This window comes from Choloepus didactylus, chromosome 8, assembly GCF_015220235.1.
Source record: "Choloepus didactylus isolate mChoDid1 chromosome 8, mChoDid1.pri, whole genome shotgun sequence".
NCBI classification, from domain to species: Eukaryota; Metazoa; Chordata; class Mammalia; order Pilosa; family Megalonychidae; genus Choloepus; species Choloepus didactylus.
Genome location: NC_051314.1, coordinates 125,503,844 through 125,621,352, shown reverse-complemented (window position 1 = coordinate 125,621,352; position 117,509 = coordinate 125,503,844). Strand labels below are relative to the sequence as shown.

General features: G+C 45.7%; 7 protein-coding genes and 2 non-coding genes across 14 annotated transcripts; 5 read left to right on the top strand and 4 right to left on the bottom strand.

Moving 5' to 3' along the window:
* Positions 1-3,348: 3,348 nt before the first annotated feature.
* Positions 3,349-15,712, top strand: ATN1 (atrophin 1). 3 transcript variants are annotated; one of them, XM_037846809.1, is made up of 10 exons: positions 3,349-3,503; positions 7,664-7,860; positions 8,011-8,148; positions 8,303-8,416; positions 9,144-11,140; positions 11,401-11,623; positions 11,988-12,684; positions 13,565-13,708; positions 14,059-14,239; positions 14,377-15,712. In XM_037846809.1, exons 2-10 carry the CDS (start codon positions 7,834-7,836, stop codon positions 14,408-14,410), a joined length of 3,555 nt encoding a protein of 1,184 aa, XP_037702737.1. In that variant the 5' UTR covers positions 3,349-3,503; positions 7,664-7,833; the 3' UTR covers positions 14,411-15,712. The 3 variants fall into 3 exon arrangements, with proteins under 3 accessions (XP_037702737.1, XP_037702735.1, XP_037702736.1); XM_037846807.1 differs by having other exon boundaries at positions 9,141-11,140; XM_037846808.1 differs by having other exon boundaries at positions 3,352-3,503; positions 7,667-7,860; positions 9,141-11,140.
* A 246-nt stretch (positions 15,713-15,958) lies between these two features.
* On the top strand, positions 15,959-16,021 carry LOC119543533. The gene has a single exon (XR_005218604.1). It is a non-coding gene; the product is annotated as a U7 small nuclear RNA (small nuclear RNA).
* Positions 16,022-16,094: 73 nt separating this feature from the next.
* On the top strand, positions 16,095-17,760 carry C8H12orf57 (chromosome 8 C12orf57 homolog). The gene is made up of 3 exons (XM_037846810.1): positions 16,095-16,302; positions 16,609-16,785; positions 17,519-17,760. Exons 1-3 carry the CDS (start codon positions 16,251-16,253, stop codon positions 17,668-17,670), a joined length of 381 nt encoding a protein of 126 aa, XP_037702738.1. The 5' UTR covers positions 16,095-16,250; the 3' UTR covers positions 17,671-17,760.
* Positions 17,761-18,291: 531 nt separating this feature from the next.
* On the top strand, positions 18,292-33,383 carry PTPN6 (protein tyrosine phosphatase non-receptor type 6). 2 transcript variants are annotated; one of them, XM_037846893.1, is made up of 17 exons: positions 18,299-18,434; positions 23,388-23,622; positions 23,715-23,837; positions 24,066-24,260; positions 26,864-27,053; positions 27,164-27,280; positions 27,383-27,496; positions 27,632-27,728; positions 28,148-28,227; positions 28,423-28,572; positions 29,692-29,823; positions 29,972-30,126; positions 31,992-32,059; positions 32,170-32,321; positions 32,419-32,510; positions 32,870-33,011; positions 33,205-33,383. In XM_037846893.1, the coding sequence occupies exons 2-16, from the start codon at positions 23,615-23,617 to the stop codon at positions 32,982-32,984; spliced, it is 1,788 nt and encodes a 595-aa protein (XP_037702821.1). In that variant the 5' UTR covers positions 18,299-18,434; positions 23,388-23,614; the 3' UTR covers positions 32,985-33,011; positions 33,205-33,383. The 2 variants fall into 2 exon arrangements, with proteins under 2 accessions (XP_037702822.1, XP_037702821.1); XM_037846894.1 differs by lacking the exons at positions 32,419-32,510; positions 32,870-33,011; positions 33,205-33,383 and having other exon boundaries at positions 18,292-18,434; positions 31,997-32,059; positions 32,170-32,315.
* An 899-nt stretch (positions 33,384-34,282) lies between these two features.
* On the bottom strand, positions 34,283-36,157 carry LOC119542927 (proline-rich protein 2-like). The gene is made up of 6 exons (XM_037847507.1): positions 36,081-36,157; positions 35,823-35,956; positions 35,623-35,709; positions 35,228-35,395; positions 34,505-35,076; positions 34,283-34,354 (listed from the first exon to the last, which is right to left on the bottom strand). The coding sequence occupies exons 1-6, from the start codon at positions 36,155-36,157 to the stop codon at positions 34,283-34,285; spliced, it is 1,110 nt and encodes a 369-aa protein (XP_037703435.1).
* Positions 36,158-37,314: 1,157 nt separating this feature from the next.
* Positions 37,315-42,305, bottom strand: PHB2 (prohibitin 2). Its single transcript, XM_037846202.1, has 10 exons — positions 42,011-42,305; positions 41,722-41,806; positions 41,330-41,409; positions 40,166-40,350; positions 39,533-39,662; positions 39,310-39,413; positions 38,812-38,889; positions 38,365-38,441; positions 37,869-37,874; positions 37,315-37,645 (listed from the first exon to the last, which is right to left on the bottom strand). Exons 1-10 carry the CDS (start codon positions 42,135-42,137, stop codon positions 37,618-37,620), a joined length of 900 nt encoding a protein of 299 aa, XP_037702130.1. The 5' UTR covers positions 42,138-42,305; the 3' UTR covers positions 37,315-37,617.
* On the bottom strand, positions 38,974-39,240 carry LOC119543559. Its single transcript, XR_005218626.1, has one exon. It is a non-coding gene; the product is annotated as a small nucleolar RNA U89 (small nucleolar RNA).
* A 74-nt stretch (positions 42,306-42,379) lies between the features above and the next one.
* EMG1 (EMG1 N1-specific pseudouridine methyltransferase) lies at positions 42,380-47,920 on the top strand. 2 transcript variants are annotated; one of them, XM_037846203.1, is made up of 6 exons: positions 42,434-42,705; positions 46,242-46,343; positions 46,434-46,575; positions 46,954-47,012; positions 47,090-47,239; positions 47,627-47,920. In XM_037846203.1, the coding sequence occupies exons 1-6, from the start codon at positions 42,538-42,540 to the stop codon at positions 47,738-47,740; spliced, it is 735 nt and encodes a 244-aa protein (XP_037702131.1). In that variant the 5' UTR covers positions 42,434-42,537; the 3' UTR covers positions 47,741-47,920. The 2 variants fall into 2 exon arrangements, with proteins under 2 accessions (XP_037702132.1, XP_037702131.1); XM_037846204.1 differs by lacking the exon at positions 47,090-47,239 and having other exon boundaries at positions 42,380-42,705.
* A 245-nt stretch (positions 47,921-48,165) lies between these two features.
* LPCAT3 (lysophosphatidylcholine acyltransferase 3) lies at positions 48,166-83,992 on the bottom strand. 2 transcript variants are annotated; one of them, XM_037846201.1, is made up of 13 exons: positions 83,819-83,992; positions 54,289-54,396; positions 53,657-53,763; positions 52,977-53,070; positions 52,774-52,811; positions 52,150-52,328; positions 51,251-51,359; positions 50,351-50,437; positions 50,094-50,260; positions 49,270-49,417; positions 49,033-49,191; positions 48,803-48,931; positions 48,166-48,523 (listed from the first exon to the last, which is right to left on the bottom strand). In XM_037846201.1, the coding sequence occupies exons 1-12, from the start codon at positions 83,967-83,969 to the stop codon at positions 48,815-48,817; spliced, it is 1,464 nt and encodes a 487-aa protein (XP_037702129.1). In that variant the 5' UTR covers positions 83,970-83,992; the 3' UTR covers positions 48,166-48,523; positions 48,803-48,814. The 2 variants fall into 2 exon arrangements, with proteins under 2 accessions (XP_037702129.1, XP_037702128.1); XM_037846200.1 differs by having other exon boundaries at positions 48,166-48,573; positions 83,819-83,990.
* Between the last annotated feature and the right edge of the window lie 33,517 nt (positions 83,993-117,509).

Genomic DNA, 117,509 nt, shown 5'->3' with positions numbered 1-117,509 from the left:
GGGAGGGGAGGAATTTCAAGGTTGTACCCCGTGTGGGCCTCCCACTCTTGGTCAACTATGGAAGCTCTGGTCCTACCTCTGTCATCCCACCCAGCTCCAAGGCTACAATTTGATTCCAGTTCTGTGTGGGCAGGGCCCATTTCTCTTTGCCGTCCTCCCTTCTTGGACCCTGATGCTGCAGCCTTCAGTTCAAAGATCCTCTTGTCCCCTCTCTTTCTCTGTGCCTCTTAATTTCAGAGTCGTCATCTCATCTTTCCCTTCGCTCCTGTGGGGCATCTCTGCCTGGCGGCCGTTTCAGCCTCCCTTGGTGCTCAGCATACTTTTCTCTGAGCCTCTCAGTTTTCTCTGGGGTCCCTAACCATCTTCCCACAGTAACTCCCAGACTGACCAGGGCTACTCTGGTTTGAGCCACATTTCCCAACCTCTGTCACTTCCCTTCCTCCCTCCTCTGACAGCCAGGCCTCCTCCCTCCACCTGCCTCCCCGCCTCCAGGTATCGGGTTGGATTGGGTTACAGCTAGCTCAGCCTGGGCCTCCTAGGCTCCTCTCCCCACTTTCCCTTTGTGCCGTTGCCTGGAGACCAGTGGGTTCTGGGGGGCTGGGGCTGGGGCGAGGGATGCTGCGGTGTGTGTAATGCTCCCTGAAGTTGACTTGTGAACCTGGTCCTCAGGTGGGGGAGGGGTTGGAGGGGGTGGGCCCCAGCTTCTCTTCTGACTCTCTCCATCCCCTTTTGCTTAAATGTTTCTTTTGGGCTTAAAAATGTCACCATCCTTGCCCACCCCTTAGTGGGTCAAGAACAAGGGGGAAGAACTTACTTAGCCTGGAAGGGAGATGGGAAGGGCCTGGGCTGGGGCCCAGCAGGAGACTGAAGTGCAAAAAGAGAGGAAATGCAATAGGGAGGGGGTGTGAGAGGGAAGGAGGAGACTTGGAACAAAATTTGGGGGTGGGGAGAGCGAGGAGGGGCTATCCTGGAGCTTTGAGAAAGGGTGCCAGGGGAGTGCAGGGAGAGAGGGAGGTGGCCTGGTCTCAGGAAAGCCATGGAGGGGCAAAGAAGTGGGCATGGGTGGTAATGGGGCCAACCAATTCCAGGGACTTCACGGTGGTGATTCATTCCTAGGCCCGGGAATTCTTCTTGCTCCTGTCCCCCAGTGCTTTAGAATCTGCTTAGAGCTTTTGAGTCCTCCCAGACCTTGGCTGAGCCTGGCCGAAGGAACCGTGAGGTGAAATCTACTGAGTTGCTACAGAGCCAACCTCCTTCCTTGCCACAAAGCGGCTGTGATCCTGCCAGTTCAGGGCTCACCCTTGGCCTCTGGCTGGCCCGGTCCTCCAAATACCCTACCTCCAACCCAAATCTGGAGAGCTTCTGCAGGCTCCCAATCCAGACTCCAGCTCCAGCTCTTCCTGTTTTCCAGTCTGCCTCCCTCCCTTTCTCTGGCCTTCCCAATCTCAGCTGCCAAAAATCACCCAGTCTCTTGGTGTCCTTTGTCCTGAGAGAAGCTGCTGCTTGGTTTGGGGCCAGGGAGAGAGCCCAGAAGAAGGTGGCTGGTGGTGTACTGGTCGGCGTGCTGGCTTCATAGCTGAAGGCTTGGAAATGGCTGGCAGACTGACAGTCAGAGGCTGCCTGGAGAGCAGAGGAGGGAGAAGGAAGGGTGGTGTGAGGGAGAAGAAAGGGTGGCTGTGAGGAAGAACTTGCCAGTCTGTGGTGGGGATTGTCTCCACATTGGAACAACTGGTGAAGCACCTAGGGATTTGCTACACAGTGAGCCAAATCCCATCCTACCCCTTCCCTGTGGCCTGCACATCAGTGGTGCGTTCACACAGCTGTGGGAAGGGAAATGGTGATGCCACCAGACACAAGGGCCTGAAGATGATCTCCTACTTCTCCTCTAAGTTATATCCCTTACCCATTTCTACTGTTTCCTTCCAGTGCTCTCCCTTCCAGTCTCCACTCGTCTTTCCCAAATGACCTTCCCTCCTCCATATTGCCACCAAAGGCCTTGTTTATATTACATTTCCTTCCAGACTTCTGTAACCCATCCTCAGCTCTAACATGTCCTGCCAGTCCAAATCCTAAACTCTCCCGCACACCCCTTGCCCCCAGAACCCAGCCATGCCTGTCTTCCTCTCTCCTTTCCCAGCAGACCCTGCCTCTTTCAGCCCCTCTTGAGGCTCCTCATGCTTTCCCTTCCCTCTCCACACTGACATCTCTTCTAGACTTTTCTGTTTCTCCAGCTTTCTTTCATCTCCCTCAAATTGTTATAATCCCTATTGTTTTCCCAACACCAATTATCCCCCAAACTCTTTACTCTCTTCCAGAAACCTCTTCTTCCTATGCACGGCTCCATCTTTTCAATTTCTTCCCTCCTTGATCCCAAACTTTCACCCCATTCTCTTTGGTAATCCCCATTAGCCACACCTACCAACTCCTCCATTGCATCTCTGCCACAGATCCTGCAACCCCTATCTCAACTACAGTACCCCAAACTCCTCCTACCTCTACCATCCTTCATTGCTCCCGAAGCCCTCATGTAGTTCCATCTTTCCAGTCTTCTCTTGTCTAACCCCATCACCCCAATCTCTACCCCAGGACCCCAAACTCTTCCCACCTCAGCTCTGCCACAGACCCCCCATACCCCCAAAGTTCTCCAGCCTCCCCCATATCTGCCCTTAAAACACACAGCCCCGGCGGCCCAGCCCCCTCCCGCGCCAGGCCAGCGGGCTCCCCACATTCCGCCGCGGCGAACCCCTCCCCGCGCCCCGGCCCCCTCGGCCTCGGTCTCGGCCAACTCGCTCAGCGCCTCCCTCTCTCCGGATCCCCCTCTCTCCCCCCTCGCAGCTTGCCTCGCGCTCCCTCCCTCGCGTCTCCCTCCTGGCCCCTCTCTCCTCCGTTCCTCCGCGCTCCCTCCTTCTCCCTCTTCCTCCCTTCTCCCATCCCCCTCTCCCAAGCTCCCTCCCTTCGCCGTCCGCTTTCCTGTGCGAGTCGCCGGACGCGCCGCCCAGCTCGCCCGCAGCCCCGCGCCGGGCCGGGGCCTCGGGCCGGGACCCATTCCGGGGGGGACCGCTGGCCCGGGGAAGGGGCTAGGAGGGGGCGAGCGCGGCGACCTCCCGGGGAGGGGCGGGGGCGCGGGCGGAGGCCGACGAGGGGGCCGGGATCGCGCGAGTGCGGGCGGCGGCGGGTCGGAGCGGCGCGGAGGGCCCGCGGGCGGGGGCGGCGGCGCGGCCGGGGCATTCCGGGCGGCCGGGGGGAGGCGGCGGGACTGGGGAGGGCGCGAGCGGGAGCGGGGATAGGATTCGCTCCAGGGACCGGCGGGCGTTCGGAGCCAGGTGGGGAGGGAAGGGGGGATGGGGGCTGCCCTCCAGGGGGGTCGGGGCCGCCGCCGTCGCGGCGGCGACTGAAGCCGCGTAAAGAAGAGGGGGGCGGGGGAGCGGCCGCCGCCGCCCCCCGGAGGCGCCGGAGCCCCGAATCCCGCCCGGAGCCAGCCAGCCGTCCCGAGCTACAACCAGGTAAGATCTGCTGCCGCCCGGGCCTCCGGCCCGCCCGGGTTCTGGCCCGCGGCTCCCCACCCCCACCCCTCCCTGCTCCCCCTCCCGCCGCCGCCGCCTCCATTTGTTATTTTCCCGATCGGATACCCCCACTGCGGGCACTGCCTGGCCGGAGACCAGGGGCTCAGGGGGTGGGGCTGGCGCCGGGGAGGGATGGGGCCAGGGCACCCGGGGGATCGGGAAGGTGGGGGGAAACGGGAGAGCCTCAGGAGGGCTGATGGGGCAAAGGGGATAGCCAGGACCACGGGACCAAAAGAGGGGGAACACTGAGGTGGGGGCTTGGTGGAGAAAAAACGGGGTTGCCGGTGAGCGGTTTTCGGGGCGAAGGCAGAAATGATTGGAGAGATGGCAGCCGAGGTGGGGCACGAAAGCTCCAGGAAAAGCCCCAGAGGCCGGGAATCCGGCGGAGTTCCAGGGCCCGGGGTTGGGGGTGTTAGGAATAGAAGGGAAGTGGGAAATGGGGAAGGGGTGTGGTAGGTGGAAAGAGAGGGATTGTAGTTGGTGAAGGAGGGAATGGCACCTGGAGAAACAGTGGGAAAGGGGCAAGAAGGGATCTGTCTTAGGAAGAATCCGAGGTTTTGGGGGTGGGAGTGGGAAGGTGATACCTTTGTGACTCAATTTTCTTTCCCCCACTCCCGGTCACCTTTGACCCTGTTTTCCTAATCCCAGATGTAGTTACTTCTGGGAGAGGGGAAACGGGGCCCAGTATTGTGGGTCTTCTTAAAGCTGATGACTGGAAGGCAGGCATTGACTGGAGTTAGGGAGAATGGGTTGAGGTGGAGAGAGGAGAGAACTAGGCAGTCTTGTAAGAGAAGTTGTGACCTCCACCCTCAAATCCCCGGGCACCCGCTGGCCCTCTAGCTGTGGTCTCTGTAGGGAGAGTGGGAGGTCTTCATTACTACTTTGAGCTCTAAGATCTTTGTGCATGGGCTTGTTTCTACTAGGGTAGGTACCCTTAAGCTCCCTTTCCCAAAGGTGGTAGGAGGGTAGGAGTTGCTTTGGCAACTGAGGGGGAGATTGGCTGCCAGATGGACGGCTGGGAGGGTCTCTTGGGGGTGGGGTGGGGTTCTGCCATTTTGTTGCCATGGCAGTGGTCCAGTGGGATGTCCAATAGGTGGGGGTTCAGAATCTTGATTGGACCTCAGTCTGTGGCTATATCCTCAGGGCGTACATAGCAGGACCCCCAAGCATTAGGTCTTGGCTGGATTCTGGAGGATGTTTCTGGTGCCCTTGGTTGGTTGATAGGAGGTTCCCAAGAGGAGGTGCACCCCCTTCCATGCAGCCATCTTTTGGAATAGGTAGACATGCTACTTACAGGTCGTAGGTATGTCTTCAAGTCCTCTACCCTCAGCCATGGTAGGAGGATGAAAATGCTCTTAAATTATATCATCTTTTGGCAGTTCTTTCTTGCCTCTACCTCTCTTATTACTAGGGATTTTTTTGTTCACAACAGTCTTTTTGCTTCTCTGCAATGATACTCATCCATTTTCTTAAACTGGAATCCCTCCTTGAGTCTCCCTTCCTGAGTACCCCTTTTCTTCTTTCCCAGACTATTCCCAAGGTGACCCTTTCCCTCCGTTAACCTTTGACCTTTCACTTTCCTGACCTCTTAGGAATGGCTGGGTGCTCCCCACCCCTCCCAGGTGAGAGGGCTTTGGGACAACCTGGTATGGTGAAAGTACTCTGAAATGGGAGCCAGGAGGCTGGGTCTATCCTGGCTGTGCCTCCAACAAACTGTGACCTTGGGCAAGTCACTTCTTTTTTGAGCCTTGCCTTCACTGTAAAATGAGGGGATTACAATCTAGTTAATCTGTGAGCCCCACCTGACAACCCTGGAGTCTAAGGCTGCTCAGGCCAGTGCATGTTATCTGCTGGTCTAGGCTGTCTTGTTATCTAGGAGTCACTTTGGACTGGTTTGTAAGCCTGGCAGGTTCGGAATGGTGGGGGCTGGGCCAGCAATCCTGAAATTCACCCTGCAGGTCCCTCCTCAAAAGCCTTGTGACTTGAGTTTGTTCCTTCTGACGTCCTTCCCATATTTCTCCCTTAATTTCTTTTCCTTTTCTTGCTGAAGGGCTCTTCCTTTCTCACAACCCTTTCCCAACTCCCCCATTTGGTCTTTAGTATTTTCACTTTGCACTAAAGTAATGAAGGTGAATGTGCTTAGTGTGTTGTCCACACTTAGGTGCTGGGTGAATAGTAGTTACGGTGACCAGCTACTAGGGCAAGATGGAGTATAGTTTAGCTGGTTGGTGTTAAAACTTGTCCCAGGTTCAGGCACATGCATATAGTCCAATCCCAACCATTTCCCTTCCATCCCCTCCATTCTTTAACCCCTGGGTTACTTACCCTTTTATGACTGTTTTTCTCCTTCAGAGAAAATTGCTAATTTTATCAGATTTCAGCTGATTTAAAAGATGAGGGGGGGGAGGGCACACTATGCTTGCTCTCTTCCTTAGGTACCTTCCTGTATTCCTGACCTTTTGGAGCCCCTAGCTCTTATACCTTGGGGAAGAGGTTCTGTGATGGGGAGCAGAGATGGCACTGTGCTCTGGAGGGGCTGGCAAAGATAAACCAGTCCCAGGTTGCCATCTTTGTTATGCTTTTGTTTAATTGTTTTTCCCTTTCATTACGTTGGTTTTGTTCTTTGGATTTTGGGGGTTGGCAATGTTTAAAAAACCAATTTACACAACAAGTGAAATTCATGGTAGTGGTGGTAGTTGAAGAGAAATGACTGGTTTACTGGGTAGAGCATCAGTTGAAAGTCCAGAAGACCTGCGGCTCTGTCCCATCTATTTTGTGACTCTAAGTAAACTGTAATTAAGATTCCTGGAAAGGTTATGCTCACCCTTCACTGCCTGCCTCAGAAAGATTCCTTAGAAGTGAACGGGAAGTAATTACTCTGTATTCTTTGGAAAAAGATGCTACAGAATGTGGAGACGCCATTTACCTGGCAAGGCCATCCAACTCAGAATAGGTGGGTAAACTCTTTTCCCACGGAGGCCAGCAGCACTTGATTCAAGAAGACTGAAGTTAGTGGCTTTAAAGGTCAACAACAGAACACCTTGATAGAAAGGGAGGAAAAACAGTAAGAAGATAACATTGTCTGATGGACAGTAATATGGAAAGACATGACACTTAGCAAGACATGTGAACAAGTGCCAACTAAAATAGCTGTCAGATAGGTAGACAGGTAAAGATATGGACAAATTGGCTGTGGGGAGGTCTGTGTCCCTGGCTAGGCCAAGTGAGAGGACAGGTTCAAAAATTTGTAAATTTGCATTGGGGGTTACTCATTCTGAGTCCTTGATTGTTAAAAAGCTTAAGCCCCAGATTTTTCCTCTAGCCCAAGGGAATCCAAGTTGAGAGATGGGTCTTCATGAGGCTCTCTTAAATGGTCCCCACTTTGGGGGATCCCTAGCTTTGGTCTTGGTGGGGCTGTGCTTCTTTGTATTGTAGGATGGGGCGTTTTCCCACCTATTCTGATGTGAAAAGAGAATCTTTTCATATCTCCAGGACTGATCTAGGCCTTTTGAAAATTCTGCCCACCAGCTTCTGGTCAGAGTTGAAGAGAACTCTGGAAGAGCAAAATATGGAAGAAAGCAGGGCTTTGCAGTCAGAGATGTGGGCTTGATCCTGGCCCTTTGTGAAGTTGGGCAAGTCAAAATCACAAACTTTGAGCTTCAGTTTCCTCACTCACATAATGGGAATAATAGGAATACCTACCTTTCAGAGTTGGTTGTAATGAAATGAAATGGTGTATGTAAAGAGCTTGATGTAAAGAAGGTACTCAATAAATTGGTTAATACTTGAGCTTCATTTCTTTATGCTCCTTTGTAAGGCTCTGGGGAATTCACATGCACACACATATTCCTTAGGGATCCTGAAGAATAAAATAGTGGGGCTCAGAGATACATCTGAGTTTGCTGCCTTCCCCAGAGATGAAAGAGATTATATTGTGAGCAGAGTTTGTAGATGAGCTGAGGGCGCCCATGAGACAAGCTGGAATGTCATGTGGTTCCTATAACTTTGGGCCCAAAGGCTTACCTAGTCCTCTGACAAGCACAGAAGAACCCCTTCAGGCTCTCTTCATTAATTTGGAGACTCTAATGGTCTCCTTCCAGCAGGCTTCACTGAAAAGAGATCCTGCAAGTTCCGGGTGCCTACACTGGAAACTTGGAGATCCTGCTTCCTGCTTCCCAGGCCACAGCTGTGGGGAACCTGGGGCAGAGCAGAGAAGATTCTGTATTCAGCTGCCCAGGCAGAGGAGAATGGGGCCTCCACAGCCTGAAGAATGAAGACTCGACAGAACAAAGACTCAGTGAGTAATACCTAAAATGAGACACATGAAAGATCAGGGGCAGGGAAATTAGTGGGGAGGGCCTGGAGATGAAGAATAGAAAGGAGTATGTCATTCAGCTGGGGTTGATGTGAGAAAACAATGTTACTGGCCTCCCTCCTCTTCCCGCAGATGTCAATGAGGAGTGGACGGAAGAAAGAGGCCCCAGGGCCCCGGGAAGAACTGAGATCGAGGGGCCGGGCCTCCCCTGGAGGGGTCAGCACGTCCAGCAGTGATGGCAAAGCCGAGAAGTCTAGGCAGACAGCCAAGGTATTCTGTCCTCGGGCCCTCCCACAGGATGCCGGGGCACCGCAGAGGGTGCACATGTGTGTGCTGCAGGGGGCACTTCCTGTCTGGCAGGGGGTAACAGTGGAGGCGTGGGAGTGTCAAGGTATAAGATAGGAATTTTCTCTTTCTCTAACAGAAAGCTCGAGTAGAGGAAGCCTCTACCCCAAAGGTCAGCAAGCAGGGCCGGAGTGAGGAGATCTCAGAGAGTGAAAGTGAGGAGACCAGTGCACCCAAAAAGACCAAAACTGAGGTGGGAGACCCTTGTAACCCTGTTGACCCACATTTTGACTGTTCTTTCTCTTTCGCAGACTTCCTTTTACTCACTACTCCTACCTTGATCTCACCTGGGGTAGAAGGTGACCATATCCTAGTACTTATTACTAAGTACCTTATCTATAATATGTCAAACAGATCTTCAGGGCTTTGATCAGAACTCTAGATGGCCAGCCCAGGGCCAAAGAGCATTGGAAGAGTTTGGGAGATTCTAGCCCCTCATTTTCTAGGTCCTGACTCTCATTAAGAAGCTGGGTATGGTGGACATTCAGGGTGAGAAGTCTTAGTGGAAGGAACAAGTAAATCATAAGGAAAATGCAGAAGTGTATTGTTTTTAAGAACCAGGGTTTCTGGGATGGTTAAAGGGGTACATGAGAAGAGAGGAGGGTAGACATGAGGTGGAGAAAGACAGGGTTTTGGGTTCAGCTGTGGATGGGGAGAAGGTGCTTGAGATGAACAGTTGGGGAAGGAATAGAATTTCACCAGGAGGGGAACAAGGCTGGCTGTTTGGGAGCAGTGAGAGTGTGGGGAGAGTGGGGGGATCCCCAGATGGCAAGGAGGTGGGATTGAGCAGGAGTACTCATCTTATCACAGAGCAGAGGGGTATGCTGTGACGGGAGAATGATGTCCTGCAAGGGAGACCTCAGATCTAGGGGAAGCAGGAAAAGAAAAGAGGAAAAATGGCCCTCCCTCTTCTACAGCAGGAGCTCCCTCGGCCACAGTCCCCCTCGGATCTGGATAGCTTGGATGGGCGGAGCCTCAATGACGATGGCAGCAGTGACCCTAGGGATATCGACCAGGACAACCGCAGCACGTCCCCCAGCATCTACAGCCCCGGAAGTGTGGAGAATGACTCCGACTCATCTTCTGGCCTGTCCCAGGGCCCAGCCCACCCCTACCACCCACCTCCGCTCTTCCCTCCCTCCCCTCCACCGTCAGACAGTACTCCCCGGCAGCCAGAATCTGGCTTTGAGCCTCATCCTTCTGTGACCCCTGCTGGATATCATGCTCCCATGGAGCCCCCTTCCTCGCGAATGTTTCAGGCTCCTCCTGGGGCCCCTCCTCCTCACCCACAGCTCTACCCTGGGGGGGCTGGTGGCGGAGTTTTGTCTGGACCCCCAGTGGGTCCCAAGGGAGGAGGGGCTGCCTCTTCAGTGGGTGCCTCCAGTGGGGGTAAGCAGCACCCCCCACCAACCACCCCCATTTCAATATCAAGCTCTGGGGCTGGTGGTGCTCCCCCAACAAAGCCACCTGCCACTCCAGTGGGTGGTGGGAACCTACCCTCTGCTCCACCACCAGCCACCTTCCCCCATGTGACACCAAACCTGCCTCCCCCACCTGCCCTGAGACCCCTCAACAATGCATCAGCCTCTCCTCCTGGCCTGGGGGCCCAGCCGTTACCTGGGCATCTACCCTCTCCCCACGCCATAGGGCAGGGTATGGGTGGACTTCCCCCTGGCCCTGAGAAGGGCCCAACTCTGGCCCCCTCGCCCCACCCTCTGCCACCTGCTTCCTCCTCTTCTGCCCCAGCTCCCCCAATGAGGTATCCTTATTCATCTTCCAATAGTTCTGCAGCAGCTTCCTCTTCTAGTTCTTCTTCCTCTGCTTCGCAGTACCCAGCTTCCCAGGCATTGCCCAGTTATCCCCACTCCTTTCCTCCCCCAACAAGCCTCTCTGTCTCCAATCAGCCACCGAAGTATACTCAGCCTTCTCTCCCGTCCCAGGCTGTGTGGAGCCAGGGGCCCCCTCCCCCTCCTCCCTATGGCCGCCTCTTAGCCAACAGCAATGCCCATCCTGGCCCATTCCCTCCTCCCACTGGAGGCCAATCTGCTGCCCACCCACCGGTTCCTGCGCACCACCATCACCACCAGCAACAGCAGCAGCAGCAACAACAGCAACAACAGCAGCAACAACATCATGGAGGCTCTGGGCCTCCTCCAGGGGCATATCCCCACCCCCTGGAGGGCAGTAACTCCCACCACTCACACCCTTATGCCATGTCGCCCTCCCTGGGTTCTCTGAGGCCCTACCCATCAGGGCCCGCACACCTGCCCCCACCACACAGCCAGGTGTCTTACAGCCAAGCCGGCCCCAATGGCCCCTCAGCTTCTTCCTCCTCTTCCAACTCCTCTTCCTCCTCTCAAGGGCCCTATCCATGTTCACACCCCTCCCCTTCCCAGGGCCCCCAAGGCGGGGCCTACCCCTTTCCACCGGTGCCTCCGGTCACCACCTCCTCGGCTACCCTTTCTACGGTCATTGCCACGGTGGCCTCCTCGCCCGCAGGCTACAAAACGGCCTCCCCACCCGGGCCCCCACCGTATGGAAAGAGAGCCCCATCCCCGGGTGCCTACAAGACAGCCACCCCACCCGCATACAAGCCGGGGTCACCGCCCTCCTTCAGAACAGGGACCCCACCGGGTTACCGAGGCGCCTCGCCGCCTGCCGGCCCAGGGGCCTTCAAGCCGGGCTCGCCCACCGTGGGGCCCGGGCCGCTGCCGCCCGCGGGGACTTCAGGCCTGCAGTCCCTGCCGCCACCACCGCCTGCGGCCCCTACCTCAGGACCTCCCCTGAGCGCTACGCAGATCAAACAGGAGCCGGCCGAGGAGTACGAGGCCCCTGAGAGCCCGGTGCCCCCGGCCCGCAGCCCCTCGCCCCCTCCCAAGGTGGTGGACGTGCCCAGCCATGCCAGTCAGTCTGCTAGGTGAGCGGTGGGAGCCGGGTGTTGGCGGGCTTCGAAAAGGGCGAGGCGGTGGGAATAGGCACTGGAGGGGCCTTGAGTTCATATGGTGCCTTTTAAAGGGCTCCAGACACTTCCCTCCGCCCTCCGGCTCAGGCACTGACAGCAGCTCCCAGGGCCGGCGCGGGGCTAGTTTGGGGTCTGCGGGCTGCACTGCGCGCGCGGGGCGGGGCTGCCCGGGCAGCTCGCAGGGGTTGAGCGTGCGTCGCCTCCGCCCCCCGCAGGTTCAACAAACACCTGGACCGCGGCTTCAACTCGTGCGCCCGCAGCGACCTGTACTTTGTGCCGCTAGAGGGCTCCAAGTTGGCCAAGAAACGGGCAGACCTGGTGGAGAAGGTGCGGCGCGAGGCTGAGCAGCGCGCGCGCGAAGAAAAGGAGCGCGAGCGCGAGCGGGAACGCGAGAAAGAGCGCGAGCGCGAGAAGGAGCGCGAGCTCGAACGGAGCGTGGTGAGTGCGTCACCAGATGTGCCACCCGCCTTTCCCTCCTTTGCGCTGCACCTGTAGGCTCTAGGGGTGGGGGGGATCATGTCGCCACCTGCTGGAGAGGCGGAACTACTGCAGCTCTGGAAATGGAGACCAAAAAGGTTCCAACCGGAGGAATCCTGGGTTGGGGGGAGGCAAGGTCAGTTCAGACTGTCGGCGGGTCGCAGGAAGTGTAAATATCCAGGGGGGTGGGGAAGATCTTGCTAGCGACAGTTGCAGTTGGGTGAGGCATTTTGGTATTCAGGTGCTGAGGCAACTGGGCAGCTTGGGACCAGCCACCTCTTTCCAGAACTGCCCTTTTGACTCCACTTCTCTGTGTACCCCACAGAAGTTGGCTCAGGAGGGCCGTGCTCCGGTGGAGTGCCCATCTCTGGGCCCAGTACCCCATCGTCCTCCATTTGAGCCAGGCAGTGCTGTGGCTACAGTGCCCCCCTACCTGGGTCCCGACACTCCAGCCCTGCGCACCCTCAGTGAATACGCCCGGCCCCATGTCATGTCTCCTGGCAATCGCAACCACCCATTTTACGTGCCCCTGGGGGCAGTGGACCCGGGGCTCTTGGGTTACAACGTCCCGGCCCTGTACAGCAGTGACCCAGCTGCCCGGGAAAGGGAGCGGGAAGCCCGTGAGCGAGACCTGCGTGACCGCCTCAAACCTGGATTTGAGGTGAAGCCCAGCGAGCTGGAGCCCTTGCACGGGGTCCCTGGGCCCGGCCTGGATCCTTTCCCCCGACATGGGGGCCTGGCTCTGCAGCCTGGCCCACCTGGCCTGCACCCTTTCCCCTTTCATCCGAGCCTGGGGCCCCTGGAGCGAGAACGTCTAGCGCTGGCAGCTGGGCCAGCCCTGCGGCCGGACATGTCCTATGCTGAGCGACTGGCAGCTGAGAGGCAGCACGCAGAAAGGGTGGCAGCCCTGGGCAATGACCCACTGGCCCGGCTGCAGATGCTCAACGTGACTCCCCATCACCACCAGCACTCCCACATCCATTCTCACCTGCACCTGCACCAACAGGATGCCATCCATGCAGGTGAGACCTCTACTTCCCTGCCCTGGCCTTTTAGAGCCACTTTGCCTTCTGGCAAATGACTGGACTCATTCATTCCTCAAGCCAAGGTTTCCCTCCCCTAACCTGGCATGAGCATATTTCTTGGGGTGCTGCTCTTTTGCCTCCCTGTCATTCTCCCAGCTTGTCTCTTCCTGCCTTTGACTAGCCATGGAACCTCTATTTCCCACCACCCTCCCCACTTCATGGTCTAGCATCTCACCCGTGATAGGGGCACAAGCTAGAGATTGTTGAAGGAACACCATCTTTCCACCCTCATGGCCCTTTCTATTTTCTTGTTTCTCTGAATCCAACTCTTCTGTGTTTGCCAGTATTGCCATCCTCTCCTCCCCTCCCAAATGGAGGTCCCTTATGATCCTTCCCACCTTTAGATCTATAACCTTCCAGAAAGAGCCCCGCAGCTTTGGTTTTGGGTGGGTGTCATAGGTGATAATGAACTTTACTTAACAGTCCTTTCACCAGATTTCTTATTGTCCAGAACATTGCCCAGCTTAGCCTTACAACCACATTCATTCCAGACTCCCTTGTGCTTTCTCCTTCTTAACCTCCTTTCTTCCTGTCTCATTTCCTAATCTTACATCTGTCCTCTTCCATCTGCAAGCAGTCTACTTCTCTCAGATCCCTGTGGCAACTGTAATCTCTTCTTTGTCATCTTGAGGCCCCTATTCCAGTGGGGTCTAGTCCTGACCCTCTCCCAGGCCCCTGATTCTTCCATTCTGCCTCCCTGTTCCACCCCAGAGCTCCTTGTGTCCATCTCTCTTCCCCGTCTTGGACCCTTCATCCAAATGCATGGTTTTCCCCAAATGTGCCTTCTGGTGACACCTTCCTCTTCTCTGCCCGCCAGCCTCTGCCTCGGTGCACCCTCTCATTGACCCCCTGGCCTCAGGGTCTCACCTTACCCGGATCCCCTATCCAGCTGGGACCCTCCCCAACCCCCTTCTTCCTCACCCTCTGCACGAGAATGAAGTTCTTCGTCACCAGCTCTTTGGTAAGGATGGTGGTTGGGGCTGGGGATGCTCTAATGAGAGAAGGGCACAAAAGAGGAATTTGGATGGTGGGGTCAGCCTGGTTGAGCTTGGGGAGGGATGAAGAGGTGCCTCAAGTTGCACAGAATGGGAGTAGGCAAGTTGAGGCATTGCCTAAAAGAGGCAGAGGTTTCAGTCGCAGGCTACAGAGGTTGAGTCCCAGCTCCATCCCTGACAACCTGCAGGACAGGGGATGTCACCTAACTTCTTTGGTCTTGGTTTTCTCCATATGTAAAGTGGCTGGCTGTCCCCTGGCCCAGAGTAGGTACTCAGTACCCATCAGTCATGCACTCCCTACCCTTCCTGCCCATAGCTGCCCCCTACCGGGACCTGCCAGCCTCCCTCTCTGCCCCGATGTCAGCAGCACACCAGCTTCAGGCCATGCACGCGCAGTCTGCAGAGCTGCAGCGCCTGGCGCTGGAGCAGCAGCAGTGGCTGCATGCCCATCACCCACTGCACAGTGTGCCACTACCCGCCCAGGAGGACTACTACAGGTATGGAGTGCCTGGGCCAGAAGTGAGGGCAAGTGGGCTCAGCCAGCCCAGGGTGGGGTGTGGGCATGCCAGGGCAGGGAACTCGGGGAGGAAAGTGCAGGTCAGGATCAAATGCTGTCTCCTTTCTCTGCTTCCAGTCACCTGAAGAAGGAAAGCGACAAGCCACTGTAGAACCTGCAACCAAGAGAGCACCATGGCCCCTGCATCTGGACCTTGGAGGCTCTCCTCCCGGCCTGCCCCCCAGAGCCCAGGAGAGGGTGCTGCTCATTGCAGGATCTCTGTAGCTGGGCAGAGGGAGGGAATGGTGTGGGGAGGTGGCTGGGGTGGGGGCAGAAAGCGCACAGTGTTTTGGACCAGGTCCCTCTTCCTTGTCCCCTGCTTTCCTCCTCCCCCATGCCCAACCCCCCCCCCCCGGGCCGCAGCCCCTCCCCCGCCTCTTTGGTGTGATTATTTCACCTGTTAGATGTGGCTGTTTTGAGTAGCATTGTGTGCCGCCCCGCCCCAGTCCCCGTGTGCGCGTGCCCCCTGCAATGTATGCCCCTTGCCCCTCCCCACATTAATAATTTATATATATAAATATCTATATGACGCTCTTTAAAACACATCCCAACCAAAACCAAGCAAACAAAAACATCCTCACGACTCCCCAGGAAGATGGCTGCGACTGGTTCTTTGTGGGCTGTGGGGGCTGGCGGTGGGGTGTACTCTGGCGGTGCCTGGAGAGGCTAGCAAGTGGGAAGGGACAAACCTTCTGAAGGAACTGGTGTAGGACCCTTGTGAGAATTATTAAGTTTAGCTTTCACACAGGGTGGGGGCAGCTCAGGAGAATGGCAGAGCGTCAAGAAGCCAAACTATAATCAGTGGCCAGTCCTCCTGTTTATCCACCCACTGTCTTTGCAAAGTGGAGGTGTGGGGGGCGGGTAGAGGTTCCTAAAATAGCTTCATAATTTGTTACCAAACTAGCTCAGACTGGCTTTCACACCCTGAATTGGAGGAGGGTTCTTGAAAAGAGATGGTTTCACTGCGGGGTGCCATTCCCCACCCCAGTGCTGTTCACCCCTTGCCCCAAGCTTGGGGAAGTCAGTTGCTAGAGGGCTGGGACCGGCCAGCTTCTGAAGTGGCCTAGCTAGAAAACTATCCTGGTCCCACAGCTAGGAGCCACCGGAATCCTCTGGAACAAGGATTTCAGAATCCTGAATCTTTCCGTGGAATAGTTAGAAAAACCGTTATGGGGGTGAAGTGAGTAATCTCAAATAGGTAAACTACCCTCGAGTTTGACGAGGGAGCGGGTGACAACTTGAAAAGCCTGGAAAGTAGTAAAAGCGTTACCCCGCAGCACCCACCGCTGGACAAAGCCATTTTAGGTGAACACAAGAGCTGCGCTTGCTCCCAGCTTTTATTGAGGCCAATCGCTGAGTTCGTTCTTAGGAAAAAAAAAAAAAAAAAAAAAAAAATTCAGGGATGGCACCGTGACTGGCTCCTCTCTCAACCAATCAGTAATGAGTACATTTGCATAGGCTCGGGTCAACTGTTCACAAACTCTAGAAATGAACTATTTAAATAAGTTCCTTAGGATACTAGTTTTCTGGAAGTTACGTGTCTCTCGGCTTGTATGTTAATAGGAACGAGGAAAAAAAAATAAAACAACTCTACTCCGAATTCACTCTCACCAAGAGTGGAGTCGGAAGGTATTCCTGTTCACTCCAGACATTTTGTTTTCAGTGTTACAGCTCTTTTAGAATTTGTCTAGCAGGTTTTCTGGCTTTTAGCTGGAGAACCCTTACTATATGTTCTTTTAAATAACAGACCCATGTTTTTTTGTTTCTTTGCTTTTTTTTTTTGATGTTGTGTCGGGTGTTTGAGTTTTTAAGTCTCTGTTGGAATACACCAAACTCCCCGCGGTGGTTTCCGGTTACGGCTGATGCCGTTTCCCTTACGCTGACCAACGGAGGCGGTTCGCCGTTCCCACGCTTCTACTCGGCGCCGCTGCGCCTGCGGCTTCCATAGCCCCATGGCGACCGCCTCGGCCCAACCAGCGCCCCTGAGCGCCGAACAGGCTAAGGGTGAGAAGCATCCCGGGTCACCGGGGTGGGTCATCCGCAGTGGGAGGATGCAGGCGCAGGGTCGAGAGACAAAAGTGGCTGCCATCGTCGGGGAAGTGGAGAGGGGGCGGCGCGGGGTACCATTCCTCTCCCACTGCTGAATGGGATCCTGCCTTAGAGCGAGGGATTCGGGGCTGAGCTTATGGGATGGGCTACCAATGGCCTCAGTCCATTAATTCCCGCCCCCTTCCCCGCGCTCTGGTCCGCGACTGCCCGCGGTGCTCCAACGCCTTCCCTTGCCCCTCCCTGGATGGCTCTGGCGTGCAGTGGTTCTGGCCGAGGTGATCCAGGCGTTCTCGGCCCCAGAGAACGCTGTGCGAATGGACGAGGCTCGAGACAACGCGTGCAACGACATGGGAAAGATGCTGCAGTTCGTGCTGCCCGTAGCCACGCAGATCCAGCAAGAGGTCATCAAAGCCTACGGTTTCAGCTGTGACGGGGAAGGTGGGTAGACGGGGTCTGAGGGTCGGGGAGAGGGTGCTGGAGCTGTCGGGCCCCTGAGCCGTCGTGCCCCGTGTCGCCACAGGGCGGCAGTCACAATCCAGCAGTGTTGGCTCCCAGGGTCTACCCTCAACTTGTGCCCACCGAAGTCTTAAGTCCATTTTGTAGTTGCCGTTAGTCACATTATACTATCCCATTTTAAAATGAGAGAACAGACTCTATCTGTGAAGTAAATGCCCAGGGTCACAGCAGAACTGGACTTCCAGCAGTTTAGTGAGACAACTGCATGAGTGTGCTCTGCCACCCCTCCACGGTGTTTCAGCTAATACCTTTTTGGAGGGTAGTGGTTAAATTTCTTTGGTAAGGGTTTTGATTGATTCAGTCCTAGCTGCCCCCTGGCCGCCTGTGCCCGGGAGGACCTGGGATTGCGTGGGTATTCATATTTGGGCTGTTGTGACTAAACTGTTAAAATGGTTCACCTGAGAGTGGGAAGTACTCTACTTTGGGATCGTTTCATTCACTGTATTCCCATCCAGTTGTGCCCAGTGTAGACCAGGAAGTGGTTGACCCAAACCACACAGGACAGAGGCCTGCTGGTGTCCCGTTTTGGAGACAACTCCCTGGTAGTGGGGGAGCAGCCCGTGAGGCATGTTCAAACCGCCCGGGCCCCCTCCTGCTGTCTTGGGCCAGCCCTCCTGTCCCCAGGCTTGGGCTGACTCTCCACTCCCCCTTGCAGGTGTCCTTAAGTTTGCGCGCTTGGTCAAGTCCTATGAAGCCCAGGATCCTGAGATTGCCAGCCTGTCGGGCAAACTGAAGGCTCTGTTCCTGCCGCCCATGACACTGCCACCCCACGGGCCTGCTTCTGGTGGCAGCATTGCCGCCTCCTGAGGAGCTTGGCCCTTTCCTGTGCCCAGTGCTGCTGCCTGGGAAGGGAGGGCCTTGGTGTTCCCAGAGCATAATAAACGTGTCTGCGACTTAGCCTCTGCGTCAGTCTTTCGTGACCCTGACAACCTCCACCTCCTGCCCCCTGATGCCCTCTACCATTCCAGGCTGCCCCACATCTCCCTATCCATATCCTTCCTATGTACTCTGCTGGAACCCCGCCTTGAGCAGGTGAGGCCCTCAGGCAGGATGAGGCTGTGGGCTGGCTCCCTCCACACCCTGGACTGGTGAGCCTGCACAGGTGATAGCACTTCCTCCTCTGGGACATGTACCTAGGCCCCTTGCTTTCTGTGGACTGTGAGGTTCCACCATTGGTCTGTGTTCCTTCTGCAGGACTACTTCCTGGTGGTTTCCCCATACCCGCCCTCCCGCCACCCTGTCAGGTGGAGCGCCAGGTGACTCCTCCCTCCTGAGGGAAGGAGGCCCTGGACCAGCAGGCGGGCCTGTGGGACAGGGGAGTGGAGCTGGGAGGAAAGCGGCTGCTTTGGGCGGTCTGAGGCCAGCTCCGCCCCGCCTGTCCCTTCTCCAGGCAACTTTAGTCAGGGGCTTATCCCTGCAGTACTACTGGCCTGGCGGGGCAGGATCAAGAAGGAAGTGGCTGAGTTCTGAGCGTACTTCCTCTGCAGGCTGGTGCCACTGTGCTGGGTTTGCCCCTGGCTTGGCCCCGCCCCCTGCAGCCCCCATCCCTCCAGGGAGATGCTGTCCTGTGGGTAAGTCCCCTGGCTCACCAGGGTCCCCAGGCTCCTGTGAGTTTGGGAGGGAGGGGCAAGTATGTGACCACGAGTGTGACCTGCTGTGGGTTTGCTTCCCAGGATGTGAGGACTCCAGGCTTGTTCATACCCCCTGCCCCCTTTTCTCCTCCCTCACAGATGTCTGTCTATTCTCACCATTGCCCCTGAGACCCATCCCCCTGGGTAACCACACAATCTCAAACAGAAGCCTGAAAGGCAAACCTGAGAAAGTGTCCCTGTTCCCACTCAACTCCCCCTTCACTTCCCAACCTCCGGTCTTGGTTCCATTTCCTTTCCGTTTCCCTGAACTTCCCCATTTCTCACATTCATTCAACAGAACACTGAGCACCTGTTATGTGCCAGGGCCTGCTTAGATACTGGTAATACAACAGTGTCAAAGACAGACATGTCCCCTGCTCTCAAGGAGCTTACATTCTAGTGGGAGGCGCCATGTAACAAACAACCCAACAAAGAGAATAATTTGAGATCCTCAAGGATTATGTGAAAAATGAAACTGCTTCATGTGCTTGCAAGTGACTGGGGTTGCTAGGGGCATTACTCTCTGGAGGGATCAGGGAGGGGTTTCCTGAGGAGTTGACCTCTGAGCTGAGACCTGGACGATGGAGAAGAGCCAGCCATGCTGCAATCAGGAATGTAGCCCCACCCCCACCCAACCCTGCAGAGGGAAGGGCAAGTACCAAGGCCCTGATAGTGGAAACGGAACAAAAGCACAGAGTGCCTGCAGCCCAATAAACCAGAGGAGGGGTAGGCAGGGCGAGGGCAGGCTGCGTCTATTCTAAGTGAAGTCCTGCCTAAAGAGTGTTGGTGAGTTTGGACGTTGCTGGGCTCCCCCAGTCCTGCTGATCTCTGCTTCTCACACTCGCAGATGCCCCTTCTTTACTGATTGCACTCTCTTCCCTGCTATGCACCCTCCTCGCTGACAGCCCCGCTGCCAGGGTTCTTATGGGGTCTCTGGTCCCCAATTTCTTCCACACTCAGGCAGCTTGGTGTGGCCTCCTCCCTGCAGAACCCTTCCTTGGCAACTCAGCCAGGCCTGGGAAGGCCCTCTGCAGCTGGGTCCCAGCCTCCCCAGCCAGCTTTGCTCCAGCCACACTGCTCAGCTCACCTCCAGCACTGCCCCTCAAGCGGCCCCTGTACCTGCCACCTCTGTGCCTTTGCAGATGCTGTCCCTGGTGGAACGCCCACCCCCTCCTTTTCCCACCATGGACTGTTCCAGTGCCCACCCCACTGCCCCCGGAAGCCTTCTCCAGCAGGATGGTTGGTGTGGTGGAAAGGGCAATGGGCTCCAGTGTCACTCTTGGTTTGTCCACCTTCCCTCTCACTAGCTTGTAACTTAGGCATGCTACTTAACCTCTCTGCAACTTAGTTTTTATTTCCAAAGTTGGGCTAACAATACCCACTCAATAGGTAGACCTGAGGATTAATAATATAATGTTAAATCTGTTAACCCTGAAACCCCACTACCTATCAGTGTTTTACATTAGTATTTGGGAAATATCGTTATCTATTTATTAGGTGGGGATACTGAGGCTCAGAGAAGTTAAGTTACTTTCTAGAGGTTGTTTCACCTTGTTTGCCCTTTCAGACTGCCTGTTGTCATGTATCACCATTGACCTGATCTCCACTTTTAGCTCTCTGCTTCCCAAAGGGGCAATTTTCTGTTTTGAATTATCAGGCACTTTAATGTGTAACTCTCAGCTGCCCTGAGCCTATTTCCTCCCTTTAAAAAATGTAGAAAATATTTCTACATCACAGGAATGTCTGAAGCCAATATGGGATTATGCACATGCAAATGCTCTGCCAACTCGAGAGCATGGAACAATTACCAAACGTTATCTTTCTTTCTTAAATATTTTATTGTGGTAACCCATATTCAACATAAAATTTCCCATTTTAACCACTTTCAAGTATACAATTCAGTGGTAATTACATTTGCAATATCATGCCACCATCGCCACCATCCATGACCAAAACATTTCCGTCACCCTAAACAGAAATCCTCCACCCAGTAAGCAGCAACTCGCCATTCCACAACCCTGCCCCAGGAACTTGTGCTCTACTTTCCGTCTCTATGAATTTGCATGTTCTAGTTATCTCATATAAGTAAAATCATACAATAGCTGTCTTTTTGTGTCTGGCTTATTTCACTCAAGATGATGTTTTCAGGGTTCATCTATGTTGTCGCATGTATCAGAACTTCATTCCTTTTTATGGCTGAATAATGTTCCATTGTTTGGATATACCACATTTTGTTGATCTAGTCGTCTGTCAATGGACACTTGAGTTGCCTCTACCTTTTGGCTATTGTGAATAATGCTGCTATGAACATTGGTGTAAGATTATCTGTTCCAGTCCTCACTTTCAGTTTTTGGGGGGTTATTGCTGACAGGGCGATGCAGGAATGAGACACGGACACAAAGCTAAGAATTAAGGGAGCAGGGGGCCCACTTGCATGTCGTGCTAAGTGGACGACAATGCAGCCTTGCTCCAGCTATTTATTTCAGAAGATCAGGTGTATATGCTAAAGGTGCTCAGGTGGGGAAGAGCCCACCAGATACCTATGTTTACATCAGGTGTATACAATCTAGGTTTACATCAGGTGAATACAATCTAGGTTTAAGACAATGGTAGTCACAAGACAGACATCTTTACAGGGCGGGCCTGCATGGCATTCCGTGCAGGCCTGCGGCTCAGCGTTCTAAGCCACCACCCCAGATATGCCTCAGGCAACATGGAAGACTGAGTTTCCCACAGGGGGTTATTATTTTTAATTTTCCTGCCAAGGGTCAGCAGACACTATCCAGCTCTTCTGAGTGTCTCTGTCTGCCTTCTGACTTGGCACCTTTCAGAGAAATTCCTGCCTCTTAGATGGGTGGGGAGTTTCTGGGTGCTTGGTTGGATCCTTCCCAACAAATAGGTTTAAGCCCAGGAAGGAGAGTGGGTGGGGCCAGGGTGCAGGAGCTGTTTGGTGCTGAGCACAGACCTGCGGCTTTGCGGGTGTCCATGTGTGGGCGTTTGCACCGGACCAGGTATGTGTGTAGCTGAACGTGGACGATAAGGTGTGTGCAGTGGGGCTATATGTGCACTTGTCTGTTTAAGACAAGCAGACTGAGTACGTGTGGGACCAGGAGGCTGGCTGTACTTGTGACCATGTGCAAACGTGTATGATGAGTTGTTTCTTGGAAGCGTCTCTGTGCCGGGCATTGTGCTGCGCTCTGGGCATTCTGAGGTGAGTAAGAACGAGTCTGGCCCCTGTGCTGGGGCTGGCTGTGCACGTGCTCTTCCGGCTCCCGCCCCCACCCACTGCCCAGTGTGGGGGCAGTTCTTGGGAGCTCAGGGTCTGTCGGGGTAACTGCCCAGGCCTGAAAGGGTAGTCAACACTGGGTGATGCAACAGACAGACCAAACAAGTTCCCAGGGCACCAGAGAGAAGGGAAAATAAGGAAGGAGGAAAAATGTTTTTTGGGAAAGGGGGAATTGATGTTTCACAAGAGGAATCAAAGTAGTTGTCATGAGAAAATGAGAGTCGTGTTGGACTTTAAGATTTTACTATTTGTTTTTGCTTATTTTTTATTGAGGTATAACACATATAATGTGCATAAATACTGTCTAGTTTGATGATCTTCGCATTTATGCACATCTGTATCAACACCTCCCAGACCGTGATATGGTACATTCTCAGCACCTCAGAAGTTTCCCAGAAATTGCTGTCTCCCAGTCAATTTATTTATTTTTAGGGAGGTAATTCATGCCCATGATACAACATTCACAAAGGCCCTGTCCTCCAGCACCCCGTTTCCCTCTCTAGAGGAAGCCATCCATATGAGTTTCTCTGGCGTCCTCTGTTGAGCTTTCCTCTTGCTTTAGTTGGGTGGTGTCTGTGTCTGTATTTGGTGTTACATACAGGAAACATCATAAGCTTTTAGTGTTAAGGACCTCTAAAGGTCAGCTGGCCCTGAGAATATCAACTGTGGCAGGGCCCCTGGCCCTCAGTCCCCAGCCCCTGGAGACAGGCCACGCAGTCACAGTCCTGGGGTCCTGAGCCCCGGCTGATTGAGACCTGACGGAGGGCAGGGGGGCAGCTGGGCGCTGGGCGGCTCCGGCTCCACCTGCTTTCCTGGATCTGTGGCTTGGCTCATCCTACCCCTCTGGGCAGGGCAAAGGCCAGAGACAAGAGGCAGGAAAAGCTCAAGTTCAGACGGCCGCACAGGGGTCATTTTGTCCATTCCTCTGCCACAGCAGCCCCTTTCAGACGTGTATGTTAGGGGGAAGGGAGGATACCCCTGTGCTTTTAAGCATCTGCAAACCCTTGGCTATTTTGGGAGTCTCGCCCTCCCACTGCAGCCCCAGTTGACAAGGATTCTCCCCACCTCTGTTCTTTGTAGCCGTTCTTTGTAGCCGTGAAGGCTGGTGTACGGTAGTTAGAATGATCGACTTTGGAACCAGACTATGTGGGTTTGAATCCCAGCACTGACAACCACTTACTGACTGGGAGGCCTTGGGCAAGGTTCTTAAATTCCCTCAGCCTCTGGTTCCTGGTCTGCAAAATGGGGCTAAAGATAGTACCTGAATCAATCAGATAAGGCATGTAAATGACATTGAGCCTAGTGCCTGGCATATGGCGAGACCCCATTCAAGGATATTTGTCACCATCATCATTATTGCCGTTAGCTGGGACCAGAGAAGTCTGTGTGGAAGCAGCTGGTAGAGGAGGAAGAGATGGCATGTGACTGTGTGGGCTCACATGTATGAAGCACGATGTCTGCTGTGCAAGGCACACGCGTGTTCTTATTTTGTGTGTTGTCACATAGGTGTGTGTGCCATGCTCCTGGAGGCTTTGATCACAGACATGTGGGAAGTGGGGCCCCATCCCCACCCCCACTGCCACCCTGCTCTACTTCTCTTCACTCAGCTCTAAAACGAGAAGTAGAGTGAGTTCCCCCAAGGGGTCGGCCGCGCCCCTTCCTGTCCCCGCCCTGCTGGCTGCCCCAGGCCAGTGGAGTGGCAGCCCCAGAACCAGGACCAGCCCGGGGTGGAGAGGCGGCCTGGGCACCGCGAGCCGCGTCTGAGGCTCGGACCCAGAGTGCTCCTCCTGCCACCTCCTCTCCTGCACCCCCTTCCTCTCGGGGAGCCCTCAGGATGGTGAGGTAAGGGCCTGGGACCTGTGGTGGGCAGAAGACAAGGGTGTCCCGGGGCCCTGGAGACCTCCCCCATCACTGCTCTGTCCCCGGCCTCCCAGGTGGTTCCACCGAGACCTCAGTGGGCTGGATGCAGAGACCCTGCTCAAGGGCCGAGGCGTCCATGGGAGCTTCCTGGCTCGTCCCAGTCGGAAGAACCAGGGTGACTTCTCCCTCTCGGTCAGGTAGGTGCCGCTCAGCGCCAGCCAGCGGGGACCAGTGTTTTGGGAGCTCTGGTGGGCCTGTGCGGGCCTTGACCACTGGCTCTGGGCTTCCCCGGGTCAGTGCCGACCCCCAGCCCCCGGCATGTTCCCTGCCCCTGCTCACCCCGTCCCTGTGGGCATCCCCCAACTCCCCACCCCATTCCCCCTTGTGCTGTGCACCCGTGGGCCTCACCGCCTGGTGCCCTGCAGGGTGGGGGATCAGGTGACCCACATTCGGATCCAGAACTCGGGGGATTTCTATGACCTGTATGGAGGGGAGAAGTTTGCCACCCTGACGGAGCTGGTCGAGTACTACACGCAGCAGCAGGGCGTCCTGCAGGACCGCGATGGCACCATCATCCACCTCAAGTACCCACTGAACTGCTCTGATCCCACCAGTGAGAGGTGAGGGGCCGCTCGCCCACACCCAGCCCCCTGGGACCGCCAGCTCCGACTCTCACCACCAGGGGCGCCGAGGCCCCTGGGGCCAGTGCCCCATCCCCTCAGTCCCTTTCCCGGCTCTGCTCCCTCCCAGGGGCCTGTGCGCACTTGTTCTCTGTGCTCTCCTGTGCCCTGGTGTCTCAGACCACTCACCTGCCTCCCTTTCCATCCAGGTCACCTGCTCCCTCTTCCAGGGTCCCTGTCCGCTGGCAACCCAGGCTCTACTAGTGACAGGGAGCCCGCTCCTCGTGGCTGGCCAGTCCACAGCAGGCCAGCTCTGTTGTTAGAAAGCTCTTCCTTTTGTAGAACCGAATCTGCCTTCTTATGACTCCCCCGAAACCCCTCACCTCCCATGTTGTCCCTGTTACAGGTTAATTCAGTGAGATGTTCATGTTGAAGATGGTGATCATAGGGACTAACATTTATCGGGGTGCTTAATGCCTTGTCTCAGCCTCCCCTATGGGGCCTGCCCCTTGGGCTTGGAGAACTTGACCATCGCCTTGGCCCAAACACAGAAATTTGAAAACGGTGGGTGATGTCGCTCTATGGGAGGAGGACCTAGTGCTGTTCCTGGGCACATGTAACACTCAAGGCATTTTCCCTCCTGTTGCCACCAAAGACGTCCCCTAACTGTGCTGGCTGCTCCCCATGTGATCTCCCCAAAGCATGGTGGTGGTTGGGGTGGACGTGAATGCTCTGCGTTACTAAATACGTCTGTCCGCAGAGGCTCATTTTAGCAGCTACAGCTCCATGACCCTAGTTTTTTTTCTACCATGGACACCTGGGGCCAAGCCAACTGCCCTTGTCCCATATTTGTGTATTGATTGTTGACATGATTCTGAACCTTGATTCTGTCGGTTTTCAGTCTTTCTGAGACTCATGACTTCAAACTTGCATCAGTACCTTTGTTCAAGTCACTGATTAAAACTTAAAACTGGATGGGGCTCAAGAAAAAGCCCCGTGGCCCACCACTGGAGACGTCTTCCCAGTTAACCTGTGGCCATTGAGCCGCTTCCTTGGAAGCCTTCCTCTTCCAGTGGTGAGGTCCGAGAAGCGATGGCTTTCCTCCTGGTTGCCCTCTTGTGTCTGCTTCTGTTCTCCCCCCCATCTCACAACCCTCATGGGGGTCTGCCACCCAGACCCTCTTGAACTGCTCATGTCCCCTCTTTCTCCTTGCCCCAAACCAGGGTCTGCCCTGCTGGAGGAGAATGGATTGTGGATGGAGCTGGAAGAGGGAAGGAGTGCTGAGCAGACCCCTGGGGGGAGGCTGAGGCCTGGGTTCAAAGAGCTTGGGAGAAGCGAGAGAGGGAAGCCAGGGCTGGGGGGTGTGGGGTGACCTGAAGACGGGGAATGAAGACTGGGGAACCTGAGTGGAAGAGACCCCTTTGAGTTATCCAAGCGCAGGAGCCCAGATCTCACCTGGTCCTCAAGGCCTCCTGGCCCTGGGAGGCTGTGTGGGATGCTCTTTCTCCAAACTTCGGCCTGTGTTCCCTGCCTTTGGCTGCCACCACTCTTCCTCAGGAATTTGCATTTGTCCCCTCAATGGCTAGCTCTCAGCCTGTGGTCAGCCTGACATTTGCATGGAAACTTCCTCATCCTGGGGCCTGGGGGAGGGGCTGAGTCCCTTTCCTCTCCCCGCCCTGGGGGTCCTAGCCTGTCCCTGACTGGTGTGGGGAGGTGGGGTGTCCCATGGGGGCTCAGGGGTGGGGCAGGAGACTCTGGAGGTCTCTGAGCTGGAGTCCCCCCTGGGGAGGGGTGAGCTGGAGAGGACAGACTGGCCCCCTCCTTCCTTCCCCCCATCCCTGCGGTTGGAAAATGCACCCCCCCTTCCCCTGGTCCCTGGGCTGAGGAAACCTCACAACCTCACTTCTCACTCTCTCCCCAGAAGGAGTTTTGTGTTTTTTCCATCACGTGGTTTCCTGTGGGGCCAGGCATTGTGGGGTTACAGTTTCCTCCTGGGAAGGGGGGCAGTGTGCTTCGGGGAAAGGTCCTAGTTCTGCTTTCTGTCCCGACAGCCCCTTGGAGCCCTGGCCTCCCCTTCAGGGACTTCATTCTGGGCCCCCTGAGCCCCTAGACCTAGAGGCGGGCTGTTGGTCTCTCCCCCGCCCTGGGGGAGCTCCCCCCAGGGCGCCTGTGGCTCCTCCTCTCCCCGTCTCCATCACCCGCTGTGGCCTGGCCCCTGCATCCCTCTTTCCCTAGCCTCACCCTGTCTTTCATGGAGACACTTTCTCCAAACATTCTGGATATCGCCTGCCATTCTGGCTCTGCCTTAAACTTGCAGAGACAAGCTGTCTGATGAGGTGGGCTCTGGGTTCAAATGAAGCCTGGTTGTGACTCCTGAGGCTTGCCGAGGAGTCATGTGTAAAACGGGGATAATGCCTCCCTCCCGGTGTTGTGAGAGTAACGGACCTAAAGGGGACAGTGGATGCGAAAGCACGGAGCACAGTGTGTGGCTCGTAGTAGGTGCTCTGTTTCCCGGATCCCCCTTGGCGAGCGTGTCTGTGTCTTCAGCTCAGGGCCTGGTCCTGGGTCCTGGGCCTCACCTTCCCCTGTGCCACCTTCTCCAGGTGGTACCATGGCCACATGTCTGGGGGACAGGCCGAGACGCTGCTGCAGGCCAAGGGTGAGCCCTGGACGTTTCTGGTGCGGGAGAGCCTCAGCCAGCCCGGGGATTTTGTGCTGTCCGTGCTCAGTGACCAGCTCAAGGCTGGCCCAGGCTCCCCACTCAGGGTCACCCACATCAAAGTCATGTGTGAGGTAAGCTGGCCCGGCAGAGCCCCAGACGCCTGGTGGGGGAGGCGCGGGTGTGGGGAGGGTCCTGGGAGGGAGACTGAGGCCCTACGGGGGACTTATTTGGGACCCCTCAGGGTGGACGCTACACGGTGGGTGGGTCGGAGACTTTCGACAGCCTCACGGACTTGGTGGAGCATTTCAAGAAGACGGGGATCGAGGAGGCCTCGGGCACCTTCGTCTACCTGCGGCAGGTGAGGGTGGGCCTGGCCACCTCCTTCCTTCTTGAGTGACCCCTCAGAGGTGAACCTCTGAGATCCCTAAGCAGCTGACATCTTGCCCGCCCCTGCTCCCAGCCTTACTATGCCACACGGGTGAACGCAGCTGACATTGAGAACCGGGTCTTGGAACTGAACAAGAAGCAGGAGTCAGAAGAAACGGCCAAGGCCGGCTTCTGGGAGGAGTTTGAGGTACACTGTGGGGCGGTGGAGGCAGCGTCCTCGGGCAGACCCTTCCCCACCCTGCTCACCTCCTGTCTCCACCTGCCCCTCACTATCCCCACCCACAGATACCCCTAACACCCCATTTCCCCTCTCACCCCTCAGAGTCTGCAGAAGCAGGAGGTGAAGAACTTGCACCAACGGCTGGAAGGACAGAGGCCAGAAAACAAGGGCAAGAACCGCTACAAGAACATTCTCCCCTGTGAGCACCCCCATCCTGGGAGACCCCTCCCCCAGCCAACCTCCCCCTTCTCTCACGGAGTTGCCACTCTCAGCTCAAGGGGCACCCTTCCCCTGGCAGCCTTTACCTTCCCATCCCACAGAGCCTCTACCTGCCCCTCAGCAGAGCCTCCCCTCCTGCAAAATACTCTACTCCTCCCCATGGAGCTCCCCACATTGCCAGGCGGGTTCCCCTCCACCCACCCTCCTTCCCTTGAAACCTCTATCTCCCCACCCCATACAGACCCCCACCCCCACCCCCGCCAGACCGTGGTCCCCTGTAAGCCTCATGGCTTCTGAGACAGGATGGCCCCTGAGTTTAGGAAGGGTCTGCCCCGGGGATAGGGGGTGGCTCCTTGGCTGACCCAGGCCCTTCTCCGCCCCCTCCCTCCCCACCGCCAGTTGACCACAGCCGAGTGATCCTACAGGGACGTGACAGTAACATCCCTGGGTCCGACTACATCAACGCCAACTACGTCAAGGTCTGCAGTGCCGGCCACTGCTGGGGGAGGCAGGGCCTGGGGTCCTCCCTCCTGCTGGGGGGTACCTGGGTCCGGAGACATCCAGGCAAAGCCAGAGCTGATGTCGTGCATGGGTGGGTGCGGGCCGTGGGGGTGGCAGCTCCCCAGCCGAGGGGCTCACGGCCCTGGGCTGCATCTCTTTGTGCTTGTGTCCAGAACCAGCTGCTAAGCCCCGACGAGAACACTAAGACCTACATTGCCAGCCAGGGCTGCCTGGAGGCCACTGTCAACGACTTCTGGCAGATGGTGTGGCAGGAGAACTCCCGCGTCATCGTCATGACCACCCGAGAGGTGGAGAAAGGCCGGGTAGGCTGAGCCCTGTGCCTGCCCCTTATGCCTGAAGCCACATCCTACCCCCCTCCTCCAAGAACCTGTCACTCACCACCATTAACCCAAAGAGACTTTGGATGCCAGGGCAGGTAGGCACCTCACTGAGAGCGGGACAAGGCCTCGGCTGTATCTTGAGGCTCAGATCCCTGACTCCAGCCTCAGGCTGTCCTTGAGTTTCCTTAATGTGTCCCAAAGAATTCCCCCAACGCACACCATCGCATCTCTCAATCCATAACACCTCCCTCTCCCTGGTTTTCCAAACCAGAAACTCAGGCACCACCCCACCCCCACCAGCCCTCGCTCTGTCCTCTTGACCTTGTGAATCTCACTAGAGGCTGCCTCCCCCTCCATCCCACCTCACTGCCCTGCTGGTCTCCCAGCCCCCTGAACTGCAGTTAAAGTGATCCCGTCTAAAGCACAAACTGGATCAGGTTGCTCCCTCTCTAACAATCCTTCCATGGCTCCCAGTGGCCTCCCTTCAACGCCCTGGCTTCCCCGCAACACCCACTGCCTCGAAGGAGCCGGGCTCTATAGGTTTTCTTGCCTTTGCTTTAGCTCGTTTTCTGCTAGGAATTGATTTTCTCTCTCTGTACTATCTTTGCCTGGCAGACGCCTTGTTTTTGGAGACTCACCTCAGACGCTGCTCCTCTGTGAAGCTGCCTCTGATTTCCTCCATGGCCCAGGGAGAACTAGCCTCTCCCTCAAATGTGCTTCCTCAGCACATTCTGTGTTTTTCCTGTTCGCTTCTTTCTGCCCTGCTGGCTCGTGAGCTCCCAGGGCTCAGGGGCACCGACTGTCTCGGTCGGGTTTGTCACTCCAGCCTGGTTTGCATTGCTCTGGGTGCCAAGCGGGCCTCTGCTGAAGTTTGTTAAGTGTATCAGTGAGGTTCAGTGGCTGGTCAGGTCTCACCAGCTGTCACCCGCTGAGCGGAGACCAGATCCCAATTCTCCTGCCCCCAGGCCAGTTCATCCATTTATCCGACTGACGTTCGATTGAGCCGGGCACCAGGGACTCAGGGCCCGGAACAGGGCCTGGAAGGACCCACTGCCCTGTTTCTGGGTCTCATTCCCCAAACACCCGGGCCTCCCTTTGCAGAACAAATGCGTCCCATACTGGCCGGATGTGGGCTCTCAGTGTATTTACGGACCCTACGCTGTAACAAACTGTGGGGAGCACGACACAGCTGAGTACAAACTCCGCACCTTGCAGGTCTCCCCGCTGGAAAATGTGAGTGTCCCTCTCACAGCCCCCTACCCCAGGCCCCCTCCTTGGTCCTACTCCCATGTGTGGTGGGGCAGGACAAGGCACCTGTGCCCAAAGCAGGACAGGGTGTTGCGTGGGAGCCAGGGCCCCTGACTCCACGTACCCTGCCCAGGGGGACCTGATTCGGGAGATCTGGCACTACCAGTACCTGAGCTGGCCTGACCATGGGGTCCCCAGTGAGCCTGGGGGCGTCCTGAGCTTCCTGGACCAGATCAACCAGCGGCAGGAGAGTTTGCCGCACGCGGGGCCCATCATCGTGCACTGCAGGTGAGAGCCATCATGATATTGGTAATCAATATAGATGAGAGAGCCGACAGGTAGATACTGCTCGCTAAGTGCCATGGACTGTTGGCCAATTTATACCTTAATGGGTTTAAAGCCTCTGCCCCCAGCCTCTTCTGGCTGACCCCCAACTCAGTGGGGACCAGCGCCACTGTTTGTCCCTCTGCCTGAGTGTGGCTTCTTCAGAGACTTCCCTGGGTGTACCATCTAGTCCAACCTGCCAAATACACATGTGGAAACTGAGTCACCAGCGAGTCAGGGAGAGGCCAGAGCAGCCCTCACTTGGGCCCAGGCCCCCTGTCTCCCCTGTTTTCTCACAGGGCCCTGCCCAGCCTGTGCTTTCTCGGCCCTCGGAACCTCCCGTCTGGGTCAGCGTGGCTCCCATCCCACCTCCTCTTATTTCTGCAGCCCTGGGGGGACTGAGGCTTCTCCATGGCTCCTGCCTCTCTCCCCTCCCTCAGCAGACACCCCCAAAATGGTTGTGTCAGGGTGGGTGCGGGTTCTCGGAGGGGCAGGGGCACCACAGGACATGCTCACGTCAGGTTCAGGAGACGCTGCTCCTGCTGCGGTGCGGAGTGGGGGGTCAGCAAGGAGGAGCAGGGGTCCCTTAGCTGGGGTCCACGGAGGCTCTCCCAGTGGGTGCAGCTTCTCCACTTGCCAGCTGGGTGATCTTGGACAAATTGCTTAACTTCTCTGAACTGCGGTTTCCTTACCTGTGCAATCAGGTTGGTGATGGGTACCTCATAGGGTTGTTGTGGGGATTGAATGAGGCCCTCCCACTGCGTCCTAAATACACCAACCCCTCCAAAAATGGGAGCTGTTAGTCTACAGCTACAATCAGGCAGGGGATGAGGAGAAATGAGAGCTTGCTTTTCCCTTTCCTCTTTCCCTCCTGCTCCCTCTGGGCAGCCCCCAACCCTGCTGGGGCCTGTGAGGGCTTCACACTTCCTCCTCCTTCCCACCAGCACCTGTCGGTCCTCAGGGCAGAGCCTGGCGGCCTGGTCTGGAGCTGCCTCCCACCTGCTTCCAGGGGCAAACGCATCCCCGAGAACTGCCCTCCTGCCGGCCCCCCCTCCCCACACACATCCACACTCACACGCTTTTAGAAATCCCCATGGCCTTTATTTAGACATGACAGGAAGGAAGTGGGTGCGGGGGGGTTATTTTTGACAATCTGGGTTTGAAATTAGCCATCGCGACTCAGGGCTGCCGGCCTGACAGGCCAGCCAGAGGGGGCGGGACTGGGGTGCAGGGTCCTGAGGTCGCCGGATGGGGTCTGTCTACCCAAGGGGAGGTAGAGGGGGTGGGGGAGAGGGGAGACTCCCCACAGCACTTCCTCTAACTCTCCTGACCCCAGTCCCCACCCTTCCCCACTGTCTCATGGGCTGCCCTTTCCCTGCCATTGGGGTTTGAAGAAAAAGGGAAATGCAGCTCTGCAGAAAGATGCTGCCAATATAACTTTTGCAGGGAGGCAGGAGGGAAGGCCTCACTTGGGACTGGGCTGTGGAGAGGGGGGCAGAGGAGGGCCGAGTGTGCCTGGGGCAGCAGGCAGGACCCTTTGGGACTGGAGAGCCTGGAGCTTTGCTGGGGGTGAGGTGTGGACGGGAAGCAGGAAGTGGAGGCCTTTCATGCTGGGAGAAGGAACTTGATGGGCCATTTAGAACCAGGCCCTGCCCCACAGCCCCCTTGGCTGAGGTCAAGAGCTCAGGTGCAGCAAGGGTGGACTCCTGCCCCACACATGGGTGGCCTCATCTAGTTGCTTTATACCCCGCCCTGTGGCAGGAGCCAAGCCCTGGGCCCGTCCGGCCAGGGGCTGACGGCCTCTGTGGCCCGGTCCCTTCTCTCCCCAGCGCAGGCATCGGGCGCACGGGCACCATCATTGTCATCGACATGCTCATGGAGAGCATCTCCACCAAGGGTGAGGCTTGCCCCGACTCCCCTCAGGGGGCACAGGGGCCCGGGCTGCCGGTGGGCGGTGGGTGTCTGCCTCTGCCCGAGGCCTGACGTCGGGCTGTCACCACTGCTCAGGCCTGGACTGTGACATCGACATCCAGAAGACCATCCAGATGGTGCGAGCCCAGCGCTCGGGCATGGTGCAGACGGAGGCACAGTACAAGTTCATCTACGTGGCCATCGCCCAGTTCATTGAAACCACCAAGAAGAAGCTGGAGGTCATACAGGTGCGTGCAGAGCAGGGCTGGGTGGGGCTGGAGAGGAGACTGGGTCCTGCCCTGGCCGGCTGGGACCACCACCCTCCGCCCACGCCTCTGTCCACAGTCCCAGAAGGGCCGGGAGTCGGAGTATGGGAACATCACCTACCCCCCTGCCATGAAGAACGCCCACGCCAAGGCCTCCCGCACCTCCTCCAAGTGAGTGGCTCCTGCCTGGCTGCTGCCCCCCAACCCCGGTGCCTCTCTCCTCCCAGCCTGAGCCTCCCAAGCGCTGACTCAGGGAGACATGGGTCCAAGCTCAAGCCTGGTTCTTGCTACCTCTGTTCACAAGCATTTCCTGAGTGCCCGCTGCATGTGGGCTGTGCTGGGTAACGGCTGTATGCTGACGGACAGGGTGCAGCCTCTGCTTCAGAAAGCATCTGGTCTAACCTCGGGACAGCCTCTGGGTCATCTCGCTTTCCTGGCCTCAGTTTGCTCCCCTGCGAGATGGGGTGGCCCAGAGGGTGTGCTGTCTTCTGACCTGAGACACCTGCCCGCCCTGCCCACCCCACCTGCAGACAAAAGGAGGATGTGTATGAGAACCTGCAGAGTAAGAACAAGAAGGAGGAGAAGGTGAAGAAGCAGAGGTCGGCAGACAAGGAGAAGAGCAAGGGATCCCTCAAGAGGAAGTGAGCTAGGCACCCTCCTGAGGAGGCCACGGTAACGGAGCTCTCTGCTCAGAACTGTGTCTCCCCACCTGCCCCCAGTGTGCCCTGGCCCCAGTGCTCTCCCCTGCATGGGGGTGGGTGGCTGCAGCCTCCCCCACCCTCCCCAGCTGCTCCCAGACCTGCTCTTGCTCCCCTCCCCAGGTTCCGGCCACCTACCTTAATCCTGTGTGCCCTTCTCTCTGCAGCCTCAGCCCTGACCCCGGCAGAGGCCTCCGGCGGATGGACCCCCAGCCTGAACCTAGGACCCCTGTCCCCGTCCTACTGTAATTTAAATGGCCGTGTCCCCACTCACTCTCCCTGACACTGTATATAGCCCAGCAAGGCCCCTTCTATTCTTGTAAATAAAGCCCCTAGAGCCACTGTGTGTGCCTCTAACTTGTGTGTGCCTGGGCAGGAGGGCTGGGCATGGGGAGGGCAGGGCAGGGAAGAGGTGTGTGCGGGTGCCTACGGGCTGGGCCTTCACATCAGCTGTGGTTCTGGACTCCGACGGTCCCTCAGGCTAACCTAGGCGTGATTGCCAAGGCCTTTCTCCCTTCACCTGGTGGCCGTGGAGACCATGGAGCTAATGAATGATACCAAATTTATTGCTAGCCTGCCACGTGCCAGGCACTGTTTAAAAGACTTCATATATTCATTCAATCCAGCTATCTTTTATCATTCCTGTTCTACAGTGGGGAAACTGAGGCACAGAGCACTCCAATAACTTGCTCAAGGTCACAGGACTATGGAGCAGTGAAGCTGAGGTTTTAACCCAGGCAGTCTGGCTCAGGGCCCCCATCCCACACGGAGCTGTAGCTCGGGTCACCCCAGGGGGACACAACCACACGCCCTTGATGCTGATGCCCAGATGCCAGGGCCGAGATGAATGAGGGCCTGGAGCACGGCCCCAAGGCCAGCCTCCCTGTCCCCTCACCTGGTCCCAGACAGCCCCAGGCTCCTGCGGTCTGCTCCTCCCTCACTGTCCTACTCCTGCCCCAGGTTGCCTAGCTGGCTGCCCAAAGACTTGTTTAGTGTGTGCGGGGGAGGAGGGCAGTTTACTGTGTCCTCTTCCCTCCCGTATGTCCAGAGTGGATGGACTGGACCACCAGTGGTTACTCTTTTTATCTTCATCTAAAATGCTAATCTCCTGGGGAGTTAGATCTGTGTGAGTCAGTCACAGCTCAGTAAGGACTGGCTCCCTTCTGGGTAGGCTCAGAAGTGGGCAGGAAGGGACAGGAAGGGACGGAGGCTTGATTTCATTTATTCAGCAAATGACCCACTGGGTCAGGGGCACTGGACCGGGCTGGAGACACCACGGAGGGCAAGGCAGCTCCAGCCCTCCCGCAGCTTAGGAGACTGCAGGGAGGCAGATCCAGAAAGAGCCCACAAACGCATGAAATAATTACAGACCAGGCGGGTATCAGGACACAAACAAAGGGTAGAGAGGCAACACAATAGCTCAGGGGAGCGCTGGCCCTCCAGGGGCTGGGTGGGTGGGGCGCTCACCTGTGGGCCTCGGGGCCCCTCGCCCGAGGCAACGCCCTTGGATCCCAGCCCCAGCTGCACAAAGGGAAGGCGAGGTCCCACCCCCTCTACCCGCCCTGGGGCCCTGGGCTGGGACTTGGACTCCCCGGAGGGCGGGTGGGAGGCCAGGTGGGTTGGGGAAGCTGTGTCCCTCCAGAAAGCGGAGCCCGGAGGCTGCCAGGGCTGGAGGAGAGGAGGTCGAGGCCTGAATCGTGAATCGTAAATCGGAAGGGCCAGTGCTGATGCTCCCAGCCAGGTCGGGCCTTGTTGTGGTTCGGGGAAGTAGAGACCGCAGACCCTGATATGGGCCGAGGAGAGATATGCGTTCTTCTGCGGACCTGCCTGCCCTCCACAGGCCTGGGGGTGCTTCCGTTGCCCCCTTTCCATCAGGCGATGCCCAGGCACGGGGCGGGGGACACCTCTGCTGCGCTGGCCTCTGTTCTGAGATCTCAGAGGAGGGGGCTGCGCCTGGGGGCAGGAGCAGTTGTGGGGAGAGGCTGGGGAGGAAGGGAAAGACTGCCCCTCGCTTCCTTGTCCAGGCCCTGGGAGGGGGCCTAGGAGGCCGGCAGGAGAGGCGAGCCCGCGGGGAAGGGCGGAAGGCCTAGTGGGGTGAGCCAGGCCTCAGAAAGGTGCCCGTGGCTGGCACGGGAGGGAAGGGGTTAAGGCGGCGGCGGTGGGGGGGCAGCCTATGGCAGGAGGACACACCTGTGCGCAGGGCGGCGGGCGGGGCGCAGGTGAGGAACCCGGGGCTGCCTGGCAGGCGGAGAAGGAAGGAGGAAGAGCAGAGGCCCCGGGCGGGCTCTGGGCCCTTGAATCCTGGGCCTTGACTCCCTTCCCTCTCCTCGGCACCCACCTTCTGGGGGGCAGGCGGGCCTGGTGACAGGTAAAGGCCACCGGGAGGAGGCTTCTGGGGCTGAGCCAGTGACTGCCGAGGCCGGAGGGGGCCGGCGAACTGGTGTGTGTTGGGGGCAGGGATAGGTTGCAGGGGGGCGGTAGGGGAAGGGGCTCCGAGGCAGAGAACTGATGGGTGGGGGCTGCTGAAGTCTTTTCTGGACCTCAGCCGGTCAGCTACTCAGGGTGGGGCGGGCGGCAGGGCTCACCCGGAAGTGTCCCCAGGGACGCGGGGGGTGGGGGAGGGGAGCTAGGCTTCTGCAGGGACCCCGGGCCTGGGGCTGCCTGGCCTGGAGCTGGGCAGGTTGGGTGGGGGCCCCCGTCTTACCCAGCAGTGTTTGGGTGCTGGTTGGGAGTCTCTAATACTGCCGGGTAATGATGGAGGCCCTTGTCCCTCTGTCAGCGGCACCCGTCGCCTCAGGCCCCCAGCAGGCCACCCTGCCCCGCCTGCCCTGCCCTCCCCTCCTCAGACACCCTGGAGGGTCCTTCATCTTGAGTGGAAGGTGCTGCCGAAGAGGTAGTTCTTGATTGGCCGGCTGCCCACTGGAGGGACACAATGGCCCAAGGCCTTCCCCCTGTCCGGTGTGATTTGTCATTTGGTGGATCCAGAACCCACAGCAGACCTGGAGCTTGCGATCGGCTTGTGCACTGTCTATAGAGACCTCACCTGGCCCGCGGCCAGGGTCCCTGTAGCGGCTGGTCAGTCCTAGCCCGGAGTTCCACGTTGGCCGACTCTGGGTCCATCTTCCAGTACAGTGTTGGATGTTCTAATAGTGAAGCTCCTAACACTGTCTGGTAAAGATGGCTCCCGGGTTGGCTCCCTCGGCAATGACCTTCAGGGCGCCCTGAAGACCTGTGGAGGCCTCCTGACCAGCAACCTCTGACCTTTACCCCTCCGGATGAGGGTGAATCACTAGGAAAGGGGGAACAACGGGAGGAGACAAAATGGCTGCCTCTAGAGCTGCAGCATTATTTGAAAATAATACTGTTCCCCAGGCACCTCCATCTCTTTCCGCCTTGGGAAAGTGAAAGAAATAAAGTGTGACTAGGGACAGGTGAAAGGCTGATCCAACTTACTTGACCTGTCTTTTGTCTGTTGATTTCATCTGAGGGCTCCCAGCTTCTGGTAGCGGGAGCTGCCAGAGCAGGGGAAAGTTAACCTACTTTCTTCATACTCCAAGAAGCTGAAGATTAATCTAGCCCCTCCAACCCTGTAAGACTTGCCCCCTCCCCTACCGCACATTTTATAATTCTTGGACCTATTTTTGTCTTTATGGTTCTAAACATTGTCTCTCCATAAGAACAATGGGAAATGGGGGCTGTAGACACAAGTGGTAGCTTATTTTTCTGGTGCTTGAGGCTCAGTGCGAGGTGTCTTGAGGGTATGAGGAAACTGGCCTAAGGATGGAAGACAGGCACCTGTTCTGTGGGAGTGAAGAGCCCACCTCTGCAAGCAGAGCTGTTACACGGACCTGCTGACAGGTGACGTAAGAAACTGGAAGCACAGGTAGCCCAGTGGGCAATATGATCCACTGGGCTTTGAACACTTAAGTCCCCCACACAGCTACAGGGAACTGTTACCAAGGAAGCAGCTCTCGATGGGATCATCAGTTTTTTTGGTCTGGCTCAGCAAAGCCACAGCTGCTCCAACCTCAAGAAAGGAGATGTTGATATATAAACGGGGCGATGCGGTACAAATAGGGGGTGGGTGGAGAGTGCAGCTGGCCTTAGGGTGGGAGGCTGGACTGGGCTGGAGTGCAGAACAGCAGGGCCCAGGCGGGGCTCTTCCGTAACTGCCTTGGTGAGATTCGTTGTGCCCTCTGCTGGCAGGTACAAGGAAAGACAGGACTGTGTACACACGGGTGGCTCCCCTACCCAGCTCAGACACGTGAGGCCTTGACTTAGGCTTTAGTAATAAAAATTTATTAGAATTCCTGGGATGACGGTTATCTCCTCCCAACTTTGAAGGAGGGAACCAACTCTGTAGGAAATCACTGAAAAATCACACACTGGCCTAACACCCAGGCCAACACCCTCAAGAAGGGTCAGTCTTCGTTAATCCAATAGGGGTGGGAGGACCAGTGCATAGGGGGCCATCACACTGATACTGGAGATGGGGTGCTGGACCCCTAGCTGGCTCCTTGAAAACCAGGGGAGAAGAAGATCCATGTCCTCTCTGGGGGTGGAGTTCCTGGACACCAGGCTCACTTCTTACTCTTGATGAGGCTGTCACTGTGGAAACAAAGGGCCAGATGGATGGTGTTATTAGCGGTCCTAAATGTGAGGCAGAGCAACCCAGGCCACTCCTTAACTACCCCCCCCCCCCATTTAGGGTGTGTATGCGGGGTCAGGGGTGTGGGGAGGGTGAGAAAGGGCTAGTGAGACGGGGTGGGAGGCAGGCACCTGGAGAAGATGGGGTGTGGGACCCCACAGAAACCCGGATGCACCGACTTACCTTCCCCTGTGGATTCCAGACCAGCAGATGAAGAGGAAACACAGAAAAGAGAAATGAATATGTGATTTGACAGCTTCAGACCCCTCCTCTACCCCCAACCCAGCTCTAAACCTTCCTAACCTCCCAAGAAAAAAGACAAAAGGTTGGAATCCAGAAATCTTAGGCCACAAAAGGAAGAGATGGTTCCCCTGGCCATCTCTCCTTTCCTAACATCCTTCCATACTAGAGCAGCAAGCTTAGGGCTCCCAAGTGAGAGCTACTTTTCAGTTGGGCAAAACTTTACAATTAAGGTGCTTTCTGTATGAATCAATTCTATGAGATACACAGTAGGAATTGTCAATTTTTTTCCCTATTTCTGATAAAATTTTGATTTAGAGAAGTAGTGTCTTTTAAGGGTCACACAAGCAGCTGGTAGCAGTGCAGGCTCCAGAATCCAAGTGACCAGACTCAAATTCCAGGTTCTCTGTGGCACCCCACTGTGGGTCATGCCTCTCACCGGGTGAAGCTTTCATCCTGCAGGTTCAGCACAAGGTTGTCGGCAGTGAGAAAGATACGGTTCTGTGATGTGGCGATCTACAGGGGAGGAAAATAGTCAGATGCTTGTCATTAAGCAAAGAGGACCCTGACTTCTACTCTGACAATTCAATAACCATTTCTGGAACACATGTGGGTTAGGACTAGGCATGGTTTCCACCCTCATTCAAGGGCCCAGGGTAGTAGCTCTTCAATTGTGACATGCTAGAACCCTAATCAAGGCATAAGCAAAAAGTGGCAAGGGAGCCCAGAGGGGTAATTTTTGATCGGGGAAGAAGTGTCAAAGAAGCCACTTTGAATAGAAACTTGAACAAGCAAAATTCCAATTTGCTCACGTCAATGTGCTTTAACTGAAAACAGTTTCACTGCCAAGGCAGCCCTGTGAGACGTGCTGGGCACTCAGACTCACCGTCTTGGAGATGTTCTGGGCTGCCCGGATCTTGCGCAGTTTGATGTAGCCTGGGTTTTTGCTCAGTGCTTCTCCAAGGTGAGCGGGGCTGAGTTAAGGGTTCACACAAAGCCAAGTCTCAATCTCTGGCCCAATCCTCACTCCCTCTACGCCCCTCTGGGCTGTCAGATCCAAGGTTGTGCTCAGATAGCTCATGCCTAGCCCTACTTTGGTCCTCACCTGTGGGCCCCCTGCAGGCAGCTGCTGGGAACTGGGGACAGCAGCAGAAATGGAGGTAAGGCCAGCAGTACTATTGATCTGGCCTTACAGTGGGGAGCCAGGTCTCAGGTACCCCCACTAAGATTTCAGACCCCATCCCTAACCCCCACCCCCCAAGGAACCAAGAGTCAGAGAGCATGAAGTCGCATTCGCCTTAGTGTCATCAGCCAGCCTATGAGGCGAGATGGGGAAAGCCAGGATCTCCAGGGACTGGGCTGACATCTCTGAGCAGAAAGATATCATCCTGGCAGCCTCAGCCTCACCCTCGGCCTGCACGATCTTCTGTCGCTGTTCCTGTTTTGCCTTTTCCACCAAGAACTGGGCCCGCTGGGCCTCCTGCTGGGCTGTGGTGAGAGTCAGAAGTCACAGATGTGAGGTGTCAGGAATCCCATCCACAGAGCCACGGAGCCCTCCCTCCTCCTGCATTCCCAGAAGCCCTTGCCCTACTCCTGTTGTAACTCACCCACTTGTTTGGCTTCTACAGCAGCTGTATACTCTCGGCTAAAGCTCAGCTCTGTGATGGCTACATCATCTAGGATGAGGCTGAAGTCCTTGGCCCTCTCTGTGAGCTCCCGTCGGATCAATAGGGACACCTGGGGGCATGGGTGAGGAGAGTAATGGAGGATTTGAGGATTGGAGAACTGAAAGGAAGATGTGTTGCTGTGACCACATGAATAACAGATATCCTAAAAATGTCAGGAAATTCACTGACCCTTTTTTATTTCCTCACTAGAACATATAAGTTGGAAAGGACTTGGTCCAATCATTTGATAGATGAGACGGGTTCAGAGGGGTGATATGACTGTGTTCTCTACAAAACACCAAGCGTCTCCTCAGCTTCCTGTTGGATGAACCTGTAAGCTCCTTTGCCAAAAGGAGTGCAGGAAAAATCTGGACTTTGTGTTTCCTCCTCGTCTTCCAACCCTGACTGCTACAGAGTTCCAAGCTTACCTCTCCTTGTTTTCCACAGTGGCCATTAGTACAGCTTTTGGGTGGAAATGGAACAAGGATCACAACCCTTTTCTAATAAGCTACCTTTCCTGATACCTGGTCCCAATCCTCTGGGCCTAGGAGGGAATTGCAACATAGCACAGACCTGGGCCCGCTGGGTGATCAGCTGTGAGGCATTGAACTTGGCCACCACACTCTTTAGCACTTCATTGACAATGGAAGGCAATACTCGTTCCTCGTAGTCTAGCCCCAGACGCTGGTACATGCTGGGAAGCTCCAGTGCGTTGGGTCGAGATAGCACTCGCAGCGAGATATTCACCATCTGCAAGTCTGACAGAGAGGCCAGCGGTAGTTGGTCAAGGTCATGGGGCCTCATCTGGCCCCTGAGCTAAACACTCTGCCCCAAGCATTTTCTCCCTCTGTGCCTAGTGCTGAATCATACACACTGGAACTTCCCTGGGGGAGTTAAGAACAATGTAACAAGGCACAGGCCAAATGCATCCTCATCAACTGTGAAGTTTTCTTTACCTATACCCCCTTCACTGGTAAAGCTGACCCTGAGTTCTGCCCCTGCAATTTGTGCAACTTCCGATCATAGGCTCTATCATACTGTCACACAACATTCTGTTTCCTTTATTGGACTATATCCCTTGTCCTCATGGGACAAGGATTGTTTGCGAATCTTTAAACCCCATGGTTTAATGAATGAATAATGACATGCACTAAAAACAGTACAAATAAATACAACACAGGTTAGTGGTGAGCGTGCTTCAATGTGTACAACTGTGTGTGTGTTGTGTGTGTATCTGAGTGTGACAGGCGGGGAAGGAAGAGGGTCTGGGGAATCTCAAAGGCACAGTTTCTAGGTACAGTCTGGAATCGGGAACAGGTACAGCAGTGAAGACAGGTGACAAAAAAATACTTTCACCAGAAAAGGGCATACTAGTGGGTATAATCTATAATCTATAAGATTAAAAAGACTTTAAAACAAAATTAGAAAGATTAAAAAGACTTTAAAACAAGGTTTTGCTCAGGCATTGAAAAAAACAAACAAAATCCCAGCCCTCACTGAATTTACATCGGGAGAGAGGGGGAAGGACACAGTTAATAAAAACATGCAAAAACACTATGGCAGGTGGTACTCGGCTTCAATCCCAGGAGGTAGTTACTTTTATTATAGTCCTGCAGACGTGGAAACCAAGACCTGAGAGACAGGATGCTACCATCTTCCTCTAAGGGTCTCTTTCCCGGCTCCCTCCTTTATTTTGGGTATCTCATCTGCCACATGATCCCAAGTGCCCAAACCTACCTTTGGAGCCTGTGGGGGAGGAGATTTTTCGGGGTCTGGCCCGAATATCATAGATGATGGGATACTGGAACCAGGGGATCCTGGAGTGGAGAGAACAGGGATAGGTATCAGAAGACTGCCTTCCACTAGCTTTGCCTGGCTTCCCTTACCACGTTGTCTCTTGGCCCGCTCCCTCCCCTTAACGGCCACAGACGAGGAGATTCTCTTCTGTTTTGGGAAACATTTTATGTGCTGCTAGAGATTTGGGCAGCACTGTTGTCTTGGCGGGGGGTGGGGCGGGCGGTTAGGTGAGCAAAGTGCAGCGTTGAATTCTGTTGCAAATCCTACTATAGCCACTGAAGTTCGGCGTCAGGGTGAAGGTTTACGGTCAGTAGGCCTTTGCCTGCCATTACCTGAAGTGAAGGCCCTCGGCCAGGATGGTGTCCTGCTGCACGCCGCCGATTCGATTAAAGAAGATGGCTCTGTGCCCGCCTTCCACTGTGGGGAGAGGGTGGCCAACAACAAGTTCAGAATACGTGCTAGGTTCTGGTGGGGCGGGGTGTCGGACTAGGCGAGCGCGCGGACTAGGCGAGAGCGGAGACACGGCGGGACAGAGCAGGAGATCTGGGATGGTGCGTGAGGAGTTTCGGGAGGTCGGGACGGGAACCGGCGGGGCCCAGCGAGCGGTCGGAGGGAGCTCACCGGTGAACACGGACTCGCGGACGCCGTAGGCCACGGCGCCGGCTCCCAGCAGCAGCTTCAGCGCTGTGCCCATGCCTCGGGGCCCCGCGGGCAGCCGGCCCGCCAAGTCCTTCAAGTTCTGGGCCATGTCCGCTCCTGAGGCCGGCAGCACCAGAGGTTAGAAGGAGGTGCCGGCCCGCTTCTATCCCTCCCCTGTCTAAGGAGCGTACCCTTCACACGAGGGTCCAGGAACCGCAGGGCCCACGGGAGAAAGGGCAGCGGAAGTGCCTTTTCCCTTGCCCAGTGACGGACCCGAACTTCGCGCACAGGAATCTGCGCATCCGGAAGTTCCCGCCCCCTCCTGGAGTCCTGCCCTCCCCGGGCGGCTTCAGTAGCGCTAGAGAGCAAACAATCGCCATTTCGAAGCGCCCACGTCCAAAATGGAAGCCGGAAGGAAGTGTGTGATTAGCGCGAGGTCCGCTACCGCGCGAGATTCTAATCTGAGAAATCGATCTAAGGATGTAACACAATTTCCGGTCGGTTGCAAGATGGCTGCGCCCAGTGGTGGATACCAACCTCGCGAGCGTCGCGGTGGGGAGCAGGAACAGGGCTGGGATGCTGCGGCGCCCAAGAAGCCCCGACTCGGGGCGGGAAGCAAGATCGGAGGCCGTAGGCTCATTGTGGTGCTGGAAGGGGCCAGCCTGGAGACAGTCAAGGTAGTTTGGTACAAGTCGATAGGATGGGACTCCGTGGGATGAGGGTGAGGGCTCAAAGTGCGTGGAGAGAGCAGAGAGAAGTGGAACATTCTTTTGGAGAAAGGGTGGCCTATTGGTTGTCCCTTGGACTAACATTACGGATTGGCAGTACTCTTTTTTTTTTTTTTGCCCTCGAATTCCGTTAAAGCTCATACCTCCTTGCTTCCAATTGTTTTACCAGGGTTCTGTGTTACAAAGTCAGTCTAAGGGAGGAGAATTCCGTTGTCCCACATCCCAAGACAAGTTCCCTGGAAAACGAGAAGGGTAGTTATTGTAGCCTTGTGAGTCTCCTGCCCACTTTTATCCATCAGGACTTCATGTTTTAATTCGTTAAAAAGTGTCTACACGCAACCCTCTCCGTGTTAGTAGCCACCTCGAGACACTGCCTGGACCAGATTATCTTTTAATACTTTTACATCTTTATTTTACGTATCGTTTGGTTCTATCTTTCCGAATGTAGTAAGTCCAGCAATTCCTTACCTTAAAAACTTCTTGTATTTTTCCCATTCCCTTGGAGCTAAACTTTTTCAGTGAGTAGGCCCAGAAGAAATAGCACTGGTTTAGAAGTCAGACCTGGATTTTGATCTTGGTTCTTACAATTTTAGAAATGTTTAATCCTCCTTAGTTTGTAAAATGCGGGGTAATGCCTTATTTGTGAGCCACAGTCACATAGGAAGATTGTGATGAAAGTGCTTTAAAAGTAGTGCATTTCTACAGTTATCTAAGGTGTGGTTGTTTTTCATCCTTCCTCGGCCGTTATGGCACTTGATTAAGCTTTCCATCTGGAAAACCTGTTGTTTAAATGATCAGGTAGTCAAGTCTCCTCTTTCTCTTTTGTAATTGGTATTTCCAGCCTAATTATAGGCTCTTACATTCATCACTCACTTCATTGCTTGCTGTCTTTCCAGTCTATTAACTCTGAATGTTAATTTTGACACTTATCAGTTATTCTTCGTAATTGTTTAATTTACAAATGTGGATAGCATGCCTTCTTTGGCGGCACAGCACAATGCTCGATAATGTAGCATTTCTACCAGACTAGACTGCTGGGTTCAAATCCTTTCTCTACTAGTTGTGTGACCTTAGGTAAATCATTCAAGCACTTAGGGTTGCTGCAAGGAACAAAGGAGTTAAGATGTGTAGAGAGTTTAAAATAGTATCTGGCACTTGCTAAGTCACACTGAGAACTAGTTATTTTTATTCCAGGTTCATTAAGTTGAAAGGTCATGGCTAAATTAAAATTCCTAGAGCATGCTCTGAAAGAATTTTGGCAGGTTGTCCTCAGTGATACTCCAAGAATTCATAGCTATGTATGAACATGTACTGTTACCTTTTGCCTTCCTTGTGCTGTCCACTCTAGCTTCTTCCAACCTCATCTGGGCCTGCTCATGGATGCTCCCCTGACCCAGCTCTTTCTGACTAATTTCTCCTTATCTGTTAATTCATTTATCACTTACTGAATCTCTATTATGTTACTTATTTTTCAATTATTAGGTTAACTGCTACCTCGTCAGAGAAATTACTCCTCTCTTCCCTAGTATAAATCAGGTCCCCCTGTTATTATCCTTTTATTAATGAACTGTTTCCTTTTCCTTCATAGTGTTTATCTCAATTTGAATTAAATATTCATGTAATTGTTTACTGTTTGCCTCTTCCGCTTAAACCTCTATGAAGGCAGAGAATGAAATTAAAAAAAATTCTTTCTTGTATCCCCAGTACTTTGCAGTTATGAACACATAGTAGGTGCTCTATAAATACTTGTTGAGTCAGTGATTGTACATAAATATATGACCTCTTTATAGCCAAATGTGGCTTTAAAAAATTAATTTCCCATCCTTCTGCTCCTCTACCCTATTCATTTCCTCTTCTTTAAAACTGATTATTTTGTTACTTTGCCTTTTTCATTCATTCTCTGATTATTTTAGTTAGTGGTTTTCAAACTTTTTAACCATAACCCACAATCAAGTTTACATTGTAAGCCAGTACACACACTCAACTATTTGAAATCAATAAAAACCCTGGTTATACCCTATTAATTGGCTGGAACTGAGTTATTCAAGAGGTTCTCTTCTATAACTTAAGAGTGTTCCATGAAACAAACAAACAAACAGACAAAGGCACCCAGTGTTCTTTTTTACTTTAATTGCTCTTTTTCACTTTAATTATTATTTTTGTTATTTTTGTGTGTGTGGTAATGAAAGTGTCAGGGATTGATTTTGGTGATGAATGTACAACTATGTAATGGTACTATGAACAATCGAATGTACTATTTGTTTTGTATGACTGTGGTATGTGAATATATCTCAATAAAATGAATATTAAAAAAAAAAAAGTGTTCCATGGACTTGGCTCCTTGTCCTTTGTTCTTCCTCTGTGCTAACTCTCTGTGCCATTCTTGTCATTTTGTTTATTAAGTTAATTTCAAAATCTACATCAATCCCTCCACACCCCAGTTTTGGAGTCATATATGTCAAGATGTTGTAGGACATACATATATTCTATTGAGATGTAAAAAGTCTTTCAAAAACTGTCTCTTGTACTTAACAGTATGTCTGAAGACTTTTTATTGACCACCCCAGTACTCCTTAAGACTACACATTGCAATTTGCACTTATTTCTTTTGGTTTCTAATCCTTTTGATTTCTTTTGGCTGCTACAGATGCAGTCCAGATCTTTATGATCAGACTTCTAGTGTCTTTTCCAGTATACACAGAGTTGCCAGGATAATATTCCTCAGTCTTCTCATCCTTCCTCTTTTATGCCAGAATAATTTCTAGCTTTGTGCAAGCTTTGTGCTTGTTATATGAATATTCTGCGGTTTGCAAAGCAGTTTCATGTCATCACATTTGATTACTGCCCTTTAACACCTCAGTTCCTTCTTTTTCAGTGTCTTGTCTTTTATTCACATTTCTTCTTGACCCTGTCCGTACCTTTGCTCACATCAGTCTTAAAAACTGAGTCTTTTATTTCTGAGAGAAGTATTCTTTAATTAAACTATCTCCTGCATTAGAATTCTCTCACATCTTCTGGTTCCCATTTGCAGCTCTTAGAGCATGTTTGTTTTGTATAAGCAAACTGAGGGTACTGACTCTGAATGTGCCCAGTATACTCATTATTGCTCCCTGTGGTAAACCTACCCATTCAACTTTGTTCACTAACCTAACTCCTGCCTGGTTCCAGAATCCCTCATTAGTCACAGGTTTTTAAAATGAAATACAATTTAGATCATGTGAAATCACAAATTACATCCATCCTCCCTTTTCCTCTAAAATCATTTACTTAGGGATAAATGTGACCAGAGAGTAATCCTGGAATGGCCTGCTGGGCCTTGCTTCCAGGGTTTCTGATTTAATTTGGTCTGATATGACCTTGAGAATTTGCCTTTCTAACAAGTTCTCAAATGATGACAATGAAGCTGGTTCTGGAACCACACTTAGAACCACCAGATGAGGTAACAGAAGTTTGTGTTCCTCTCTCCCCTGTTCCCTGCTCTTCAGGTAGGGAAGACATACGAGTTACTCAACTGTGACAAACACAAGTCTATGCTACTGAAGAATGGACGAGATCCTGGGGAAGTGAGACCAGATATAGCCCACCAGGTAACTCGAGGAACAGAGCTCACAACACCCTTGAGCTTTGTATGAGGTAAAGCAGCTGCATTAACTGGGCCATGGTTTTGCCTCCCTCAGAGTTTGCTGATGCTGATGGACAGCCCCCTGAACCGAGCTGGCTTACTACAGGTTTACATCCACACTCAGAAGAATGTACTGATTGAAGTGAACCCCCAGACTCGAATTCCCAGAACCTTTGACCGCTTTTGTGGCCTCATGGGTAAGAAGCCTTAGGACTTAAAACTTGGCAGTAGTGAAGAAGGGAGGAAGAGGAAAAGGGAGAAATTAAATATGGAAGTGTTAAGCTGGGGGAAAACAACATACTCGATACCAGTGCAAGGGCTCTTTTTATCTTCCCATATGCATATAAGTACCCTTCTCCTGCATGGGTTCCTGGCAAAGTGCAAAAGGAAGAGTTTGAACTCGCTGGCTCTGTTACTTGCCATATGCTTGACAACTGCTTGTTCTTAACATTTTGGAGTACAGTCTGGATGGAAAGGACACACTGAACCCCCCTTATCTGTGTGTTTTTTGGTGAGATTACTGGACAGAAGTGGGGTCTCTACTTAGCTCTGAACTTTTTTTTTCTTCTCCCCAGTTCAGCTTTTACACAAACTCAGTGTTCGAGCAGCTGATGGCCCCCAGAAGCTCTTAAAGGTGAGGCATGGAAACCTATTGGTTACAGGTAAGATTCTGAGAAGGTTTCAGGGATTCACTTTTCCTTTTTTCTTTAGGTAATTAAGAATCCAGTGTCAGATCACTTCCCAGTTGGATGTATGAAAATTGGCACTTCTTTTTCCATCCCAGTCGTCAGTGATGTGCGCGAGTTGGTGCCCAGCAGTGACTCAGTTGTTTTTGTGGTGGGGGCATTTGCCCATGGCCAGGTAAGGTCTGGGCTCAGCCCTTAGACAACCCCCCGCCCCCGCCCTTCGTGGCAATGCGTCTGTCTTCGTAGAGCTGAAGCTTAGTAAAGCATTCAGAGGGCATTTAGCATTTTGACAATCCTTGTCTTTACATGTTGGGGAATAGAGGGTAGGAACAGAGCTAGAAGACAAATGGGGGTTCCAGATTCTGCCTCAGGGCTTATTCTTTGAGGAAGGCTGGAATAACGGAAGTTAGGGCCTTCTTCATCCTTTATACAACTTGGGTTTTAAATAGCACTGCTGAAGTATCAGCCCAGCCATGTTTTTCCTGCCCTTAAGGAGAAGGGCTAAGCCTGTTACCTATTTCTGTCAAGTGCTAGTCGGCTGACAAAACTGTTCTTTCTTTAGGTCAATGTGGAGTATACAGAGAAGATGGTGTCCATCAGCAACTATCCCCTTTCTGCTGCTCTCACCTGTGCAAAACTTACCACAGCCTTTGAAGAAGTATGGGGGGTCATTTGACAGTAGTGGGACCTTGTTCTGAACACAAAGACTATTGCCATTGTGTCCCTTGACTCTTGTCAGAACCTGTTCTGAACCAACTGCTGGAAGACAACCTTCCTGAATCGAGTCTGTGGAGTTTGGGGAATCCAAGGCTGTAAATTTGCTATTTGTTTATCCTATAAATTCTATTCTTGCAAACCTGGTTGTTCTTTGGGGGTTCTTAGGCTTAGCAGTGTCTATTGGTATAAAACTTTTAGTTCACCTCAGACTTCAGGGAGAGACGTGAGGCTAGTGTTCCTAGTTTGGGTCCGGGCTTTGAAGGCGGGCTTTTGCTCCAAATTTCCTAGATTATTGTGCTCTAAAGGAGAGCACCCTCCTGTTTATATCAGCGATGCAAGTATGAAGAACTGTGTTGGAAAGAAAGCAGCCAGGAATACTAGCAGTGAAAAACTCAACAACAGAAGTGATTTTATCTGTTACAGTTCCAAGGTAGAAAAAGTGGAGCAGGCAGGGCTTTGTACCCCTTCCGTCCCCCCCATGGGGGGGGTGGTGGTAGCGGCACATATACAATCATAGTAAATTGGCAGAAGGAAAACACAACAGATTCCTGGCTAGAGGGGAAGAGATAAGGCAACGTGCATGGGGGAGCCCCGAGGGGAGATGTGGGCCCCTCTGCTCCTCCCACAAGAGTTTCCCCTTTGGCCTCAAACACACGTGGCTGGCAGCAGAGGCACAGCTAGTAGTACTATGTCTTCCAAATCCCTGGCTTCTGTGTTCTCTGTGCTCTGGGGCAAAGGACTCCTGTGAAAAGGGAGACAAGTAGTTTCTGCACCAGTCCTGCTCTAGGCCACCTGCAAGAGAAGGCATTTGATTAGAGGGCTGGTCATAGTTACACCTCCTAGTCCCTGGGCTGCAGCCCTTCCAGCTTCCGCATGCCTCAGTGAGAATAGTCAATGCCCCATAACTGTGTTCCCTAGTAGCAGGCTACCTTGAAATTCACCCCATTCCCAATACTTTTTTTTTCTAAACTGCTACACTATAACTGGAGGTTTCAGCTTAGCTGTAGGGAAATTTACTTACCAGGGAAATGGATTATTCCATTTTCTTTAACTTCTCTTTCCTTGGCACCATTGCTTTGTGAATATAAGGCATTATGAATAGTAGGCTCAAGAAGAAGACATGACCAATAAAATAGATGGACTTATACACCTGGGAAGAGATACAGGCCACTGAGTAGAGGGCATTGAACATCCCTTAATGCTGAGGTCTTGGTGATTCCTTCCCATTCTTCCGAGCTGGCCCTCATTTACCTTAAGCCATTTGTCCCACGTGAAGAGGCAGAAGGCCGTCATTGAGTAACCCATGAAGAGCCAGTGGATGGTCTGTTGCACCAAGTAGAAGAAAGGTTGTAGGATAGTAATGGAGGCTAGGTTACTCAGGGTCGGGCTCTCTCGAATTAGGCTGGCAACCTGGGGAGGAAGGAGAGAGGCTATCTGTGTCTTGTCCCCTCTAATACTGCCCTTTTACCCGTCACCCTTGAGGCCTACCTGTCTTTCCACGATAACGATAAGGAACTCCATCTGGAAGCAGATCAAGTATCCTGAGTGTAGGCCATGCCAGAGGGCCAAGAACAGCAGTGAGAGACCCTGGGATAGTACTTTATTTCCAAGGAACTTGAGTCGTTTGAACACGTAGCTAGAGAAAAGGGTGGGTAAGGGAGACTGAGCCTCACACTAGTCCTTGCATTCTCATCTTCCTGCCTTGAGGTTCTCAGTGTCCTGGGGAGTGGGGTGGTAGTCAGCTCCCACCTATGGCCACTAAGGGGTAAGGCGGGTAGTGCTTTCTGATCAGTTTTCCAGATGAGAGGCAGTTAAGTTGATGACTCAGTTCAGACAGAAAACAGACCCAAGGTTTACTGGGTGAGCTTGAGTAAGCCGCTTTCGTAGGCAGCGCCTACTAGGTGCCTGATGCCCAGAATGCAGTGGTGAACAGGAGAGACCAGTTCTCTACTGCTGCTGCCTACCTCTAGTAGTGGGACCAGCAAGCAAATACACGTTTTTAAACTGCAGTAGAGAACATGAACCAGTGGCAGAAGTGGGATTAAAGGACTCAAGGCACTTGTGTATCTTGCTTTTGCTTTTCAAATGTGACAGGAATGATTTTTTTGGAGGGCGGCAGGAAAGAGGAGACAAAAGTGAGAGAGAGAGAGAGAGAGAGTGTGTGTGTGTGTGCGTGCGTGTGTGGGTTGACTGGAGGTTCTACCCAAAGTGGCAAAAGATAGTTAACAGATGACCTAAGACCTCTGCCCTCAAGTCTAGGGAAGTGGGAAAAGGAACAAGCTAGGGTGCAGAGCCCCCTGCCAGTTGCTTACCGGGCCACCCAGGCGTTGGTATTGATGTTGAAAGAGGCGATGGTGCCGGTGAATCGGGGGGTTGTCTCAAAGAGCCATACCTTCATGTTAGCGCAAGCATCCCACCTTGCCGTTCCGTCTTGATTATAGTCATTGAAGCCCAGCCCCGTCAAAATGCATACTCCTTCCTGAGAGTAGGAAAACTCAGTTAGGGTTCTTGTTCTCCTTCCCACTATCCCCACAGCTTATTTAAATAAGACTTTTTCTTTTCTACTTACTGTGACCAGCCAACAGGTGACGTATTTGTAGAGCACAAACTTGCCCCAGATCAACATGTACATGCAGCGGAACCAAAAAGGGCGGTTCTTGAGAAAAGAAAGAACACATGTGCATTGGGGATATTATAAAGGCAAGGCAAGTTTCCCTTAATGTTCTTCCTTTTCAGATTTGTGGCTGACTACTTCAGACTTGTCAAAATAACAGTGCCAGATGACCACCTGAAAGTTTGGCTTAACTGCCTTTGTCCTGGGCTAAAAGGAATAAGCAGGGGCACCCAGTGAACATCCACTCGCCTCCTTTTCCTTGGAGAGTTCCAGAGACAGCACTGTATTTAATCTACTTAACTTTCCCCTAATGTACGTCTTCCTTCCCAAAGAACTGAGCATTTGGAGCAATAAGTACTGAGGGATTTTTACATATTGACTGTTCAATATTAATTTAAGGAGACAAACTTACCCAGAATGGGTATGAACTGTTGCAAGCCTTTCAGCTTGGCAGGGACAAAAGGCAGCACCTCCCCCTCCCTTGATTTCCTGTTTTCTGTAGAAGCCCCCCAGGTACATCAGTTGAGACAAGAAAACAGGCTAGCAAGGTCTAGAAACTGCTGTGCTCCAGGGAGTCACTTGATGCAATAGAGAAAGCTGAGAGCTGTTCCTGGGGCAGGAAGAGGGTGCCCAAAGTGCACCTGGCACAGCCCTATGCCAGCAAAGGTCATTCAATGCTGGCTGGTGAACATGGCCCAGCCCAGCTGGCACTGACACCCATTGGCACAGAACCAGAGCAAAACCAACATGCATTTGTAGGTAGTATTATCCAACTCTGCTTTCTCCAGTGATCCCTGCCTCTCCATTTCTTTCTCTGATGCAGCCACCCTGCTGCTGCTTTAAGTAACCACTCACCTCATAGTCATCAGTAAGGAGATAGTCTTCTAGAATGTGGGGGCTGAGCAGAGTGTAGCCCACTAGGTAGATAAGGCCCAGACTCAGGCGCTTGAGAGCAGGCATGATGCTGGAAAAGAACAACGGGGTCATGAAGGTCAGAGGCTATTCCCTTCCCCCTCCAAGCTTAAATTATGGGGAGGAGTGTTCAGGGTATGGTTATCCATCTGGAATGGGATGAGTAGCTCTGCTGTCCAAAGTCTACACTCAGACTCAGGGAAAGTCATCTTCTCTATATGGTGGGATATGAGGAATGGTGAGTGCAAAACCTGAGAGTCACAGGGAGGCTCCAGGCAGCAGGGGAGCAGTGTGGATGAGTCTTGTGGTGTTCACCCTGCAGGGCTACTACCGATCTCAAGGTCTCACCAGGGTTCTCAATCTACACTGGGACTGGAAATCCAATGTTGATAAGGCAGTAAATAATAATAACCAATATTGAACCTGCTCCTTTCCTATCCTGGTTGAATTGATGCAGGATGGATAGGTTATCAGTGAAGTAACTTTTAAATTTTCTACTCAGGTATATATTTAAATATATTTTTTTAATGACAAAAAGGGCTTTGGAGGCAGGGACATGCTGGTTAAGGCAAAATACTGCAGCATAAAAGTGAATTTTTACATTTGTACTAAAAAATCAGAATGGGCAGCTGAAAGTGATCTAAACTGAGCAGGGCCCACTAGCAGCAGAGGGCAGGGACTAGGGCCACTGTGACAGGTCAGGGCCTGCGTGGCACAGGCCTGTGTGCCAGGCTCATGCTGGAGAATGCAGCTGGGGCTGGCTTTCAGGAAAGTCACTTTCCAAGTGGCTTTGTATTGGGTAAGACCCCTGCACAGAAGTCTTGACCAAGAGGGGCAATTACCTGTTTGGTATCTTCCCTGGTATGTCAGTCAGCTGTCCCTGCACCAGCTTCATGTAGTGGTTCATTGAGAACTGGGGCCCTACCAAGAAGGCCCCATAGAAGTAGGAGAAACCAGCAACTTCCAGCAGGGAAGGGACACCCCGTATGGCATATTTCTGTTGCTCAGAGGACAAGGAATTCTATGCCGAGAAGAGAATGAATGGTTCAGGATAGCCTTGAATCTCTCCCCAAGAGCCAGTCTGAGTGTTTCCCACCCTTGTGCCCCACTGAACGGGGTTCCTCAAATAGCCACCTCTTTGGGGGATGATATAGAAAAAAAATAGTTGGTTTGCGTGGAAATGAGTATGTGTGTGGAGTAGCTTAGCAACCGGTAGCTGTTGTTGCTATTCCAAAAGCCCTGCTGGCATTGATAGCTGGACTTCATGCAAGAGCCAGAAGTCCAATTCGTGCAATTAGATTTGTTGATCCTTGCTCAGAGCTATCTGAAACAGGGAGATCACAAAGGCTGGGGAATGAGGGAGAGGTTCTGCTCCTGGTATTTGGGTCCAGGCTTTTGGTAATAACAGCCTTTCTCCTTCCCTCTGGTTAAATCCTTAACCTCTCTGCTGAGGTGTGGGTACTTACCTGATCTTTCCCTCCATCATAGTAGTCAATAGCCAAACCTGAGCAAAAAGAGAAGGGGCGGGTAAAGCAGAGGGAGAGGGCACCTTGAGGAGGCAGCCTGTGGACTGAGTGTAGCCGGGGTGTCACAGGAACCCCGAGTCAGTTTTGGTCTAAGCAAGGAGTAGCCTGGGTTTCAAAGGGGAGGGCAGCGGGCTACCACTCACCAATCAGCTTCAAAGTCAGAACACAATGCGGCATTGTCCACTTGATATCGTAGTTGCCAGTAGCTGTGCAATAATAACCAGCAAGAAGGTAGGTCTAGGAGAAGGGATAGCATTGATTTTACCTTCATTACTATTTATTTTCTCCCTGTTCTGTTATCCAATATATTTTCTTTTCTCCCTTTTTCTTGATCCCACCTTTAAAAGGCTTAAGAAATTCCTTCAAATGGAGAAACTGGACCTATAAAGAGCAAGAGCCTCGTTCAAGGTTTCTCAGCAAAATGAGAGCTACATTGAAAACAGAATTTAGATGTTTTGCTTCTGTGGCTCATTCTGAATTGGTTTATTGTCTTGCCTTTAAGTGACCCCCTTACAGAGACCTGGGCTAATTCTGGTCAGAACCAAAGAACCTTGATGGCACAGTCCTATGCAAAGGACTAGCTGCCTACCTACCCCCTTTCTTGAGGCAGGTAAAGCATTACCATTACAATCTGCAGATGAAACACCCTGGGCCTGTGATAAGTGACCTACCCAAAGTGATACCACTGATAAGTATTGGGAGAGGGGATTAGAAATTGTGTCTCCTAGGTCGAGTTCACTGCTTTTCTACACCACAGCTCCCCCTCCTCTGTCCCGAAACTGCTGTCAGCTGTGACCTGAGCTCCCAAGGGAGAGATGTTTACCATCTGGAAGCAAAAGGTGGTGAGGATGGCAGTGATGGTGCGGCCCATTAGTCGAAGGATGAGGAACTGGAGCACAATACATAGCAGGGAGTGGTAGAGCTGGTTTCCTGGATGTAAGAAGAAAGCAAATTTTGGCCTTATTTCTTTGCATCCCCACCCTTCCTGAGACTTCTAACTACAAAGAATATATAAAGAAATAACATTGGTATTGGGATCTTTCTTTCCAAAGAATGTCATGTTTTGGAGGAAGGGCTGGAAATTAATTGTATAAATATAAGGGATTAACAGGGTGATATCCTATTTCTCAGTGTTTGAGCTGAGGGCTGATTGAGTGGGAAGTGCTTGGATCTGTCATTCAGTTATAGCCACGGCAGAGAGAAACTGATGTCTCTCTGTTGATGGGGTCTGGTAAGGGTAACCACTCTCAAAAAGTTTTTATTTGGGAGAGAAATACACATACAGGGAAAAAAAGGAAAAGTCAAACTGTGTTCTTGTTCATGGAAACCCCCTCTTTGTGAATGGAGCATTATAACTTCCTTATCCATCAAATTCTATCAAGGAAATTTTGTTCCAGTCTGTTCTTTCCTGGGTTCCCTTTAATCCCAGTGTCATTCCTGTCTCAGTTCACTCACCAAAGTTAAAATAGGCGATGGAGAGGCCTGTGAAGGTGTGGAAGAGGTGGATGAGGTAGCTGTCCTTGTAGAAAAGGTAATGTCGATAAAACAAAGCAAAGGGGTAACCTGGAGGGGGAGGAAGATGAGAAGAAGTTTACTTGTGCCTGGTGCCATTCCAATTTTATTTTGGAAGTTTATCTGGCATGACATTCAGCCCAGGGAGGAAAAATGTACATTATATGGATATCAACAGAGAAGATGCTAATAGTACCCCCCAAAATAAAAAGTTTTATTTTATAAGTAGAATTTTAGAATTAAAGATACTAATTTTATATGGAGGCAATACAAAAGCAGGCCCTCAGATTAGATTTCATGTATAACCTATTAAATATTGCTAGGATTTTTTTCTTAATTGAATTTTTCTTAAATGATACAAGGTATTGAGGGTGCAGAACTATGCCCTAGAAACACAATTTTCACCTTTGTGATCTGTTATATCAATACCTGTCCTGCTAGCAGAGTATCTGTCAGTCAAATTATTAAGAGGATCAATATAAATGTAACACCAGGCTATATTTTGGGATTGCTGACTGTATATATAACAGTTACAGGACATGTATAGATATTCTTTACACTGAGGTCTGGGCATCAACAAGTTACAAATCTATTTAAGTATATTGTGAAAATGTCTTCTAAAGCTGTAATTCAGAGAATGAATCAAGGGCCATGAATGAGCTATAGGGGATTTCCTAATGGGCCATGAAGTAATTACGTACAGCCAGGGGTTGTCTCCTCAATTGAAAAGGGTCCATAACATCTGGTATTCCTAAACTAAAATTAGACTCCCACTCAGCGTTCTATTGAGCAGTCTGGCTGGCGTGCTTGGTAACATTCCTGCTGCTAGTGCATGTGAGAAGAACTGGAATCCCTGCTGGTTTTTGGAAGGACACTTTACCTATCTTATCACTGCATAATTTGAGCACTCAAGTTGGTCATGGTTTTCAGTTGCTCCAATTCTTCCTTTTAAATTATAAACTGCAGTTAATTATCTTTATCAAGGGCACTATAGCCTGTTGTGAGTTGTTTGGTTAACTCTGCAATGTTAGAACTGTATATACAAAGGAAGTGCTCAAATATTTGTTAATTGAATACGTAAATGGATAAACGTTAAATATTTATAGCAACAACAGTTTTGGCTGTTTCCTTCTAGGCTTTTTCTTCCCTATATATCTTTTTATCTTTTTTTTTTTTAAACTTACGATCACAGCCTTTGTACTTAGTGTCCTAGTGACCCCCCCCCCCCAATAAAAGTATATCAACCATTTGATCTTCTTGGTGCCAGGATTTGCCAGTACTCTTTGATTGCTGTTCCTGTAATAGGTTAGGGTCTATTTTATAATTTCATTCATTCCTTTGACAAATGTCTATTAATGTCTATTATATGCTAGGTATTCTGTATATGGAGCATATGATGGGGGGGTGGTGGTGACAGGTGGTGGCTGAGATGAGGTGATATAGAATTACTTGGGAGAGAAAAACATCTATGACCTTTCAGAGTAAGATGGATGAGCAAAGAAATAGGATCAAGTCTCACACATATCACATGGGCAGAAATTTGGCAGGTATAGAACATCAGGTTAAAAGCATGTATTGCTAAGAACCAGAGCCAGTATATAGAGTAAGACACAGCTGTCCTAAATCTTTTCCTTTCTATTTTTACTCTTTTAGGAATAAGGGTATAAATGAATAGAAACAATATTATAGGGTAGATCCTAATTACTAGAGCAGTTATAATATAAATTCTGGTTAGCTAAGAGCACTTTAAGCACTAAAATCCTTAACCAATTGGAGTCACTAAAACACTTGAACCATTTGGAATGCTCAACATTTAAAACTACAACACACATTATTCTGCCTCCTTAAACTAAATATAATTGAACATTTTCTTGTTGATCTGAGTCACAACTATTTTAAAGTCGTTATGATGACTTGAGGACCTGCTGAAGTGTGTAAAAATGTTGACTCTAAACCTAAGAGGGCTTGGGCTGTTCCGAATTCTGAGTTCTTTTATCTATTTCTTAGGGCTTTTCTGCCCCTTTCCTTGCTATTCAGGGATCAATAGTTACTTCCTGAGCTTTTAGTATGCCTACCAAGAATAGTTCCTTTTACTACTTCTAATTTACTGCAGACCTTAGAAACCATAACTTTGTTTTAAAGGTGTAGAAAAAGATATAAACCCAGACTTAGTATAGGGCAAGGAATATCTGTTGTGGCCACCAAAGCCCGTTTTTGCTATCTTCTGTTTTCAGGTATATTTTGGGAAATGGAAGTTGTTGAGTTCTGTACTGGTGAGCTATTACTGCACCGTAGCATGATAAGAAGATGGAGCAACTGGGAGAAAAAGAAGAATGAAGCAGACCAGTTTATCAAGAACATTACAACCATAATGGAGGACAGCAGGACCTGGAATGAAGCCACAAAGGGGAAGAAGGAACTGTGCTGGGGTGAGTTGCTGTGACAACCCAGAACTGCTTTGGAGTGTGTCATCACAAACCTTGCTCTTGGCTGCTACTCAGCTCTGGAGCTGGCCTGCCTAGTCACCCTTTCAGGCACGTGCTGTTTTTTGGGAGGGCTTTGTCCTGCAAGCTGTTTCTGAGTCTTAATGCTTTTTGTGGGAACCAGTGGTTAATATGGCAGTGGCTACTGTCAGAATCACCAAAGAATCTATTAAAAACAACCAAAGCACTTCCTTCCTGACTCATCCAACCCACCGCTCACTTTCTGATTCAGCAGGTCTGAAGGGGAAGAGATCTGTACTTTAGAAAAGTGCTGCAAGCGATTCTGATGTGCAGCCCAGGTTAAGAAGCAATGCTGTACTAAAACCCCAGTGCGAGGCAGTAGTATTTACCAGGCCTTGAGAATAAAATTCTCAGCTCATAACTACGGTTTGCTCTTTCCTTTAATAGCACCAAACAGGTAGGGGTTTGTTCTTTTATAAATCTGATTCAGAGGCTTTTAAGAACTTGTTTGGCAGTACTGTTACTGTTTCTTCTTCATTTTGATTGTTTGTTTAAAGAAGGGCCTTCAGAAACTTATTAGCAGATGAAGGATGGTGACTTAGAGCAGAGTTCATACTTGACCTGTGGGTCCCCTACTAAAATGGGAACTCTGCAAGAGCAAAAACTAGGACATTCAAAATGCTGGGATCCTTAAAACAGAATGCTGGAAGACATTTCATTTGGTTCTCTTCAGAGGTATTGGTCAAGCATGTGGAGTTGATAACAACTGCATTCTCTTGTCAGTCACAGGATATTTACTCAGTTCTAAGTGCTGTTTGTATTGGGGACCGGGATCAGTGACCACCTAGATTGCTAGATCCTGTGCAAAAGCTCTGAAATTACCTATTAATCCTAAAGGTTCTGAGGTTTCATTTGAAGAAATAGAAATGGGCTGTTTTCATTAAAGTCTGGTAACTATTTTCCAAAATGAACACACACAATCATTTAATGAGAAGAGCGGCATTGTTTTACATTTTTACAAATTTCTGGTCTTTGGCTTAACAGAAGATATCTGTATCTTATCTGCTTCTGCATTCAATTTCTTATAATATGTTGTTTTGGTTGAAGTATATGAAGAAAGTCTGGCTTCACACAGATATATAGTTGGAAAGGTATTTTAATAGCCTTTTCAGATTATTCTGGATCTTCTTTGATACTATACCAAAACTTAAATGGTGGTTTCCTAAAGGTTAGTTGCAGTGCTATCTGAAACCATATCAACAAACTTTTCATACTTTGCAAAGTCCTTTGATCTCTCTTGTGCTTTGGAACATCATGCATTGGTTATTCAGAAAATACTGGCTCACTGAATTAAGCAGGTCTTCCATATATTGACATTATTTCACTATAACACCATATCAAAAAGTCATATTCCTGATTGTACACTGTGGATGATTGTAGGGTATGTGAATATACCTCAGTAAAACTGAATTGGAAAAAAAAAGTCACATTCCTTAACAATACCCTGGTTGTCAGCAGAACAATTGAAATATTAGGAGGCTGTCAAGCTCATGGTAGCGGACACAAGTTTTCCAAAATTCTAATTTTCATTTGAAAGCTTGAATTTTATGATTGGTTACAAATAGTGTCAGTTGTTTTCCTTGAAAGTGACAGGCTCACTTCATATATTTTCAAGAAACTGTCTGCCAAATGTCCAAGTCTAAAAAATCATAGCTTATCTGTCAGTCATTTTTTCAAGTAAAAATGGTGTTCTGTGAGGAAAAAAAAAGCTGTTAATTCAAACATGCAACCTCCAGCAATTGCAGAACTGCTTTTCCTTGAGAAACCTTGTTACTTCAGCATGTAGCACAAGTGCTTTACGCACATTCTCAGTTCTTCACACAAATATTAAAAGATTCCTACCCAAGGGATTAGATTAAATTAAAAAGTATTTACTGCTTCATCAAGGACCTTCTTAAGAAAACTGGCCTTTAAAAAAAAACCTTAGTGCATGGTAGTAAGGCTAGAATATATAGTTTGGTATCCTGCCTAGATTTGCTAAAGTAAGGTGACAGCAGTTTTACCCACCATTGCTTTTGCAGCATTAGTACAAATGTCAACACAGTGAAAAAGGCAAATGACATTTTAGTATTACTATGAAAATAATTTTGACCTCACGGACCTCCTATTTTTTTTTTAACCTCATGGTCCCAGGGGCCCCCAGGAGTTGGTGGACCACACTTTGAGAACTGCTAAATTTACAGAATGATGTTTTGGCTTAATTTTTCTTCTTGGAATGCCCAAATCTTGCACTCCTAACCTAGTTGCCTTGACTGTCTTGTTATATTTTTCCCCTTTTTGAAAGCTTCTCCTTCATTGGTTTCATTGGTTTTAAATAATTGAGATATAATTTACATACCATAAAATTCACCATTTCAAAGTATAAAATTCGGTAGTTTTTAGTATATTCACAAGGTTGTGCAACCATCACCACTATCTAATTTCTGAACATCTTCACCCTCCACCCCAAGAAACCCTGTACCTGTTAGTGTTATTCCCCATTCTCTCCTCCCTCAGACCCTGGCAACCAGTAGTCCATTTTCTGTGTCTATGGATTTGCCTACTCTGGATGTTTCATATAAATGGAATCATACAATATGTGGCCTTTTGTGTCTGGCATCTTTACTTAGCATAATTGTTTTCAAGCCTCATCCATGCTGTAGCATGTATCAATACTTCATTCCTTTTTATGGTTGAATAATATTCCTTTGTTTGGAGATACCACATTTTGCTTAAGCATTCATCAGTTGATGGACATTTTGGTTTGTTCCACTTTTTGGCTATTGAAAATAATGTTGCTATGAACATTCATGTACAAGTTTTTGTGTGAACATATGCTTTCAATTCTCATGGGTATATATATACCTAGGAATGGATCTCCTGGCTCTTTTATATTTTAACCTTGTACTTCTCAACCAATGGCGAAGACCAATTTTTTAATTCCCATATGTTATACACAAATACTTCTGTAAAACATAAAATCATGGGATGTTGTGACACTGTTAACTTGCTACAAAAGTTCTTAAAATGTTCACTTTCATTAATTTTGGGCTTACTTTGGTATGTTCCACAGGCTATAATTTGAGTAGTCTGTGCCAACCCATCCACTGTATCTTTCACTGAAGGCTTTTTTTCTGGCTTCTAAATTTGGCTAACCTCCAGGATTCAGTCTTGGCCCTGTACTATTCTCACTATACTGCCTCTTTGGAAACTCCTTCTACTTTCAAGTAACTTAATATGATCTTCATGCCAAAGACAAATCCACATCTTTAGTCCTAAGTTCAAGTTTCAGTTCCACATTTCCTACTTCCTGGCTGGACATCTCTCATACCATCTCAAGCTCTATATAACTAAAACATAACTTTCCCCATATATCAGCCTTCTCTTGGCTTTTTATGTTTATTAATGGCCTTGCCATCCTTCAGGTCACACACCAGATTCAAAATCTTTGTTCTCCATATCTAGTCATCAAATCTTGTTGATCTCTCTTTTCCAATGTCTCTCACCATCACCACCACCATTACCTTTTCTTCTGTCCCATATTTGCAGTTAAGGCCCTTAGCACCTTACCCTTAAGGTCCTGCAGTGGTCTTCTACCTGATCTCTGCCTGCAGCCTCCTAACTCCCAGCCATCCTACACCAGAATAATCTTCCTTCAACTCCTGCTCAGGAATCATCAATGGCTACCTGCTGACTACCCAACAGAGTTCCAATTCCTAAGCCTAACATTCAAGGTCTATCTTCTAAACTACATTTCTAGTTATAGCTTCCATTTCTCTGCTTCTGCTAAAATTGGTCTGCTTGCTTTTGCCCAAACATGACTTGTGTTTTTTTTGTCTCTACACCTTAGCTCAGGCCAATCCCTTTGCCTAGAATACCTTCTCCAACTACCCCTCTACAAACTGAAATCTTACCCATTCTTCAAAACCCAGTTAGTGTCTCCTTCTCTTAAGGCCACTTCAGACCACGATGAATTCATGACCTGGTGTATTATGGACTACATAATATTAAATGGACTATATTTAAGTGCCTTAAATGCATGGCACTTAGGATAAAAACACTCATTTGGCAGATCATTGTATACCACTATATGCTAGTCCTTGCATTTTTGTTTTGTCTTAGATTTTTCATATGTTCATAATCTCTTTCTTAAAGGTAGGGACTGTGTCTCCTGTGTCTTTGGATCTCCTATAGCATATTATCCTGTACATTTAATTTTTTGATTTATTGATCAACTGTAATTGACTCTTACTAGCTGTGTGATCTTAAGCATCAGTTTCCTCATCTGTGAAATGAGGATGTTACTATTATTTGCCTCAATGAGTTGATACAAGGGCTAGATGAAATAATGCACATAAAACAGCAAAGTGCCTAAAATATTTTAAATGCTCACTAAATTATACATACAGACACTCAAATAAATTCAAAGGGTAGCAGGCCTTATCTGAAAAATTCTGGGGCAAGTGGATATCAGAGCTTCTGAATCTAATCTCTATTTGGCATGGCAATCATATGACTAAAGGATTTCCCCTCCATCTGTGTTTCAAAAGAAGATTCATAGCATATTTATTTTAAAAGGGTACTGGTTATGTTTTCCAGCTATGATGAGATCCATAGTTAGAGCACTTTCTCTAAAATGCGACAAACTGTTAAATTAAGATACTGGATAGTTAGAAGAACATGGGCTTTGGAGGTAAGACAGATCTCAGTTTGAATCTTGGTTCTACTTTCTAGCTATCACCTTAGAATGGTTGATTATTCAACCTTTTTGTTCCTCAGTTTCATCAGTAAAATGAAAATCTTAATATCCACCTTAGGGTTCATATATTAAGCCTGATCATCCCATCACATGGCTTTAAATACCACCCATATGCTTACATGAGGTAGCTCTGGCCTTAGAGCCTATGCATTAACTGGTCCTTGCCTGGAATGTTCTTCCTCCAGATAAACTCAAGCACTCCTGCCCTTCAGGGCTTTACTCAAATGTCATCAGTGAGGCATTCCCTGACTACCCTATCTGAAACTGCACACAGCATCCTTTCTTTTCTATACACACACTTCCTATTCTTCTTTCCTGCATTATTTTTCTCCTCAGCACTCATTACTCTTTAACCTACTGTATATTTTCTTAGTTATCAGACTTTGTCCTTTGAAAGCAGGGTATTTTGTTTATTTTTTTTCCTTGCTGTAGCTCAAGTGCCTAGTACAGTTCTTGTTACACAACAGCTCTCACAAATAATTGTTAAATGGATGAAAGAATTAATGAATGCTCTGTATTCTAGATAGTTAATGAAATATTATTTATTAAGCACCCATTATGTGCTCAGCATTGCATTAAATCATTAAGGGAGGCTATGATAAAATAGTAAGAGATGCCTCTTCTCTTAAAGAACTTGCTTTTTAGATGGAGAGAAAAATGGTCAAACAATATCATTCTATAGCAGATGCTAGTTGTATGGAATAGTCAGTGCTGTAGAGGTTAGAGAAGAGAGGAATCAATAATGACCACAGCAGTCAGGTTTCAAAGAGGTAGTACTTGGGCAAGGACATAAAGGATGAGTAGGACTGGAATAGAGAAGAGATAAGGAAAGGGTATTCCAAGGAGGAATAATAATATAATAAAACTAGAGGTAGGAAAAGAGTATGGAATATTAACTTCAGAGACTGTGCTAACTAACTATAAGAGAAACAGTGGTAATAAGAATGGACAGGAAGGTTTGGAAAACTAGGCAGGGTCTGAAATTGATATAACAGGAAAAAATCAATAGGACTAACTGGATATGGGGGATGAAAGAAAAGGACAAATTGAAGACGGTTAAGATGCTAATGCAGTGGTTGTCAAACATTTTAGCAAGTATATCCCCTAAAAGAATTTTGTAAAACTATTTATCCCCTCTCACATTTTTAAGTTGACATCTAAAATCCATATGTTTAAACAACAGCAAATTTATGTACTTTAAAAAAAAACAAATGTGTTTTATACTGAAGACTTGTTAGGTATACATGAAAATGTCTGCCATGCAATTGAAATAGCAAACTGATCAGCTTGATCAGACTTACTTTCTCTCCAAAGAGGTCTAATTTCATTGTTTAAATAAAGATGTTAATATTTATCCCACATGATAACTGTCTCATTCCCTAATTCTACTTTCATATGGATAGATAAGGCAGAGGGCTGCCATGAGTTTGTTGCCTGGGTGAAAAAAGGGGCTGCCTCTCTGTGTTACTTTCATGGTGCCCTGTGAAATTTTTACACCCTGGGCAGCCCACCATGGGAAGATTCAGGGTGGGGGCAATATGTGCCCTTTCTCCTTTTTTAAGGCTGGTGAAGGGTGATTGTGAGAGAATTGGGGAAGGAGAATCCTCAGACCACAGACATAATAATTTCAGAAAAGAGTTCATTCGGAAGTTGCAAATCTGGAAATTGAGTCCCTTAAAGCTATCCCTGCCCATGTACCCCCTGGAAAATCTCTGTGTACTCCTAGGGTACATGTAGCCCCATATGAAGCCCAGTGATCTCATGATTTCACGTCTCGATGATAAGAAAGGTATCGCCACTGACAAAGATAGAAAGAATGGAAGAGAGCTGACTCTGGCAGTGGTGTTGCTGGATGAGAAGGGATAGCTGAAGCCAGGAAAAGAGATGCACTCTCACTGGGACAGACCAGAAAAGAAGAGTAGGCCAAGGGTCTCGGAAAATGCTTCAATTTAAGGGAGTGGAAGCAAAAGTATTCAAGATAAAATGGGAAAACACGGAGCCAAGTCAGTATTACATATATGTGAGAAAGAAAGGGAAATATTTCAGGTAGGAAAGGAGTTTAATAATATCAAATGTTACAGGGTCTAAGGAGAGTGAAGAAAAGGAAAAAGCACTGAATTTCACAATAAAGTCATTCGTGACTGTGAAACAGCAGTAGCCTGATGGATGTGGAGTCCAGGAGACGGAGGCCAGCTAAGAAGGGAGTGCATGGACAAAGAGGACGTGTAGGCTGGATGTGAAGACTATTTGTTCAAGAAGTTTAGGAGTAAATGACTCTTGGAGAGAGGGAGGCCACTGAGTGAACTGAAAAATTTCTGAGATGGATGATATTTTATGGAACAAGAAAAGCAAGAGAGCCATAGGTAGAAAGGGGGGAAAAGCCCTAGTTTTCCCTTTGAGACTGGTGGGAAAGGCAAGAACACTGCTACATAGAAACATGAGTATGCTGAATTAAGAAGGAAGGCAGATGAGGAAGTTCATGAAAAGGAATTTAACCTTCTCAGTGAAACAGGTGGTGTAGGTCATCAGGTGGGAAGAATGGCAGTGTAGGAGAAGCATAATGAGACTGGGGCTTGAGGGAAAAGAGCCCAGGCCCAGGGAATCAACCAACCTGGGATCATTCTCTCCCTTGCAAACAGCCATGTTCTTTCTTTGGAAGTTGAACAGAGAGCTCTGACTTCTGATTTTAAACATCACAGCCAATTATGCCTGTCATTGTCTAAATATGGCTGCTCAAACTGGGGCATCTGACAGCAGCCACAGGACAAAAGTAGCACATCCATTTTATTAGAAGTTTTACTGAACAGAATGTCAAATAACTTAATTGATAAGTAACTTAATTATATTAAAACAAATAGATTATACAAAATGGAATGCAAAGTTCCCCTTTATTTTAAAAGAGACAGCTATTAAGAGTTCAACATTTGCTTTGGCTGCCTTATGAGAGTATGCCTTCAGTCCTTGGACTCGTCCTTTAGGGAACTGCAAGAAAAGCTGAAGAAGAGCTGTTTGAAATCCATACTTTCCTGACCTCCAGGTTCAGAGGAAGATGTCCTTCTCTTCTCTTTAAATATCTCCTCCTTCCTTTTTCTCCCATTTTTTTGTATACTACTTTTATCAGTCTTATTTGGGAACTCCCTTTGTGATCTTTCTTGCTAGCTTCCTTATTCTTTTCTTTTCAATAGTAACAACAATTATTATTATCACTACCAGCGACTATTGTTTATGTGTCACAAATTGATTAAGTAGTTTATACACATTATTCTACTTAATCCTTGGAACGACTGAGAGATGTGAATAATATTATCGTCTTCATTTTACAAGTAAACAAATCAAAGCAGTTACCTAAGCTGTCTGTGCTGATTAGTTAGTTAAGTGATGAAGTTGGATTCCAACCCATAGGTTTCGCTCTCAGAGTTATTCCTCTACCCATCCCCCACTAGCTCGTGTTCCATGGATCAACTTTGCTGCTACTTCTAGCTACCATTCGATTTTACTTATTTCCTTTACAGTCAACTTCTTAGAATTGTGGTCTACCTCACTGTCTCTACTTCTTTTCTTCCCATTTCTTCTTTCACCTTTAGCCGTCTTGTAGCCACACCCACAACCCAGCCCACTTCCCCAAACCTCATCTCTGCTCTTGTCGAGATCATCTGGCTTAGATGGTCACTTGGGTTCCTTAAAGTAAAGTGACTGAAACTCTTCTCAAACTCAAAATTCAAGGGATGGAGGAGAGAGAACGACAACAAAAATAATAAAAGCTAGGTCTGTTACTGCTCTTAGGGATTGTTTATTCTCAAAAGTGTGTAAGCACAGGATTATAGCTACTCCTTGGAATTTCTAGTTAAAACAGATAGGCAGAAGAATCTCATTTTCATTCTTACCACGTCTGCATTACTTTTTTTTTTGTCTGTGGAATCCTACCATCGATAATGAGCATTTTGGACAATACTAGAAGGCCACATTCAGGGTTTACTAAATGGTGGCCTGCTCTTTTAATCAAATTTCAGATAGATTTTTCCAGTGAATTACAGACTACAATAGAAAATAGAACTGCTTTTGAACATGACATATTTGTAGTTTATTTTTATCAAATATTTTCAAATGATAATTTTATTATTTCTACTTTGAATATGTCACTCATTTTTTTTCTATTCTTTTAAGAAAATTTTATGAATCTCACTTTTAAAAAAATTCAACAATAAATCTTAGAGATTAAAAAAATGCATGAAAATATCAATATATCTTCCCTATTGGTGCACACAAATCCCGTTTTTTTCTTTTCTTTTTTTCTCTTCTTTCACCAAGATGGAAATTTCTTGTGCTAGAGAATTACATAGAGAAAAGAAATAGGAAGGAGAGCTAAGCCCTGCTCAACAGACTGTTTATTGAAGTGATAGGTAACTGATTAGGCACTGAATGCTTAGAGCCCAGTTACAGATCACTCTGGCAGCTGGAAGAGCACGCGTAGATTATGGACATTTAGGCAGGGATGAAGCTCACCTTTGGAATTTGTTCAGAACTGGTCCTTTGTTCTGTTCACCAGATTAAGCCTTGTTGATAGTAAGGGCAGGGTGCCGGACACACCTTCCACACTCCAACAATCCTATATACCTCAGGCTGAGTCATATGCTGAGTATAACCAGTTATTCTCAAGAACACATAGATTCTTAGAACTGAAGAAATCTTAGAAATCATTTACTCCAAAGTATTCATTAGAGAGATAAGAAACTTAGGCCCAAAGGGAATAACTGGCATGCCCAAGGTTTAAAAGCAGAGTTCAAATTGGAAGCCATATCACCTGATTTCCATTCTAATATTCCTGCCACATGCCTTGGCACTAGGCAGTGACCCGGGTGTGAATCACTTATAACTAGCTGCGCACTCTTTTACAGCTACAACCTTGTTATACTCTGATTTTTAGATAATAATCTACATTCAAGCACCTGTTTGAAGACACATGCATACCCATTTTTATGTTTGCTTATCTTCTGATCTAAAACATTTCAGACTTTGTTTTAATGTTAAATTCAGGCAATCTCCTTTACTTTGTTGGGGACTTCCCCTTTTCCCCTATGGTGCAGTAAGAACATAGCAGTTCATTTCTGAAAGTTATCTTCTCCAGCTCAATATCTCAAGAGTTTTGACCGCTGTGATATAAGATTCAGGGAAACTGGGAAAATTGATAAAAAAATGTCTGGGGGATGAAGGAAGAATATAAGTGACATTTTAAAGGTAAAATAGTGGATGGTTATTTGTGAGAAATAAAGAAAAAGGGTTGTTATAAAGGTTAAGAAATACTAGTTTTTCAGTCTCTCTCTCCAACCAAAAAACCTAAACCTGCACCAAAGCCTTACCAAAAGTGATGCTTTAATTTCTCCATTTAGGCCAAATGCTCTTAGTGAGCAAGGCCTTCTTAAGCTGACTGCTAGTGACTGAGGCTATACACACATGGGTTGGACTGGGGAAACCTGCTGCAAAGGCTGAGAAGTTATGATACAGCATAACGTATGACTTTGAAATCACCAATCCCTTTTTGTCTCTTCTTGAGAAAATGGTACTCAGGACTGAAATGGAGGCATGCACAGAAATTAGACATTCACTGAAATTCACTAGCTTCTTAGGCGAGGAAGTAGTTAACCTTAAGTGGCAAGCCTGAAGGAGTATATCAAGTCTGATCAAATGGTAAAAGGCAAGTCAAGAACATTATCCTTATGCTTGAACATCTAGATTATAGGATTTTTCTATACTACTACAGTTTGTTCAAATGGTCACTTTGTTACTTTAGACCATTTTTTCCCCAAAAAAATATTTTACAAAAATTTATAGATTTACAGAATGTTAAAGCTAAGAGACTGTTGACTGACATTTCTTTATTTAAGTAGAACAGAAACAACAGATGTTCAGACGGACTTTGAGGAGGTTTAAGATACCAAAATGCTTTTACTAGCAAAGATAAAGTGACATTAAGTATTTTATGTATTAAATGCATTCTATTACATTTTAATTCTTTGTAAATTAGTAAGCCACATGGTAACTTCTAGCCAGATTTTCTGATCAACTAGTATTATGTTTGGGCTCTGGAGTCAGAGTGATCTAGTTTAGAAACTCAGCTCTGCAGTTTGGGTAAATTACTTACATTTTTTGTACCTCAGTTTCTTCATCTGTGAAACAGGGGAAAATACCAGCTATGTTGCATGGATGTTGTGCAGATTAAAAAAGAAAATATTTGCAAAAGCATCGTACATGTACTTCCTTTATGCCTTTTAAAAAATATTTACTCTGTGTATGGGTGAACATTTTATATAAGCATATCTATATCTAATGTCTTAAAACTTAAGTATCAACTTAACTGGTTTTAAAATACCTCAGATTCAAGACTAATCCAGGGGTGGGAAATTTTGGGCTTTACTCACCTCAATTTGACTTAACTAAATCAAACCTATAGCAAGTTTCAAAAATAAAGGTCTATGAGTTGGCCCCCTTGTTCGCAGGAAGGAGCTGAGAAGATTTGTCATGAAGTTAAAGCTTCAATTTCAGGGCTCTTCACTTGCCCAGGCCCCTTTCAAGGCCCTGTTGTAAGGGGAGGCAGGGGTGGGTAGAGCTAGCAATGTGTTTATATTTCTTTATGAAATATGTTAAAGTAAGAAATCCCCAAGATTGCATAAGCTTCAGGTCTCACAAAGCTTGGATCTGTCTTTGCTCCCAGGTTTAAAAACTCATCAGTTACTACCACTATCATGAAACTGGGCATATGCCTGAAAATTCTGCTGCTGCTCTCAGAATTCTGTGGGTACAGGGCTTCATCCATTTTCCAAATAACAGACATATTCCCCAAGTAAGGTCAGGGTGAGGGTGGGGGTGTTTGGCAGCATTGTTGGTGTTTGTGGGATCCACGTTGTCAGTGTCTGCAGCAGACCTGGGGAGAGGAGGGACTGAGGCTCTGACAGGACTGTGACTTAGGCAGGGAGAGCCAGCTGGGATGTGGAATGTGGAGGGGCAGGGTACCTCAGAAGGAAATTTTGAAGAGGAGCAGGGCCAGCAAGACTGTCAGTCCAGATTTCAGGGTACACTGTCATCCCTAGTTCAGTGTGTGCGTAAGGGAAAACCACACAGCATAGATCCCTCTTCCTTTCTCATTGACATTTTTACATACATGGTTGAAACTGGTGTACATCAAAAGAGGCTGCATGAGGCAAGAAGAAAATGCAGCCAGAATTAGGGCAGGCAGAGAGAGTGGGGAAGGAGGGGTGGGAGGGAGCTGATAGAACCTGTGTTACATGCTAAAGCTATGTATTTTAGACAGCAGGGGCAACTGTTTGTGGAAAGAGTTGTAGCAATTGCCTAGCATAGATGTTTATCACATGAGAACAGAGGCCCACAGAGGTCCAGTTAGTGGTGTAAGTTAGACAGACAACAGAGGATCAGACGGCTGGCCAGGCTGAGAACATGGCTTCAGAGCCACTCTTCTTTGGCTTTCTTACTGCTGTGCTCTCCCTCTTGCTTTTGCTTCTTACCTTTTTTTTTACACCCTTTCTTTTATCAGTTTCCCGCTTTTCTTTCCCTTATATTTCCCCTAATTTTTATGCTTATCGGATTGTACATTTTTTGGTTTTCTCGACAAAGACCAATTAGTTTGTCAGTTCCTGATTTTTGTTTTCCCCCTTTTCTTGCACTGGTTTTCAATAGACAGAAGGTTCTTAGCTCCTGTCCTAACTTGATCTGGATGTGGGTTGTCCAAGGATTGACGTGGGTTGTCCAAGGATTGCCTGTTACACAGCCAAGTGGCTAATTAGCTGCCCTTTCTCCAACCCTCCCAAATACATGTCCTGGTCATTTCTCTCCTGATTTTAGAGTTGCCAAATCTAATCTTTGGAAATACAAACAAGGTAGGTGAGAATTCTTTTTCTCAGCAGGTGTTTCAGCAAGTGAAACAATGAACTCTTTCTTATCCAACTAAAATTCTAACAGAAGAAGACAACAGCTCTAACACCCCTAATTGTCCTTATGAATTTGAAAGGTTGTAATTGCTTTCTTTCTCTTTTAGTCTTTTTCCTTCTTTTCCTCTCTCTGCCTGTAGTCCTTCGAAAGAAAACAGACAAATAGTGGAAAAAATGGGCAAAGCACACTGGATTTTGTTAGGCCTTAGATATACCTTAAGAACTAGAAACTGGATGAATAAAAACATTTTATGTGGTATTAAAATGAGACTTAAAAATTTAAAACAAAATTTTAGAGGCAATGCAGTACACAAAAAACTCTTCCTTTCCTACCCCCAGAATTTATTATTAACTGGATTGCTCAGGGAACAAGGTGTTTTAGTTGACTAATTTTTTTAAAATTCAATTAAGCAAAAATATATCTCACTGAAATGAATAGATTCTGATATTGTTTTTCAATTTTTTACACCTGATAGAGTATGCTAAATAAAAATGACATTTTCATGAGTTGTTTTTCCTGTTTATATACATTGCCCTGGGATGCTTATTAAAAATGTAGATAAAAAACGCAGATTCCCAGTTCCTGAAGGGAGGGAATGCCTTGTGCTGAGAAACAGTGCTCCACAGAAGGTAGGTGGCACTGGGTCATTTCACAGAATCGAACCACTATCAAATTTCAACATTATACTTGTTAATGTATCTAAAACATACTTTCTGGCTAAGAATCATCAATGTTTCAGCTAATTCTTTTTCACTTCTACTTTATTATTAGTAGCTCAGTTTTCTTTCTAGGGCCATTTTTCACAAAGGAAAAACAATTTTTTTTTTTTTTTTTGTTAAAGACTGATTGTTACTTCATATGCTTTAAGGAGCAGAGAACCATAAAGCAGAGAAGTGCTGGCTGCTCACTGCTTTGTGACTCATGGCTGCACTCGAGTCTCAAGACTGGTCACTAATATTTACAGGGCTCTTTCTGAAAGTCCAACATTGGAAGCACTTTACATGTATTAACTTGTTTAATTCTCACAACAACCCTATGGGGTGCATGTGTGTCCTCATTTTACAGAGGAGAGAGTTGATGCACAGAGAGGTTTAGTAACTTGTTTAGGGTCACAGAGCTGGTGGGTGGCAGAGCCGGAAGTTGAACGCAGACAGGCTGGGCCAGACTCTGTGCTTTTAAGTACTCATGAAGACTTGAAACCTTGGGTGTTAAATCTATGACTTTATAGAGCCTTCTGTTTCTCCTTCTGGCTGCCAATATTTCTCCCTCCCATTTTGCAGTCAAATTAAACTTCTTACTGCACTGTTCTGAACATATCACCCCCTGCTCATATACTCCAGTGGCATTCAAGTCCCTTTACAAGCTGTCTGTTCAATCTTACCTTTCATTCTATTTCTATGTAACGAAGGCTTTGTGTGTGTGTGTGTGATGATACATAGTCCCTCTTTATTCTCTCTCTTTAAGTGTGCAATTCAGTAGTTTTTAGTATATTCACAATGTTGTGCAACTATCGCCACTATCCAATGCCAGAACATTTCTATCATCCCAACAAGAAAGCCCATACTTCTCAGTGGTCACTTCCAATTCAACCCTTTCCCCAGACCTTGGCAACCACTAATTTACTTTCTCTATGCATTTGCCTACTCTGGATGTTTCATATAAACAGAATCAAACCATATGTGGTCTTTTGTGTCTGGCTTCTTTAACTTAGCAATAATAATGTTTTCAAGGAACTTCATTCCTTTTTCTGGCTGAATAATATTCCATTGTGTGGATATCCTATTTTGTTTACCCATTCCTCAACTGATGGACATTTGGGTTGTTTCCATCTTTCGGCTATTATAATAATGCTGTGAACATTTGTATATAAGTATTTGCGTGAACATACCTTTCAATTCTCTTGGTTATACACCTAGGAGTAGAACTGCTAGGTCATATGGTAACTAACATTTTGAGAAATTGCCCAACTGTTTTCCACAGAGGTTGCACCATTCCCACCAGCAACACATGAGGGTTCCAATTTCTCTACATGTTTGCTAACACTTGTTATTTTCCATTTTTATTATTTTTTATAATAGCCAATCTAGTGGTATGAAGTGGTATCTCACTGTGGTTGTGATTTGCATTTTCCTGATGGCTAATGATATTGAGCATCTTTCCATGTACTTATTGGCCATTTATATATCTTCTTCAGAGAACTGTCTATTTAAGTCCTTTGCTTGCTTTTTAATTGGGTTGTCTTTTTATTTTTATTCTTAAAATTTTCAAATGTATTCTTTTTTTACAGTTTTATTGAGATATATTCACATACCCTATAATCATCCACAGTGTACAATCAGTTATTCACAGTACCATCATATAGCTGTGTATTCATCACCAGAATCAATTTTTGAACATTTTCTTTACTTCAAAAAAAAAAAAAAAGTATAAAAGAACACTTAAAACATTCCATCCTCCTCATCCCACCCTATTTTTCATTTATTTTTATCCCTGTTTTTCTACTCATCTGTCTATACACTGGATAAATGGAGTGTGAGCCACAAGGTTTTCACAATCACACAGTCACATCATGTAAGCTACATAGTTATGCAATCGTCTTCAAGAATCAAGGCTACTGGGTTGCAGTTTGACAGTTTCAGGTATTTCCTTCTAGCTATTCCAATACACTGAAAACTAAAAAGGGATATCTATATAGCATATAAGAATGCCCTCCAGAGAGTGATCTCTTGACTCCATTTGAGATCTCTCAGCCACTAAAACTTTATTTTGTTTCGTTTTGCTTCCCCCTTTTGGTCAAGAAGATTTTCTCAATCCCATGATGCGAGGTCCAGGCTTATCCGTGGGAGTCATGTCCCATTTTGCCAGGGAGAGTAACATCCCTGGGAGTCATGTCCCATTTTGCCAGGGAGAGTAACATCCCTGGGAGTCATGTCCCACGTTGGAGAGTTCACCTGCTGTGTGGGCTTAGAGAGAGAAAAGCTACATCTGAGAAACAGAGAGGTTCTCTGGGGAAGGCTCTTAGGCACAATTATAAGTAGGCTTAGCCTCTCCTTTGTAGTAACAAGCTTCATAAGGGCAAGATTGAGGGCTCATCCTACTAAATTGTTAGTCCTCAGTGTCTGTGAGAATATTCCCCAGGTGGGGAAGTCCAACATTTCCACACTTTCCTCCAGTTCCTCAGGGGAGCCCTGCAAATAGATTTTTATTCCCTTCCCAAATTACTTTGGGATGTATCAGGGCATCACACTAACCTGTACAAACTTACCAGATCTCATTTCCTATTTTAAGTTCCATGTAATTATAGTGTTTGAATAAATTGACTGTACAAGTTAAATTATTTTGTATGCTACAGAAAATAGAGATCCTACACCAAATAAACATCTCTTCCCCTGGTCTCACGCAGAAGTTGTAGTTTTAAAACAGTCAATATCATCCTTTACCCTTTGGCTTGATTTGCCTTAGTCCTAACTGGATCCATTTCATTCATATCTCTAATTGAAGCCTGAACTCTTTTTCAGCTTTTTAAACAGTTGCTGTATGAGGTCATACTGACATTCATAGCTGCCGAGCTCTAGCTCTGAGTTTCACGTGTCACACAAATACCCAAAGTTCCAGAGACCGACCAGGTTATACACAAAGAGCGCAGCATTTCAGAATTTAGAGATGGTTATTTGTCTTTTTATTGTTGAATTGTAAGAGTTCTTTATATATTCTGGATACTAGATCCTTATCAGATACATGATTTACAAATATTTTCTCCCATTCTGTCGGCTGTCTTTTCACTTTCCTAGTGTCTTTTGCTGCACAAAAGATTTTAATTCTGATGAAGTCCAACTTATCTATTATTTTTTTCCAGTTGCTTGTGCTTTTGGTGTCAGATATAAGAAACCATTGCCCAAAGCTTTTCAAAACCTAGTATATTTAATGTTTCCTAAATATGCCTCGTCTTATAATTTATTGTTGCTTTGCTTATGCCACTTCCTTCCACTCCAACTATCAAAATCTTATTTATTCTTCAGAGTTATACTTAAAGTGAAGGATGCCTTCCCTGATCATCCCAGCTGGAAATTACATACTTCTTTCAATATCAGCATTTTATTATTACTTGAAGATTTGGAGAGAATTTTTTAAAATATAAAGAAAGTATATATTTTAGAATATAATAAAATATACGTAAAATTTTAATATAAAACAAGGGGGGGGAAGATGAAGAAATTTGGAGCTTCTGGTGAGATGATGACATGGGTCCCCATGATTACTCTGTTAGGCTCTTAGTGTACCTGATGCACAAGATTGAGAAGGCCTGGCCTACAGCACTTAGGTGGTAAGACTAAACCTAAACTGACCCTGGGCATACTTGGGAAGTTGGTTGTATGTGTTTCAAATCTCCTTCACTTGTCGGCTTACAAACAAGTTTTATATTTATGGACAGTAACCTAGAATGGTGTCCAAGTCCATCTGAATTTAGAATTGCTATCATAGCAGAAACTGCACCTTAAAAGTTATAAGCCATTTACTGTACCTACATGGATACCACTTAATGTAGCATAAGAGATATATGGATATCAGCACTTTAAGCTTCTGGAATCTAATATCCTGCTAAGATTTCCATATAATATACACACATGAATCCTCTATTTTTTTTTTATTGTGGTAATATAAATAACATTTGCCATTTAAACCATTTTTAAATGTACAATTCAGTGGCATTAATTACTTTAACACGAACCATCAATTCTTAATTGAATGCAAAATTACTACCTCACCATATGTAATTTTATATAGCAGATATGACTATTTGTGGTTTTCTTATGAAAATGCCATAACATGAATACTTGGTACTGAAAAGCATCTTTAATTGACATATTTTTAAAATTTTATATTTTAATGAAGCCTATGATTAGAGTAGGGCATTTAAATAGTCTGCTTAATGACTTCATTTGAGTCAAGAACAGAACCTGGGACTGATCATTTTTGGCCTAATCCATTTACATATTCTCTGACATACTGTCTCTGTAGTTACAATGCAATGACGTTTCTTTCAGAAGCCTCTATTACTAACAATTGTTGTATAGACGATTCTTACATAGAGTCTTTTATCCAAGTCTTTTATCCATAACTTCATGAATCTCACTGATCTTCAAAGCCATTGCTTGAGAAGAACTTACATTACAAAACCAGTTCATTTTTAAGCCAAAAGAAATTCTTATCCAGAAATTTCCTACTTTTTTTTTACATGTCTTACCCTTCCCAGACCCATCCACTACCATTTTGAAAACAGGGAGAAATAAAGATGCACAGAACAGCTTTTGGGCTATACAAATTATAGACAGGCTTTTGAAGGTGTCTAAGAAGCTGTTATTGCTTTACTAAGAGAACTCCAAGTGGGCTTTAAATCTCCTGGTACTTGAGTTTAGCAACCATGTCAAGATACACATACACACCCCTACCCTGAAGACTCTATGTTAGAGAAGGATAGTTTGCCTTGATAGTACAGCAGCTTTCTGCAGCAGCTGAAACTAGGGTACCTAATTTTTGTTAAAGCTACAAATCACAATTTATTAATGTATTAAGACATATGAGGAGATCAATTGGAAGAATGTCATATTGTTCAAGGTGGTTGATGCAACACGGAAAAGGAAGGATGGAGTTATTTGTCCAAAACCTCATGAAAAAAATTCCTCTATATTTAAACTTCTCATTAAAAGTGTGAAGCAGAGATGGTTCAGATAATGACAATTATGGTTGTAATGAGGATAATTATATATTATTATGATAATATGATTTAATAACAACAACAATAATATTTAAAAAATAACAAGATGTCTGCATTGGGGAAAACTAAGCCACAAAGAATCTGAGAGAGTTCTTTATTCCAAAGACAGTAGCTACCATGATATTTTAAAAAGCTTAAGGTACTATCAGAACATAAAGAATTACAAAACAGATACATGAAGAAATGCACTAAACCTGTGATCCTCAAACTTCAGGGTACACCAGTATAACTTGGAGGACTTGTTAAAATACACATTACTGGGTTCTAACCCCAAGAGTTTCTTATTCAGTAGGTCTGGGGTAGACCTGAGAATGTGCAATTCTAACAAGTTCCCAAGAAATGCTGATGTTGCTCCTCCCAAGACCACAATGTGAGAACCACATATTAAATCAAACTAAGTTTCAGATCCTTGAAACTTAATATTTTTTGAGAGGAAAGAGAGAGAACAATTATTAAGACTACCTTGGGTTATACTTGGCTAAGTGTTTACAAAGCTTATCTCGTTTAGTCCTCCAGGCATCCCAATGAACAGTGCTTCTCAAACTTGTCCAGAACAGAGGAGAAAGAACACATCTGCATAAAGGGTATGCCTCTGCAGTCCTCTAGAAATAGGAAATTTCTCTGATGACTGTATTATCTTAAAAATCCATAAAAAATTTTCATTATTTCAAAATTTTGCTGCTTGCTTTGAAATAAATACAGTTTTAAAAACCATTTATCAGATAAATTGCTTAACTCTTAACCTCAACTCTTTAATAACATTGGCTTTTGGGAACATGAGAAAATGGATGGCAGCTTAGTAATTAGCCTATGGTGAAACAGCATGTATTTCATCCAGAATTTAAACCCAGGCTTGTAGGTCTCTAAAGACAATTCTTATCTTACTATACTTTTCTCTACTGCCCCTTCCCCACCCTCCACCTACTTTAAAGGTCTATCAGGTTCATCTCTACTCTTCCTTTATGGATCCATCATCTATGTTCTAGCCAAACTGCACTCCTTGATGTTCTTCATATTTTTCTCATTTTTCCTGATCTCCATATTATTCTTTCTAGATGGAAAGCTCTCCCTCTCCATTCTACTTGGCTAGAATCTTACCATCTCCTCCAAAACCCAGCTGAAATGCCATTTTCTTCCTGAAGACCAAACACCATTTTTAAAAGCTTGCCAGATTGAACACCTCCAGTGAGTTCCCTTGGCTGCCCAGATGTGCTTTAATGTCAGTAGGTATGTAATTTTTGTAAATTAAGTTTCTGCATCTAATCTCATAGGCCCTAATTTCCATATGACTCTGCAAAGAAATAATTCTGTTTGACATTAAAGTTATACTGGCATTCAAAATATGAAGTTTTGTGCAATGTAAAATATTGGGATGTAGATAAACAGTAGTTGGAAAAATATATTTAAAAGAAATCCCCAAACAGGAAACTTTAGCTTATGATAAAATATGTGGCTATGAATTAGAGTAAGGTCTAAAAATGTACAATATACTTAGACTTCTAGAACTGGAGGGTGCCTTGAAAATCATTTAGGACAACCCCCATATTTTACAGTAGCAGAATTTTTGGACCCCATTTTTTATTAAGCTCAGAAGTCCCATTTGCTTAATGTTGTTTAATTTCCAGCTAGTTTAGCTTTGCTCTCTTTATATTGTAATTTCAATGCTACCTGAAGAAAGCTTGTGCACTAAGTATTGGGCTTACAAAACTATAAAACTCCTATAAGAAAATACAGGGAAGCATCTTCAGGACCTTGTGTTAGCAAATGATTTTTTAGACTTTACAACCAAAAGCACAAGTAACTAAAAGAACAATAGATAAATGGGATTTCATGGAAATTAAAAACTTTTGTGCATCAAAGGAGTTCATCATGAAAGAAAAAAGATAAGCTACAGAATGGGAGAAAATATTTGGAAACCACATGTCTGATAAGGGTTTAATATTCTCAATACATAAAGAAATCCTATAACTGAACAACAAAAAGATGAACAACCCAATTTAAAAATAGGCCAAAGACTTAAACTAAACAGACATTTCTCCAAAGAAGGTACACAAATGGTCAATAAGCACATGAAAAGATGCTCAACATCACTAGCCACAAAGGAAATACAAATCAAAACCACAACGAGATTCTATTTCACACCCACTAGAATGACTACTATTAAAAAACATACGAATAAAATAGCAAGAGTTGAGGATGTGGAGAAATAGGGAACATTTGTTCATTGTTGGTGGGAATGTAAAATGGTGCAGTCTCTATGGAAGGAAGACAGTTTGGTGGTTCCTCAGGAAGCTAAGCATGGAATTACCATATGACTTGGAAATCCCACTTCTAGATATATACCCCAAAGAACTGAAAGTAGGAACTTGAGCAGGCATTGGAATACAAATGTTCATAACGGCTTTATTCACAATTGCCCCAAAATGGAAGCAACCCAAGTGTCTATCAACAGATGAATGGATAAATAAAATGTATATACAAACAATGGAATATTATTCAGCCATGAAGGACATGAAGTTCTGATACATGCAACAATATGGATGAATCTTGAAGACATCATTTGAGTGAAATAAGCCAGACGCAAAAAGGACAAATGTTGTGTGATCTAACTGATATGAACTAATTAGAACAAGCAAATTCTTAAAGTCAGAAACTAGAATACATGTTACCAGGGTAGGGAATAGGAGTTAATACTTAATTGGTACAGAGTTTTTATTTGGGGTGGTGGAAAAGTTTTGGTAACAAATGGTGGTGACGGTAGTACAACATGGTGAATGTAATTAACGCAATTGAATTGCATATTTGAAAGTGGTTAAAATGGAAATTTTAGGTTGTATATATGTTATCAGGATAAAAAAATTTAAAAAGCCATAGAATGTACAACATAAAGAGTGAACCCTAATGTAAAGTATGAACGTAAGTTAGTATAATTATAATAATGTTTCATCAACTGTAACAAAGATACCACACCAATGCAAAATGGCAATAAGAGGGAAAAATGTGTGTGTGTAAGGGGGGGTGATATATGGTAACTCTGTACTTTCCACATGATTTTTCTGTAAACCTACAACTGCTGTAATAAAACCTATCTATCTATCTATCTATCTATCTATCTATCTATCTATCTATCTATCTTGGGTTTAGCTCTGAAGGGCCAGACCTGACTTTGGTCAAAAGGGAATTATAGGACCTCCTTTGATTTTCAAGGTCACCAACCTTAGTGATACTAATTTTGAACTTCTCAGGAATGACTCCTTACCTCCAACTGCAATTTTTGATCAGTCTAACAGCCAAGCCACAGTTACAGCCAGAAGTTTGCTAGAGAACATTCATACTAAGCGGGGTGGCCATCTGCTCTATTTGGGCAGTTCTAGCTTTGGAAACTGAGATCTCATATGCTGACAACATCTTGCTTTAACCACCGGAGTCTAAAGATGAAAGGATTCTGAAGACATTCCTCCCATTCCCAAGGTGGTGAAGAAGAGGGACTCTAAAGTCAGGTAGAACCAGATTTGACCTTGGGTAAGTTACTTAAGTTTCCTGTCTAAACAAGGGAGATCATAACAGTCCTGTAATAACCCTACAGGTAACTGGCAGGTTTAGGTGGAGTACTACCTATTTGAGCTCTTCGGACAATGCCTGGTACATAGCAAATCCTTAATAAATGTCAGCTATTTATACGGTCAACGAGGGGTAGCAACATTAACACACTCAACATGAATTAGATTTTCTCTGTATAAGCTTTTCCAAGGCATTTCATTCCCTCCTTTGCTTCAATTATGACCCCAATATAGACTCCTAAAATGGCATCTTTAGCCCAGCTCCTTTCTCAAGTTGGAGACCAGGCTTTACAACTCCCCTGACACCTGGAAGTGCCCTGGAACCTAAAGCAAATCCAAATCCTAGATCACTACCTGGCACTGAACAATATCTCACCCTCCACTTGACCTCTCTGCATTTGTGAAAGATATCATCATCTTCCCAGCTATCCAGGCAGAAGGACTGAGTCATCTTTTCACTGCTTCTTAACCCTCCATTTAATCAGTTGCCAAGTCATTCATTCATACATTCACTTATTCAATAAATATTTATTGAACCTCTTCTGTAAGCCAGATACTGTGTTAAACTATGGGTATACTGTGGTAAACAAAACTTATATGGCTTTTGCTCCCATACACAATTATACATAAGTTGTAATAAGTACTTGGAAGGAAATTTCAGTCAGTATGAGAAAGTATAACAGGGGACATAATTTAAATTGAGGTTCAGGGAACTCTTAGAAGAAGTGACAATTTGAACCAAGACCTGAAAGATGAAGAGGAGTCTGTCAGGTGAATAATGGGGTAAAGAGCATTCATGACAGAGAGATCAGTATGTACAAAGGTTCTGAGACAGGAAAGGGCTGATGCAGTTGAGGAACTGAAAGAAGGCCATGTGGCTAAACAGTTGTGAACTTGCTTGAAATGAGGCTGGAGCAGCAGGCAGAGGCTTACCACCCATCTATGGAAGCCCCTGAAGGGTTCTGAGCAGAAGTGGCACAGGATCGGATCACTCTGGCTGCTTGTGGAGAATGGACTGGAGGGGGTAAGAACAGAATTAGAGACCAGTCAGAAGGCTACTTGGGTGGTTCCAATGACAAATGGTTGGTGGCTATGGTGACAGAGAAAAGTAGATGGATTTGAGACACAATTTGGAGATAGCATTGATTGGACTTGGTTACTGGGATGTGGGAAGTGAGTGACAGGGAGGTGACAAGGGTGATTCTTAGGTTTCTGGCACAAGCAGCTGTGTAGATGAAAGTGCTTACAGAATCTCTCTGTCAAAAGATTCTGTATTCCTAAGATATCACATAGATCTCTACTTTCTTCTCTTAGTGGTACTACCCTGCCTCCAAGTCATGATAACTTCCTACCTAGGACAATGGTCCTTCTCTTTGGTTTCTCTATCTCTTGTCTATGCCTACTCCAAACCATGCTACATACCATATATTCTCTTCTATTAAATACAGCTCCAGTCAGTTTATTACCTCATTCAAATATCTCCCTATCACCTATTTAAATATAAACTTCTTACCTTCGCTTTTAAATCTCCACAACCTACCTTCCCAGCTTAATTTTCCACCACTTCTTTACTTAAATTCTGTTTCAGTCCAGTAGCTGAACTGGACTGCTAGCTGCTTCTTGGACGTTTCACCTGTATACACTCCTACCCTAGTGTCTTTGTGTTCTTGCTTTTCTTTCTGTCTTACCACCCCAGTCTGCTGAAACCTTATTCATCTCTCTAAGTTTGTAATCTACAAAATGTCCCATCTTTAAATCTCATAAAGCTTTGCACTTCTCTTATGGCACTTAGATTTCTGCCTTTTGTTGTAGATATTAGCGTACTTTTGCCCGTCCCCAGCCCCTAACAGACTAACACTATTGAGTTCATGGCTCTATTACTCACTGCAGCCCTTGCCCTTGCAGGGTTGAGCAGAGTACTTTGCCCACAGTAGGCACACAAAGCTTTTAATGAATCATTTATGGAATGATTCATGTTATTAATTAACTTAATGAATGATGAGACCAAGTTTTTGAAGGGGAGATGTTTTCTAGTAGCATTTACCAACATCAGGGCTCATAGCAATCTTCGTCTTTGGTACCCATCCATCACACTCCTTGTAATCATGCACAACACAAATATATACCCACCCCATTAATAGAGTCTTCTGGCTGTTCAAAATGCTTTGCAGTCCACGTAAGCTTACCCTTTCCTTGAAGTATTGCATATTAAAAAAATTACAGCCTCCTAACTCAATTTTTCTAACTGCTTGTTGTGACCAGTTACTGGGTCATGGAATCAATTTAGTGGATCACAAACAATACCAAAAAATGGAATAGAAAATAGCTGAATACACTGCCTATAAGGATAAGTACTGTTTCCTAAAACTTTTGTTTCAAATACATATATACTAACATGTACATATGCATGGACTGGGTCATGATGTAAAATGTATTTCTTACCATGGGTCCCAATCAAAAAGGTTTTGAAAGCTAATGCTTTAATGCTCTGTGCTCCAATCCAAGATCAGCACACAGAAATTGAGTGGAGAAAGTAAAACAAGAAAATAGTAATGAGACTATCTGATCAAAAGTTACTCACACTTTAAAATGTGAATGTCTAATATACTTAACTCTTCCCTTGGGATATTTGCATTTAGAGAGGTGCTTTTAATTAACTTAATCTCCAATCAATAAAAAGCGACTCAGAAGTCATTTTGGACTAGAGGCCTTCTTGGTACCTCTAACAAGGATGTCCTCCAATATCCCAGCCCTTACTTGATCTCTTTGTCCTCTTCCATGGGACTAGGAATTCCATTTTTGAAAGGCTACTGGTTTTTAGATTACAATATACAGCTGGAATAATGCCTGTCTGCAACCAGAATGCACTTCTTCCTTGCACATGTCAAAGTTATCAGTTTTACATGTATGAGAAATTTTGCATTCTACAATTTAACCTATACATAGAACATACAACCCTACATATCTATATGAAAGAGCTATACCTGACATGGGGCAACATGAAGCCCCGAGTTGATCTAAAAATGAGAAATACCATGAGTGGCTGAAGGCAGTGGTATGTGTGAGATAGGGAGATAGGGGAAATGGTAGAATGGGCCAGGGGCTCAGGAGTGTGGTAGATGTATTATACTAAGTGTTTATTACTTTGATGACTGGTAGTAATGAGAGAGGATGAGAGTAGGGGAGTAGGATATGGAGAAAACAATTTTCTAGTCAGCCCTGTGCCCCATGACAGTACTTAGTAGTCCCACCAGGAGTGCATAGGCAGTATTTGATTATGCAGCACACAAAAGACAAATTCCAAGTCCTAATTCCAGCCCTACTTCCATTTAACAGGTTGCCTCTTATAATTTGTTGCTACTTGTGTTACATTCTCAATTTATAGCTGAGAAATCAACAGTGAGCTTCCTAACTAATGAATGTAAACATTCTTAATTGCCAAATCCCAACAAATAACTGGGTCAGAAACAAGGTCAAAAGAGTAGAAGTTCAAAGCTGACATGGTGCAAAGAAGCTTAGATTGGGTTGCTGGTAAATTTGGGTTATGCGTGGGTGACACTGAGCAAGTCATACAACTTAAGCTCCCTTCCATCTTTAAAATCTTACAATTTTAAGAGAGGGAAAAGATGCCCTTTATTTGGAAGAAAGGAGGATCATCTTGGTTTCATATGTAAGAGGAAAATAAAAATGATATTAGCCAAGGTTGTTTAAATATGAATTAATGCCTCTCCCATTATCTAGATTGGGTTAACACCCTCTGGTGATATTATATGTCAGAGTCTCTAATGAGCTGGATAAATTCCAAACTTCTTTCTAGCATAAGGCTTTCCACATATGCTCAACTTTATCTCAAACTTCATGGGTCCAGATCTCTAGCCCTCTGTTCTTGCCTAGTTCTATTTTGTCACTTACCACCTTAAGCTTTTGCTTAATTATTCCTAGCTCCGTTCTCCTAGCTAAAGTCCCACAACCTTTGTAAGACCTTCCAACTAGTCAAATATGTATTGGATCTTGACCTTGGAATTCCTACAGGACTTGATAGCAATTCTATGAGGTAGGAATTATTGTCCTCATTTCATGGATAAGAAAATGGAGACCCAGAGAAGTTAAGTGGCTTGCCCAGGGTCCCACAGCTTGTAAGGAGCAGGGCTGGGTCTGATTTGTTTGCCTTCAAAACCCACACTTTTTTTCATTATACCAGGCGTCCTCCATGGATTAAAAAACCATGTAGTAAGGATGCAGTAAAAAAAGCCTATAAACAAGTTATAACAGCTGTTGTGACATAAATTCAGACACACCACATTCTTTTAACCAGACAGGTAATAAACGCATGAAATAGTATGGACATTTTTTAAGGAGGTTGTTAGTTCAGTTTCTCAAGCCCAATATTAAAATGATATTCCAGGGTAAGTGATAGGTGGGTGGCTAAGGAAAAAAAAGCAATAAGGTTTAAGAAGAAAATATTAGAAACGGGCAGAAAAAAGACAGAAGCTTAATATAAGCTGATAATACAAAACTACTCAGAATATGGAAGTATGGAATATGGGGCTGAGGAGGCTCACAGAATATAATGCCCAAGTTAGGGGGCCTATGCGCGTGTGTGCGTTGCAGTTAATAACAGCAAGACACATGGACGGTGAATACAACTTGAAAGAACGACAAATAACGATGGGTCGAGGGGGCACGAGGAAGAGCATGGCATGATGAGAGGGTGGGGGTACCGAATGAAGGGCCATAAGGGTCCAGCAGGGGTCGATGAGAAAGGTAAAGGGGGCACAGCGTCCCCAGACTTGTGACAAGACTGCTGTCTTCCCCTAAGGGCTGGCCGGTGTGTTTTAGGATTCGCACCCGCACCCCATATAGGTGGCTCCGGGACGAGGGGGCGGTCATGTCCCCATTCCTCTATTCCCTGAGGACTCCGCGAGAGGGCGGAAGGCGGCAGGAGGGTCCTTACCCAAGAAGATGGAGATGATGAGTCGCAACGCCTGTTCTGACGCGCCCAGGGACGTCGCCAACTTGTTAAGGCTCAGCTCCTCGAAACCCGACCGCAACACCCTTACCAGCTCCACCACAGTCCCCACGTCCCCTTCAGCTGCGGACGCCATCTTAACTCCGGGCGCCCCCCAGGGACCCCCCCCCAGCTCCGCGCACCCCGAATGTGGCCAAAGCGCTGTAGCTTCACCCCCAATTCCGGCCCGGGGCCCGCCCACGGAGTGCGCATTGGCTGCAGGCCCGCCCAGCAGCTCAGGATCACGCGACTATTGGCCGATCTGATGAGGGGGCGGGGCCTAATGAAGCAAGGTAGGTAGGGGGCGGGCCTGAACGTTTGTAAGGCAAAGGTGACTGCTGCGGAGAATGAAAACGCGCCGGGGCGGGGTATGGAACGGGAACTAGATATTCTATTGGAAAAGTCTAAAGCTGGCGGCAAGGTGACTGTACAACTCTGTTCTAACTGTTCAGGGGAGGATCCCTGAGGGTGAGTGTCCGGCCGGCTCGTTCGTTGGCTTCCCATTGGCTGAGACGCGAGCAGGCGAGAGTCTGCGCGGGAGGGGCCCCCTCACCAGACCGCGAGGTTACTCTCGGTCGCCGGCGCTCTGGGGTTACTGGGGCATGTAACGGAGAGGGCGGGAATTCCTGCTTCCGCTTCGCGAGCGCCTCCTAACGGTAACCCCCGGGCGGTTCTGAAACCGTTAGCCCTGCCACCTTCACTCCCGAAGGGTCTCGTGAGAACCAAATGCCCCAGCAGCTCTATTGGCCTGCTCCTGTGATTTCGTGGATCCCCTTTCGTAATTTCCTATGTAAAACTGCACGCTTCCCTCGAGTAGCGACGAAATTAAGATATGCCTACCTAATGCTTATTAATTTAATTACAAATTAAACTAGTTTTGTCGCCATTTAAAAAGAAATATGTTCGTGATAAAAGTTCCAACAGTATAGAAACGTATAAAATAGATGATGATACTCTCTCTTCTCACCCTCGCCGTTCTCACATCCTGCAAATAACTGCTGTTCAGATTACTCTAAAAAATGTATTGAGGATTTAGCATGTGCCTGGCACAGTGCTGGGCTCTGGGGAATGTAATGGTGAACCAAAAGCCATGGAGTGGAGGAGATGCACAGACAGATATTTGCATTAATAAATGTGTAATTGCAAGCGAAGGTAAGTGCTTTGAAAGAAGAGAACAAAGTTCTATTAGAGCATGTGTCAAAGGAAGACTAAGTTTCTTGAAATTATGTATTTGTGGAGCATTCTTGTATCTGCTGCTTTAACAATGACAGCTTATTCTTCTATAGCACTTTGCAAAGCATTTTTATCCATATTACTTGACTTAATTTGGCTGAGAAACAGGTTATTATAATGTCCTTTTACAGACACAGAGGCTTAGAGAAATTAAGGCATTCACTCAATTCCTTTCCTGATAAATGGCAGGGACACAATTTAAGTCTAGCCTGTAGGATTCCTACTCTCTTTCTTTTCTGCAAAAATTTAAACTATGAAATATTTCATTTTCACAAAAAAAGTAGAGAATAATATAACATCCTCCAGGTTAAGAAACAAACATTACATATACAGTTGAAGAGCTTGGTTTATCTCTTCCTTCTGGCATTTCCCTCCTCATCTCAGAGATAAGTTACCACTTTGCTGACTTTGATATTTATCAATCCCATGCACCTCTGGTGTTCTGAAAGCAGAGTGGATATGGGAGAGTGGATATGGGATATGGCTGTGTATCATGTTGACTCAAGGGCCTGTTTGCCTTTCTTCTCAGCTGCTATAATTAGCCACATTCTCTTTATTCTTCCTTCTGTTCCAGTGCAGCACCTCTTTCTCGAATTATACTAGCTGGTGAGTGGGAGAAGAGAAAATTAAGATGATATGGCTTCTTAATTTATGATTAAGCACATTCATTGAGGCTTATTATATCTGGTTCTGTGCTGGACCCTAGAATGCAAAGATAAATAAGAAAACAGTCATCGCCCTCAAGAAGCTCTGCATTTAGCAGGAAGAGATAGACATGAAGAAATAATTATAAAACACAGTGAAATAACAACAAAAAGACAAGCAGCCTAATTAAAAAATGGGCAAAAAAAAAAAAAAAAAAAAAAGGCAGAAGGACCTGAATAGACATTTCTCCAAAGAAGGGATGAATATGGCCAATTGCCACCTGAAAAGAAGCTCAACGTTATTAACCATTAGGATAATGCAAATCAAAACCACAATGAGATGTGATTTCACACTCACTAGAATGGCTATGATTAAAGAAATGGAAAATAACAAGTGTTGCTGAGAATGTGGAAAACAGTTTTGCTGTTCCCTAGAAGGTTAAATATATAACTACCATGATCTGGCAATTCCACTTCTAGGTATATAGCCAAGAATTGAAAGTAGGGACTTCAGCAGATCTGCATATATTCACATACTAATGTTCATAGCAGCATTATTCACGATAGCCCAAAGGTGGAAGCAATCCAAGTGTTCATTGACAGATAAATGGAAAAACAAAATGTGGTATATGCATACAGTGGAATATTATTTAGCCATAAAAAGGAATGAAGTTCTAATACATGCTACAACATGGATAGACCTTGAAGATAGATATCTGTGAGGCCATAAACCAGAGAAATCATAAATTCCTAGATAAGAGACCCCCCACCCCCCAGTACATGCATCTTAAAGTACATGAATCACTCTGTTACATATCAGTAACTTCAAAGAAACATGTTTACGAACTTGCAGATCCCAATTTGGCTCTGGGACTTCCATGTTCTTACCGGCTATAACCCCTGGTAACTCCTTGTAACCTGCCGGGCAGTGTGACACACTACTCTGAACGTCCTGTAGCCGCCCAGGACCAGCTTTCTGGTTTGTAAGTTCCTTAATAAACTTACTATTTTGCTATGAGGAGTGTCCTGCTTCCTTTCTTGGTCTTAAGTGCCCACTGAACTGTGGTGGATCTTTTCTGTAGGTCCAAAGCTAGTCAACATTATATTGACTAGGCTAGAATAACCATTACAATAGTAAGTATACTCAAGGCTGAGACTAGGCTAGAAACACCCTTATAGTACTAACTGTAAACTAGGCAGAGTCTAGGCCATAGTAACCATTACAGTAGTAAGTATATACAAGGGTGAAACTAGTTGAGTTTCAGTAATTTCAGGTATTAACTTCTGCCTATTCTACAATATAGAAAGAAAAAAACTTCTATATAATGATTCGGTAATTATAATCATTTGTTAATTCTTAATTTCTCGGTTACACTCTTACCACCACCACCACCACCACCAATTATTTCAAAAGTGTATAATAATAATTATTTTTAAATTAATAGACTTTATTTTTAGAACAGTTTTAGGCTTACAGAAAAATTGCACAAAAAGTATGGAGTTCCCATCTACCTCCTCTCCTCCCACCCCACAGTTGTTCCTATTTTTAACATCTTAACATTAGTGTGGTACATTTGTTACAATTAATGAGTCCATATTGATACATTATTATTAACAAAAGCCCATAGTTTACATTAAGTTTCACTCTTTATGTCGTACTGTTCCTTGGGTTTTGACAAATGTAAATGTCATGTAGTCACCATTACAATATCATACAGAATAGTTTCCCTAATGTAAAAACACAACATTCCTATTAGAATGGCTAAAACCCAAAACACTGACAACGTCTAGTGCTGTTGAGGATGTGGAGCAGCAAGAACTCTTATTGCTGTTGGGAATGCAAAATGGTTATAGCCACTTTGGAATGCAAACAGTGGTGTTTGTAAATTGGCTTTGTGTTGGCTGGTGCTCTCCTTCAGACTTTAGCCCTCCTATCAAGAAGATCAGCCTAAGGTGAAAGTGTGGGTCCTTTCTTCTTTTCTAAGCCCCTGTCCTGTCTTGGGCTTGTGCTCTTTTTCTTTTTAATGCAATTTTATGGAGATGTGTTCACACACCATATAATCCATCCAAAGTATACAATCAGTGGCTCACAGTATCATCATATAGTTGTGCATTCATCACCACAATTTTAGAACATTTTTCATTACTCCAAAAAAATTAATAAAAAAATAAAAATAAAGAACATCCAGAACATCCCATACCCTTTATCCCCCTTATTATTTATATATATTTTTGTGGTTATTTTATTACTCATCTGCCCATACACTGGATTCAGAGAGTGTCAGTCACAAGGTTTTCACAATCACATGATAAAAGCTATATAGTTATACAATCATCACCAAGAATCAAGGCTACTGCATTACAGTTCAGTTTCAGGTATTTCCTTCTAGCTATCCTAATACACTAGAAAATTAAAGGAATATCTATGTAATGCGTAAGAATAACCTCCAGAATGACCTCTTGACTCTGAAGTCTGTTAGCCATGAAACTTTGTTACATTTCTTCTCCCTCTTTTGGTCAAGAAGGCATTCTCAATCCCTTAAAGCCGGGTCCAGGCTCATTCCTGGGAATCATGGCCCACACTGCCAGGGAGACTTACACCTCTGGGAGTCATGTCCCACATAGTGGGGGGTGGGGGTGGTAGTGAGTTAATTTGCAGATTTGACCTAGAGATACAGGCCACATCTGAGCAACAAAAGAGTTTCCCTGGGGGTGGCTTTTAGGCATAGTTGTAAGTAGGCTCAACTTCGCCATTGGAGAGATAAGTTCATGAGGGCAAGCCTCTAGATGAAGGGCTTGACTTATTAAATTGGGAGCCCGTACTGCTTAAGAGAATAGCAGAGATTCCTAAGCCAACTTGAAAGGTGAAATCACTGCCCTCCCCGCTATGTGGGATCAGACACCCAGGGTAGTGAATCTCCCTGGCAACGTGGAATATGACTCCCGGGGAGGAATGTAGACCTGGCATCATGTGATGGAGAACATCTTCTTGACCAAAAGGGGCATGTGAAAGGAAATGAAATAAGCTTCAGTGGCAGAGAGATTCCAAAAGGAGCTGAGAGGTCAGTCTGGTGGGCACTCTTATGCACAATATAGACAACCCTTTTTAGGTTCTAATGAATTGGGGTAGCTGGTGGTGGATACCTGAAACTATCAAACTACAACCCAGAACCCATGAATCTTGAAGACAATTCTATAAAAATGTGGCTTATGATGGGGGACAGTGGGATTGGGGGGGCCGTGGGGATCACACTCCCCTTTGTCTAGTTTGTGGATGGATGAGTGGAAAGGTGGGGGAAGGAAACAAACAAACAAGGGCACCCAGGGTTCTTTTTTACCTTAGTTGCTCTTTTTCACTTTAATTATTACTTGTGTTGTTTTTGTGTGTGTGCTAATGAAGGTGTCAGGGATTGATTTTGGTGATGAATGTACAACTATGTAATGGTACTGTGAACAACCGAATGTACGATTTGTTTTGTATGACTGCGTGGTATGTGAATATATCTCAATAAAATGAAGATTAAAAAAAAAGAGAGAATAGCAGAGATTCCACAGATGGGGAAGTTTAATAGTTCTACATTTCCCCCCAGTCCCTCAAGGGGACTTTGCAGATACTTTTTAATTTTCTGCCCCAAATATTCTATTTTGGTATTAAATAGCCTGTACAGAGTAACAGGATCTCATTCCGTATTCTGGGTTCCACGTGATTACGTGGTTTAAGTAAACTGACCAGATAGGTTAAATTAGATAATGTGCTACAGAAAATATAAATTTTGAACCAAATAAACTTCTCTTACTTTGATCTCACACAGAGGTTGGCATTAAAAAAAAAAGTCAAGATCATCCTTTACTCTGTATCGTGATTTACCCTAGTCCTAACTACATCCGTTTCATTCATCTCTCTAATTTAGTCTGATCTCTTTTCAGCTTCTTTAGCAATTGCTGTATGGAGTAATGCTGACTTTCAGAGCTGCAGAACTCTAATTCTGAATCTTAGCTATCACACAGATACCCAAATTTCCAGCAAACTACCAGGTTATACACAAAGAGCTCAGTGTCTCAGAATTTAGAAATAACATTTAAAACTCAGGAATAGATGTGACTGCTGTAAGAACTTACAATCTAGGGACTTTTATAATAAGACTTATTGAACATTCTGTACTCCTTAATCATTAATTGCCCAATTTCTGCCCCTGTTCTATCCCCAAGATAACCTATGCTCTCAAATTCAATTCTCAGCATTTGCTCATTATAGTTAGTTTATATTAGTGAGGACTTACAATATTTTGTCCCTTCTTTTTGACTTATATCACTCCATGTAATGTCCTCAAGATTCATTCAACTAGTTGCATTCCTCATGATCCTACCAGTTTTTAAAGTTATGTTTTCTTTATTTGGCACTTACTCAGTTACTGTATCTCTTTTAACTGTTTCCTGGAGCTCTGAGGAAGATGGCTGTGCCGGTTTGAGTGTATTGTGTCCCCCAAATGCCATTATCTTTGTAGTCTTGGGTGGGGCAGAAGTTTTGGTGATGGTTGGATTTGCTTGGAATGTGCCCCACCCAGCTGTGGGCAATGATTCTGATGAGATGTTCTCATGGAGGTGTGGCCCCGCCCATTCAGGGTGGGCCCTTGATCGGTGGAGCTATATAAATGAGCTAACTTGGGGGGAGAAAACAGAGTGCAGCTGGGAGTGATGTTTTGAAGAGGAGCAAGCTTGCTAGAGAGGAAGGTCCTGGGATAAAGCCGTTTTGAGGCCGGAGCTTTGGAGCAGATGCCAGCTGCCTTCCTAGCTAACAGAGGTTTTCCGGAGGCCATTGGCCATCCTCCGGTGAGGGTACCCGATTGCTGATGTGTTACCTTGGACACTTTGTGGCCTTAAGACTGTAATTGTGTAGTGAAATAAACCCCCATTTTATAAAAGCCTATTCATCTCTGGTGTTTTGCATTCTGCAGCATTAGCAAACTAGAACAATGGCTTTGCCAGTCTTTGATAGTTGTTCAAAGATTCTGTGGGGAAAAGGTACCCTGGAGTGTCTTATACTCCCATCTTGGTTGACCATTTTCCCTCCCTTTTGAAGGACAATTTCACTGGATACAAAATTCTAGGTTATTTTTTTCCTTTCAACATTTTAAATATTTCACTCCACTCTCTTCTTGCTTGCATGGTTTCTGAAAACAAGTCTGATGTAATTCTTATCCTTGTTTTTCTATAAGTAAGGTGTTCCCTCACCCCCTGCCTCAGCTTCTTTCAATAATTTCTTTTCATTGTTGGTTTTTGAAGTTTAAATATGATATGCTTATGAACAGATTTTTGGGTACTTGTCTTACTTGGTGTTCTCTGAGCTTCCTGGATCTTTTGCTTGGTATTCATTAATTTTGGAAACTTCTCAACCATTATTAACTCAAATATTTCTTCTGCCTTTTTCTCCCTTTCTTCTCCTAGTATTCCCATTACATATATGTTATACTGTATTCAAGAAATTAAGAATTAACAAATGATTATGGTTACTGAATCATTAAATAGATTTTTTCTTTCTATATTGTAGAATAGCCAAAAGTTAATACCTGAAATTACTGAAACTCAACTAGTCTCAGCCCTGTGTAGACTTCCTTTTGTGTTGGTGATTCCAGCCTAGTCTCCTGTGTCGACTTCCTATTGTGATAGTGATTCCAGCTTAGTCTCAGCCTTGTATAGACTTCCTATTGTGATGGTCATTCCAGCCCAGTCTCCCTGTGTAGACTTCCTATTGTGATGGTGATTCCAGCCTAGTCTCAGCCCTGTGTAGACTTACTACTGGGATGGTGATTCCAGCCTAGTCTCAGCCCTGTGTAGACTTCCTATTGTGCTGGTCATTCTAGTCCAGTCTCCCTGTGTAGACTTCCTATTGTGCTGGTGATTCTAGCCTTCTAAATCCTTGTTTACACCTACTGTTGTAATGATGATTTTCGCCTAGTCTCAGACCTGATTATACTTTGTTTATATACTCAGCCTTGATTATACCTTGTTCATACCATATTGTAGTGGTAACAACTCCATCTCCTCTTGTTTGAATCTATAAAGACCCTGAACTTCTTAGACTCAGAGAAACAAATTTTTGGGCCACTGGGCCATTTGATCTCCTTTTTCACATGGAGCAATAAACTCTTTCTCTCTTTGAAACCCGGGTGTCATGGCTTGATTGTTATGGGCATTGGGCAGAGAACCTCACATTTGTTTAGTACTCCAATACCTTTTGTAATTGTCCCACAGTACTTGAATATTCTGTTTTTTTTTTCCCCATTCTTTTTTTCTCTGCATCAATTTGGGAAATTTCTATTGACTATCATCAGGCTCACCAGTGCTTTCTTCATCTATGGTCAGTCTCCTGATGAGCCTATCAAAGACATTCTTCCTTTATGTTACTGTGTTTTTGATTTCTAGTATTTCCTTTTCTTTCTTAGAGTTTCCGTCTCTCTGCTTGTCTTACCAATCTCTTTTTGCATGTTGTCTACTTTTTCCATTAGAGCCCTTAGCATGTTAATCACAGCTATACTAAATTCCTGGTATAATCATTGTAACATCTGCAGTTACATCTGAATCTGGTTCTGATGCTTGCTTTGTCTCTTCAGTCTCTATTTTTTCTTGCTTTTTATCATGCCTTTAATTTTTTGTTGAAAACTGTATACATGTATCTGGTAATAGAAACTGTGGTAATCAATTACATGTAAGGTTTTATTTTAATCTGGCTAGGAGTGGATATATGTTTAATGTTTGCTGTAATTCTAGAAGCCAGAGATGTCAGTTTCCTCTAGTATCTTTTTTCTTTTTCTTTTTTTTCCCCTCTCTCATGTTCTGCCTTTGAGTTTTCCTAAAATTCCTTCTTAAATAGAGTCTCTGTCTTGCAGCTCTCTCTGTTGTAATCCACTGTTACTACCCTGGAGCCCTGTCGATGTGGTTGTAAACTGTTGGGGAGGGGAAGCATTCTATAATAGTATGATTAAAGCTTGGGTGCTTTTTGTTTATTTGTTTGTTTTTTGTTTGTTTTTTTTTCCAATTTTTTTTTTTTATTAAATTCAGTTTTATTGAAATACATTCACACACAATACAATCATCCATGATATACAATCCACTGTCCACAGTATGATAACATAGTTATGTGTTCATCACCACAATGTTTGTTTGTTTTTAAGTGGGTTTGAATCCCTGGGCTTTGACCTTCCTAAGCATTTCTTAGTGTTTTTTTCTTCCTTTTATGTGAGATAGGAAGGCCACGGGAAGCTCAAGTTGTCCAGTTGTTCTTGTTGTTCTTGCCCTAGGACAGTGCCGAAGAGGGCTTTTGTAGCCGAAGGACTAAAGAAAGCACCAGGCATGTTCTGAGACATGAGCTTTTATTATGGGCTTACCTACAGGGTGGGGAAGTCGAGTCACGTTGCCCTGAAATCAGGAGCTTCTCTAAACGGCGGTGAGTTCAGAACACAACGTTGAAATAATCTGCACTTTGAGGGGGGCTGAATAAGCTGGTTATAAGAGCTCAACTTTCCAGTGGGCATGAGAGCAAAAGGCCGGGAGCTGGGCTCCTGCAACGTAGGGAGGGGTTGATTGTCAACAGGAAGGGAGGATTAGAGATTATCTTGTAGATAACAGTATCTCAGGGAGTCTCAGGGAGGAGGTAGTTTCGGGTATAGATTACATTTAGCACCTGATATTACAAGGAGAATAGGTCAAACCTTAACTATCCTAGGTCAAGCAAACTGCTGTGTGCAGTTTTCAAGATAAGGCTCTGAAAATGAGGGCAGGTCTTGGAATACTCTGGGCGTATTTCAAAATGGTTGCTTTTCCAGTTGGTGTATTTCAAAATAGTTACTTTCCCTGGGGTGTATTTCAAAATGGATACTTTTTCCCTGCCCCTGGCTCACACAGAGGGAATTTTTCTTGATCTTCACCAGTGAGAACATGGTGGAGCTCCTAGAAGTAAAACTCATGATAAGGTAGAGGCCCCCTCTTAAGACTGGGCCTCCAAGTGTTTTCTAACTCTCAAGCTAGTCTTTTCCTCAGCCTCCAGCAAGCTGTCAATTACCATCTGAAAGTGTTCCTACCAGTTACTGGCTCCAGTGCTTCTGCTCTTGGTAGGTTGTGATTCACCTGTCTCTCAGGTTTCTAGGGGTGGCGGTTTACCCTGTGACCTCAATTCTAAGATGGGTCTAAGAAAAATTGATTTTCTTTTTTTTTTTCATCTTTTTTCTTGTTGTAAGGATGGGGGTGACCACTTCCAAGCCTTTTACATGTTGGAACTGAAACCAGAAGTCTGAAAGGGATCTCTGTTGTTATATTTTACACCATTAATGTTTACGACATTTATGTTATGTTCTGTGCTAGAATTCTCATAGTTGTTTAGCATTCATTTATATTTAAATTGATTCAGCCCTCATTGCTAGCCCTTTCACACCATATTCTATTTTTCATGTCCAAATTCATTAATTTTTTTATTTTATTCTTGGGTGGCTGCATCTTGTTATCCCATAGTTTTTTCAATCCACCCTCCCTCCCCTGAATAAGTTATATTTGTTATATATACATATCTCATAAATATGTTATATTTGTATAGACTTTGGGAATCCTATTTGGGAATTTTTTCTGTTATCTTCCTAAAGGAATGGCTACTTGCCTGATTATAAAATTCCTGGGGTGTATTTTTTCTTATTCACTCAGAACTCTGTGGACATTTGCCCTCTGTCTTTCAGCACCGAATGTTGCTTTGGAGAAGCCTGAGGTCAGCCTGATTTTAAAAAACATTATTGGTGGTGTGTTTTTTTCTGCTTGGTGTTCCTTAGCATTCTTTATGTTATCTTGATATTTAGTGACCTCTCCAGGACTGGCTTCAGTGGTGATTGTTCTGTGTCATTATTTTCCTGTACCAAGTATCCCTTTTGATCTGAAGATTTGGGTCTTTATTTCACAGTTTTCTTCAACCATATCTTCAAATACTTTTCCATTCCATTTGTTGTGTTCTTTGTTTTAGGGGCACCAACAGTATGTATGTTGTATCTCCTTTTCCTGTTTTCCTCAACTTCTCTCCAATCATTTTTATCTCTTTGTACCTTTGCTTTTTTAAAAAATTTTCTCAAGCCTGGCCTCTACGTCACTATGTTTTTAGTAGTATGTATTTACTTCTTGCTGATTCTATAATGTGCTTTTCATTTTTATGATGACTTTACTTTATTTACAATCCTGTTATCTACCAGCCCACTTTTTATCTCTCTCAAAAAATATGTGCCTCTTATTTCCCCTTGTGTCTCTTTTTGCAATCTTAAAAAAAAAGTCTATATTCTCTAATTTTTTGCAAATATAAAAAGATTTCTCTCTGACATTATTTCTTCTGTTTGATGATCTGTCTTTTGCTTGTTATCATTTCTCCCTTTTTTCATGAGGAACAATTTTTATTCATAGGTCTCATTTCAGAACCTTTTGCCTGTTGCTCATGTTGGATCTAGAATAATATTGGTAAGGGGGAAGGAATGTTTTCTGAGGAAATTGGCAGTTTCAATTCAATCGTGTGCATCAGGACATTTCCTTACCAAATTGATGTATCCTCTGCTCTATCCTGTCTTGTTCTTCTTTGCATTCCCTCTTCCTCCACCCCACTTTTGGAAAAGTAGATTCTCCAGGCAGGAGTTCTGTGGTATTTTACTGTTTAGTTATCTCTGCTCACCGGACTCTAATTAACTGCTGTGTAATTGGCTGTGGTGCTCCCTCTCTCCTGCCTCTGCCTCACCTCCAGGCAGTTTCCCCCAGTTAGAGTGTGGAATGGAGAAAATAACGATGGCATCCCCACTGACCTTCCTTCCACACTGCCTCCTGTGTGCGCAGTGCTGGGCCTCACTGAGGAGTGTTTTCTGCCTCTCCCACGGCACACTCATGCCCTCGTCCTCACTGTTTGAGTAAAGGATTCCTGATTAGGTCCCCGAGGGCCTTCTCACTCACTTTTAGAGAAATGTTTGTACCACTTAGTATACTGAGAAATATCTGCTCTAGGTCTCCTCCCTTGTTTTCATTTAATTTTTTTATCATACTTGGCAGCCATTCCTCATAGTCAATTATCTGGGCTGTGATTATTTTCTAATTTCGTTGCAGATGGAGTGTAGTTTTCTAATTTTCGTTTTATTGTTAATTTTGGTGTTTAGTCAGGGGAGTGAGTAAACATACTTTTACTCTACCATCTTTTATTGAGATTTCCTTGTCCTTCTTAAACTCTGTCTTCTCTTGACTTTCCTCATAATACTCTCTCTTGATTTTCTGGCTCTTCTGCCTGCTCTGTAAATTCTGATATTCCATAGGTTTCTCTCATTGGCCATTTTTTCACTCACTTTATATTAGGTACTGCAAACTCTGAGGCCTACAGAGACCAGGCAGGTAATGTGAAAAAGTGAAGTGAGTCCCTTTCCTGTTTTTTCATAATGGTATCTTCAACAGAAACTTTTTTCATATTAATTTGGTAGGAATATTCTTTATTTTCATAAAGAAATAAGTGGTTCTCTCCCACTTTTTCTTAATCATGTAATCTTCTTTTTTGTTTTCCATTTTTGACAGATACAGAGGTATAAATATAGTTCCTTTTACTCTTTCTCTATGAAAAATGCTGTGACAAATGGCAACAAACGGTTGACCTCAGAAGTTGTAGAAAGTGTTGGACACTGTAGACAACTTTGTAGTGTATGCCCCATGTGGGCTACAGGCCAGATCTTCTGTTTTCTTCAAAATAAGCTGGAAATATGAATGGATGTGTGTTTATGTTTTTTAATGTTGGCAACTAATTAAAAAATCTTAAAAATGCTATGTAAGCTAAAAAGGCCAAGCAAACCATTTGTTGGCCAGATTTGGCCATAGTCACCAGGTTGCAGTCTCTGCCTTTACTTCATCTCTGTTGGTGGCCTCATCCTTTCTCATGCTTTATTGGTCAGGGTTCTCCAGGGAAACAAAACCAACAGGATACACACACACACACACACACACACACACACACACACACACGTTGCTGAAAACCACAGGTTCACTTCCCAGTGTGCACTGAAATCAATAAAGGACACTGGTGCTTCAGAGAGAGAAAGGGTTTTATTTCATGGCTGCCAAGAAAGGAGACAGGGGTGAAAAAATCTTAGATTTATCTCCCTGAGTCTAAAGATTTTAGGGTTTTTATGGATTCAAACAAGGGGAAGGGGGTTGTTAACATTATAATAACAAGTAACTAAGCTAAAATAACCTTTACATTAATGAGTATAAACAACTATTGTATCATGTAAAGGAGTGGAACTAAGCCAAAGGGACCATTGCGATAACAAGTACAACCTCTATAGTCAGTGGTTACATATATATTACGCATTATGAAATTTATTATGGGAATTAGCTCATGTGACTGTGGGGATTGTCAAGTCTAAATTCCAAGTTACCAAGTTGGTAACTTGGGTGAAGGTTTTGATGATTCCCCAGGAGAAGCTGGCTGGCTGAAGTAGAGATAGAAATTCTTTCAAATTGCTGAAATCATCAATTCTCCCTATGAGGCCTTCAACTGATTGGATGAGACTTATCTCATTGCTGAAGGCAATCACCATTGTTGATTGTGGATGTAATCAGCTGCAGATGCAATCAACTGACTGATGATTTAAGTCTACAGAATAGCCTCACAGTAACAATCAGGCCAGTGCTTGCTTCAACAACAACTGGACACCATCACCTGGCTGAGCTGATGCATAACTTAACTATGACACATGCCATCACCTGTGTGGTGGGGATAGTGCCTGCTGATCCTGCCCTGACTTAGGATGCGTATGTATCTGACTCTCTCTGGTGAATTGGTGGGGTGAGCTTATCAGTAATCTTATTGCTTGAGGAGCTAAGAAGCTTCCTGGGAGAGAACTCACCCTAAGGGAAGATGGAACCTAGCCTAATAGGCTCATCTCAGTGACAGAATCTGAGGGTTGGGGTTGACAGATGACTCTCCCACAACTTGATGTGACTTCTGTGAAGGCAAAGACCGGGTCTGTTTTGTTTACACTGTGCACCCAGACCTTAGCGTGGAGCCTGACACATAGTAGATAATAAATACTTATAGAATTAGTAAATGAAAGACTGACAAAATGAATTATTACGGCCTAACATATGTCACTCACTTTGGTTTTCACCCCAGCCCAGATGAATTCACATCTGGATTCAGGAGGCTATATGTAAGAAATGCAAGACTTATGTCACTGAAAACTGTGAGACATTCATGCATCTACACACTATCTTGGTACTCCCTAAAAAGAATGACCAAAAAGAGAGAAGGGAGCATTCTCCTCACTTCATTTTACATTACTTTGCAATTTTGGCCCTTGGTGGGTTTCCGTGTAATGGCAGGAGGTTCTTTCCAGGGATGGCCCCTCTCAGAGGTGCTGCAGTCCCTACAGTACACTGGGGATGTTGCCAGATGATGGCAGATGAGAATGTTTACGAGTAGGTGGCTAGAGATCCTGTGTAAGTGAGTAGAGAAGAGGTTGCGGAAATATGGGTTGTATTTGGGGGTTGTGGTACAGACCACTGGCTGCTCCACCAAATCCCAATATCCTCTTCTTTCTGAGCACACTCCCTATATCCCTGCAGTTAGGTGTGACCTTGTGGTTGAGTTCTAACCGAGGGAATGTGAGTAGAGCTTCTGTGCATCACACCTGGCCTGGCCCATGGAAACCTCCCAATGTGTGATCCTCCTTATTCTTTTCCCACAGTGATCCTGGAATGGAGAGTATGTGCTGAAGATGGCAGGGCCTTCGCTCTCCTGAGTCTGAGTGGAGCAGAGCCCCCTGCCGACCTGGATCTGTTTTAGATTGTTTGAATGATAAACTTCCGTTATGGTTGAGCCAATATAGTGTTTAGATGTATTTGTTATTGCAGTTAGCTTACCTAGAAGATACAGGGCCTCATCTAAGATTTGTATCTATCCTGCTACTTTATATATCTGCCACACTGGGTGCTCGGGAATGGAAATTGAGGCTCAAGGATCACTGCAGATTTTGACAATACTCATCAGCTACAAAGAGGCTGAAGCTGAAGAGATGCCTGGGCTGGTGCTGGCAGGATTTGCAGAAGGGAAGAAAATAGGAATGGAACTTAAAGCGCTTTCTAGGAATGGTAGCAGGAAATGGGGTTCCCTGTAAAGTGGTCTTTAAGTTCTCTACCTCACACACTGAATTTCAGAAAGACTGAGGCTCTTCCTAGAGAAAGAGTTGCAGAGTGTGTGAGATGGGGCTGTCCTTGCGTTTGAGGCCACACCCAGGGTTCCCCACCTGAGTACTGGGTGGGTAATAGGGCATCTGCTCAGCTTCCTGTGGAAGCTGCCATCAGGAGCCCCTCACAGACCCCAGTGACTCGCAGGCACAAGGCAGGCAAGGAGCTGGCAGGCAGGGCCCATGCTCCATCTGCGGGGTGCTCTTGAGTGGACTCCCTGCCTGTCTGCTCAGGGCCCATGTGGCAGGCCCAGGACAGGCATTCCCCAGAGCACACAGATCCAGTACACTGATTGATTCCCCTGTGGGTTTGGACTCCACACACCACTCAGGAGAAGTTTGGAGAAGACCTATTTGAGAGCGCCATTTGCTGGTAGATTAGGGAAACTGCACTCCAGCAAGCTGTGTCTCGAGTGCCGCCTGCTTGTATAATTGGGAAACTGCACTCCAGCAAAGCAAATTATATATAGTCAATTAATTTTGCACTTCCCAAAATAATCCTATCAAGACAAGCAAATGCCCCAAAGCCAATAGAAAATTACAAAGCACTTGAAGAATCTAGAATATATGGACAAGCCAAATGAACAAGTTAAAAAGAAGAGACACATAATTTGGAGCAATTAATTAAAGAAGTACAAACAAATCTCTAAAACAATTTCAATGAGATGGCTAAAGACATAAAAGAAATCAAGAAGACTCTACAAGAGCATAAAGAAGAATTTGAAAGAGTAAATAAAAAATAGCAGACCTTATGGAAATAAAAGACACTGTGGATCAAATTTAAAATATACTAGAGATACACAGTAACAGATTTGAAGAGGCAGAAGAAAGGGTAAATGAACTTGAGGACAGATAATTGAATGTGAGCACACAAAAGAACAAATAGGAAAAAAGCTGAAAAATTTGAAATGGATCTCAGAGAAATGATGGACGACACAAAGCAAACAAATACAAGAATGATTGGTGTCTCAGAAGGAGAAGAGAAGGGTAAAGGGCTAGGAAGACTGTTTCAAGACACAGTTGAGGAAAACTTCCCAAACCTTCTAAATTTCATAAATATGCAAATCTAAGATGCCCAATGAACTCCAAATAGAATAAATCAAAATAAACCTACTCTGAGATATATACTGGTTAGATTGTCAAATGCTGAAGAGGAGGAGAAACTTCTGAAAGCGGCAAGAGAGAAGCGATTCACCACGTACAAGGGAAACAGCATAAGATTAAGTACTGACTAGTCAGCAGGCTCCATGGAGGTGAGAAGGCAGTGGTATGACATATTTAAGATTCTGAAAGAGAAACATTGCCAGCCAAGAATTCTTTATCCAGCAAAGCTCTGATTCAAAATAGAGGGAGAGTTTAAAATTTTCACAGACAAACAAATGCTGAGAGAATTTGTTAACAAGAGACTTGCCCTACAAGAAATACTAAATGGAGCTCTACCAAAAGGAGAGAGAAGTCTGGAGAAGAGCATGGAACTGAAGAGTATTAGTAACAGTAACTTCAAGGAAAAAAAGAGAGAGAGAGGGAAAAAAATAGATCTAGCAACCAAAAACCAAAGGATAGGATGGCTGGTTTAAGAACTCCCTTTGCAGTAATAACTTTGAATGTGAATTGATTAAACTCTCCAATTAAAAGATGCAGACTGGTAGAATGGAATAAAAAGTATGACCCATTGATATACTATTTGCAAGAGACCATCTTAGACCCCGCAACACAAAGAGACTGAAAGTGAAAGGATGGAAAAAAATATTCCATGCAAACTGCAACCAAAAGAAAGCTGGGGTAGCTATACTAATATCAGACAAAATAGATTTTAAATACAAAGATGTCAAGAGACAAAGAAGGACACTATATATTAATAAAAGGGATAACTCACCAAGAAGAAATAACAATCATAAATGTTTATGCACCCAATCAAAGAGCTCCAAAATACATGAGACAAACACTGGTTAAACTGAAGGGAGCAATAGACATGTCTACAATAACAGTGGGAGACTTCAATACACCACTCTCTTCTATAGATACAACAGCTAGACAGAGGACCAATAAGGAAATTGAGAACCTAAACAATATGATAAGTGAATTAGACTTAACAGACATATATAGATCATTACATCCCACAGTACCAGGATATATGTTCTTCTCTAGTGCCCATGGAACATTTTCCAGGATAGATCATTTGCTGGGACACAAAACAAGTCCTAATAAATTTATAAAGATTGAAGTTATTCAAAGCACATTCTCTGATCACAGTGGAATGCAACTAGAAATCAACAACCACCGAAGAACCAGATATTTCACAAATATATGGAGATTAACTACACACTCCTAAACAACCAGTGGGTCAAAGAAGAAGTTGCAAGAGAAATTGGTAAAATTCTAGAGACAAATGAAAATGAGAACACAACATATCAAAACCTGTGGGATGCAGCAAAGGCAGTGCTGTGAAAGAAATTTATAGCTCTAAATGCATATATCAAAAAGCAAGAAAGAGCTAAAACCAAAGACCTAACTGAACAACTGAAAAGGCTAGCAAACTAACCCTAAAGCTAGTAGATGAAAAGAAATAACAAAGATTAAAGCAAAAATTATGAGCTGGAGAACAACAACAACAACAACATAATAGAATAAACAAAACCAAAAGTTGGTTCTTTGAGAAGATCAACAAGATTGGCAGACCCTTAGCTAGACTGACAAAGTAAAAAAGAGAGAAGACCCAAATAAACAGAATCAGAAATGAGAAGGGGATAATTAGCACAGATCCCAAAGAAATTTAAAAAAAAAATCATAAGAGGATACATGAACAGCTGTATACCAACAAGCTATACAATTTAGAGGAAATGGACAATTTCCTGGAAACACTAGAACAATGTGGATTGACCCAAGAAGAAATAGAAGACCTCAACAAACCAATCACAAGCAAAGAGATCCCATCAGTCATCAAAAATCTACCTACAAATAAAAGCCCAGGGCCAGATGGCTTCACAGGGAAATTTTACCAAACTTTCCAAAAAGAATTGACACCATTCCTACTCAAACTCTTTCAAAAAATTGAAGAAAAGGAAACACTATCTAACTCATTTTATGAAGCTAATATCACTCTGATACCAAAACCAGATAAAGATACTACAAAAAAGGAAACCTATAAGCCAACCTCCCTAATGAATATAGATGCAAAAATCTTAAAATACTTGCAAATCGAATCCAAAGGCACATTAAAAGAATTATACACCACAACCAAGTGGTGTTCATTCCTGGCATGCAAGGGTGGTTCAACATAAGAAAATCAATTACTCTAATTCAACACATTAACAAATCAAAGGAGAAAAACCAAATGATCATCTTGATAGATGCTGAAAAAGCATTTGACAAAATTCAACATCCCTTTTTTTTTTTTTTTTATTTATTATTTTATTATTAACTGTTGCTGACCTTTGGGATCAGAATTTTCTACCCTCTGGCCGACTGTGATTTGGTCCCTGTCTGACTTTCCAAACCCACATCATGAAAATTTGTTAAAATATAATTCAGGGATCAGTTTCAATTCAACTTTGACTTCTTAATATGAACATTTCTCTGGAACTAAGATGCTATTCAGTGAAATATAGCCAGACTCCTCAATAATTGGGCTGAATTATTACACCATCTTTCTGGGTAATGAAATTATTTCTTATCCTTATGGCTTATAGTGACAGCAGTAAATCTTATTTTCAACCTTATTGCTAGATTTCTTTGAGTTTAGTCATAGGAATAAAATTAAATTCCCAAAAGTAATTCAAATTAATTTATTTTCTTCATACTTTACAATTTTTTTTTCATGTTAGGCAACATGAAATTGTTGATGTTTGACCATTTTGACCTACAAAATGACAATTTCATTTGGTTCAACCTAATATATTCAACCATTGATGGGATTCCTATTTATGTAGGTGGGAGTGGTGGAGGGGAGAGTAAGATATTTACCGTCTAAGATACCGATAGAATTACCCCTAGGAGAGATCTATCTTTTTTTCTTTTTTTTTTTTTTTATCATCATTTTATTGAGATATATTCACATACCATGCAGTCATACAAAACAAATTGTACTTTCGATTGTTTACAGTACCATTACATAGTTGTACATTCATCACCTAAATCAATCCCTGACACCTTCATTAGCACACACACAAAAATAACAAGAATAATAATTAGAGTGAAAAAGAGCAATTGAAGTAAAAAAGAACACTGGGTACCTTTGTCTGTTTGTTTCCTTCCCCTACTTTTCTACACATCCATCCATAAACTAGACAAAGTGGAGTTTGGTCCTTATGGCATTCCCAATCCCACTGTCACCCCTCATAAGCTACATTTTTATACAACTGTCTTCGAGATTCATGGGTTCTGGGTTGTAGTTTAATAGTTTCAGGTATCCACCACCAGCTACCCCAATTCTTTAGAACCTAAAAAAGGTTGTCTAAAGTGTGCGTAAGAGTGCCCACCAGAGTGATCTCTCGGCTCGTTTTGGAATCTCTCTGCCACCGAAGCTATTTCATTTCCTTTCACATCCCCCTTTTGGTCAAGAAGATGTTCTCCATCCCACGATGCCGGGTCTACATTCCTCCCCGGGAGTCATATTCCACGTTGCCAGGGAGATTCACTTCCCTGGGTGTCTGATCCCACGTAGGGGGGAGGACAGTGATTTCACCTTTCAAGTTGGCTTAGCCAGAGAGAGAGGGCCACATCTGAGCAACAAAGAGGCTTTCAGGAGGAGACTCTTAGGCACAAATACAGGGAGGCCTAGCCTCTCCTTTGCAGCAACCGTCTTCCCAAGGGTAAAACTTATGGTAGAGGGCTCAACCCATCAAACCACCAGTCCCCTGTCTGTGGTCATGTTAGCAACCATGGAGGTGGGGTAGGCGAATACCCCTGCATTCTCCACAGGCTCCTCAAGGGGGCACTACATCTTTTTTTTTTTTTTTTTTCCTTGTTTGTCTTTTTTCTTTTTTTTTTTTTTTTAACTTTCCCTTCTTTTTTAAATCAACTGTATGAAAAAAAAAGTTAAAAAGAAAACAAACATACAATAAAAGAACATTTCAAAGAGACCATAACAAGGGAGTAAGAAAAAGACAACTAACCTAAGATAACTGCTTAACTTCCAACATGTTCCTACTTTACCCCAAGAAAGTTACATAATATAGCAACATTTCAGTGAACTTGTTCCTACTACATCCATCAGAAATTAACAGACCATAGTCATTTCTGGGCATCCCCAGAACGTTAAATAGCTTATCTGTTCTTCTTGGATTATTGTTCCCCCTTCCTTAATTGCTCTCTACTGCTAGTTCCCCTACATTCTACATTATAAACCATTTGTTTTACATTTTTCAAAGTTCACATTAGTGGTAGCATATAATATTTCTCTTTTTGTGCCTGGCTTATTTCGCTCAGCATTATGTCTTCAAGGTTCATCCATGTTGTCATATGTTTCACCAGATCGTTCCTTCTTACTGCCGCGTAGTATTCCATCGTGTGTATATACCACATTTTATTTATCCACTCATCTGTTGAAGGACATTTGGGTTGTTTCCATCTCTTGGCAATTGTGAATAATGCTGCTATGAACATTGGCGTGCAGATATCTGTTCGTGTCACTGCTTTCCGATCTTCCGGGTATATACCGAGAAGTGCAATCGCTGGATCGAATGGTAGCTCTATATCTAATTTTCTAAGGAACTGCCAGACTGACTTCCAGAGTGGCTGAACCATTATACAGTCCCACCAACAATGAATAAGAGTTCCAATTTCTCCACATCCCCTCCAGCATTTGTAGTTTCCTGTTTGTTTAATGGCAGCCATTCTAACCGGTGTTAGATGGTATCTCATTGTGGTCTTAATTTGCATCTCTCTAATAGCTAGTGAAGCTGAACATTTTTTCATGTGTTTCTTGGCCATTTGTATTTCCTCTTCAGAGAACTGTCTTTTCATATCTTTTGCCCATTTTATAATTGGGCTGTCTGTACTATTGTCATTGAGTTGTAGGATTTCTTTGTATATGCAAGATATCAGTCTTTTGTCAGATACATGGTTTCCAAAAATTTTTTCCCATTGAGTTGGCTGCCTCTTTACCTTTTTGAGAAATTCCTTTGAGGTGCAGAAACTTCTAAGCTTGAGGAGTTCCCATTTATCTATTTTCTCTTTTGTTGCTTGTGCTTTGGGTGTAAAGTCTAGGAAGTGGCCGCCTAATACAAGGTCTTGAAGATGTTTTCCTACATTATCTTCTAGGAGTTTTATGGTACTTTCTTTTATATTGAGATCTTTGGTCCATTTTGAGTTAATTTTTGTGTAGGGGGTGAGGTAGGGGTCCTCTTTCATTCTTTTGGATATGGATATCCAACTCTCCCAGCCCCATTTGTTGAAAAGACCATTATGGCTCAGTTCGGTGACTTTGGGGGCCTTATCAAAGATCAGTCGGCCATAGATCTGAGGGTCTATCTCCGAATTCTCAATTCGATTCCATTGATCTATATGTCTATCTTTGTGCCAGTACCATGCTGTTTTGGCAACTGTGGCTTTATAATAAGCTTCAAAGTCAGGGAGTGTAAGTCCTCCCACTTCGTTTTTCTTTTTTAGAGTGTCTTTAGCAATTCGAGGCATCTTCCCTTTCCAAATAAATTTGATAACTAGCTTTTCCAAGTCTGCAAAGTAGGTTGTTGGAATTTTGATTGGGATTGCATTGAATCTGTAGATGAGTTTGGGTAGAATTGACATCTTAATGACATTTAGCCTTCCTATCCATGAACATGGAATATTTTTCCATCTTTTAAGGTCCCCTTCTATTTCTTTTAGTAGAGTTATGTAGTTTTCTTTGTATAGGTCTTTTACATCTTTGGTTAAGTTTATTCCTAGGTACTTGATTTTTTTAGTTGCTATTGAAAATGGTATCTTTTTCTTGAGTGTCTCTTCAGTTTGTTCATTTCTAGCATATAGAAACATTACTGACTTATGTGCTTTAATCTTGTATCCCGCTACTTTGCTAAATTTGTTTATTAGCTCTAGTAGGTGTATCGTCGATTTCTCAGGGTTTTCTAGATATAAGATCATATCATCTGCAAACAATGACAGTTTTACTTCTTTTTCCAATTTGGATGCCTTTTATTTCTTTGTCTTGCCGGATTGCCCTGGCTAGCACTTCCAGCACAATGTTGAATAACAGTGGTGACAGCGGGCATCCTTGTCTTGTTCCTGATCTTAGAGGGAAGGCTTTCAGTCTCTCACCATTGAGTACTATGCTGGCTGTGGGTTTTTCATATATGCTCTTTATCATGTTGAGGAAGTTTCCTTCAATTCCTACCTTTTGAAGTGTTTTTATCAAAAAGGGATGTTGGATTTTGTCAAATGCTTTTTCAGCATCCATTGAGATGATCAATTGATTTTTCCCTTTCGAGTTTTTAATGTGTTGTAATACATTGATTGTTTTTCTTATGTTGAACCATCCTTGCATGCCTGGAATGAACCCCACTTGGTCATGGTGTATGATTTTTTTAATGTGTCTTTGGATTCGAATTGCAAGTATTTTGTTGAGGATTTTTGCATCTATATTCATTAGGGAGATTGGCCGGTAGTTTTCCTTTTTTGTAGCATCTTTGCCTGGTTTTGGTATTAGATTGATGTTAGCTTCATAAAATGAGTTAGGTAGTGTTCCATTTTCTTCAATGTTTTGAAAGAGTTTGAGTAAGATTGGTGTCAGTTCTTTCTGGAAAGTTTGGTAGAATTCCCCTGTGAAGCCATCTGGCCCTGGGCATTTATTTGTGGGAAGATTTTTGATGACTGATTGGATCTCTTTGCTTGTGCTGGGTTGCAGTTATGTCACCTTTTTCATTCATTATTTTGTTTATATGGGTCTTCTCTCTTTTTGATTTTGTCAGTCTAGCTAGGGGCTTGTCAATCTTGTTGATCTTCTCAAAGAACCAACTTTTGGTGATATTTATCCTTTCTATTGTTTTTTTGTTCTCTATGTCATTTATTTCTGCTTTAATCCTTGTTATTTCTTTTCTTGTACTTGATTTAGGATTGGTTTGCTGTTCATTTTCTAGCTTCTTCAGTTGATCCATTAGTTCTTTGATTTTGGCTCTTTCTTCCTTTTTAATATATACGTTTAGTGCTATAAATTTCCCCCTTAGCACTGCTTTTGCTGCATCCCATAGGTTTTGGTATGTTGTGTTCTCATTTTCATTCGTCTCTATATATTTAGCAATTTCTCTTGCTATTTCTTCTTTAACCCACTGATTGTTTAGGAGTGTGTTGTTTAACCTCCAGGTATTTGTGAATTTTCTAAGTCTCTGATGGTTATTGACTTCTGATTGTATTCCATTGTGGTCAGAGAATGTGCTTTGAATAATTTCAATCTTTTTAAATTTATTGAGGCTTGTTTTATGTCCCAGCATATGATCTATTCTGGAGAAAGTTCCGTGAGCACTAGAAAAGTATGTGTATCCTGGTGATTTGGGATGTAATGTTCTGTAGATGTCTGTTAAATCTAATTCATTTATCAGATTGTTTAGGTTTTCAATTTCCTTATTGGTCTTCTGTCTGGTTGATCTATCTATAGGAGAGAGTGATGTGTTGAAGTCTCCCACAATTATTGTGGAAACATCAATTGCTTCCTTTAGTTTTGCCAGTGTTTCTCTCATGTATTTTGTGGCACCTTGATTGGGTGCATAGACATTTACGATTGTTATTTCTTCTTGCTGAATTGCCCCTTTTATTAGTATGTAGTGGCCTTCTTTGTCTCTCAAAACATCCCTGCATTTGAAGTCTATTTTATCTGAGATTAATATTGCTACACCTGCTTTCTTTTGGCTGTAGCTTGCATGAAATATTTTTTTCCATCCTTTCACTTTCAGTTTCTTTGTGTCCCTGTGTCTAAGATGAGTCTCTTGTATGCAACATATTGATGGTTCATTTTTTTTGATCCATTCTGCGAATCTATATCTTTTAATTGGGGAGTTTAATCCATTTACATTCAACGTTAAAACCGTGAAGGCATTTCTTGAATCGGCCATCTTATCCTTTGGATTATGTTTGCCATATTTTTCCCTCTCTCTATTAATATCCTTTATTGTACCCATACCGAATCTCTTTAGTACTGAACCTTTCTCCAAGTCTCTCTGTCCTGTCTTTGTTTCTCTGTCTGTAGGGCTCCCTTTAGTATCCCCAGTAGGGCAGGTCTCTTGTTAGCAAATTCTCTCAGCATTTCTTTGTCTGTGAAAAATTTAAGCTCTCCCTCAAATTTGAAGGAGAGCTTTGCTGGATAAAGTATTCTTGGCTGGAAATTTTTCTCACTCAGAATTTTAAATACGTCATGCCACTGCCTTCTTGCCTCCATGGTGGCTGCTGAGTAGTCACTACTTAGTCTTATGCTGTTTCCTTTGTATGTGGTGAATTGCTTTTCTCTTGCTGCTTTCAGAACTTGCTCCTTCTCTTCTATGTTAGACAGTGTGATCAGTATATGTCTCGGAGTGGGTTTTTTTGGATTTATTCTATTTGGAGTTCGCTGAGCATTTATGATTTGTGTATTTATGTTGTTTAGAAGATTTGGGAAGTTTTCCCCAACAATTTCTTTGAATACTCTTCCTAGACCTTTACCCTTTTCTTCCCCTTCTGGGACACCAATGAGTCTTATATTCGGACGTTTCATATTATCTATCATATCCCTGAGGTCCATTTCGAGTTTTTCAATTTTTTTCCCCATTCTTTCTTTTATGCTTTAATTTTGCATTCTGTCATCTTCCAGGTCACTGATTCGTTGTTCAACTTCCTCTAGTCTTGTACTATGAGTGTCTAGAATCTTTTTAATTTGGTCAACAATTTCTTTAATTTCCATAAGATCATCCATTTTTTTATTTAGTCTTGCAATGTCTTCTTTATGCTCTTCTAGGGTCTTCTTGATTTCCTTCATATCCCGTACTATGGTCTCATTGTTCATCTTTAGTTCTTTGAGTACCTGCTCTAGGTGCTGTGTCTCTTCTGGTCTTTTGATTTGGGTGCTTGGGCTTGGGTTATCCATATCGTCTGGTTTTTTCATATGCTTTATACTTTTCTGTTGTTTTTGGCCTCGTGGCATTTGCTGAACTTGATAGGTTCTTTTAGGGTTTGTAGACCAGTTGAAGTCTGTATCTCTAATTTATCAGATCTACAGCTTCGTGGAGTACACTTTCTCTAACTAACCAGCAGGTGGCGTCCACGAGCCACCTGTTCTCCACAAGCCAGATCTCCCCTGCTTAGCCTTTTTGGTGAGTGGGGGAGTGAGTCTTGTGGGGCCCAATTGGTGTACCAAGCTTGCGTGTGTAGTTGGTGTTGCCTGCCCTGTATGTGGGGCGTGTTTCTGGGCAGTCGGGGAGGAGGGGTGGCCCTAACAATCAAATCTCCCTGATGATCCTAGAGTTTTAAAGCTGCTGCAATAGTCTAATCCTTCAGTTCAGTCCTGCCACAGTTTGTCTCTGCCACTGACCCACAAGTCTTTGGTATTGGCGTATGGCTCCTGAGACTTGCAAGTGGGCCCCTCTTCCAGGCTGTGCACCCCGGGTCCTCTGTTGAGGGATGACTGTGCTATGTCACAGGTGAGTGCCGTCCCCCCAGGGCAGTTCTGGGCTGCTGGGCTGTGTAGGGAGGCTCCCAGTCTGCTCAAATGATGGCTGAATGGGGCTTTGTTAATTCACACTGCTCCACCTTCCCAGCTCTGGGGCATTCAGCTGAGGTTGCAGGAAAGGCTAATGTCCACGCCCAGTTTTGTGGTGTGTGCCTGTTATTTGAAGCACTTCCGTCACACTGGGTTGTCTGGGGCAGCTCTGGGCTATGGGGCTGGCGATGGGCTGGAGTGTTTCCTGTCCACCAGGATGGTGGCTGTGAGCGGACACCCCCCTTTTCTTGGGAAGTTGTGTTGTTTAGTGAATTTTCTCAGCCACTGGATTATTGCCTTTTGTCTCAGAGCTCTCTTAGTTCTGCTCTTGACTTGACGTGCCCAAATTGCAATTCTTTGAAGCTTTCTGTATTGAGCTTCTTAGAGTAATTGTTTTAGAAAAAGCAAAAAGGATTTAAAAAAACAAAACAAAAAAAAAATGGCCCTCCTCAGAGATCTAATGGGTTATTGAAATGCTAATAGACAAAGCAACCAGGGCCATTAAGGAAAGGTGCACAGGGCAAAGAGATCAGCTTTGCTTCGGGATTTGCATATGCGCCTCAAGGCCTGAGCTCCGCCCTTCCCCTTTCTGTGTTCACCAGAACTCCAAAAATCCTCTGCTTTTATTTTGGAGTTTTTCGTGTTGTTTTTTTTCTATGCCTGTCTCCTCTCTGCTGGGCTGGCTGCTCTGAGTCTCTGGTGTCTGGTCTCAGTCTATCTATGGTTGGAGTTTGAATCAGTAGAATGAGTTTCCGATAAGAGCAGCCACTGCAGTTCTCCCTTCTCCTTCCCAGAGCTGACAGCCCCTCCTCCCCCGGGACTGAGCCTGGCAGGGAGGGGCGCGGGTCCCCTGGCCGCAAAAACTTACAGATTTCGCTGATCTCAGCAGTTCCACGTTTTCATGAGTGTTGTATGAAGTATGCCCAAAGACAGATTGCTCTGTGGTGTCCAGTCCACGCAGTTCCTGGCTTTTTACCTACTTTCCTGGAGGAGTAACTAAAACTTACAGCTCACCAGTCTGCCATCTTGCCCCGCCTTCGAGATCTCTCAACATCCCTTTTTGATAACACTTCAAAAGGTAGGAATTAAGGGAACCTTCCTCAATATGATAAAGGGCATATATGAAAAAACCCACAGTCAGCATAGTACTCAATGGTGAGAGGCTGAAAGCTTTCCCCCTAAGATTGGGAACGAGACAAGGATGCCCACTGTCACCTCTATTTTTCAACATTGTGCTAGAAGTTCCAAGACAAAGATATAAAAGGTATCCAAATTGGAAAGGAAGAAGTAAAACTGTCATTTGCAGATGATATGATCTTATATTTGGAAAATCCTGAGAATTCTACCACAAAGCTACTTGAGCTAATGAACAAATTCAGCAGAGTGGTGGAATGTAAGATTAATGCACATAAATCAGTAATATTCCTGTACACCAGTGTTCTGGTTTGCTACTGCTGCCTTTTCGCAAAACACCAGAAATGAATCAGCTTTTATAAAGGGGGTTATTTGGTTACACAGTTACAGTCTTCAGGCCATAAAGCGTCCAAGGTAATGCATCAACAATCAGGTACCTTCACTGGAGGTTGGCCAATGGTGTCCGGAAAACCTCTGTTAGCTGCGAAGTCACGTGGCTGGCGACTGCTCCCAAGTTCTGGTTTCAAAATGGCTTTCTCCCAGGACATTCCTCTCTAAGCTGCAGCTCCTCAAAAATGTCATTCTTAGTTGCTCCTGGGGGCATTTGTCCTCTCTTAGCTTTTCCGGAGCAAAAGTCTGCTTTCAAAGGCCATCTCCAAAATGTTGCTCTGTAAGTTGCAGCTCCTCTCTCAGCTCCTGTGCATTCTTCAAAGAGTCCTTCTTGGCTGTAGCAAACTTGCTCCTCCCATCTGAGTTTATATAGTGTTCTAGTAAACTAATCAAGGCCTATGCTGAATGGGCAGGGCCACACCTCCATGAAAATTATCTAATCAGAGTTATCACGTACAGTTGGGTAGGTTGTATCTCCATGGAAACAGTCAAAGAATTACAATCTGATCAACACTAATATGTCTGCCCACACAAGATTGCATCAAAGATAATGGCATTTTGAGGGACATAATACATTCAAACTGGCACAACTAGTAATGACCTAACTGAAGAGGAAATAAAAAAAATTCCATTCACAATAGCAACTGAAAAAAATCAAGTACCTAGGAATAAACTTAACCAAGGATGTAAAAGACCTCTACACAGAAAATTACAAAATTTTACTAAAAGAAATAAAAAAGGACCTAAATAGGTGGAAAAGTATTCTGTACTCGTGGATAGGAATTATCCATCTTAAACATTGTTAACATGTCAATTCTACCCAAACTGATCTACAGATTCAATGCAATTCCAATCAAAATTCCAACAACATACTTTGTAGACTTGGAAAAGCTAGTTATCAAATTTATTGGGAAGGGCAAGATATCTCAAATTGCCAAAAACATCCTCAAAAAGAAGAAAAAAGTGGGAGGATGTTCCCATTTGGTAATGCTGCCAGAATGCAAAGTACCAGAAATGGATTGGCTTTTATAAAGGGGGTTTGGGTTTAGTTGGTTACAAAGTTACAGTCTTAAGGTCATAAAAGTGTTCAAGTTACAGCATCAACAATAGGGTACCTTTGCTGAAGGATGGCCGATGACATCTGGAACACCTCTGTTAGCTGGGAAGGCACATGGCTGGTGTCTTCTCCCTTTGCTCCCAGATTGCGTTTCAAAATGGTGTTCTTCAAATGTCTCTCTTAGCTGCTCTGAGGTCCTTCTGTTTGTGAGCGCTTTTATAGGACTCCAGTGATTAAACCAAGACCCACCCAGAATGGGCAGGGTCCATATCTCCATGGGAATAATTTAATCGAATAGTTCACCCACAGTTGATTGAGTCACATCTCCATGGAAACACTCAATCAAAGGATTCCAACCTAATCATCACTAATACATCTGCCTCCACAAGATTACATTAAAGAACATGGTGTTTTGGGGGACGTACTACATCCAAACCAGCATAGAGAACTTACAATTCCAGACTTTGAAGCCTACTATAAAGTTACAGTGGTCAAAACAGCATGGTATTGGCATAAAGATAGACATATTGATCAATGGAATCAAATTGAGAGTTTGGAAATAGACCCCCAGATATATGGTTGACTGATTTTTGATAAGGCCCCCAAATCCACTGAACTAGGATAGAACAGTCTCTTCAACAAATTCGGCTGGGAGAACTGATAGCCATAACCAAAAGAATGAAAGAGGACCCCTACCTCATACCCTATACAATAATTAACTGGATTAAAGACCTCAATATAAGAGACAGTACCATAAAACTCCTAGAAGATAGTGTAGGGAAACATCTTCAAGACCTAATTTTAGGAGGTAGCTTCTTAGACCTTACACCTAAAGCACAAACAATGAAAGAAAAAATAGATAAATGGGAACGCCTCAAAACCAAAAGCTTCTGTGCCTCAAAAAACTTTGTCAAAAAGGTAAAGAGGCAGCCAACTCAATGGGAGAAAATATTTGGAAACCATATATCAGATAAGAGACTGACATCCTGCATATATAAAGAAATCCTACAACTCAACAACAGTAGTACAAACAGCCCAATTACAAAATGGGCAAAAGATATGAAAAGATATTTTTCTGAAAAGGAAATGCAAATGGCTAAAAGACACATGAAATATGTTCATCTTCACTAGCCGTTAGGGAGATGCAAATCAAAACCAAAATGAGATATCATCTCACACCAATAAGAATGGCTGCCATTAAACAAACAGGAAACAATAAATGCTGGAGAGGATGTGGAGAAATTGGAACTCTTATTCATTGCTGGCAGGAATGTACAATGGTACAGCTGCTGTGGAAGACAGTTTGGCTGTTCCTCAGAAAGCTAGATATCGAGTTATCCTATGATCCGGCAATTCCGCTTCTCTGTATATACCTAGAAGATCCGAAAGCAGTGACATGAACAGACATTTGTATATTGATGTTCATAGCAGTATTGTTCACAATTGCCAAGAGATGAGTGGATAAACTAAATGTGGTATATACATATGAAGGAATACTATGTAGCAGTAAGAAGGAACAAGGTCCTGAAACATATGGCAACATGGATGAAACTTGAAGATATAATGCTGAGTGAAATAAGTCAGATACAAAAGGAGAGATATTGTATGTTAACGACTTCTATGAATTCTCTGAACAATGTAAAACCAGTATCTTATAATACAGAATATTGGGGCCCTAGTGATAGAAAATAGCTAGTGCGAGGGAACTATAAGCTAATATGTTCACATATGTTAATGATGGTGAATTCAAAGGTATGGGAATGGATGTGGTGATGGTTGTTAATGGGATTGTAAGTATCAGAGCTGTATTGAAGGCAAATAGGATTGAAAGGGGTTATTTAAAGGCATGTTTCCCACAGATCAGCACTACAAATATAGATAGGGGCTTGCATGATATACTTCTAAGGTATGAAACTAGCACAGACAGGTGACAACAGAAGGGTATTGGGAAAAATCTGCATATTGAGTACTAGAGACTATAAGTAATAGGAATACCATACTAGTATTACATAAATACTAGGGACAAATAATTAAGAGCTGACAAGAGCTATGAGATGTTTTGGGTCATGAGAATTATTTAAAATGGAGAGTAATGAGGATTGCACAGCTAAGTGATGATAATGTGAGGTATGGATGGATTATCATGGACATAACATGTGCTATGTGAACTTAGGAACCCCCTACTTTGTAAGTATTATAAGTATTTATAAGTATTGCTAGGGTATTAGAATAGCTAGAAGGAAAGAATTGAAATGGTGGAATTGTAACACATAGCATTCTTTGACTTTTGTTCTATAGCTACTTGTTAAATTGTAATTTGAAAGCTATCCCTTTTTGTATATATATTATATTTCACAATAAGGAAATAACTGAAACTATGGTGCTGTGACTATAACACCTTTGGAAATTTCCTGTGTAACTACTTTTTAAATCATACTTTGAAAGATATTGCCTTTTTGTATATATGCCATATTTCACAAGAAGGAAATAACTGAAACTGTGGAACTGTAACATATTATTCTTTGAAATTTGCTTTCTAATTACTTGTTAAATTGCACTTGGAAAGTTATCACTTCTATGTATATATAATATATTCTACAATAAAAAATATGATTAGAAAACACAACAATACTGTTCTAGTTTGCTAATTCTGAACGCAAAACACCAGAGATGGATTGGCTTTTATAAAAGAGGGTTTATTTGGTTACACAGTTACAGTCTTAAGGCCATAAAGTGTCCAAGGTAATGCATCAACAGTCAGGTAACTTCACTGGAGGATGGCCAATGGTGCCTGGAAAACCTCTGTTAGCTGGGAAGGCACATAGCTGGCATCTGCTCCAAAGTTCTGGTTTCAAAATGGCTTTCTCCCAGGATGTTCCTCGCTAGGCTGCAGCTCCTCAAAAATGTTACTCTTAGTTACACTTGGGGTATTTGTCCTCTCTTAGCTTCTCTGGAGCAAGAGTCTGCTTCCAATGGCCGTCTTCAAAATGTGTCTCATCTGCAGCTCCTGTGCTTTCTTCAAAGTGTCCCCCTTGGTTGTAGCTCCTCTTCAAAATGTCACTCTCAGCTGCACTGAGTTCCCTCTGCCCATCAGCTCATTTATATGGCTCCAGTGATCAAAGCCCACCCTAAATGGGTGGGGCAACGCCTCCATGGAAATATCCAATCAGAGTCATCACCCACAGCTGGGTGGGGAGCATCTCCAAAGAAACACTCAAGGAAATCTAATCAAAACTGATAACATCTGCCCACACAAGATTACATCAAAGATAATGGTGTTTGGTGGACACAATACATTCAAACTGGCACAAATACTCATTTTTTTAAATGAACTCTCGGGTACTGGGGTTCACTGTGCTCAGTGAGGTGGTTTGCACTGAGGGTGCCTCACGTGGTTACCAAAAGATGGGGCTCCCTCACATGCTGTACTTCAGGTGATGCCGACTGGTGAAACAGTCGTGGGAACGAAGGGTGCATCTTCCCTGGGAGGAAGCGTTTTAGGTCTCAGTGATTCCAGCAACAAGGCAGTGGCAGAAACCACTGCGGCATGTGATTGAAGACGTCTGCCCTCGTCACACTGCGGAGGCTCTATTACTAGGCCGAGCTCACCCTCTAGAGCAGCCTGGGGTGCCAGAAACTTGGGGCTCAAGGGGAGAAATGGATATCAAGAAGTTCTGCATAGGAAAACCCCATATGGTACATACAGAGTGCCAAATTAACTTCTTTTGTAGGTGATTTCTTCCAGTGTGTTTAAGTTTGAAGAACATGGGTTCTGAACAATTGGCATAAACCTGACTGGCATCAAGGGGAGGTAAAAAACTAAGTACCTGACTATTGAATTTCTTATTCGGTCTTTGAGACTTTGTTAAAAACAAATGTTTAAGGCTTAAATATTCCTTCTTAATGCATTAAGTACAGAGTTCTAGAAATATATTTTAATTTGCCTGGGATAACCACTTTTGGGCCTGGATTTGGCTTGTCTTCAAAATTTTATGGTTGTGGGGCTGATGGTGCAATATTCTTGCATCTCATTAACTCTTTGGACTTTTAAAAATTGCAGCTCATGGAAGACTTGCTTCAGAACTAATATAATTTCAGAAGCCCTGGAGGAACTAACCATTCCAGTTCAGGCTGGAGCTGCTGAAGGGACCACAGCTCTGCCCAGCGATTGAGACTGAGCTGAATAAAAATTGGGACCAAGGGTTTGAGGACTTAAGAATTTTGGACTTAAAAGAAAGAAAATTTGATTTTGGACTTCAGTTACTTTGGACTTTAAAGTCTTTGGAATCTAGTTTGCAATGGGATTTGAACTTTAATTTGGGAGTTGGGTAATGGAAGGTTATTTTTTGTTTGTTTTTTGTTCAAACTTGAGGCACCTCTTTATCATTGGCATTTCACAATTGGCGTTTCTTTTTTTTTTTTTAAACAATTGTATAATGTATTTTTATCACAATTCACTAAGAAGAGACAAAAGGAGATGGGCTTAGGTTTAGAATTGCTAAAAGGAAGAAACTTCTCAAAATATGGAGTATACATTAGAACAAGTTATTGGAGATTGCCTTCCTTGGGGATCTTTAAAAATAGAAAGTATAATGATTGGTGCATCTTATTACTGTCTTAAGCTCATTGCAGAACCTCTGATAGCTAGCTTAGATAATGTGGCTGAATGAAATTTAGGATGGGAAATGGGACAGGCAGTGGATTTTCAGCCTTGGGTTCAGATTGTATTTATTGTTAATGCATTGTTCAGCATCATTTTGGAGCCTTATGGGGACAGTGGTGCCAGGGGACCCAAAAAAGGAATGATGGTTGGCAAGAGGCCTTGAAAATGCCCTAATTGGACTGTAGCGCTCCTGCCCCAGGTAGCCGCCTCATCCCTCCTGGTCGGATGTTTAATTGTTAGGCCTAACAGGTTGGAGAGGAAAAGCCTGGGAACGTTGGGAGGGGAAGGTTCCTTTCTTACTACTGACGGATCTTTTCTGAAGAGAGATCTTTGTCACGTGACACTTCTGGCCACTCTCCATACTGCCACTCTCTACGCTGGGAAGGTGGAGTAACTTAAGTAAGTGTAAAGATGGAAGATTAACTGGGCCTGCCCCTCTCAGCTGGATCCTTCCTCCTCTGGAGCGAGCTGTCTTCTGGAAGCACATGTTCTCCCTTTGGGGAGGCCTTCCCTGGTCAGTGTTGCCTAGGTCTAAACAGGTAGTTCTGTGTCATCCTGGGGCTCAGTTGGCCCCCATTTAGCTTTTACATGAAGCTACTTCCTCTGTCTTAGCCTTTATCACTT

Bases quoted from the DNA above. Each gene is read 5' to 3' on its own strand.
- ATN1 (XM_037846807.1), top strand. From the start codon at position 7,834: ATGAAGACTCGACAGAACAAAGACTCA. The intron at 8,149-8,302 runs GTATTCTGTCCT...TTTCTCTAACAG, and splicing joins AGTCTAGGCAGACAGCCAAG to AAAGCTCGAGTAGAGGAAGC. The intron at 12,685-13,564 runs GTGAGACCTCTA...TCTGCCCGCCAG, and splicing joins ACAGGATGCCATCCATGCAG to CCTCTGCCTCGGTGCACCCT.
- C8H12orf57 (XM_037846810.1), top strand. From the start codon at position 16,251: ATGGCGACCGCCTCGGCCCAACCAGCGCCCCTGAGCGCCGAACAGGCT. The intron at 16,303-16,608 runs GTGAGAAGCATC...TCTGGCGTGCAG, and splicing joins GAGCGCCGAACAGGCTAAGG to TGGTTCTGGCCGAGGTGATC. The intron at 16,786-17,518 runs GTGGGTAGACGG...TCCCCCTTGCAG, and splicing joins TTTCAGCTGTGACGGGGAAG to GTGTCCTTAAGTTTGCGCGC.
- PTPN6 (XM_037846893.1), top strand. The intron at 24,261-26,863 runs GTGAGGGGCCGC...CACCTTCTCCAG, and splicing joins TCTGATCCCACCAGTGAGAG to GTGGTACCATGGCCACATGT. The intron at 29,824-29,971 runs GTGAGTGTCCCT...TACCCTGCCCAG, and splicing joins AGGTCTCCCCGCTGGAAAAT to GGGGACCTGATTCGGGAGAT.
- LOC119542927 (XM_037847507.1), bottom strand. From the start codon at position 36,157: ATGGACCCAGAGTCGGCCAACGTGGAACTCCGGGCTAGGACTGACCAG. The intron at 35,396-35,622 runs GTGAGCCCTGCC...ACCTGTCACCAG, and splicing joins GTCCCTGGGGACACTTCCGG to GCCCGCCTGCCCCCCAGAAG. The intron at 35,077-35,227 runs GTGTGTCCTCCT...CCGGCCTCCTAG, and splicing joins GCCCGCCGCCCTGCGCACAG to GCCCCCTCCCAGGGCCTGGA.
- PHB2 (XM_037846202.1), bottom strand. From the start codon at position 42,137: ATGGCCCAGAACTTGAAGGACTTGGCGGGCCGGCTGCCCGCGGGGCCC. The intron at 41,807-42,010 runs GTGAGCTCCCTC...CTCTCCCCACAG, and splicing joins CCGCGAGTCCGTGTTCACCG to TGGAAGGCGGGCACAGAGCC. The intron at 41,410-41,721 runs GTAATGGCAGGC...TCTCCACTCCAG, and splicing joins GCCGAGGGCCTTCACTTCAG to GATCCCCTGGTTCCAGTATC.
- EMG1 (XM_037846203.1), top strand. From the start codon at position 42,538: ATGGCTGCGCCCAGTGGTGGATACCAACCTCGCGAGCGTCGCGGTGGG. The intron at 42,706-46,241 runs GTAGTTTGGTAC...CCTGCTCTTCAG, and splicing joins CCAGCCTGGAGACAGTCAAG to GTAGGGAAGACATACGAGTT. The intron at 47,013-47,089 runs GTGAGGCATGGA...TTTTTTCTTTAG, and splicing joins GCCCCCAGAAGCTCTTAAAG to GTAATTAAGAATCCAGTGTC.
- LPCAT3 (XM_037846201.1), bottom strand. From the start codon at position 83,969: ATGGCGTCCGCAGCTGAAGGGGACGTGGGGACTGTGGTGGAGCTGGTA. The intron at 52,812-52,976 runs GTGAGTGGTAGC...CTTTTTGCTCAG, and splicing joins TCTGACTTTGAAGCTGATTG to GTTTGGCTATTGACTACTAT. The intron at 50,438-51,250 runs GTGAGTGGTTAC...TCTTTTCTCAAG, and splicing joins TCCTTACTGATGACTATGAG to AACCGCCCTTTTTGGTTCCG.